Source organism: Coregonus clupeaformis, chromosome 20 (assembly GCF_020615455.1).
Source record: "Coregonus clupeaformis isolate EN_2021a chromosome 20, ASM2061545v1, whole genome shotgun sequence".
Taxonomy (NCBI): domain Eukaryota; kingdom Metazoa; phylum Chordata; class Actinopteri; order Salmoniformes; family Salmonidae; genus Coregonus; species Coregonus clupeaformis.
Genome location: NC_059211.1, coordinates 19,273,128 through 19,417,306, shown reverse-complemented (window position 1 = coordinate 19,417,306; position 144,179 = coordinate 19,273,128). Strand labels below are relative to the sequence as shown.

Below are 144,179 nucleotides of genomic sequence, written 5' to 3'. Positions count from 1 at the left end.
AATTTGCATTTTAGTACCCAGTATACGTGTGTGTGTGTGTGTGTGTGTGTGTGTGTGTGTGTGTGTGTGTGTGTGTGTGTGTTTGCTTGAACAGATCAGATGTGTGTATTGTAATGGCTTGGGGTCAAGGCTCACCAGTGAATTTAAACAAAGGAAACAGGAAGGAAGTGACGGCAAGTTGCACTCTACAACTGCCACTTTCCCTTTATCATCACCATTTATGGAAACTTATACACTCTCTTTCTCTCTCTCTTCCTCCCGTTTTTTTGTTTTGTTCAATGCATATAAATAGGACCGCCTCAAGCTGAGTACCTTAAGGACCAGTGTGGGAGAAAGGGAGAGCAGAGAGGAACCCAAATATCACAGGATGATAACTGCTGGGGCAGGAAATCACAGAGAAGATGCCACCACCACTGGCTAACACAAAAACAAAAGCGGAATTCCACACAGAGGTCAAAAGTCATAACAACAGTTCTGTTGACCCGTATGTTTGGGGTCAGCTCTCTCATGACTTGCATTCATCTATCCATGCATGCATTCCACGAAAGAGAGGGGAAAACTAACTATTCTTATCATAATTGGTAGATCTGTGACTCTCATGTTTTCTCTCTGTTTTTGTTTCTATTTGATTCCAGAAAATCACATTGTATGATTTTTAAGTAATTAATTTGCATTTTATTGCATGACATAAGTATTTGATACATCAGAAAAGCAGAACTTAATATTTGGTACAGAAACCTTTGTTTGCAATTGCAGAGATCATACGTTTCCTGTAGGTCTTGACCAAGTTTGCACACACTGCAGCAGGGATTTTAGCCCATTCCTCCATACAGACCCTTCAGGTTTCGGGGCTGTCGCTGGGCAATACGGACTTTCAGCTCCCTCCAAAGATGTTCTATTGGGTTCAGGTCTGGAGACTGGCTAGGCCACTCCAGGACCTTGAGATGCTTCTTACGGAGCCACTCCTTAGTTGCCCTGGCTGTGTGTTTCGGGTCGTTGTCATGCTGGAAGACCCAGCCACGACCCATCTTCAATGCTCTTACTGAGGGAAGGAGGTTGTTGGCCAAGATCTCGCGATACATGGCCCCATCCATCCTCCCCTCAATACGGTGCAGTCGTCCTGTCCCCTTTGCAGAAAAGCATCCCCAAAGAATGATGTTTCCACCTCCATGCTTCACGGTTGGGATGGTGTTCTTGGGGTTGTACTCATCCTTCTTCTTCCTCCAAACACGGCGAGTGGAGTTTAGACCAAAAAGCTATTTTTGTCTCATCAGACCACATGACCTTCTCCCATTCCTCCTCTGGATCATCCAGATGGTCATTGGCAAACTTCAGACGGGCCTGGACCTGCGCTGGCTTGAGCAGGGGGACCTTGCGTGCGCTGCAGGATTTTAATCAATGACGGCGTAGTGTGTTACTAATGGTTTTCTTTGAGACTGTGGTCCCAGCTCTCTTCAGGTCATTGACCAGGTCCTGCCGTGTAGTTCTGGACTGATCCCTCACCTTCCTCATGATCATTGATGCCCCACGAGGTGAGATCTTGCATGAAGCCCCAGACCGAGGGTGATTGACCGTAATCTTGAACTTCTTCCATTTTCTAATAATTGCGCCAACAGTTGTTGCCTTCTCACCAAGCTGCTTGCCTATTGTCCTGTAGCCCATCCCAGCCTTGTGCAGGTCTACAATTTTATCCCTGATGTCCTTACACAGCTCTCTGGTCTTGGCCATTGTGGAGAGGTTGGAGTCTGTTTGATTGAGTGTGTGGAGAGGTGTCTTTTATACAGGTAACGAGTTCAAACAGGTGCAGTTAATACAGGTAATGAGTGGAGAACAGGAGGGCTTCTTAAAGAAAAACTAACAGGTCTGTGAGAGCCGGAATTCTTACTGGTTGGTAGGTGATCAAATACTTATGTCATGCAATAAAATGCAAATTAATTACTTAAAAATCATACAATTTGATTTTCTGGATTTTTGTTTTAGATTCTGTCTCTCAAGTGTACGTACCTATGATAAAAATTACAGACCTCTACATGCTTTGTAAGTAGGAAAACCTGCAAAATCATCAGTGTATCAAATACTTGTTCTCCCCACTGTATATGCCATAGTTCCTGCCATAACTCTCCTTGAGAACAAAGATTGTTTTTGTTGTGTATGTGTATGGCTATGGGTATGTAAGTGCCTTCAGAAAGTATTCACACCCTTGACTTTTTCCAGATTTTGTTGTGTTACCGCCTGAATTAAAAATTTATTAAATTGAGATGTTGTGTCACTGGCCTACACACAATAACCCATAATGTCAAAGTGGAACAATGTTTTGAGATTATTTTCACAAATTAATAAAAAATGAAAAGCTGAAATGTCTTGAGTCAATAAGTATTCAAGCCCTTTTTTATGGCAAGCCTAAATAAGTTCAGGAGTAAAACAATTCTTAATAAGTCACATAAATTGCATGGACTGGAGAGCCCCACCTGTTTAGAGCCCCACCTGTTTAGCAAAAAAAAAAAAAATGTTATTTTGTCATTAATACGTGTCACATATCAGTTTGCAAACAATGTAACAAAAATAATTAAGTCATATACAAACATGGTCTCCTTTTTGCTTTTTGAGTATGGCAGCTCCAAAATGCAGGTGTTTCAGCCTAATTCAAGCCCGTTGGTTGCTGCCATAGACTTACATTAGAAGTGCCCGTCCAAGAAGACTCAAGGTCATTGGCTACAGATAAAATTACATCAAATCACGTATCTACCATAGCATTGATTGGACTGATCATGTCAACATCATACTTTCAAAATCTTAGCTAAAAGCTAGACAAGCAAATCATTTTCAATCATTTTCAATCCTTGTCATATGAAGAGAAATTATAAATAAAACGTATTGGTGCTCATCGGCCATTGGACATAAACATTACACAACAAGTTGGAAATCGCAAATTCAACAATGAGTGCTGTGTTACGACTGCAGCCTCGGGTTCAATCCCAGGCTGTCACAGCCGGCCAGAACCGGGAGACCCATGGGACAGCACACAATTGGCCCAGCGTCGTTCGTTGGGTTAGGGGAGGGTATGCTGCTACATAAATGGTGTAATATGCAAGGGAGATATGTATACTGTAGCCAATAAAGTAATACTAAGTGTATGTTGTGTAGTAAGCTGTTAGTAGCCCATGTGCCTCACACTAATAATTTGGCTTTCATTGTCTGCTTAGACCACACTATCTTCCAAGAGAGTTTTCATCTATATTCTTCGTAGCTGTCTATTTACCACCACAAACCGATGCTGGCACTAAGACCGCACTCAATGAACTGTATACGGTCATAAGCAAACAGGAAAACGTTCATCCAGAGGCGGCGCTCCTAGTGGCCGGGGACTTTAATGCAGGGAAACTTAAATCTGTTTTACCTCATTTCTACCAGCATGTTAAATGTGCAACCAGAGGGAAAAAAACTCTAGACCACCTTTACTCCACACACAGAGACGTGCACAAAGCTCTCCCTCGGCCTCCATTTGGCAAATCTTTTTTTGTCATTTTAGCAGACACTCTTATCCAGAGCGACTTACAGTTAGTGAGTGCATACATTTTTCATACTGGCCCCCCCGTGGGAATCGAACCCACAACCCTGCAAGCACCATGCTCTACCAACTGAGCTACAGGAGGCTAGACCACCTTTACAAAGCTCTCCCTTGCCCTCCATTTGGCAAATCTGACCATAATTCTATCCTCCTGATTCCTGCTTACAAGCAAAAACTAAAGCAGGAAGCACCAGTGACTCTGTCAATAAAAAAGTGGTCAGATGAAGCAGATGCTAAGCTACAGGACTGTTTTGCTAGCACAGACTGGAAATATGTTCCGGGATTCTTCCGATGGCATCAGTCACTGGCTTCATCAATAAGTGCATCGATGACGTCGTCCCCACAGTGACTGTACGTACATACCCCAACCAAAAGCCATGGATTACAGGCAACATCCGTAGTGAGCTAAAGGGTAGAGCTGCAGCTTTCAAGGAGCGGGACTCTAACCCGGAAGCTTATCAGAAATCCCACTATGCTCTCCGACGAACCATCAAACAGGCAAAGCGTCAATACAGGACTAAGATCAAATCGTACTACACCGTCTCCGACGCTTGGCGGATGTGGCAGGGCTTGCAAACTATTACAGACTACAAAGGGAAGCACAGACGCGAGCTGCCCAGTGACACGAGCCTACCAGATGAGCTAAATTACTTCTATGCTCGCTTCGAGGCAAGTAACACTGAAACATGCATAAGAGCATCAGCTGTTCCGGATGACTGTGTGATCACGCTCTCCATAGCCAATGTGAGTAAGACCTTTAAACAGGTCAACATTCACAAGGCCGCAGGGCCAGATGGATTACCAGGACGAGTACTCCGAGCATGCGCTGACCAACTGGCAAGTGTCTTCACTGACATTTTCAACCTCACCCTGTCTGAGTCTGTAATACCAACATGTTTCAAGCAGACCACCATAGTCCCTGTGCCCAAGAACACTAAGGTAACCTGCCTAAATGACTACCGACCCATAGCACTCACGTCTGTAGCCATGAAGTGCTTTGAAAGGCTGGTTATGGCTCACATCAACACCATTATCCCAGAAACCCTAGACCCGCTCCACACTGCCCTTTCACACCTGGACAAAAGGAACACCTATCTGAGAATGCTATTTATTGACTACAGCTCAGCGTTCAACACCATAGTGCCTCATCACTAAGCTAAGGACCCTGGGACTAAACACCTCCCTCTGCAACTGGATCCTGGACATCCTGAAAGGCCTCCCCCAGGTGGTAAGGGTAGGTAACAACACATTCGCCACGCTGATCCTCAACACAGGGGCCCCTCAGGGGTGCGTGCTCAGTCCCGTCCTGTACTCCCTGTTCACTCATGACTGCATGGCCAGGTGCGACTCCAACACCATCATTAAGTTTTCCAATGACACAACAGTGGTAGGCGTGATCACCGATAACGATGAGACAACCTATAGGGAGGAGGTCAGAGACCTGGCCGTGTGGTGCCAGGACAACAACCTCTCCCTCAACGTGATCACGACAAATGAGATGATTGTGGACTACAGGAAAAAGAAGAGGACCGAGCACGCCCCCATTCTCATCAACGGGGCTGTAGTGGAGCAGGTTGAGAGCTTCAAATTCCTTGGTGTCCACATCACCACCAAACTAAAATGGTCCAAGCACACCAAGACAGTCGTGAAGAGGGCACGACAAAACCTATTCCCCCTAAGGAGAATTAAAATATTTAGCATGGGTCCTCAGATCCTCAACAGGTTCTACAGCTGCACCATCGAGAGCATCCTGACTGGTTGCATCACTGCCTGGTATGGCAACTGCTCCGCCTCCGACCGCAAGGCAGTAAAGAGGGTAGTGTGTACGGCCCAGTACATCACTGGGGCCAAGCTTCCTGCCATCCAGGACCTCTATACCAGGCGGTGTCAGAGGAAGGCCCTAAAAATTGTCAAAGACTCCAGCCACACTAGTCATAGACTGTTCTCTCTGCTACCGCATGGCAAGCAGTACTGGAGCGCCAAGTCTAGGTCCAAAAGGCTTCTAAACAGCTTCTACCCCCAAACCATAAGACTCCTGAACATCTAATCAAATGGCTACCCAGACTACTCACTTTAATAACTCTACCTACATGTACATATTACCTCAATTACCTCGACTAACCGGTGCCTCCGCACATTGACTCGGTACCGGTACCCCCTGTATATAGCCTCGCTATTGTTATTTTACTGCTGCTCTTTAATTATTTGTTACTTTTATTTCTTATATTTTTAATAAAATGTTTTTGAGGTCTTTTTTGGTATTCTTTCTTAAAATTGCATTGTTGGTTAAGGGCTTGTAAGTAAGCATTTCACTGTAAGGTTGTATTCACCTGTTGTATTCGGCGCATGTGACAAATAAAAATTGATTTGATTTGATTTATATGCCCCCTTTATTTATCCTACGGTTCTGACTTGGTGTACAGGGAGACTACTGTAAGAAAGTGTGACACTCTGGCTCCATGGACTTTATTATTGAGCCAGGGTTGTTCATTTTCCTTGTTTGGGTGTATTTCTATGTTGGGTATTCTGGTTGTTTCATTTCTATGTGTGGTGATTGTTCGTGATTATTCAGGTGACTCCCAATCGGAGGTAACGAGTGACAGCTGTCGGCTCGTTATCTCTGATTGGGAGCCATATTTATACTGTGTGTTTTCTCGTGGGTATTGTGGGTTTTTGTTCCATGTTTCTGTCAGTGTTACAGAGGACTTCACTATCGTCATTTGTTGTTTTTCGTGGTTGCTTTATTAAATAAAGTCATCATGTTCACTCCACGCGCTGCGTATTGGTCCGCTTCTTCAGACGATCGTGACAGAAAGGCCAATGTTCTGAATTTTGTCGCTGTACATTTCAAAAGTGCTGAACAAATAGTTATATTGACTATGTCCGTCCTAGTTCGCTCATTAATGTCTTAATCAAAATTACAGATTGCCTCTTATCCGCTCGCCGTTCCCTTATGCCATAGTTTGTACATCTCAATTGTCAGTAGAAACCACATTTGTTTAAGCAAGTCAGCCATATTTACATTTGCATTTAAGTCATTTAGCAGACGTTCTTATCCAGAGCGACTTACAAATTGGTGCATTCAACTTAGGATAGCCAGTGGGACAACCACATCTTGATCACAGTAAGTACACTTTTTCAAACAAGCAGCTGTGAGCAAAGTCAGTGCAATCAGGGACAACTACATCTCGATCACAATAAGTACATTTCTTTAAACAAGTCAGTGCTAGCAGGTGAAATAAGTCAGGTGTTAGTTTAGACAAAAGACAGTGGTAGTAAAGGGGGGGGGTAGAAGGATTACTGTTATACTATTCCAGGTATTCCTTAAAGAGGTAGGGTTTCAAGTGTCTCCGGAAGGTGGTCAGTGACTCCGCTGTCCTGGCGTCGTGGGGGAGCTTGTTCCACCATTGGGGTGCCAGAGCAGCGAATAGCTTTGACTGGGCTGAGCGGGAACTGTGCTTCTGTAGAGGTAGGGGGGCTAGCAGGCCAGAGGTGGATGAATGTAGTGCCCTCGTTTGGGTGTAGGGTCTGATCAGAGCCTGAAGGTAAGGAGGTGCCATTCCCCTCACAGCTCCGTAGGCAAGCGCCATGGTTTTGTAGTAGATGCGAGCTTCAACTGGAAGCCAGTAGCATATGCGGAGGAGCGGGGTGACATGAGACAACTTGGGAAGGTTGAACATCAGACGGGCTGCAGTGTTCTGGATAAGTTGTAGGGGTTTAATGGCACAGGCAGGGAGCCCAGCCAACAGCGAGTTGCAGTAATCTAGACGGCAGATGACAAGTGCCTGGATTAGGACCTGTGCCGCTTTCTGTGTAAGGTAGGGTTGTACTCTGCGAATGTTATAGAGCATGAACCTGCAGGATCGGGTCACCGCTTTGATGTTAACGGAGAACGACAGGGTGTTGTCCAGGGTCACGCCAAGGTTCTTTGCACTCTGGGAGGAGGACACAATGGAGTTGTCAACCGTGATGGCGAGATCATGAAGCGGGCACTCCTTCCCAAGGAGGAAGAGCAGGTCCGTCTTGCTGAGGTTCAACTTGAGGTGGTGATCCGACATCCACACTGAAATGTCTGCCAGACATGCAGAGATGCGATCTGCCACCTGGTTATCAGAAGGGGGAAAGGAGAAAATTAATTGTGTGTCGTCTGCATAGCAATGATAGGAGAGACCATGTGAGGATATGACAGAGCCAAGTGACTTGGTGTATAGAGAGAATAGGAGAGGGCCTAGGACTGAGCCCTGGGGGACACCAGTGGTGAGAGCACGTGGTGCGGAGACAGATTCTCGCCACGCCACCTGGTAGGAGTGACCTGTCAGGTAGGACACAATCCAAGAGTGAGCAGCGCCGGAGATGCCCAACTCGGAGAGGGTGGAGAGGAGGATCTGATGGTTCACAGTATCAAAGGCAGCAGATAGGTCTAGAAGGATAAGAGCAGAGGAGAGAGAGTTAGCTTTAGCAGTGCGGAGAGCCTCCGTGACACAGAGAAGAGCAGTCTCAGTTGAATGACCAGTCTTGAAACCTGACTGGTTTGGATCAAGAAGGTCATTCTGAGAGAGATAGCAGGAGAGTTGGCTAGAGACGGCACGCTCAAGAGTTTTGGAGAGAAAAGAAAGAAGGGATACTGGTCTGTAGTTGTTGACATTGGAGGGATCGAGTGTAGGTTTTTGGGGGAGGGGTGCAACTCTCGCTCTCTTGAAGACGGAAGGGACATAGCCAGCGGTCAAGGATGAGTTGATGAGTGAGGTGAGGTAAGGGAGAAGGTCTCCGGAAATGGTCTGGAGAAGAGAGGAGGGGATAGGGTCAAGCGGGCAGGTTGTTGGGCGGCCGGCCGTCACAAGTCGCAAGATTTCATCTGGAGAGAGAGGGGAGAAAGTAGTCAAAGCATAGGGTAGGGCAGTGTGAGCAGGACCAGCGGTGTCATTTGACTTAATAAATGAGGATTGGATGTCATCAACCTTCTTTTCAAAATGGTTGACGAAGTCATCCACAGATAGGGAGGAGGGAGGGGGAGGAGTAGGAGGATTCAGCAGGGAGGAGAAGGTGGCAAAGAGCTTCCTAGTGTTAGAGGCTGAGGCTTGAAATTTAGAGTGGTAGAAAGTGGCTTTAGCAGCAGAAACAGAGGAAGAAAAAGTAGAGAGGAGGGAGTGAAAAGATGACAGGTCCGCTCGGCTGCTCGGAGCCCTGTTCTGTGAGCTCGCAATGAGTCGTCAAGCCACGGAGCAGGAGGGGAGGACCGAGCCGGCCGGGAGGATAGGGGACATAGAGAGTCAAAAGATGCAGAAAGGGAGGAGAGGAGGGTCGAGGACGCAGAATCAGGAGATTGGAGGGAGAAGGATTTAGCAGAGGAAAGTGATGATAGGATGGAAGAGGAGAGAGTAGCGGGAGAGAGAGAGCAAAGGTTGCGACGGCGCATTACCATCTGAGTAGGGGCAGAGTGAGTAGTGTTGGAGGAGAGCGAGAGAGAAAAGGATACAAAGTAGTGGTCGGAGACTTGGAGGGGAGTTGCAGTGAGATTAGTAGAAGAACAGCATCTAGTAAAGATGAGGTCAAGCATATTGCCTGCCTTGTGAGTAGGGGGGGACGGTGAGAGGGTGAGGTCAAAAGAGGAAAGGAGTGGAAAGAAGGAGGCAGAGAGAAATGAGTCGAAGGCAGACGTCGGCAGGTTAAAGTCACCCAGAACTGTGAGGGGTGAGCCATCCACAGGAAAGGAACTTATCAAGGCATCAAGCTCATTGATGAACTCTCCAAGGGAACCTGGAGGGCGATAAATGACAAGAATGTTAAGCTTGAATGGGCTAGTGACTGTGACAGCATGGAATTCAAATGAGGAGATAGACAGATGTGTCAGGGGGAAAAGAGAGAATGTCCACTTGGGAGAGATGAGGATTCCTGTGCCACCGCCGCGCTGACCAGATGCTCTCGGGGTATGCGAGAACACATGATCAGACAAGGAAAGAGCAGTAGGAGTAGCAGTGTTTTCTGTGGTAATCCATGTTTCCATCAGCGCCAAGAAGTCGAGAGACTGGAGGGTAGCATAGGCTGAGATGAACTCTGCCTTGTTGGCCGCAGAACGGCAGTTCCAGAGGCTACCGGAGACCTGGAACTCCACGTGGGTCGTGTGCGCAGGGACCACCAGAATAGAGTGGTAGCAGCCACGCGGTGTGAAGAGTTTGTATGGCCTGTGCAGAGAGGAGAGAACAGGGATAGACAGACACATAGTTGACAGGCTAAAGAAAAGGCTACAATAATGCAAAGGAGATCAGAATGAAATTACTAAACATCTGGGGAAGCGAGAGAGCGAGGCCTCCCTCGACTAACTCCCACAGAACAACTTGGCAGAACTGTCTTTGTTTCAGGGACAGTCTTCGTTTTGGGGACAGCTGCCGCAGACAGCTGCCGCTGAACAAAGAGGTTGTGCTAATAACACTAAGCTAATTGCCTAGCACAAGTGTAGCCACTCCCCCTCCTATTGAGTTGTAATCTGCAGAGAACAAAAGAAGTGGCTGGCCCTGCGTCCAGTGTGAATGGGTAGCAATCGCTTTTTAAGCAGACTGGGTAGCTTACTAACTATGACAGACAGACAGAACCAACACAGTTTACAAGTTAAAACAATTCTACTTACAGAATCAAGCAGGATCCTTCCAAGACTATTAGTTGACACATATCAGCTATGTTTTTTAAAAAGGCAGTAAATGAGGCTGAATTAACTGTTTCGCTGCCAGACCAGGCTCCGCTGATAGCCAGGTGTAGCGGTGGTAAGGATTCACTCCATGGTGCTGAAAAGACTTTAAAACAGTTACAGAGTTTAATGGCTGTGATAGGAGAAAACTGAGGATGGATCAACAACATTGTAGTTACTCCACAACACTAACCTAAATACAAAGCGTTATGTTTGATGCAAATCCAACACAACACATCACTGAGTATCACTCTTTTCAAGCATGGTGGTGGCTGCATCATGTTATGGATATGCTTATCATCAGCAAGCACTAGCAAGTTTTTTTTAGGATAAAAAGAGATGGAATAGAGCTAAGCAAAGGCAAAATCCTAGAGGAAAACCTGGTTCAGTCTGCTTTCTAAGACACTGGGAGACAAATGTACCTTTCAGTAGGACAATTACCCAAAATACAAGGCCAAATATACACAGTCATGGCTACCAGACAGCGCTCACCTTACTGCTGTCCCCCACCCACTCAGCAACGATGGTTGTAATGCCATTTTTAGGTTCTCTGTTGGGTGCCTCTTCTCTATGTTCTTAGTGGTCAGTGCATGGGACTTCATGTCCCACTTCTCATCAATGTGATGGCTCGTTGCAGTGATGTATTACAGCGTGTTCATAATTTCTGTAATCACCGCTATGATTTTCTCACTCTGTCCCTTATCGCACTTATTTCGTGTGAAGAGCCTGTCTAATGTCTGCTGTTGAGGGCCTGCACTGCTTCCAGCAACAGTTTGGATTTCACGGTGTCTCCCTTTCAGATGGTAAAGCATCGCACCTGTACTGCAGCTTAATTCCACCTCGCAAAGTTTGCATTTCACCACCTTCTCATTTAACTTCTCAAAATATTGCCATACAGGACTTAGCTGCTTTTGCTTCCCTGTCTCACTCTCTGCATTTTTCCCAACTGTTAACGACGATTATGTGCGGAGCGCCTTATATTCGTGGCAAATCATTTGAAAGACTTACGTTACAGCATTGTTAAGTTAGGTATTTGTTTAAATAATTTTTTTATTTTTTTATGATGATCGGAACCTATTAGTGGTAGTTTAAACTGTAACTGTAAGTCGCTCTGGATAAGAGCGTTTGCTAAATGACTAAAATGTCAATGTAAAATGTTTTGTGTTAACTGCTCTGTGATAAAAATGTTGTGGGGGAAAAAAAGTTGTTTGGTTAATTTTTTTTCTAAACGTTAATGATCCCAATTTAGTTTAAACGTTCACACCCGTACAGACAGCACGAAACGGCAAGAGATTACAGTAAATAGTAAACCATTAGATAGTATTGGTAGTCTAATATGGTCTTGTTGTGTCCAGAGGATATTGGCCTCAGTCCTGAGTCTCTAAGAGGCTTTGAGTGGGTACCGAGTACCGACCATCTGTCTCCACCAGTCTCACATTCCGGACAGGGTCCTTCTGGGTATCTAGGCTAGTAGTGTAACTAGGGAGATTAGCCCCCGTAGAACCATAGGGCTAATTCATGTTGAATTACTATCTATTGCATTCTACTTTATTCTGTTCTATTCTAATGAACATGCATCACGATTTTCTGATTCAAAATCAAGCAAGCTGCATGATTGCTCTGATGCTCTTATTATTCATCATGGCTGCTGTTTATGTACAGTACCAGTCAAAGGTTTGGACACACCTACTCATTCAAGGGTTTTTCTTTATTTTTACTATTTTCTACATTGTAGAAGACATCTGGTGAAGACATCAAAACTATGAAATAACACATATGGAATCATGTAGTAACCAAAAAAGTGTTAAACAAATCTAAATGTATTTTATATTTGAGATTCATCAAATAGCCACCCTTTGCCTTGATGACAGCTTTGCACACTCTTGGCATTCTCTCAAACAGCTTCATGAGGAATGCTTTTCAACAGTCTTGAAGGAGTTCCTACATATAATGAGCACTTGTTGGCTGCTTTTCCTTCACTCTGCGGTCCAACTCATCCCAAACCATCTCAATTGGGTTGAGGTCGGGTAATTGTGGAGGCCAGGTCATCTGATGCAGCACTCCATCAGTCTCCTTGGTCAAATAGCCCTTATACAGCCTGGAGGTGTGTTTTGGGTCATTGTCCTGTTGAAATACAAATTATAGTCCCACTAAGCCCAAACCAGATGGGATGGCGTATCACTGCAGAATGCTGTGGTAGCCATGCTGGTTAAGTGTGCCTTGAATTCTAAATAAATCACAGACAGTGTCACCAGCAAAGCACCCCCACACCATCACACCTCCGCCTCCATGCTTCATGGTGGAAACCACACATGCGGAGATCATCCGTTCACCTACTCTGCGTCTCACAAAGACATGGCGGTTGGAACCAAAAATCTCAAGTTTGGACTCATGGCCCAAGCAAGTCTCTTCTTCTTATCGGTGTCCTTTAGTAGTGGTTTCTTTGCAGCAATTCGACCATGAAGGCCTGATTCACGCAGTCTCCTCTGAACAGTTGATGTTGAGATGTGTCTGTTACTTGAACTCTGTGAAGCATTTATTTGGCCTGCAATTTCTGAGGTTAGTAACTCTAATGAACTTATCCTCTCCAGCAGAGGTAACTCTGGGTCTTCCTTTCCTGTGGCAGTCCTCATGAGAGCCAGTTTCATCACAGCGCTTGATGGTTTTTGCGACTGCACTTGAAGAAACTTTCAAAGTTCTTGAAATGTTCCGTATTGACTGACCTTCATGTCTTAAAGTAATGATGGACTGTGGTTTCTCTTTGCTTATTTGAGCTGTTCTTGCCATAATATGGACTTGGTCTTTTACCAAATAGGGCTATCTTCTGTATACCACCCATACCTTGTCACAATACAACTGATTGGCTCAAACGCATTAAGAAGGAAAGAAATTCCACAAATTAACTTTTAACAAGGCACACCTGTTAATTGAAATGCATTCCAGGTGACTACCTCATGAAGCTGGTTAAGAGAATGCCAAAAGTGTGGAAAGCTGTCATCAAGGCAAAGAGTGGCTACTTTGAAGAATCTTTGTTTAACACTTTTTTGGTTACTACATGATTCCATATGTGTTATTTCATAGTTTTGATGTCTTCACTATTATTATAGTCAAAATTAAGAAAAACCCTGGAATGAGTAGGTGTGTTCAAACTTTTTACTGGTACTGTTTATCTCATATCACTTATGATTATAGAAAAGTTATTCTGTGGAATTCAATTAAAACTGCATGAAATTACATAGCACTTTTTGCTTTGCAAAAAAAGGATTGAAATACTGTAATGTAATTTGTTTGATGTTTTCTGAGAATTTTCTGATCACAGATTGAATCCACTGTGACAGTGAGATTCTGAAGGACTGATATGGGTAAGCGGGTGGAAAACTACAACCTCTCAGTTCAAGGCTTGTTTCCAATCATTTCCATTGAGGCATTGTGAGAACCACGTCAGAACCGAAGTCAATAGGGTTCCACATGGGCGCCAACTGATGTCACGTACGTACGTTGGGGAAATAGCACAGATCGATGACACCAGCCCCAGTGCCCTACAGTAAATACCCTCTTGGCTTGCCGGCCAGCACGGTAGTACATAACCATGTGTCAATACAACAATGAGGCCTGTCTATTATAAGGTATTTCCAATGGAATATTCAGCTCTGATTATGTATAATCTAATCAATCATGAGAGTTCCTACAATCCCATAGCTACATAAAATAATTCCATAGCTAAAAACACTTGGGGACGGTTTCCCGGACCCTGATTAAGCTTAGTCCTGGACTAAAATACACTTTCAATGGAAATTCTCTTAATCTGGGTCTAGGAAACCTGACCGTAGTGGCAGATATACCCAGACTGTACAGTCCATAAAGATATGGTGGCATGTTTTCATCATCCCACAGTAATTGATGGGGCAAATTGTTGATGTTGGCACCAAACCAGATTCACATATCCATTCACAACAAATAATGAGTTTACGACTTCCACTAATGTTAAATAAGAGGGCACTGTACTGTTATGGGAAATGTTTTGTTACATCATGCAGCCAGCCAACAGAGAGACCTCCAAATATAATCAAATACATCTGTTTGGCTCAGTAGCAGACCTATTCTTTACACATTAACACTATTCTCCTGTGTCAGCTCGATACACCAGTCGCCACTAGTCCTCATCAGCACTCAGTCCCTCTGGGAGAGCAGAGTGGAGGCACTGTAGGGATGTAGCCACTGCTTCAGTCTCCTGCCCATAAACATGTAGCTACTGAAGGAATTCATCTAGAGAGTAAGTGGGGACATTTTCTAAGAATCTAAGAGATATCATCTAGAGATTTGGGGTAAGTACTGCAATACGATAAGAAGATGCTGTACGTATTGTACAATTTTCACTGACTCCACTGTTTCCACATGAATGAACAGGTAGCATTTTGGGATATTAACATGGCCGCCTTCTCCTCCTACACACTCACTAAATGACACGATAAGTATCCTGTTCTGAAAATGAAAGAGGTCGTGGACGGATTCTGTTTCGATGGGATCTCCCATAACAGTCCCGTGATTTTCCCTGCTCTCCTCCTGTTATTATTCAATTTCCTCCCTGCTAACGGAAGGACAGAAATAACTATGAAATCTATGACTCTCCTGAGGGAAAACGTTTGTGTCAGAAGCAATGGAAAACAAGAGCAACTGGCAGCCGAGTGGGGCTTTGGGGGCTCTAGTGTTTCACAGTCGCCCAGGGAAAAGGGCCACCGCCACAGACACGACTCATTACCGGGTGGCCATTATGGGGATAGGGCGAGATGTGCCTTTCCATAAGAAGCTCCCTGTGTCTCATACTGAAAAGTGCAAGTGGATGGTTCACATGGCCCAAATTACATCTGAGAGCAAAGTGATGACATATTTTGTCAGTGATATAACTATAATGTAGAAGTTGTGTAAGCCTAATTGGTCCATTCTCATGAGGCAATTTACTTATAGAGTATATTCTAGCTGATGCTGAAATCAGCTTGGCCTATCTTACTATGTGTTTCATAAGATAAGCTTTATTAAATGAATGCGAATACTTGTTCATTAAACATGTCTGCCACAACATTGATGTGTCTGTTTTCTCTCTCCACCGGAATAGCATAACAAGTTCTTGTTCCTTTGATGCCGAATTTCCATAGACAAATGTGTCGACATGAAAGTGACTCAGTGCCATAGACAATCTCACACACACACACACACACACACACACACACACACACCTGAAGGTAAGCCGTCAAAGCCAAACTAATAAGAGCTGTGGTTGGCACTGCGGTGGAGCCTCACACTAATTTCCAGGCTGATGTCTCTCAGAGCTTATCTTCCCTCACACAGCCTGGGAATGTCAGATTAGATTGTCTTTGTCTTGTCTTTGACCCCTGCCATGTCACTAAACCAGAGCGCCCAGATGTATTGTGCCACTGCCAGGGAGGGCAGCCAATTGGCATCCGGATTACATTGAGTCAATACAGCCAAAGTTCGCCTTGATTTCAATCTAGCCTATACATACTATACCTCAAAATGTGCCATAATAGCAGCCTTTTTTAAAATTTTATTTCACCTTTATTTAACCAGGTAAGCCAGTTGAGAACAGGTTCTCATTTACAACTGCGACCTGGCCAAGATAAAGCAAAGTAGTGCAATAAAAACAACACAGAGTTACATATGGGGTAAAAAAAAACATAAAGTCAGAAATACAACAGAAAATATATATACAGTGTGTGCAAATGTAGCAAGTTATGGAGGTAAGGCAATAAATAGGCTATAGTGCAGAATAATTACAATAGTATTAACACTGGAATGCTAGATGTGCAAGAGATTATGTGCAAATAGAGATACTGGGGTGCAAAAGAGCAAAATAAATAACAATATAGGGATGAGGTAGTTGGGTGGGCTAATTTCAGATGGGCTGTGTACAGGTGCAGTGATCGGTAAGGTGCTCTGACAACTGATGCTTAAAGTTATTGAGGGAGATAAGAGTCTCCAGCTTCAGAGATTTTTGCAATTCGTTCCAGTCATTGGCAGCAGAGAACTGGAAGGAATGGCGGCCAAAGGAGGTGTTGGCTTTGGGAATGACCAGAGAGATATACCTGCTGGAGCGCAGACTACGGGTGGGTGCTGCTATGGTGACCAATGAGCTAAGATAAGGCGGGGATTTGCCTAGCAGTGATTTATAGATGGCCTGGAGCCAGTGGGTTTGACGACGAACATGTAGTGAGGACCAGCCAACAAGAGCGTACAGGTCACAGTGGTGGGTAGTGTATGGGGCTTTGGAGACAAAACGGATGGCACTGTGATAGACTACATCCAATTTGCTGAGTAGAGTGTTGGAGGCTATTTTGTAAATGACATCGCCGAAGTCAAGGATCGGTAGGATAGTCAGTTTTACGAGGGCATGTTTGGCAGCATGAGTGAAGGAGGCTTTGTTGCGAAATAGGAAGCCGATTCTAGATTTAACTTTGGATTGGAGATTCTTTATGTGAGTCTGGAAGTTGAGTTTACAGTCTAACCAGACACCTAGATATTTGTAGTTGTCCACATACTCTAGGTCAGACCCGTCGAGAGTGGTGATTCTAGTCGGGTGGGCGGGTGCTAGCAGCGTTCGATTGAAAAGCATGCATTTAGTTTTACTAGTGTTTAAGAGCAGTTGAAGGCTACTGAAGGATTGTTGTATGGCATTGAAGCTCGTTTGGAGGTTTGTTAACACAGTGTCCAATGAAGGGCCAGATGTATACAAAATGGTGTCGTCTGCGTAGAGGTGGATCTGAGAGTCACCAGCAGCAAGAGCGACATCATTGATATACACGGAGAAAAGTGTCGGCCCAAGAATTGAACCCTGTGGCACCCCCATAGAGACTGCCATAGGTCCAGACAACAGGCCCTCCGATTTGACACACTGAACTCTATCTGAGAAGTAGTTGGTGAACCAGGCGAGGCAGTCATTTGAGAAACCAAGGCTATTTAGTCTGCCAATAAGAATGCGGTGGTTGACAGAGTCGAAAGCCTTGGCCAGGTCGATGAAGACGGCTGCACAGTACTGTCTATTATCAATCGCGGTTATAATATCGTTTAGGACCTTGAGCGTGGCTGAAGTGCACCCGTGACCAGCTCGGAAACCGGATTGCATAGCGGAGAAGGTACGGTGGTATTCGAAATGGTCGATGATCTGTTTGTTAACTTGGCTTTCGAATACTTTCGAAAGGCAGGGCAGGATGGATATAGGTCTGTAGCAGTTTGGATCTAGAGTGTCACCCCCTTTGAAGAGGGGGGATGACCGCGGCAGCTTTCCAATCTCTGGGGATCTCAGACGTTATGAAAGAGAGGTTGAACAGACTAGTAATAGGGGTTGCGACAATTTCGGCGGCTAGTTTTAGAAAGAAAGGGTCCAGATTGTCTAGCCCAGCTGATTTGTAGGGGTCCAGATTTTGCAGCGCTTTCAAAACATCAGCTGTCTGAATTTGTGTGAAGGAGAAGCGGGGGGGCATGGGCAAGTTGCAGCAGAGGGTGCAGAGTTGGTGGCCGGGTTAGTGGTAGCCAGATGGAAAGCATGGCCAGCTGTAGCAAAATGCTTGTTGAAATTCTCGATTATTGTAGATTTATCGGTGGTGATAGTGTTTCCTAGCCTCAGTGCAGTGGGCAGCTGGGAGGAAGTGCTCTTATTCTCCATGGACTTTACAGTGTCCCAAAACTTTTTGGAGTTAGTGCTACAGGATGCAAATTTCTGTTTGAAAAAGTTAGCCTTTGCTTTCCTGACTGCTTGTGTATATTGGTTCCTAACTTCCCTGAAAAGTTGCATATCGCGGGGGCTATTTGATGCTAATGCTGTACGCCACAGGATGTTTTTGTGCTGGTCAAGGGCAGTCAAGTCTGAGGAGAACCAGGGGCTATATCGGTTCTTAGTTCTGTATTTTTTGAATGGGGCATGTTTATTTAAGATTGAGAGGAAATTACTTTTAAGGAACAACCAGGCATCCTCTACTGACGGAATGAGATCTATATCCATCCAGGATACCTGGGCCAGGTCAATTAGGAAGGCCTCCTCGCTAAAGTGTTTTAGGGAGCATTTGACAGTGATGAGGGGTGGTCGTTTGACCGCGGACCCGTTACGGACGCAGGCAATAAGGCAGTGATCGCTGAGATCCTGGTTGAAGACAGCTGAGGTGTATTTAGAGGGTATGTTAGTCAGGATGATATCTATGAGGGTACCCATGTTTACGGATTTAGGGTTGTACCTGGTAGGTTCGTTGATCATTTGCGTGAGGTTGAGGGCATCTAGCTTGGATTGTAGGATGGCTGGGGTATTAAGCATATCCCAATTTAGGTCACCAAGCAGTACAAACTCTGAGGATAAATGGGGGGCAATCAATTCACATATGGTGTCCAGGGCACAGCTGGGGGCTGAGGGGGGTCTGTAGCAAGCGGCAACAGTGAGAGACTTATTTCTGGAAAGGTGGATTTTTAGAAGTAGAAGCTCAAACTGTTTGGGCACAGACCTGGATAGTATGATGGAGCTCTGCAGGCTATCTCTACAGTAGATTGCAACTCCACCCCCTTTGGCAGTTCTATCTAGACGGAAAATGTTATAGTTGGGGATGGACATTTCAGAATTTTTGGTGGCCTTCCTGAGCCAGGATTCAGACACTGCTAGAACATCAGGGTTGCCAGAGTGTGCTAACGCAGTGAATAACTCAAACTTAGGAAGTAGACTTCTGATATTTATGTGCAAGAAACCAAGACTTTTGCGATTACAGAAGTCATCAAATGATAGCGCCTGGGGAGTAGGAGTGATACTGAGGGCTGCAGGGCCTGGGTTAGCCTCTACATCACCAGAGGAACAGAGGAGGACTAGAATAAGGATACGGCTAAAGGCTTTAAGAACTGGTCTTCTAGTGCGTTGGGTACATAGAATAAAGGGGGCAGATTTCCGGGTGTTATAGAAAAGATTCAGGGCATTATGTACAGACAAGGATATGGAAGGATATGAGTAAAGTGGAGGTAAACCTAAGCGTTGGGTAACAATGAAAGAGATAGTATCTCTAGAGGCATCAATTGAGTCGGTCTCTGAGTGTATGGGGGGAGGGACAAAGGAGCTATCTAAGGCAGGTTTAGCTAGGCTGGGGGGTCTACAGTGATATAGTACAATTAGAAATAACCGAAACAACAATAAACTAACCATGTTTGGGCTGAGGCTAAACATAAACAGGATGTAGTACCGTAAAAAGGAACAGTCCAGCAGATATCAGCTGTATAGCTGAGTTATCATAAGGTCCGGTGGTGAAGCACTTGTGAGTAAGAGGCCACGGATAGCGTGTGCTAGCGGGCCAGGGCTAGCAGATGGATGGAATCTTCGTGGTTAACGTCGTAACCACATCAGACGATTTCGTCGGCAGACCAGTCGTGTAGGATCGGCGGGGCTTCGTGTCAACACTAGGTGGTCCCGTCCGGTTGACAGAGAGGTAGATAGCCGGGAGATGGGCCTAGCTCAGGATGATTAGCCAGACCACAGCGTCCGTTTTGTTGTAGCCAGCTGGTAGTGATGAATCCGGAGTTAAAGGTCCAGTGATTCAGTGATTCCGGCGGAAAAACTGATATGATCTGGGTCGATAACGCGCTGTGCAGACTGGCCGAATATCCGGTGATCAATGTCCAATGATTAAAATTAATCCCGCGGAAAAAAAATCCAATGTTTTGGGTGAAACACCGCTAGCTGTGGCTAATAGCAAGTAGCTAGTTAGCTGGCTGGCTAGTTTCAACTGGAGATTCTAGATTCTAGATAAAGGTAAGTCAAAAATAGAATCCGTTCCACATTGAGTGAGGCGGGTTGCAGGAAAGTATATTTTGTAGAAGGATGAAAAGTCTGATAGGGAAATATGTACGAAAAATACAAAAAAAACAGGGTATTTACAGGCTATTTACAGACACACGACAGAAACAGGACTGCACTACTTCGCCATCTTGGAATCTTCCTTGGATGAATTGTGGGAGGATCTATAAAACAGAGTCAAAAGTTGATTACTGTAATTGAAGCTCCGTTTGATTATACATCTCCAGATTCTAAATCAGACTCCAAAACAACTTTATCATAACTATAAAGTTGTCTCTGCCCCCAGGCAAGCTCGTGCCCGCTGTCTAGGCTTCTATTGTCGATCTGTTTGTGTCTGTGTAAAGGTGCATGCCAAAACACCTTTGTTTTTGCCATCCAGGCGATGTATTTGTGTGTATTGCCATTATTCAAAGGGTCAATGGTCTCTTCATTAAGTCCCAGCTCTAGTTGTTCTGGTTCAAATCTGTACTGTTATGGCCTCGGACAGTGTTCCACAAGCAGATGATTAGCAATCCTCTTATGATTCAAGTAAGTAGTATTTATTGAGATCTTCCATGAATTGCTGACAGCAGTGGCAAAACCACTTGAGGAAATGTCATGTGAGTCTGTTCAAACATGAGAGGCGTTGAGATATATAGTGAGCTCCAAAAATATTTGTTGTTGTTTTGGCTCTGTACTCTAGCACTTTGGATTTGAAATGATACAACAACTATGAGGTTAAAGTGTTGTCAGCTTTAATTTGAGGGTATTTTCATCTATATCGGTTGAACCGTTTAGAAATTAGAGCACTTTTTGTACAGTCCCCCCATTTTAGGGGACCAAAAGTATTGGGACAAATTCACTTATATACACTACATGACCAAAGGTATGTGGACACCTGCTCGTCGAACATCTCATTCCAAAATCATGGGCATTAATATGGAGTTGGTCCCCCCTTTTCTGCTATAACAGCCTCCACTCTTCTGGGAAGGCTTTCCACTAGATGTTGGAACATTGTTGCGGGGACTTGCTTCCATTTAGCCACAAGAGCTTTAGTGAGGTCGGGCACTGATGTTGGGCGATTAGGCCGGGATCGCAGTCGGCGTTCCAAAGGTGTATTGCTGTAGCGTTAAGATTTCCCTTCACTGGAACTAAGGGGCCTAGCCCGAACCATGAAAAACAGCCCCAGACCATTATTCCTCCTCCACCAAACTTTACAGTTGGCACTATGCATTCGGGCAAGTAGCGTTCTGCTGGCATCCACCAAACCCAGCGGGATTCATCACTCCAGATAACACGTTGACCGGGGCAACTCTAGCAGGGCAAAACTTTGATGAACTGACATGTTGGAAAGGTGGCATCCTATGACGGTGCCACGTTGAAAGTTACTGAGCTCTTCAATAGGGCCAATCTACTGCCAAAGTTTATGTATGGAGATTGCATGGCTGTGTGCTCAATTTTTTTCACCTGTCAGCAACAGGTGTGGCTGAAATAGCCGAATCCACTAATTTGAATGGGTGTCCACATACTTTTGTAAATATAGTGTACGTATTAAAGTAGTCAAAAGATTAGTTTTTTGTCCCATATTCCTAGCACGCAATGATTACATCAAGCTTGTGACTCTACAAACTTCTTGGATTCATTTGCTATTTGTTTTGGTTGTGTTTTAGATTATTTTGTGCCCAATTGAAACGAATGGTAAATAATGTATTGTGTGATTTGAGTCACTTTTATTGTAAACAAGAATAGAATATGTCTCTAAACACTTCTACATTAATGTGGATGCTACCATGATTACGGATAGTCCTGAATTAATAGTGAATAATGATGAGTGAGAAAGTTACAGACGCACAAATATCATACCCTCAAGACATGCTAACTTCTCACCATTACAATAACAGGGCAGGTTAGCATTTTTTGGGGGGTATGATATTTGTGCTACACTACAGGAGGAAATGCATCAGCCACTCTGAAGCTGCTTTGTATGCACTTTAAGTCAGTCTGTCTAAAGGCATTGACTAAATGATTATAATGTACACGTAAATTATTTTGGGAAATGGGTCTGTGTTATAAAATAGATGTTCAATCTGCATTATTTGAACTTTTACTGTTGAAAAGCGATACAGTGGGGAAAAAAATTATTTAGTCAGCCACCAATTGTGCATGTTCTCCCACTTAAAAAGATGAGAGAGGCCTGTAATTTTCATCATAGGTACACGTCAACTATGACAGACAAATTGAGAAAAAAAAATCCAGAAAATCACATTGTAGGTTTTTTAATGAATTTATTTGCAAATTATGGTGGAAAATAAGTATTTGGTCACCTACAAACAAGCAAGATTTCTGGCTCTCACAGACCTGTAACTTCTTCTTTAAGAGGCTCCTCTGTTACCTGTATTAATGGCACCTGTTTGAACTTGTTATCAGTATAAAAGACACCTGTCCACAACCTCAAACAGTCACACTCCAAACGGCACTATGGCCAAGACCAAAGAGCTGTCAAAGGACACCAGAAACAAAATTGTAGACCTGCACCAGGCTGGGAAGACTGAATCTGCAATAGGTAAGCAGCTTGGTTTGAAGAAATCAACTGTGGAAGCAATTATTAGGAAATGGAAGACATACAAGACCACTGATAATCTCCCTCGATCTGGGGCTCCACGCAAGATCTCACCCCGTGGGGTCAAAATGATCACAAGAACGGTGAGCAAAATCCCAGAACCACACGGGGGGAACCTAGTGAATGACCTGCAGAGAGCTGGGACCAAAGTAACAAAGCCTACCATCAGTAACACACTACGCCGCCAGGGACTCAAATCCTGCAGTGCCAGACGTGTCCCCCTGCTTAAGCCAGTACATGTCCAGGCCCGTCTGAAGTTTGCTAGAGTGCATTTGGATGATCCAGAAGAGGATTGGGAGAATGTCATATGGTCAGATGAAACCAAAATAGAACTTTTTGGTAAAAACTCAACTCATCGTGTTTGGAGGACAAAGAATGCTGAGTTGCATCCAAAGAACACCATACCTACTGTGAAGCATTGGGGTGTAAACATCATGCTTTGGGGCTGTTTTTCTGCAAAGGGACCAGGACGACTGATCCGTGTAAAGGAAAGAATGAATGGGGCCATGTATCGTGAGATTTTGAGTGAAAACCTCCTTCCATCAGCAAGGGCATTGAAGATGAAACGTGGCTGGGTCTTTCTGCATGACAATGATCCCAAACACACCGCCTGGGCAACGAAGGAGTGGCTTCGTAAGAAGCATTTCAAGGGCCTGTAGTGGCCTAGCCAGTCTCCAGATCTCAACCCCATAGAAAATCTTTGGAGGGAGTTGAAAGTCTGTGTTGCCCAGCGACAGCCCCAAAACATCACTGCTCTAGAGGAGATCTGCATGGAGGAATGGGCCAAAATACCAGCAACAGTGTGTGAAAACCTTGTGAAGACTTACAGAAAACGTTTGACCTGTGTCAAAGGGTTTATAACAAAGTATTGAGAAACATTTGTTATTGACCAAATACTTATTTTCCACCATAATTTGCAAATAAATTCATTAAAAATCCTACAATGTGATTTTCTGGATTTTTTTTTCTCATTTTGTCTGTCATAGTTGACGTGTACCTATGATGAAAATTACAGGCCTCTCTCATCTTTTTAAGTGGGAGAACTTGCACAATTGGTGGCTGACTAAATACTTTTTTTCCCCACTGTATAGTGTAAATACAGTAAAGTACACACACTAAAGGGTAAAAACATTTTTTTAGCAAAAATGTTTTTTAGGCAACTGCAAACTTCAAGAAGTAGGACATTCAAGGAGTTGGTTTGATGGGGATTCGTGATGTCATCGGCCTCCCCCCTTGCTTGAAGAACAATAGAGGAGCAATTAGGAACAACAGAGGAAAGGCCCACCCCTCACTTGTGCTATGTCGTGAGGATACCTTGACCACCTATTGAGATCTGCCTTTTGTTAAGTAAATCAGGTGATAAATTAGCTTAAAAGGAGACTGGAGTAGGACTATACCAAATAACATTTATGACAGGCTAGCATGTTATCTTGTTCAAACATGAGTGGTGTACTATTTATCTCCTGTTGAGTCATACCTTACAGTAGGTTAAACAAAAACTGTTTGTTTAAAGGCGCAGTGCAGTCAAAAACGTGATTTTCCTGTGTTTTATATACAGTGCATTCGGAAAGTATTCAGACCCCTTCCCCCTTTTGTTACGTTACAAAAATACCCTCATCAATCTACACACAATACCCCATAATGACAAAGCGAAAACAGGTTTTTGGAAATGTTTGCAAATGTATAAAAAATGGAAAACATATACCATATTTACATAAGTATTCAGACCCTTTGCTATGAGACTCGAAATTGAGCTCAGGTGCACCCTGTTTCCATTGATCATCCTTGAGATGTTTCTACAACATGATTGTAGTTCACCTGTGGTCAATTAAATTGATTGGACATTTGGAAAGGCACACACCGGTCTATATAAAGTCCCACAGTTGACAGTGCATGTCAGAGCAAAAACCAAGCCATGAGGTCAAAGGAATTCTCAGTAGAGCTCCGAGACAGGATTGTGTCGAGGCACAGATCTGGGGAAGGTTACCAAAAATTGTCTGCAGCATTGAAGGTCGCCAAGGACACAGTGGCCTCCATCATTCTTAAATGGAAGAAGTTTGGAACCACCAAGACTCTTTCTAGAGATGACCGCCCGGCCAAACTGAGCAATCGGGGTAGAACGGCCTTGGTCAGGGAGGTGACCAAAACCCGATGGTCACTCTGACAGAGCTCCAGAGTTCCTCTGTGGAGATGGGAGAACCTTCCAGAAGGACAACCATCTCTGCAGCACTCCACCAATCAGGCCTTTATGGTAGAGAGGCCAGATGGAAGCCACTCCTCAGTAAAAGGCACATGACAGCCCGTTTGGAGTTTGCCAAAAGGCACCTAAAGGACTCTCAGATCATGTGAAACAAGATTCTCTGGTCTGATGAAACCAAGATTGAACTCTTTGGCCTGAATGCCAAGCGTCACATGTGGAGGAAACCTGCCACCATCCCTACGGTGAAGCATTGTTGTGGCAAAATCATGCTGTGGGGATCTTTTTCAGCGGCAGGGATTGGGAGACAAGTCAGGATCGAGGGAAAGATGAACAGAGCAAAGTACAGAAAGATCCTTGATGAAAACCTGCTCCAGAGCTCTCAGGACCTCAGATTGGGGCAAAGATTCACCTTCCAACAGGACAACGACCCTAAGCACACAGCCAAGACAACACAGGAGTGGCTTTGGGAAAAGTCTCTGAAAGGTCCAAACCTCTCTGACAATACACAAGTTTTTGAGCCGTTTCCGCTCTACTTCCTGAACTCCTCCCGTCGATGCAATCCACTTCCGTTCTGCCGGGCTGGGTTTGTTTTGCTAGCTAGCTCCGTTGTGCCGACAAAGCACTGATATCGCAGTGACAAAGAGGATATAAAAATTACAATTACAACATGAAGAAAAGTGGTTCGGGAACGACGTGTGCGGTAGTTGGTTGCAAAAACTTGAGAAAGCACCTGAACGAGTGGTTAGATAGAGAGTGCTACGACCACAAACCAGCTACGAAGAGGCAATGTCCATGCGCTCCATTGTTTAAATGTTTTCGCAAGCCTGATACCGACTCGGAATCAAGGACCTGGCTGAAGGCATTGAATCTAAAGAAACCACCCCTCAACGTTTTTGTTTGTTCCTATCACTTTGTTGACCAAAAACCTACCAAGGATAATCCTTTCCCAGAGTTGTGGTTGGGATACAATCGCCCTCCCCAGCCAAAGAGGCATCAACTCACCCAGCGGACCACTGCCTCCCCCCAGATAAAGAAACGCAGACTTGAATCTGAGGGTAAGTTCAGCAACTTTAGCTATGAAGCTGACAATACTGTTAATTATGAAGAAGTTGTCATACATTAACATTGCTACCGGTATTTTGCTAAGGCAGTTGATTGTTTTGGAGATGGGACAAACAATGTGTGTGTGTGTGTGTGTGTGTGTGTGTGTGTGCCTTCCTGCGTGTGCCTTAGTCTACATCATAAATACAATGCAAGGTGGCAGGCTGTTGTGATGATGATTGTGTGTGTGCGTGTGAGTGCAATGTTGTAGTACACATTTTTCCATTGTGATGTTTGTAGTGAGAGGACTCTATGCCTGCATTAATTTTGCTCCATCCATGTTTTCTCTTCCCCTTTTTAGATGCTCCAGAAACCTGTCAGCCTGTCTGTGAGGCCGAGCCTGCTACACCAAAATTTCGAGATGCCCAGACCCAATGGGAGGATCCGTCACATATTGATCACATTTACTGTTCAACAACACAGTCTGTTAAAGTAGACAAGGCCACACAGTGCAAAGCAGAAATGGGTCCTACTGTGACCAGCACCACGGTCATTGATGATGCTAGGTCCCGGCTGTATACAGGAGTGCTGATGGTTCAATTCTTCACCCTGGTGACGGTGTTGTTGCCTTTCAGTAAGCCATCAATTACCCTTCCTGTTGTTGACCAAATACTTATGACGTTGATGAAACTAAAACCAAACCTAATATTAGGAGATATTGCTCACCGCTTCAATGTGTCTACATCCATGGCAAGCATTGTGATTAGTCACTGGATTGACGTGATGGGTGAACAGTTCAAAGTCCTGATCCCCTGGCTTCCAAGAGAGACCATTCGTGCCACCATGCCCTTGTCGTTTCAGAGGAACTACCCTCGAACCACCTGCATCATTGACTGTGCCGAAAGTGCCATGCAGAGAGCCACAAACCACGACTCAAGGAGTGACACTTTCAGCCAGTATAAATCACGCAACACTGTGAAATATCTCGTCGCTGTGGCCCCTAATGGGCTAATCATGTTTATATCTGATGCCTATGCTGGCAGAAGCAGCGATAAGTTTATCACCATGGACAGTGGGTTCCTAGACTATCTGAGGGCTGGTGATGAGGTCATGGCGGACCGTGGGTTCACCATTCGAGACTTGCTTGATGAGAGAAGGGTCAGTTTGAACATCCCTGCTTTCACCTACAGGCGCAATCAGTTGACCAATGAGGAGACGACACGCACCAAGCGAGTAGCCAATGTCCGCATACATGTGGAAAGAGCAATCCAGAGACTGAAGGTGTTTAAGATTTTATCCCAGAATGTTCCCATCAGCATGGCACCGAAACTGGACAACATCTTAACCATCTGTGCTGGCCTAGTTAACCTGAAGAGTCCACTGATCAGTGAGGTTTAGAATATTGCCCTGTGTCCCTGTCTACCAACACCCAGCCATGTTGTTCATTAAATACAGATAAACACAACAAATACTGCGTGCATTGTATTTTTTAATATTATATATGAATATTTTCATAGTGATGTAATTGTGTGGGCTGCTTTTGTATTTTACTTTTTAATACCTGTTAAGATTAAACACGCAATCTTTCTTGTTGAAGCCATTTGTTTAGTTTCCTCAAAACAATTAATTAATCCAGTGTTATGTATGTACAGTATGAGCTTACTATGAATTATGAACTGTGTTAAAATAAATTGTAGCACTCTAAGGATTGAAATTACATCAAACTTTATTTTCACTCAAACAGTAGGCACACTGATATATTGCACAGCATAAAGAGATCATGTAATAATAATAATATGCCATTTAGCAGACGCTTTTATCCAAAGCGACTTACAGTCATGCGTGCATACATTTTTGTGTATGGGTGGTCCCGGGGATCGAACCCACTACCTTGGCGTTACAAGCGCCGTGCTCTACCAGTTGAGCTACAGAGGACCACTGAGCTACAGAGGACCACATCTGTTGGCTCCTGTGGGCATGACCTAAATAAGGCAGTTTATTTTGGTTTTAAAATGCTGAGATATTTACTGCAGAACTGTAACCTTCCCTCAACAAAATCATCAACAATTTTCGGGAGCATGTGGGCAACGTAGAATGTGCGCAGCCTTATGATATGCCCCTGGACAAAGCCTTGGTCGTAGGGTACTTTGATTTCTAGGTGCTCAGTTTTGTTCCAGATCACCAACTTGGAGTGCTGAAGCCCTGTGCAGTGCATCCCAATTTGTACCTGCATGTAGTAGCCTTTTGGACCATTGCAGGCAATATGGTAATCTACCCTATCTCCGTTTGCCACAGTTGTGATTTCGCAGTTCTTTGTTGCCAAAAATTCTGCAAGTGACTTGTTTCCCATCACAGGTGATTTGATCTCCAACAGAATGTCGTTGTTTATCACTCCAGTAGAACCGTGTTCCCAAGCTAGCGTCGACATCCCTGTGTTTACACCAGCAGACGTTGTGCAAACAACTTCCGGCGGAAATGAAATGCATTTGTGTAGAGTTATGGCGCCACCCGGGATACAGCGCGTAAACTTGTGTATAGCAGCTAGTTTTCAGTTTTCCCCTCCCAACTCAAACCACTCCCAGACAGTCCTAGCAAAATTCTTGCTTGAGAAATTGCTCTTTGCTAAGAAGACTGTTATGGCAGACTGAAGACAACGGTGCAGAATGCCTCAAGATAAAAAAAACGTAATATTCAATATCTGTAAGTTTAACTAAATATTAGCACTTCACTCCACATACTCGTGTGCAATAACCTTCAATCTGGATAACAACACAAAACAAATCATAAGCCTAGAGAAATTTATCGACCAATATCACCAATACAATCAACACCCAAACATGTCGGAGAGTAAGCACAGAGAACCAATCCCCAAAATTGATGAATGATCAGTTCTCGAAGGAAATTGCAGAACGGCACAAAGTTCTGTACCCATTCTTCAAGGTGAATAGATTAAAAGGGAAACGTGTAGCTCTCGTATTCGATAAACCATATAAACTGTATATTGATAACCAACTGTTCCATGACACCAAGACTACACCATGGCTATTCGAAATATTTCAAAGTTCCCATAGAGGAGTCGAGTAATGGAACACCCAATACTAACCATGGTAGGGATTGTAATAAAAAAATTAAAAAAAAATAAAATACTACAATTGATAAAGAAATAAACTACAAATACACTATACCATTCAAGATAGGGAATGTTGTAAGATAATTAGTATTTGACTTTTTATTTATAGTTCTTATAAATAGATAAAAGACAGCCTTAGAAGAAAGGATCATTATTGAAATAATACATCTTCAAATATAACGAACTGGAACACAAAAGTACTAAAAAGCCAGAAATTACAGTGCGTTCGGACCCTTTACTTTTTCCACATTTTGTTACGTTACAGCCTTATTATAAAATGGATTAAGTTGGTTTTTTTCCCTCATCAATGTACACACAATACCCCATAATGACAAAGCAAAAATTGTTTTTTAGAATGTTCTGCAAATGTATATATATATATATATATACAGTGGGGAAAAAAAGTATTTAGTCAGCCACCAATTGTGCAAGTTCTCCCACTTAAAAAGATGAGAGAGGCCTGTCATTTTCATCATAGGTACACGTCAACTATGACAGACAAAATGAGGAAAGAAAATCCAGAAAATCACATTGTAGGATTTTTAATGAATTTATTTGCAAATTATGGTGGAAAATAAGTATTTGGTCAATAACAAATGTTTCTCAATACTTTGTTATAAACCCTTTGACACAGGTCAAACGTTTTCTGTAAGTCTTCACAAGGTTTTCACACACTGTTGCTGGTATTTTGGCCCATTCCTCCATGCAGATCTCCTCTAGAGCAGTGATGTTTTGGGGCTGTCGCTGGGCAACACAGACTTTCAACTCCCTCCAAAGATTTTCTATTGGGTTGAGATCTGGAGACTGGCTAGGCCACTACAGGCCCTTGAAATGCTTCTTACGAAGCCACTCCTTCGTTGCCCAGGCGGTGTGTTTGGGATCATTGTCATGCAGAAAGACCCAGCCACGTTTCATCTTCAATGCCCTTGCTGATGGAAGGAGGTTTTCACTCAAAATCTCACGATACATGGCCCCATTCATTCTTTCCTTTACACGGATCAGTCGTCCTGGTCCCTTTGCAGAAAAACAGCCCCAAAGCATGATGTTTACACCCCAATGCTTCACAGTAGGTATGGTGTTCTTTGGATGCAACTCAGCATTCTTTGTCCTCCAAACACGATGAGTTGAGTTTTTACCAAAAAGTTCTATTTTGGTTTCATCTGACCATATGACATTCTCCCAATCCTCTTCTGGATCATCCAAATGCACTCTAGCAAACTTCAGACGGGCCTGGACATGTACTGGCTTAAGCAGGGGGACACGTCTGGCACTGCAGGATTTGAGTCCCTGGCGGCGTAGTGTGTTACTGATGGTAGGCTTTGTTACTTTGGTCCCAGCTCTCTGCAGGTCATTCACTAGGTCCCCCCGTGTGGTTCTGGGATTTTTGCTCACCGTTCTTGTGATCATTTTGACCCCACGGGGTGAGATCTTGCGTGGAGCCCCAGATCGAGGGAGATTATCAGTGGTCTTGTATGTCTTCCATTTCCTAATAATTGCTTCCACAGTTGATTTCTTCAAACCAAGCTGCTTACCTATTGCAGATTCAGTCTTCCCAGCCTGGTGCAGGTCTACAATTTTGTTTCTGGTGTCCTTTGACAGCTCTTTGGTCTTGGCCATAGTGCCGTTTGGAGTGTGACTGTTTGAGGTTGTGGACAGGTGTCTTTTATACTGATAACAAGTTCAAACAGGTGCCATTAATACAGGTAACAGAGGAGCCTCTTAAAGAAGAAGTTACAGGTCTGTGAGAGCCAGAAATCTTGCTTGTTTGTAGGTGACCAAATACTTATTTTCCACCATAATTTGCAAATAAATTCATTAAAAAACCTACAATGTGATTTTCTGGAATTTTTTTTCTCAATTTGTCTGTCATAGTTGACGTGTACCTATGATGAAAATTACAGGCCTCTCTCATCTTTTTAAGTGGGAGAACTTGCACAATTGGTGGCTGACTAAATACTTTTTTTCCCCACCGTATGTTAATTCAAACCTCGTGGGGAGATATTGTCTCTCCCTCTGCATTGGTAAAAGGAATAAAATAGGCTTTTAATATTCAAATGTCACCTACAACTTCTCCTTAAAGGTCCAATGCAGCAGTTTGTATCTCAATATCAAATCATTCCTGGATAACAATTAAGTACTTTACTGTGATTGTTTTCAATTAAAATGGTAAAAAAGAAACAAATATCATTTATTTTATTTTATTTTTATTAGGGGGTAGATCAGCTTTAATATTTCAGATAGATTGTAGCTTCCATCAATGTAACTGTCTGCATCATTTCCAATCCCCCATATACAGTGGGGAGAACAAGTATTTGATACACTGCCGATTTTGCAGGTTTTCCTACTTACAAAGCATGTAGAGGTCTGTCATTTTTATCATAGGTACACTTCAACTGTGAGAGACGGAATCTAAAACAAAAATCCAGAAAATCACATTGTATGATTTTTAAGTAATTAATTTGCATTTTATTGCATGACATAAGTATTTGATACATCAGAAAAGCATAACTTAATATTTGGTACAGAAACCTTTGTTTGCAATTACAGAGATCATACGTTTCCTGTAGGTCTTGAACAGGTTTGCACACACTGCAGCAGGGATTTTGGCCCATTCCTCCATACAGACCTTCTCCAGATCCTTCAGGTTTCGGGGCTGTCGCTGGGCAATACGGACTTTCAGCTCCCTCCAAAGATTTTCTATTCGGTTCAGGTCTGGAGACTGGCTAGGCCACTCCAGGACCTTGAAATGCTTCTTACGGAGCCACTCCTTAGTCCAGAAAACCACATTGTATGATTTTTAAGTAATTAATTTGCATTTTATTGCATGACATAAGTATTTGATCACCTACCAACCAGTAAGAATTCCGGCGCTCACAGACCTGTTAGTTTTTCTTTAAGAAGCCCTCCTGTTCTCCACTCATTACCTGTATTAACTGCACCTGTTTGAACTCGTTACCTGTATAAAAGACACCTGTCCACACACTCAATCAAACAGACTCCAACCTCTCCACAATGGCCAAGACCAGAAAGCTGTGTAAGGACATCAGGGATAAAATTGTAGACCTGCACAAGGCTGGGATGGGCTACAGGACAATAGGCAAGCAGCTTGGTGAGAAGGCAACAACTGTTGGCGCAATTATTAGAAAATGGATGAAGTTCAAGATGACGGTCAATCACCCTCGGTCTGGGGCTCCATGCAAGATCTCACCTTGTGGGGCATCAATTATCATGAGGAAGGTGAGGGATCAGCCCAGAACTACACGGCAGGACCTGGTCAATGACCTGAAGAGAGCTGGGACCACAGTCTCAAAGAAAACCATTAGTAACACACTACGCCGTCATGGATTAAAATCCTGCAGCGCATGCAAGGTCCCCCTGCTCAAGCCAGCGCATGTCCAGGCCCGTCTGAAGTTTGCCAATGACCATATGGATGATCCAGAGGAGGAATGGGAGAAGGTCATGTGGTCTGATGAGACAAAAATAGAGCTTTTTGGTCTAAACTCCACTCGCCGTGTTTGGAGGAAGAAGAAGGATGAGTACAACCCCAAGAACACCATCCCAACCGTGAAGCATGGAGGTGGAAAAATCATTCTTTGGGGATGCTTTTCTGCAAAGGGGACAGGACGACTGCACCGTATTGAGGGGAGGATGGAAGGGGCCATGTATCGCGAGATCTTGGCCAACAACCTCCTTCCCTCAGTAAGAGCATTGAAGATGGGTCGTGGCTGGGTCTTCCAGCATGACAACGACCCGAAACACACAGCCAGGGCAACTAAGGAGTGGCTCCGTAAGAAGCATCTCAAGGTCCTGGAGTGGCCTAGCCAGTCTCCAGACCTGAACCCAATAGAACATATTTGGAGGGAGCTGAAAGTCCGTATTGCCCAGCGATAGCCCCGAAACCTGAAGGATCTGGAGAAGGTCTGTATGGAGGAGTGGGCCAAAATCCCTGCTGCAGTGTGTGCAAACCTGGTCAAGACCTACAGGAAACGTATGATGTCTGTAATTGCAAACAAAGGTTTCTGTACCAAATATTAAGTTCTGCTTTTCTGATGTATCAAATACTTATGTCATGCAATAAAATGCAAATTAATTACTTAAAAATCATACAATGTGATTTTCTGGATTTTTGTTTTAGATTCCGTCTCTCACAGTTGAAGTGTACCTATGATAAAAATGACAGACCTCTACATGCTTTGTAAGTAGGAAAACCTGCAAAATCGGCAGTGTATCAAATACTTGTTCTCCCCACTGTATATGGGGGATTGGAAATGATGCAGACAGTTACATTGATGGAAGCTACAATCTATCTGAAATATTAAAGCTGATCTACCCCCTAATAAAAATAAAATAAATGATATTTGTTTCTTTTTTACCATTTTAATTGAAAACAATCACAGTAAAGTACTTAATTGTTACCCAGGAATGATTTGATATTGAGATACAAACTGCTGCATTGGACCTTTAAGGAGAAGTTGTAGGTGACATTTGAATATTAAAAGCCTATTTTATTCCTTTTACCAATGCAGAGGGAGAGACAATATCTCCCCACAAGGTTTGAATTAACATATGTTTACATGCACTAAATGTCAACACGTCATATTAAACTATTAAATCACACACACTCAATACACATGGAGAGGATATTCAGGTTAACCTGAAAAACAAAAGAGAAGCCAACATCTGTGCCTCGCATACTCCCTTAAAAAGACATTTGCTTGAGAAAAGCGGCAATATTACTGTTTGTCCCTCTTGAGACGCTGTACAAAACAATCTACAATAATACTTCCTCAAAATAGTCAGAATCAATCTAAGATAAATCAAGAAATCTGTCATTAATTTAGACATTTTTGCAGAGGTCTTAGGGGCACAATTTTACATCTAACTAAGATATTTGGTGCAGTATTTCTCAAGTGGAAAAATGTACATGAAAACGAGTCACCTGTTAATCACTTAATTGAAGAATCCTTACTGTTGAACAATCACAGACGAAGAGGCGTAGACTTCGGCTACCAAACTCTGGCTTGCCTCAAGAAGAAATGTGCGCTCAAACAGCAAAACATTTCTGTCATTTAGCAGACGCTCTTATCCAGAGTGACTTACAGTTAGTGAGTGCATACATTTTTTTTTGTTCATACTGGCCCTCCGTGGGAATCGAACCCACAACCCTGGCGTTGCAAACGCCATGCTCTACCAACTAAGCTACATCCCTGCCGGCCATTCCCTCCCCTACCCTGGGCCAATTGTGCGCCGCCCATGGGTCTTCCGGTCGCGGCCGGCTACGACGGAGCCTGGATTCAAACCAGGATCTCTAATGGCACAGCTAGCACTGCGGTGCAGTGCCTTAGACCACTGCGCCACTCACTTTCGTCATAATATATGCACTAACTGTTTTGACTTGGAAGCATAAGGTAAGCTTAACAAAGCATCCAAATGTAGCTTGCTGGCACTGAGGGAAAATATACAGTAGGTCACGGCTGCACTAGGGCGAAACTGTCTAGTGATTGCAAGGGGTACTTTAAAAATAGAAGACTAATGGACAGTTTCCCTGTCTTTATGGGAGGTTTAGCTCTAGTTTGCAGTTGTCCACTAATAGCACATCCTGCTGGTTTATTTTGTGGTGGGTACGGGCTGATGATGTCATACTGTCTGTGGTGTAATTATTGTATGGGAGGCTTCAGTGAGACTGCAGCTAGTGCAGATGGAAGCAGCACCACGTTGAGAAGGGAAACTGTGTGGGTTGACACACTGTTGCTATTTCGATTCCCCCAGTATAGTTTCCATCCACTCCCTGAAAGAAAGAAAGTGCAGCGAGTGACAGTCTTGGTGTTGTGTAGTTTTGTTTTACCGTGTCCTAGTGAGCACCATTGCATCAACTCAAAATGCGGAGAAGTGTTGCTTTTTATAGGACCCATGGGCAATCATTGGCCCAAAGCACTGACTTGCCATTTCTAGAGCCGTGGTGGGCCTTCCAGGCTATACATGAAGTGTTGGAAAGGTCTGGGGATAGTCTGTTGGTTTAGTACAATAGGCACTGTTCATTTAACAAGATACCTCCACACATCACCTGGATTATAAACAGGGAACAAGCTCACCTTTCTCCCCTCATCTCTAATTCAGTTCATATTACTGAGCCGCAGCATAGGTAGAAGTGGCTGCCTCTGAAGTAGCATCTCTGCATGCTGTAGAGGGCTCTGGAGTAAAGCACTGGCAGACAGACTGAGGCTAATGCTGGGCTGGAGCAGCACTGAACTATCCCTGACTAGAATACCAATGGCCACAACAATACAGTAGTCCTCGCAGACAGACAGCCACAGAGAGTGGTGACTGCCCTCAGCTCCCTTCTCATGAAATATGATCTGCAAAACACCATGCCCAGTAGTGTGACAGCCCCGACAGAGCAGTGCTGTGACCACAGTGGCACCACTGTGTTATTAATACCACTCAATGTGACAGGCAGGAACTGAATACAGTTGGTGGCATTCATGTGGGCCGGTTGCTACGGGTTTGGTAGAGCATGGACAGGAAGTAGCCGTGACAGTCCTTCCACTTATAGAAAAGCAGTAAAAGTAGCAGTGTGGTGGCAGTCTGTGAATGCAGATATCCTCCTATATGACACTGTAGGTCACATGTGTATGTGAGCCTAACATAGAAATAGGATCTGTATGGAACCTAATAAGAGCGTATTCTGTTCAGGCAAGACAACCCAGGCTGTAGGCAAGACTTTAAATATCAAACACGCTTGACATTTGGGCTAACATACAGACATGACTGGTATTGATACACATTGATATTTGTAAAGTACATACATAACTTACATCTGTACCAAATTATGCAGTAACTAAGTTGTAATAATAGATTGATAACAATTAGTTTAGTAACTACTATAAAAAGACTCATTGGTCTTACATTAAGTATTTGTTTGATGTAACACAATGCTCTCTTTCATGACTTGAGCCCCTAGCGGTGTTGTGGTTTACCTGGGCCTGTCCCTATGGTTATATGACTACAACCATAATAACAATCATGAAACATTTCTAGTAATCACCTCATTCCAATGGTGACTGCAATACCGTGAGCCCACCTTTCAAAAACAGAGTTGGAGAGAAAATAGGTGTTTTTTGCGATGTGATTTGCACTGCAGGTGTCGACTCAACAAGTAATGGATCTACTACATGTAACACCCTCTTGAAACATTGTCACCAAAATAAACTGAACAATGCAGAAATGTTTCTGAGAGAACTGACAGTTGACTAATTTACTAGAAATCATTAGAACAAGAGAGTATTTCCCCTTTCCCAGAATAAACTTGTCCATGAGATGTGTCTCTCCCATGCATGCCAAACTCCCCTAAAACTATTTCCCCAAAATGATGTGATTCCCAAGAATGAGGGGTGTCATGTTGGTAAATTCATCAGTTATCAATCAGTTACATGCAAAAAAGTAGGCCTTCACATTTTTTAAGTGTGAACGTTGATATGTTTCCATTAATTCATTGCAATTCTAAACCCAGCGATGCATGATTCGAAATAATCATGATCTGACCTAAATTTGGAGGGGTAAAGTTGAGGCATCAAATCACAGGGTGCACATACTTTATGGAAATGATACTGGATTCTTAGAAATAATGTACCAAATGAGTGCATAAACTATACAAACGCCTGCATATATTTTTTATTGGTATTTTTTTAGGTTCACATAAACAAACCACATTTTTCTCCTTTAAAAAAGAACATATTTGTATACACATAATGCATTTACTATGTACATCTTAATACATTAGGGTAATTTTCTTTTGCACAGCAAAGATATTACATTATGTTTATGAGACCGTGTAGGCCTACGAGAAAACGATATTATACACATAGCCTAATAAACTTAATACTCGACTGAATTTCACAACTGTTTTTAATTGTAGAAAAGTGTTCTGAAAGGAGAGTGAGGGACTTCTAATTTAACCCATAGAACCAAAAAGTAAACGTGCTTTTAAAATGTAAAGTTACATATTTCTGGACAATGTTGTTCAAGACAAATGGCATTTCCACTAGGGAAATAGGTTGGGTAAACAAGCTCTAATACAAACCCTCTTATTGACGAGTGGGAATCACTGTCCTGGTGCGCACTGCGAGTTTGGGGTTCAGTCTCAGCATGCAGTCCTCCCCTTTTAGGCTATCCGTGTTTCCCAGAATATCATTCAATAACAGGTGTTTTTTGTGCAGATTTTGTCCACAATCATTGTACCAACCCTCTTATATCCTTTCACGTCAGCGAAGAGGCACAATACTACAGGCATTGCCTACACTCTCCTTTAAATGGACAGCGTAAAATAAACAGAAAAGGAAATTATTCTTAGTGGAGTCAAATTTGGCTCCAGGAAAATGCAGACGTATTCATGTTATTTCCTGCATCTTCCCCCCTTCGAATCCGTTTGAGACCGAAATTGGCTCCTGGTTGCTTTCTATTGACGATTCGCTGCCTGTGCTCTCACCAGAGAGGAGTCGGGTAACCCTAAAGTCCGCTTTTAGTGTTTGCACGTCGTTTCCTATGCTCATCTCTCCAAGGTCACTGATAATCTGGGACAGTTCCTGTTTACCATTGCCCACACAATCGTCATTCGTGTCTAGAATGTCCTCACACTCAAAGAGCATCGCTTTCTCCTCCTCCTCCTCCCCGATCAAGTCCTCTGTGATAGAGCCCAATTTGGGCGCGCTCCTGCTGCGCTCCACCGGGGGTTTGTAATAACACTGTCCGTTTAGAAGCTTCCTGAGGGGCACAAGGGGTATGGTTTGTTCCCCTATCAGCTGCTGCTGCTGGTGCCTTGCATCGTCCCTCCTTTTAAGTCTTTTAAATTCAGCAAGTGCTGTTGCCGAGGTCTGGTACAAAAGCAGTGCCATGGCCTTTGCCTTCTCCGGCTTGGACACCAGCACGGCATGGCACCGCAGCATCACAGCCTTGTGCTTCATCTCATGTCTATATATCCAAGCGAAAATTTTGGGTAACCTTGGGTCGGCAACGCAATAGGTTATCCGGTGCAATAAATACAAATGTCCCGGTCTTCTAGCCTTGTCATCCACATGCACCATCCGGATGCCCTGCGAGCTGATGGTCAGTTTCATCTTCGTGCCATTTTTGCCCATTTCGCTCTTGCCCCAAATCTTGCTCACAGCCACGTCCGTACAGCCTTCTCCTTTCGACTGGATGGTGGTGGCATTACCCAGGTAGAGGACCGTGTATGTGGGGTCTTCGCTGGTAATTTTCACCTTTTTCCTTTTTGACTTGAACATGCTTCCAACCCTGTTCAAAGCACTCTCCGGACAAGACTTGGCAAAGGAGGTCAGCGCAGAGTAGTTCAAACTCACGGCATAACCCTTCTGCTTCGACTGTTTATCTTCATCTATCAGATCGAACTTATTCTTCTTCCAAGGTAGCATTATATGGTCGTGTCACGTCCACAGCAATAAAATCTACAACTACAGCGAACGTTTTACTTCAATTAAATCTGATATTTTTACTGACCCTTTTCATTTAAAAGCAACTCCAATACAACAAACGGTCAAGTTATCCTGTACTTCATTTGCTCATCCTCTGAAGACTTCTCCATAACCACACAACTGCGCTATCCCATTCTGTTGTTGCTGACTGCTAGACTGTGAAGTTGGTTCTGCTGAGAGTGGGATTGTCTACAGTGCATATATACTGGGTTGAACCATTTCAGTGTCTCTGCAAGGGAACATAGAGGGAGAGACCAAAGTGAAACAACTCTCCCTTGAGGATGCAATTGGCACTCAGCACTTACCGAGGTTTATTTATTAACTGAAATAATAAGAATTTGGGAAATATAGTGTAATTTACAAAACTGATACAACAGTTTATATACATCCGACCTGTAAATTTCAACAATAATTCCGTTGTACCTACGCTCACTAAGAACACAACGGATAAAACTTGTCTGTATCTAGAAACAGAAACCTAAATGCAAGAGATACAAATATAACCTATAAATAGCCTACTTATAGTTTCATTATATCAAGCGAATAATACAAAGTAACGCTGGTTTGCTGTCAATTATTCAATGCATGGCAATGCACCAAAATAATTAAATAATTATTGTGGAACTCATCCTTTGTTTTATGCTGCCATCTGTTGGCAATGCAACAGAGTTTCCCCCGTACTGATAACGTGCGTCCAAGCCTCTTTCATTAGTCTGTAACAAGCTTAAAATAAAATAACGTTTAAGAATAAGACTGTTATAAGTAGGCTATACGTATAATTAGGCTAGAGTAGAATAGTCTCTTCATGAAACACCCCCAAACAAAATAGTGTGGAATTTCTGAAAATTATCCCCCCAAAAAGGAAAAAAAGAACTGTATAAATGTATAAAACAAAGGCCTACAGTTATGAAAAAATATAGTTTACAAATCTATCTGAACTTGTTTCTTGTGTTGCGCATGCATTGCAGACATGTAATTAGAAATATATTGAGTAGAAATGTATACAATTTAGTATCGACATTTAGATGGTAGCACATGTCACATGAATTTGTCCTTGGCGGAACAATTCTTTGGCGGAGGATGTTTCCTTCAATGCATATTTGAGTGTTGGACACATCTTTTGGAATGTACCATAAATCCAAAGTCAATGCGCAAATCATTACATTAATTCATAATAAAAGCTACAAAAATACACACCGAGTCTGATTCAATAACCTCCAGAGATAAGTCTAATTATACATTAGATAAAAAAAAATGATTAATCTCGATAGTTATTCGTCATTCTTAAGTGCAGTTGGGACGTTCCGTTTCACTTCCTCATGGGACAACAATTCTCACATGGGCTAAATTTGACAAAAAGCGATTTGTGGTAACAAGCAAGGCTAAACCCAAACCCAAAATGGGTAAGAAGAAGTCTGCCATGGGGCTCGGGAGATCACTGATAAAAGAGAGACTCAACGCAGGCCGAGGCAACAAGAGGGGCGATACTTGGGTAACGTTACCTGTTATGTTGATGATACAAGTTGCAACAGCTAGCTAGCTAAACCTATAACAGTAGATGCCTACCTCCAAGGGTTCTATCCAGTACTAGCTTACTATTTAGCTGAGTAACGTTAACTGGAGAAAAGCAGAATTTGGTGAATACTGCCCTGTTGAAAATAAAGTAACTACATGTTGTTTTAATGGCCGTCTGTCTTATTAGCTGTAGCTAACTAGACAACTTTCTGATGACTGAACTTGATCTCACATTGCCAGCTCCACACCAGTGAACTGAACGATGGCTACGATTGGGGTCGTCTCAACCTGCAGTCAGTGACTGAACAGAGCTCTATGGATGACTTCCTTGCAACTGCTGAAATGGCTGGGACAGAGTTTGTTGCAGGTAAATACTCTATTGCATTGACGTGACAAGTGATCCTTGAAACTGTCATCTACAAGTACTTTAGACTGGATTGCCAGGATGCAACTGATGGGTAAAATGTTTCCCCAGAAAAGCTCAACATCAAGTTTGTGGCAGCTGAAGCTCGGGCAGGATTACTGACAGCTGAGGAGACAGCAAAGCTGAAGAAGCTGCACGAAGAGAACAAACAACTCCTCAGAATTCCACGAAGGTGCAGTAAGCACAGAGACTCCAAAGACATTACACTGTCAACATTTATTTTGTGTTTTTTCTAGTTGTCTTAGTAGTAAGAATTGTGCTAATATTGCATTGCCTCTGATGTTCCATTACTGTATCTTCTTTGTTTTGTCATATTGCAGGCCTCACTGGGATGAGAGCACCAGTCCAGAGGTCCTCCAGCAGACAGAGAGGGACAGCTTCCTGGAGTGGAGACGAGAACTGGCAGAGTATGAAACCCCTACAATCACACCACTTACACCCCCCTTAATTGAATAGGATGTCATTGTTTTGATGTTATAGATTGTGTGCCTGCATTAAACCTTTAACCCTATTCTTAACCGGCTGGTAGAGCATGTTTTGACAATGGATTTAGAAGTTGATATTTAAAAAATCTTCACTTGAACTTGATTGATCAACTCCCACAGCCCTCCTGCATCAATTAACACAATTTGTAGCATTTTGTTTTGCTGCAGTTCAGTGTTGTGTCACTAACCTTCCCCACTCAGAGGGCTGTAAGAACTCAAAAATTGTAAAAGATATGGGATAAAATGCATGATTTCAGTTGGTGAGGGATTAATATTGCACCACCCTGTTAGTAGATCTTTAAGAGTAGGAATATGAAAGTAAATAGTTCAAATGTAAAAAGCAAGAATTTTGTAAAAATGTGTTCCACCGGGCGGTTGATAGGTCAGTAAAAAGTACGGTGGACTAAGAGTAGGGTGCATTTATTTTTTATTAAAAATACTTATTTTGGTGGAAAATATTATTGAATTGTTGACAGACTATATTAGGCAACATAAATAGGTTAAACCACACTTCATGACCCATAGGGTCAATTAATCAATATTCAGACTTAAGGTCGCCCATAAAATAATGCATATAGAGCAATAATAATGCAGTCTTTTTGTAGGCACTAACTCCGCCATGGCTCGTTGGCCAAAGCCTATGGGGAAATTAATGTTTTTTTTGTAGTGTTTTTGGATAAATGCCAAAAATGAAGTCTGTGGTAAACACAGAGGAGATCTTATATGTTTTGTTCTATGATATAATCTTCATCAGCTAATGTCACCTTTTGTGAATTTTGAAGCATTTATGTAATCAAAACAAGCACATAAAGGTTTCATAATTCATAAAGGTTTATTCTATTATCTCATAGAATAAAATGTATAAGATCTCCTAAGCCTGTATTTATCCCAAAACCCCATTATTTCCCCATTCATTTCCCCCATAGGTATGGCTGAATTAACCAGAGGTAACTCATTTCTGGTTTTCAGGACTACAAGCTTGCAAGCTCTATAATAGTAATAAAAAACGGCACTTAGTCATATCTCAAAATGTAGTCTCAACATGTGGGAAACATGGTGGAAGAACCGGGATCATTTTAAATTTAAGGGACATTGCACTATACACCACCAGAAAACGCATTCATTTCAATGTAATTTAATATTAATGTTTGGACATACAAAATTACAATAATTTTGAGAAATTTGACATCAGTCCTCATTTAACAATGCTTACCTACCTATAAAAGCAGACCTAAAGGTCCTAATCCAGGCACTTGTCATCTCCCATCTGGATTACTGCAACTCGCTGTTGGCTGGGCTCCCTGCCTGTGCCATTAAACCCCTACAACTTATCCAGAACGCTGCAGCCTGTCTGGTGTTCAACCTTCCCAAGTTCTCTCATGTCACCCCGCTCCTCCGCACACTCCACTGGCTTCCAGTTGAGGCTTGCATCTACTACAAGACCATGGTGCTTGCCTACGGAGCTGTGAGGGGAACGGCACCTCCTTACCTTCAGGCTCTGATCAGACCCTACACCCAAACGAGGGCACTACGTTCATCCACCTCTGGCCTGCTAGCACCCTACCTCTACGGAAGCACAGTTCCCGCTCAGCCCAGTCAAAGCTATTCGCTGCTCTGGCACCCCAATGGTGGATCAAGCTCCCCCACGACGCCGGAGTCACTGACCACCTTCCGGAGACACTTGAAACCCTACCTCTTTAAGGAATACCTGGAATAGTATAAAAGTAATCCTTCTACCCCCCCCCCATAAAAAAAAAAATGGGTTGTCCCACTCGCTATCATAAAGTTGAATGCACCAATTTGTAAGTCGCTCTGGATAAGAGCGACTGCTAAATGATGTAAATGTAAAGTAATTTTTGTAATATTGAGATGAGTAAAAATGCTATGCAAATTGACATTCTAATATGGCATTGCTAGTATGACCCTTGACTTCTCAACCGCCTGGTAGCTCTGTTATTTCCAAAATCATAAAGTTGGGGAAAAAAACCAATTGGAAGTTCTTATGAGTTAGTAAAAGGAATTAAAAGTTTTTCAAGAAGAGACCGTTAAAGGGTTAACACAGATTTCTGTCAGCAGTGCCCTGAAGTTATGGAGTATACACATACACACAGACTTTTATCTATGTAAAGTCCTGTGTAGCTCAGTTGGTAGAGCATGGTGTTTGCAACGCCAGGGTTTTGGGTTCGATTCCCACGGGGGGCCAGTATGAAAATGTATGCACTCACTAACTGTAAGTCGCTCTGGATAAGAGCGTCTGCTAAATGACTAAAATGTAAATGTACGTTTATCTATCTTGTTTTATAGGCTTGAAGAGGAGCAGAAAATGATTCTCACCCCTTTTGAGAGGAATTTGGATTTCTGGAGACAGCTCTGGAGAGTGATTGAGAGGAGGTAGGAATCAGAGCTGCTCTGTCTTTTGAGTGATTGTCAGCTGTTTGATGCCTTGTATGATGGTGGAAATGTTGTGACTTTTCCTCTGCAGTGACGTTGTTGTTCAGATTGTTGATGCCAGAAACCCATTGCTATTTCGTTGCCCTGACCTGGTAAGTAAAGTGCCTAAGGCTGTCACATCAAACAATTGAGGCCAATTTTTCTTGAATGGGGGATGACATTGCCAGGTTGGGGAACCCGCCCCACCAAACTGATAGTAAGGGAAACATTGCAGCATTTCACCCATTGGTCTTCCTGGTTCCTGTAGGAGTGCTATGTAAAGGAGGTGTCCCGGTACAAGGTGAACTTGCTGCTGGTGAACAAGGCTGACCTGCTGACCCGGCAGCAGCGGAGGATTTGGGCCAGATACTTCCAGAGAGAGGGCCTCCGCGCTGTGTTCTGGTCCGCACTGGTGGAGAACGAGAGGCTGGAGGCAGAGGAGAAGGTGAGGAGGAGGCAGTCACATTTTTAATTGGAAGGGCTGGTCTTAGCCTGGTTAAACCTGGTTACTTTTTTGACTGATGAAAGACAAGTTGCTAGGGTTCTCCTCTTCTGCCCTTGTTCATTCTACACAGGGAATGGAAGTGGAGGAGCAGGAGGATGAAAAGAGCGAAGCAGAGGATGAAGAGGAGGGAATGCCAGACAACGACAATGTGAGCCGAAGACGGGAGGTAGAGGATAACAAGGAAGAGAGTGAGGAGGAAGAAAATGAGGAGAGTGATATGGAAGAGGAGCAGCAGAGCGGGGAGCAGTTTAAAGACTGCGTAGCAGAGGGAGACTGGCAGACGGCATCAGAGGGTGAGGAGGTATCAGAGGGTGAGGAGATATCAGAGGGTGAGGAGGCATCAGAGGGTGAGGAGGCAGACGACGAAGAGAGTATAGATGGCTCCACCCACGGCTCCGCCTTCCACAACTCCAGTCGCCTGCTGACCAAAGATGAGCTGCTGGCCATATTTAAGGCTGCTCACGATGGGCCAACGTTGAAAGAGGGCGAGCTCACAGTGGGGCTGGTGGGTACACACAGATACACACACTGGAAATCAATAGAACAGGTATTGTGTTTGGAGTGACATTTGTGGGAGCTCAATTTCTCCTATATACTCTCTGAACAGGTGGGGTATCCCAATGTGGGCAAAAGTTCCACCATCAACACCATTCTGAGAAATAAGAAGGTGTCCGTCTCAGTCACGCCTGGGCACACCAAGCACTTTCAGGTAAAGAACGGCTCTCTGATGTAGCCTGCTGGACCTCTAGAAATGTGTGCCTTAGTGACGATACATTTTTCTTACGGCGTCAAATAAAGCCTTCAAGTGTGTTTGTGTGTGTTCCAGACGCTGTACGTGGAGCCGGGTCTGTGTCTGTGTGACTGCCCTGGCCTGGTTATGCCCTCCTTTGTGTCCACTAAAGCTGAGATGATCTGCTGTGGGATCCTGCCCATCGACCAGATAAGAGACCATGTGCCTGCCATCTCACTCATATCCTTCAATTACCAACCCTACATACCGCTCATCTGTTTAGTTATGGGTGTAGAAGAGAGTAATATTTATTGTCTCAATCAATAGATAAAACTGGAGCAATCTCTTTTTAAAATACATTTGATTCACGGCTAGATCTGTTTAAGTTGGACCAAAATAGAGCTGCACATTATGTAATCATTTCACATCATTTCACTCAGGTAAAGGAGTTTTCAGATGTTTGATTGGGTGTTCAGTGTGGTTAAGGCCTTAACAGACTGCTCACGTGTGTCAGACTATTCCTCGGGATGTGCTGGAGGGCACCTATGGCATCAACATCATCCGCCCACGAGAAGACGAGGACCCCGACCGCATACCCAACTATGAGGAGCTACTGATGGCCTATGGATGTGAGACTATAAACCCTGTCCTTATTCAGTACAGCACAGTGTAGAACAACCGACATAGCAAAACGTAAGCCATGTGATAGTGATGGAGTCGGAGCAAGCCACTGACACTGTTCTAATCTGTTCTCTTTCAGACATGAGGGGCTTCATGACAACACACGGACAACCTGACCAGTCGAGATCAGCCCGTTACATCCTCAAGGATTACGTCGTTGTAAGTTAACCCTCGTCCTGCCACCAAATACATGCTCTTGTTGTACAATTCTGGTTTATCAGGCAGGATAGTCTAAATATTGTTTAGTCTGTTTACCTAAATTCAGTAGTGGTAATGGGAGAGCAGCACCACTAACTGGTTCTTTCTGACCATCTCCAGGGAAAACTGCTGTACTGCCACCCTCCTCCCCACATCAGTGCTGCAGACTTCCAGCCCCAGCACAGCAAGTTCCAGTCCGGAGATGCAGACGGTGAAGACTCCAAGATAGGCAACAAACCGAGCAAAGTCAAGAGGCACGAGAATCTGGTCGACAAGAACTTCTTCCATCAGGTACAGTAGAAGGCAACTCCATAGAAATTACATGAAAATGCCGAATTTGGACACAGCTGTCAAGATAGACACCAAACTCAAGCCAGTCTAGGCAGATTACCTTACAGCCATTGGTTGTAGTGAAATGGGATAATTCAGATACTAACCCCATTGTTGTATTTTTTGTTCCAGGAGAATGTTCGGGCGCTCACCAAGGGGGTTCAGTCTTTCATGGGTTACAAGGAAGGCAGCATAGGACAGCGTGAACTGGTAAATCAGGGGAAACCTGGCTTAGAACAGCCTGTGGGCAAACCCTGGAAGAAGCATGGCAACAGGAACAAGAAAGAGAAAGTACGCCGACTCACCAAGCACCTGGATGCCTGAAGAACATCTATAAACTGTTAGAAATCGCTATTAGTTTGGATTGGAATGGAGTGTTAACCCCCAAAGGACTTTCCAATGCAATTACACAGGAATTGGTACTTAGTTGTACGTAGGGACTGGTCAACAACAATAACCTCCATTGCATTTTGCAATATGGAGAAACGGGGATTGGTTGCCTTTTGATATCAAACATTATTCCGAATGTTCTGTGTAACTCATTATGCATTGCAGTGACAGTACATTCCACTATAGCCACAGCAGAGTTGGGGTCAACTCAATTCCAGGAATTTCTGCAAATTAGGAATTGAGCCTTACTCTGAACAAGATGAAATTAATTGCTAAGGAGATCAATCAGTCAAGATTTATTTGGTTATAGATGTTTGTTACATATACAAGAAGGTGCAGCCTATTGTACTTTACAGCAGGGCTATTCAACCAGGGGTCCGCGGGCCCCCTGCAGGGGGTCTGCGAAAATATATTAAAAAGTTGATTTTTTAAAGAAATTAAAATGTTTTTATGAATATCGCTAGCAACAACCATTTTTTTTGTATTTACTATTACATACCTACAGTAGAAAAGAGGAGAATACTTTCTACTGATGTCAACTTTATTTCTCAACTCCTAATATTGAGCAAATTTCACTCATTGGAGCCAATTACACTCACTGGAGTATCTGACGTAGGCTTTGAAAAAGCACCCACGAATAGGCTACCAATGTGGCAAGTGCTGCTGGTAAGCTTTCTTGACTTGGACATGCATGTTTGCCAACACATGACTAACCTTTGTTTTAACCAGCTAAACAGCTGCTCTTAGCAAAAATGTGTTTGGAGTTACCTTTCTAGCTAATAGGCTATATTAGAGTTTACACTTCCTCTTCCAATTATAATGTGGCTGCTGGTAAGCTTTCTTGACTTGGGCATACATTTTTGCTAACCTTTGTTTAACCAGCTAAAGAGCTGCTCTTAGCAAAGATGTTTTCAGTTACCTTTCTAGTAATTATGTGGGGAGGTCAAAATAATTAAACTATCTACCATATCTATTCATTTTTAAATGAAGATTACTTTTCTTTGTCATTATCATTCACCTTACAAGACTAGAAGTGATAAAAAAAAATAAAAAAAACGTATAATGGGGGTCCCTGGGTTGCCGGTTTGCCCTGGGCAAGAAAGGGTTGAAGACCCCTGCTTTACAGAGATAATTAACTAGTTGGATTCCCTAAGATCTACAACCCGACTTACTTTGCTTTACATTTCTTTGAAGCAACAACAATTGTGTAAGATCCCTGATGAAATAATTATATATTTCAGATGGTTTTCAAACGTTAATTTGTGGTGTTTTTGGCTCTCTTATGAGTGTACCCTCAAACTGCCACAACATAAGCCTCAATGAGGTACTTGAAGCTATTTGTATTTGTATTTATTAGGGATCCCCATTAGTTGCTGCCAAGGCAGCAGCTACTCTTCCTGGGGTCCAAACATATTAAAGCACTTACATTACATATAAAACAAAATATAAAACAGTACATCATATGACATTATTACACCACTACCTATCTACAATACAAAATGTTTAATACCACCATACAACAATATCACAATGTGTGCGTATGCATGTGTCTATACCCTTGTGTGTGTGTCTTCACAGTCCCTGTTGTTCCATAAGGTGCATTCTTGGCTCTATGTAGTACTGTGCGCCTCCCATAGTCTGGTCTGGACTTGGGGACTATGAAGAGACCTCTGGTGGCATGTCTTGTGGGGTATGCATGGGTGTCCGAGCTGTGTGCCAGTATTCCAAACAGACAGCTCGGTACATTCAGCTTGTCAACACCTCTTACAAAAACAAGCAGTGATGAAGTCAATCTCTCTTCCACTCTGAGCCAGGAGAGACTGACATGCATGTCATTAATGTTAGCTCTCTGTGTACTTTTAAGGGCCAGCCGTGCTGCCCTGTTCTGAGCCAACTGCAATTTTCCCAAGTCCCTGTTTGTGGCACCTGACCACACTACTGAACAGTAGACTAGGTGCGACAAAACTAGGGCCTGTAGGACCAGCCTTGTTGATAGTGTCGTTATAGCCAGAGAGGAAGAGAGGTTTTACTCCTCCCAAAATCTGTCCACGAAAATAAGCCCACAGTGTGAGGAATTTTTGTATGGAGTTCAATGAGAGTGTGTCGAATATGGGCAAAAAAAACAATTGCTTATTTGCTATGTGAGGCTTATGTGATCAAATAGAAGTTTCATAATGGTTAGGTTGTTACAAATGTACTGATGTAAGTGGACGCACGTGGCATTTCGGCAATTTACCCAACAAACGACTACAGTATATCTGAGATGTGCCTGTTGTCATAGAGATAGATAGAGGACTCATCATAGACATAACCTGTTTTAGCATGGACATTGCCATTGAGGGCTTCCACCGTTTTAAAGTAGTTAACTGGGTGGGGATTCCTATGTACTTCTTTGAAATGGAGATAGCCTCAATGGCACAGCTACAAAGATGAATCCTTTATTTATTTCTATGGCCTGTTCACACGGGTATCTGCCCTCTCATTGGCTAGAATGGTCCCACCTGATCTCACCTCCCGCCTGCCTTCCATCTGAGGACACGCATTTCCATTGTTAGAGCGGTTACTCGAATATCAATATGCTATAGCCAACCTACATTTTCCTTTAGAAAATCCCCTTTATCTTTTAGTGTACAGCAGAAATGTGTCTCTGACTGTTCCTTTGGAAATGTGTTCCTTGGTTTGCAATTTATTTGCTTTGTTGCACATGACTGGTGTACTAACTCAGGGCATTATGTCCAAAGGGAAGTACATTAAATGTGCCTTAGAAATTATTTAAAATGTGACTACCATATTAATACACATTTAGGAACTAAGTAAAGCCATCAACATGCCTGGCAAGATAATGCGTTTAAATCCGAATATTGTATATTGACCCAGTGGTCTCTATTGGGCAGCGCTTTTGTGAAGCAAATTTGCATGTGATCAGGGCACAATTGCGCACCCTATTTACATACCTGTTCTGGGCACCACCTGTCGCAGCTGGTCGTATTTGCCATTCCATAGATTTGTTTTAGGTCAACGGCACAGTTAGAGGAGATATGGGAGTGGCAGCACAGAGTGTCACAAATGGACAAAGCAGAGCAGAAAACCTTTCGTTTGACTTGACGTCTTGGTGGCGCCCCGACATTATATCGACCTGTTTTTCAAACAGACAGAACGTTTGCATCTCGACCGGACTCAGCTGTTTGTCGGTGCTTCTTTTGATAATATCATGTTTTATGTGAGTATGTGGGTAATTACGCATTTAAACATGGAGTAATTGCATGTAAAGGCTACTTATTATAGATGTTTTACTTAACTTTTGTCTGCAACACTTGTTCAAGGCTGGTATGTCTGAGATGCAGAGTACGGGGCAGGGATTCTGGCAAGGAGGCAGCCTGTGCCCTCTACAGTTTCTTTGGCAATTTGTGCAGCACCGTCGGGGCATTTCTCTCCAATCAGCTGGCTCTTCAGGTGACAAGAAGACATTCTATTTCCAGAAGATGTATGGGCCTATACTGTATAAGATTATGATTACCTGCTACTGTACGTCCATCTCTATATTCCATGTTTCTTCCATTGTGATTGTTTTAGGTCATAATGGGTGGTTTTATGGCAGCTGTGGAAGTTATTAATTTCATCTCCATCATCTTCCCTATATGCTTGTGTTGGAACACCAGAGCAGGTAAGAGAGAGGGTGGTTCCCTTTTACACGTCTCACTTTAGCCCTTTTTCCCCGAGCTGCTCACAATAGCCCTTTTGGCACAGCTTGTACTTTGTATCCTGTCCTACAAGCCCTTATCAACACACTACACTTGCACAATTTGTATAGGCAAAACAGTAAAGAAAAGTTTTATCTGTAAAGCCGAGAGATACCGAACAAATGAGGCTGAAGAGAGGGCCTTGTGAAATTGTTTTCTTCTATCTTTCAATGGGCAACATTCAGTCAGCAGAACTGCAATCCTTAACCTTCGCCCCCTTTCCCTCATCCCTCAGAGAAGAGGCTGAGGATGATGAAGAGGAGGAGGAGGCAGAACTTCATGGCCGTGTCTCTGCTGTTGATGGTGGGTGGCTGGAGCTACCTAACCTCCAGGACCAGCCATGGGCTTGTAGACAGACCTCTCACTGGGAGAAGACTTCTTCTCACTGACCTCCTGCATGTAAGTGTGCGATTCTCCTATGAAATCCCTCTTCCATTACCTCCCATAAATTCCAGAGTTACCTTTTCAATGGCTCACTGACTACTACGCTGTCTTCTTGGGCAGGACCGCACTGAGGTCCTGGGTTACATTCTTGGTTTGCTCTCTTTTGTGATTGCCTGGACCTCCAAGTTCCCTGCCCTCTCCAGAGCAGTAAGTGACACCCCATCATAGTTCACGTCTATTCATGTCTGAGTTGCCATACTTTGATGTATTGTCACTACAGTCCCTCAAAACCAAGTGTAATGTAGTGAAGAACTGCAACACTGCATTATACATAACATAATGCTCACTGCAATACGGCATAATGCCCGTAGCACTTTAAACTTGATCTTTTAGCGCAGAGGGGAGCGTTCAAGGGCACACGTGTCCTCGGGGTTGCTGTGCTCTTTGGCCGGTGCCCTCTACACCTCGGCCATATTGCTCTACGACACCCAGTATGAGTTTGTACTGAGAGCCATGCCGTGGCTACTGGCGTCAACGTGCTGTGCAGCCATGGATCTTGCTGTATCCTTCTCCAGCTTATGAATGTGAATATTACTTCTACATTATGTGAATAGAATATCGGGTCATCTCCCTGACTGGACCGAGTTCTAATTTAATTGAAACCCAACCCTTCTGTCAGTTTTGTCTTGACTTTATGGTCAGATCGTGGTCCTGTCCTGGTGCAGGAAGGGTACTACTGAGCAGCAGCCTGGAAGGGGTTCTCCAGACACAGAGAGTCTCCTGGGCGGCTCCTCTCCCCCCACTCAGCACAACCCCAGTGGGAAGCCCCCCAAAAAACACTCAGTAAGCCTAGAGTCCTGCATTCATATGCCTGGGTTGAGGAGATGGACTCTGAATGTCTGATAGATACTTACTTGTATAGAAAGTATTGGAATGAAAGCCCAACTAAAGATCTTTAAGCTAGAGAATGAAAGACTAAATGGCAGTTTGCGAACTCGTTCATTAATGTCCGGGCTTTGCTTCACACAGTATTTGATAATCCTCTTTTAAATAAACACCACTCTATTTCCTCATGTGAGTTGGACTTGAATGGAGCTCCTCTCTGTGTTCTCTCCAATAAGAACAATTTAAAGTTGGCTGATATGGGACATTACATGGATGTCAACATTCAACCCGTGCGAAAGGTGAGGGTCAAGACTTCTTCAGAACGTCTGCCATGGGCAAAGTTTTTTTAACTTGACATACAACTCAGATTTGTACATCCTTTACTTACATCAATGTATGATTTCAGGTGTGTCTGAAGGAGGTGACTCTCTCTAGGGAGGAGGGTGTGTCAGAGAGCCATCCCCTCAGGAGGACAGTAAGGGTGGTGAGAGTGGACGACACGTTCTCAGACTCCTCATCCCTCAGCTCGGATCTGGAGGTCAGAAACAAACACATCCTTTATCAACAACTTTACTATTGTGTAAAATCATCTTCTACAGTGAGAGATTGCCCAATATGGTCCAGGTCTTCTGAGTTAATGAAGTGTAGTACATGGTAGTCGAGATGTGAACTGTAAAACCACTTTCTGCCACAAGGTGGTGATAGTGTGTGGAGGATGGTTGAACACTTGTTGTTTGGGATTTATCTACACATCAAGGAAGCCTATCATTTTCAGTCAGGACACATCGCAGGCTATTACCACCTAATGAAGGTATAATCAATACCTTTACCTGCAAGCTCTTCTGAAGTGCTTTGCTTGCCAACTTACTATTTATTTAACGTTACTTCATTATGCTCAGGCCTGCCCATGTGAACTTGCTATTCTGGTGCAGTGACAGTTCACTCATAACCAACCTGTCAACCTTATAATTAGGAAAAGTTTAGAATGGTTAGGGTGAGCGTGCGATGTCTTTAGTGCCTTTTGGAAAATGAATTTTCTATTGGCACCCCTTTTGTCCCTCACATCTTTAGAATAATAGTGCTCTCTGTGGTTCCGCAGAAAGCCAAGTCACAGAGGATGTCATTTAATCTGAAACAATTGAAAATGGTGTGAGTGAAAACAATTGGAACTTCATACTATTCACCAAACAGGAAAAAGCAAATGATGTGAACCTCCTCTGGCTAAGTGCATTAAAGAGCAGGAGGGTCCAAACAAGGGTTCAGAACATACTGTGGTTAACATGGCTGAATTGAGTCATTGTCATTTTGTCAGCAGTGGCATTCTACAGCTATGGGCTGTAGTTTGTACAGTATTTGAGGGTTTTCATCCATTTACTTAACATCTCAAATGTTATTCTTTGCCTCTGGTTAGCATTAACTAAGGTCTGACAAAGGTCAGACGTACAGTTACTTAGTAATATATGATGGGGGTTCCATCAGTTCAGTTCCGTCGACACGTATTGCATAATCTTCAATCGTTAACACTCAGACAAATCATCCATAAGTGGGGATGGGCTGGCAGCCTGGCACCTGGTACACGTGTTCCTTTAGGTCTGAGAAGTGCTGTTCTGGATTATTTGAATGTAATGCCCATCTACCTTCCTTTCTATTATATAATACTGAACTGGCTAGGGCCAGACAGCTGTAAAGTTGTTTGATCTTATTTGGAGAACAAATGGGCTAAGTATTTGAAACATTTCATTTCACTACTGAATGATATACAAATAATTTGCATAAACCATGAAGTTGACAAAGGCTTTAGGTTGTTTTGCATAACACTAATTCCCATGCGGAAATAATAAAGGCCTTTTGCAATTTGCCGGCTGCATAAACTCACCACAGGGCTCTGTGTAAATGGTCTGTTTTCTTGTTACTCTGAAAACCACCCCAGCCACAAGAAAGCTGCTTGGAATTACCTTTTTGTATTGTTTTTCTCGCTAATTTCTGCTGAGTGCTTGTTCTAGCGGGGTTGAGGTGAGGTGGAGGTGTTGAATTGTTCAAGATTTGCATTGCACAATGGTTGCCTAGTCTATAGGGAATTCGTCACTCAGCTCTGCTATTTTGGGAGCTGTTTATGGTCTCCTGTGTGTTGCCTGCTGGTCAGGGGCTTGGCTCAACATTTTGGACACTGCTGTACAAGGTCTGAGGAGTTGATTGGTTGAACGTGATCACATTGAGTATCACAGGTTGCAGTGAACAAATTAACATTTGTGTTTTTATTGCATTGTAGAATATTTCCTTGGAGACCAAGAACACAATGTAATTAAGAGGTAGACATAAACAATGTGTCAATCATAATGAATATGCATAATGGGTAAACAGTAATTCTGCCCTGTAACAAAACTGTCTTCTCTCCAGTGGGATTTTGAAGACTCAAATGCACAGTGGAACAAACTGCCAAAAGAGCAAGAGAAAGTAGATGAGTTTCCCTTGCAAGAATGGCCAAAGAACCCAAGGCCAAAACCCACCGGAGTCTGCAGCTGTGGCGGCATCATTGGACAGGCTGGGAAGAGGGTATCAAGCAGAGTGGGTGACGGTGAAGTGGCATGATAATTTCAAACACTGGTGAATGCCTGGTAACACTTCCTCATTACATCACATTGTCAGATCTGTGTTTGGATTGTGAATATGAAAGATAATAAAAGGGCAGATCAATTTTTGCAATCAAACTTTCTGGTTTTGTCATGTCTCATGCTCTCATTGGGTGTAATATAAGTTATTGGTTTGTCTTCATAAGTGACCTGTGGAGTTGACATAACAATGTGGACATTGAACCAGCTGGTTTAAGTTGCATTAAAGATTTAATGAATGGGTTCAATGACTAATGGATGCGCTGTATGGCCGTGCATCTGATTCTCTTTGTCAGTTTGTCAACTACAGATGCTCTCATCGCTCCGCAGATGATCAGCCGGCCTCACAGACAGCTTTCCTGTAATGGGTTTGCACCACTCATTAAATGGATGACACCCAGACATCATCAGCTTGGCTTTCGCATGGACCGCACTAAATAACAAGACCCATTCGGGATGTCACTGTAGACCACCCTTAATAAACAATATCGCTCCCCGGCCGCCTCGCAAGGTCAAGGGTTCACTTCCTGTATTTTCCTAGTGAGGCCAGGTTATCAGGGCTGAACTGGAAAAGGCCCAGCAGACCTGATTAGGGCCAGACTAGAGGACAAGGGCTCCTCCGTCCTTCCCAGTAGCTCTCAATCCTCTGCCTGTCTGGTCCGTTTCTCTAACTAGCGGCTGGGTAGTATGGTGCCAGAGTTGTATTAACTGATGGGCATTCAAGTGACTTCCCTGGGGTCTGATAAAAGGACAATACATAGATTAGAGCAAAGTCGTGAAGCACATTCTTCTCCATATCATTTACATTTCCTTTGACATGTCTGCTAAAGACATTGGTCTGTGACAAGAACGACAGGTAGCCAAGCAATTGCTAATATATACTGAACAAAAATATAAACGCAACAATTTCAATGATTTTTCTGAGTTACAGTTCATATAAGGAAATCAGTCAATTTAAATAAATTCATTGGGCCCTATGGATTTCACATGACTGGGCAGGGGCGCAGCCATGGGTGGGCCTGGAAGGGCATAGGCCCAGACAATCAGAATTAGGTTTTACCCCGCAAAAGGGCTTTATTACAGACCGGAATATTCCTCAGTTTCATCAGCTGTCCGGGTGGCTGGTCTCAGACAATCCCGTAGGTAAAGAAGCCGGATGTGGATGTCCTGGGCTGGCGTGGTTACATGTGGTCTACGGTTGTGAGGCCGGTTGGACGTACTGCCAAATGACGGAGGCGGCTTATGGTAGAGAAATGAACATTACATTCTCTGGCAACAGTTCTGGTGGCCATTCCTGCTGTCAGCATGCCAATTGCACGTTCCCTCAACTTGAGGCATCTGTGGTGTCGTGTGACAAAACTGCACATTTTAGAGTGGCCTTTTATTGTCCCCAGCACAAGGTGCACCTGTGTAATCAGCTTCTTGATATGACACACCTGTCGGGTGGATACATTATCTTGGCAAAGGAGAAATGCTCACTAACAGGTATGTAAACAAATTTGTGCACAAAATTTGAGAGCGATAAGCTTTTTGTGAGTATCTTTTATTTCAGCTCCTGAAACATGGGACCAACACTTTTCATGTTGCGTTTTATATTTTTGTTCAGTATAAATGTTAGGCATTTGCCATTAATTTAAAACCTCTCGATTATTTACTTATTTATTTATTTATTTATTAAAAGTATGTGGACACCCCTTCAAATGAGTGGATTTGGCTATTTCAGCCACACCTGTTTGCTGACAGGTGTATAAAATCGATTACACCGCCATGCAGTCTCCATAGACAAACATTGGCAGTAGAAGGGCCTTACTGAAGAGTTCAGTGACTTTCAACGTGGCACTGTAATAGGATGCCACCTTTCCAACAAGTCAGTTAGTGAAATGTCTGCCCTGCTAGAGCTGCCCTGGTCAACTGTAAGTGCTGTTATTGTGAAGTGGAAACGTAGAGGAGCAACAACGGCTCAGCCGCAAAGTGGTAGGCCATACAAGTTGACAGAACGGGACCACTGAGGTGCGTAAAAATCGTCTGTCCTCGGTTGCAACACTCACTACAGAGTTCCAAACTGCATCTGGAAGAAACGTCAGCACAAGAACTGTTCGTCGGGAGCTTCATGAAATGGCTTTCCATGGCCGAACAGCCGCACACAAGCTGAAGATCACCATGCGCAATTCCAAGCATCGGCTGGAGTGGTGTAAAGCTCGCCGCCATTGGACTCTGGAGCAGTGGAAATGCGTTCTCTGGAGTGATGAATCACGCTTCACCATCTGACAGACAGACGAATATCGGTTTGCCGGATGCCAGGAGAACGCTACCTGCCCGAATGCCTAGTGCCAACTGTCAAATTTGGTGGAGGAGGAATAATGGTCTGGGACTGTTTTTTTAATGGTTCGGGACAGGCCCCTTAGTTCCAGTGAAGATAAATATTACAGCATACAATGACATTCTAGATGATTCTGTGCTTCTAACTTTGTGGCAACAGTTTGGGGAAGGCCCTTTCCTGTTTCAGCATGACAATGCCCCTGTGCACAAAGCAAGGTTCATACAGAAATGGTTTGTCGAGATCGTGTGGAAGAACTTCTGTCCTGCACAGAGCCCTGACCTCAACCCCATCAAACACCTTTGGGATGAATTGGAACACCGACTGCGAGCCAGGCCTAATCGCCTAACATCAGTGCCCGACCTCACTAATGCTCTTGCGGCTGAATGGAAGCAAGTCCCCGCAGCAATGTTCCAACATCTAGTGGAAAGCCTTTACCAGAAGAGTGGGGGCTGTTATAGCAGCGAAGAGGGGGACCAACTCCATATAAATGCCCATGATTTTGCTATGAGATGTTTGACGAGCAGGTACCTTTGGTCATGTAGTGTATCAACATGAATTATATGACATTGGCATTTCCTTTTATATTGCACATCTATAAAGCCTTATTTATTACCTTATGTCTCAAACTCCATTGACATGCTGAAAACATAAAGAGATGGTGCCAGGCATGCAGAAACCAGCACAGCACACATGCACATTCTAATTGCAGGTCCTGAAACCAAGTCACTGCCAGTGCCTTGTGTTCTGTCGTCTGAGTGCTGAGCTGGCGTTCCCCAGCCTGTGGGCTGTGAGGGGCCAGGGCCTGAGGTTTATTATTTTCCCTTCTGAGACTTTGGCAAATGAAAACAAACTGTCTTGTCCATATAAATATGTGGAATTCTGTTTGCACAACTGACTGGGAGCGAGGATTAAAACATCTGAAGCAGCAGTCCTGAATGGGCTTTCTTGTTTTTCTTTAGGATTGGTGAGTACGTCATAGAAGCCCCCGCTCTATATTCAAGCCGGTCTACGCTATTAGAGCTTTTGCTCATCATAGACTATGCATATGCTACAGTGCCTTCAGAAAGCATTCATACCCCTTGACTTTTTCCACATTTTGCTGTGTTACAGCCTGAATTTAAAATTGATTAAATTGAGTTTTAATCACAGGCCTACACACAATACCCCATAATGTCAAAGTGGAATTATGTATAAAAAAATAAAATAAAAAATTTAACCAATTAATTAAACATGAAAAGCTGAAATGTCAAGTATTCAACCCCTTTGTTATGGCAAGCCTAAATAAGTTCAGGATTTTTATTGCTTAAGTCACATAAGTTACATGGACTGTGTGCAATAATAGTGTTTAACAATATTTAATGATTACCTCATATTTGTACCCCACACAATTATCTGTAAGGTCCCTCAGTCGAGCAGTGAATTTTAAACACAGAGTCAACCACAAAGACCAGGGAGGTTTTCCAGTGTCCCGCAAAGAAGGGCACCTATTGGCTAAAAATTGGGTTAAAAAACATTGAATATCCCTTTGAGCATGGTGAAGTTATTAATTACACTTTGGATGGTGTATGAATACACCCAGTCACTACAAAGGTAAAGGCATACTTCCGAACTCAGTTGCTGGAGAGGAATGAAATCACTCATGGATTTCACCATGTGGCCAATGGTGACTTTAAAACAGTTTAATGGCTGTGATAGGAGAAAACTGAGGATGGATCAACAACATTGTAGTAATTCCACTATACTAATCTAATTGACAGGGAAAATAAGGAAACCTGTACAGAATAAAAATATTCCAAGACATCCATCCTGTGCAACAAAGCACTAAAGTAATATTGCAAAAAATGTGACAAAGCAATTAACTTTTTGTCCTGAACACAAAGTGTTATGTTTGGGGCAAATCCAATACAACACACTACTGAGTACCACTTTCCATATTTTCAAGCATAGTGGTGGCTGCATCATGTTATGGGTATGCTTGTAATGGTTAAGGACTGGAGTTTTTCAGGATAAAATAGACACGAAATGGAGCTAAGCACAGGCAAAATCCTAGAAGAAACCTGGTTCAGTCTGCTGTCCACCAGACACTGGGAGATAAATTCCCCTTTCAGCTGGACAAATCTACACTGGAGTTGCTCACCAAGAAGACAGTGAATGAAAAAAAAAAAAAATGTATGCACTCACTAACTGTACGTCGCTCTGGATAAGAGCGTCTGCTAAATGACAATTTTGTTTTTACAAAAATATGTTCCTGAGTGGCCGAGTTACAGTTTCGACTTAAATCTACTTGAAAATCTATGGCAAGACTTGAAAATGGTTGTCTAGCAATGATCAACAACCAATTTGTCCAAATAAATGTCACTAGAACCAAAGTTGCTCCCCTGAGCAACCGAACCAATAGAATTAACGACCAGCCTGCTTGGGTAGCAACCCTAGATTTGTGTCGGGACTATATCTTGTGGAAGGATGAAATAGTATTAATACATTCACTAAAATAACGTTTTTTATGAAAATGTCAACCATTATTTGAATATGTTGGTAACCCGTTGTATAAAAGTGATAATGCCTGAGAAGCCGGTGTAAACACCGGCTTCTCAGACATTTTCACTTAAATAGACTTATCCAGAAAGACTCACAGCTGTAATCGCTGCCAAAGGTGCTACTACAAAGTATTGACTCAGGGGTGTGAATACTTATGTAAATGAGATATTTCTGTATTTCATTTTCAATACATTTGCACACATTTCTAAAAAAGTTGTATATTTGTCAATATGGGGTATTGTGTGTAGATGGGTGAGAAAAAATCAATGTAATCCATTTTGAATTCAGGTTCACAACAAAATGTGGAATAAGTCAAAGGGTATGAATACTTTCTGAAGGCACTCAAATTCTTGGATGCATTCAGATTCAGGTTCAGTTTTCAAATTGAGTTCTCTAAATTCAGATTCAAAACCAGATACATCCTGGTACTTTGCCAGCCAGGAAAGGTAGAGAACAGATAGAATAAAACGCTCTCTGTGGTAAACAGAAGCCTTTGGCAGTTTCTGAAGCCAATGTGGCATGTTTAATTTATTTTCTTCTAGCGTTTGAACCGTTTTGGCTATAAGCTATGATGACCCCATTCCTAAAAGCTTAGTCTCTGGAACATTAACGTGCCTTCTGTCCCCTCTATGATGACCACAGGCCACACACGTTTTGAGTTTAGGGTGTGTGTCATATCTATCAATTGAACCACTTTTGCAGTAAAACTTATTTTTTATAACCATCCATTTAATAAATGGGAGACATTAGAGATGTGAAAAAACATGGTTGTGTTTTGTTCTACCTCTGGTAGGGGTATCTCAAAAACTAAAGCCCTTTTTGAGGATTGGCCACTAGCCTATTCATGCTGTGGATATGCATGCAGTGTACAAGCATGTATAAAATGTAACGTTAGATTGTAATGTTTAAAGACAACAAATGTGACCCAGCGAGGTGAATGAATACAAGATAACATAAGGCGAGAATGTGTGCTATTTCACCTTGCGTAGGTTCTCTCGTGATCTCATATCCTGTGACAAACTTCCTATTGGTAAGTGAGCCAGTTTCAGGCAGTTCATCCGACGACTCATTCGCTCGCTGTTCCACTGAGCTGTCAAACACATTAGATATTAAAATATAGATGACCAGCTAGCTAAATAACTAACTATATGACTCTTCAACAACGTTTTCCCTTTTAACAATAGCTGCTCTCATCTTACTATGACTCTCAGGTGATCTTCAAAGAGTCCAGGTGGTTCTGGTAAGTGTCTTTTATTAATTTCATTTGAGCTCTCCACATCACCCATGTACTTGGAGTGTGCTATATAGGCTAGCTAGCTGTCTATAAGAAAGCCAGCTAGCCACAGTGCCAGTCATCTTCAGCCATGAGTGTAGCTAGACCTGTTCTAACTGCGTTCGCATGTGTATAACGAAATGGGGATTTCTCCTGTCCGTTGTTTGCCGTCTCCTGACCTGACCCAAGTAAGCAGTGTTTGACATTGACAGCTAAAAGAGTAGAACTAGCGAGCTACTCTGTCATGATGTTATCTGAAGAAAACTAGCTAAGCTTAGCTAGCTGCTATTGTATGTAGCTTATGACTGAGTTGGCTGGCTAAAATAACCAAGATGACAAAACAACACGAGTAACGTTATTTGCTTTTGCTACGCTAGCTAGTGTATCGTCGCTGTCTGGCTCTCTGTATCTAATTAGTGGCTACTGCACTGCTCTCAGGCAGGCATGTCTGCCGGTTTTGACTAGCAGAAGTGACTTTTCGTACCAGGTTATGAGAATTTCCGCAGCAGGTTAGGAGTATTAACGTTACGTAGCAGGTTAGATGCATTAGGTTAAGGTTTTAAAGATGGAATCCTTAATCGCTACATCCATCTTTGGACGTATAAATTACTGATATACCCTTTGATTCTTGAAGAATATAACTAATAAATGCCTCATGAGCTTAGTTCAACTGTTGTACACCATCAGAAACAAAAATTCAAGCTTGTTTTACTCCAATGTTTGTAAACAAACACTGTATAGCCTCAACATGGTTAAAACTATATACTTTTTATATAATGGATAGTCAGTCCTTGCATTCATAGCTCTGTCTATGGATGGTGGTTACTTTTCTCCAGGCCCATCACTCAGCTTTTTACTGGATAGCCTATCTCAGAGGGCTAGTTAGGGACCGTCAATGTAAATTTGGCAATATTTTCTTGTTGCACACCTTTTAGTTTTCTCATTAAATGCTTTCAACATTTGTATATGAATTTCTAAAATGTTATAGTTGGTTTGAGGTTTTTAAGTCATTGAAATGGGCGGCAGGTAGCTTAGTGGTTAAGAGCGTTGTGCCAGCAACCGAAAGGTCGCTGGTTCTAATCCCCGAGCCGACTAGGTGAAAAATCTGTCGATGTGCCCTTGAGCAAGGCACTTAACCCTAATTGCTCATGTAAGTCGCTCTGGATAAGAGCGTCTGCTAAATGACTAAAATATAAATGTAAAATGAAATTTGGAGCTATTGGTATTTTAACATATTGTCCTATGTACATTGTGTAGTTTACAAATTTACGCTAACTAGCCCCTTAGGGATATCCAAAGGCAACCCAAATTACGATTGAGTTGCGTGTGCAGCTGGACTCCGAATTGATGATCACTTGTGTGCTGTGAGCATGTGGGCAGGATTGAAACAAACCCAACCTTAATTTACATTGTGATGCAGTCACAACCAAGTCTCACAACTCTGTTTTGGACGTGACTGACATCATGACCCAAGTTATCCTATTTACACTTAGTAGTACATTTTGACAGAATAAATGTTTCTGACTCAAATCGATGCCACATAGGCTGTTTCTTAAATGAGAAGTTGAGTTTTAGGGGCAGTTGCTCTTTCAGGAAATGAAGTAAACCTCAGGATACAACTGATCAGCCTGATCATATCACATTTTATTTGTCATATGCTTCGTAAACAACAGGTGTAGACTAACAGTGAAATGCTTACTTATGGGCCCTTCCCAACAATGCAGAGAGAAACATATAAAAAATAATAGGCAAAATAATAACACGAGGAATAAATACACAATGAGTAACGATAACTTGACTATATACACAAGGTACCAGTACTGAGTTGATGTGCAGGGGTACGAGATAATTGAGGTAGATATATATGTACATTAGTGGTGCGCGGGTCAGCTATTTGTTCACCTGCACCCGTCCGCAATTGCTAAAACCCATTCGCAACCGCCCGACTATATGTGAAAATCTAAGTCCCGCACCCGACCATAACTCACTAATATAGAAAATGCGCTGGAGGCTTCAGTCAGACTGCAGAAAGATTTTTTGAAAGGGGGTGCAGGATTTTTTGTTGTTGCAGGATTTAGATATGTTTCTGCTTATAATTTCTGACATTTTGGTAAGCTTTTTGTTAGTCATCTCCATAATTAGATGCATGCAGCTTCTCTTCTGTCATTATATGTTGTCCTAGAAGACTAAATAAACCCTTGCTCACCAGAATGTTATAAATCGTTTCAATCTAGTTAACATCGGGAAAGTTTTCTGTCATCTCTGCTTCTTTTGTGGCGCAAAGACGTTTAGGGACTGGGAGGAAAATGCAATAACACCAAAAAACGGGAAAGATTTTCTGTGCAAAATTTCCAAATGACATTCGCATTCTCTCAAGATGCTGAAATAAATAAAATTTCTTCACACCTGTTCCCAAGTCAACATTTTGCCTACATTTGGTGTTCATTTTACAACTAGAAATGCTTAATTCTGCAGGAGTTAATACTAAAGCTATATGAGAGGTTATAGGTCTACAGTCAGTGTCAAGAGTTCAGTTTCCATTTCATTTTTTACATTTAAAACATTTTTAGTTATTTAGCAGACGCTCTTATCCAGAGTGCATACACATTATTTTTATTTTTTCATACTGGCCCCCCCGTGGAAATCGAACCCACAACCCTGTCGTTGCAACCGCCATGCTCTACCAACTGAGCTACACGGGACCCATCTGAACAGTAGGCTACAGTTTCCTTGATGTGCCATAGACCTATTGGAAGTCCCTGTCTTGTGACTGTCGAATTTGTATAGCACCTCAATCATCACACACAACATACTGGCACTGCTATCATCCTCTTTTACCACTTCACCAAATCTTACTCAAACAATACTTTTCTGGCCCTCCCTTGTCTTTATTTTCAACTCTCCATTTCACAGCTTTTCTATTATTGAAATAAACTTTTGCCTCCGTGGATCGACGTTAACTTTTTCTGCCCGTTCCCAAAAGCATTTGGCGATTGGCTGTGTAGGCTATTTGGAGCACGTACAGGTAGGCCCTAAAGTTTAGGCTTACACACTAATGCCAGATAGCCTAAAATAATGAAAGAAAAACCTCAGTGTAGCCTATAGATATAAATTGCACAAGAATGATGATACATTTATGGATTTGTAATTTTTTAAAATCATTATTCGACGGGATGTAACCCCGGGGACTGTGGGTTATGAGTCAACCCACGCATCACTAATGTACATATAGGTAGGGGTAAAGTGACTAGACAACCGGATATATAATAAATGGTAGCAGCTGCGTATGTGATGAGTCAAGAGTTAGTGCAAAACGGGCCAATGCAGATAGTCCGGGTAGCTATTTGGTTAACTATTTAGCAGTCTTATCGCTTGGGGGTAGAAGCTGTTCAGGGTCCTGTTGGTTCCAGACTTGTTGCATCGGTACCGCTTGCCGTGCGGTAACAGAGAGAACAGTCTATGACTTGGGTGGCTTGATTCTTTGACAATTTTTAGGGACTTCCTCTGACACCGCCTGGTATAGAGGTCTTGGATGGCAGGAAGCTTGGCCCCAGTGATGTACTGGGCCATACACACTACCCACTGTAGTGCCTTGTGGTCGGAGGCCGAGCAGTTGCCATACCAAGCGGTGATGCAGCCAGTCAAGATGCTCTCAATGGTGCAGCTGTAGATATTTTTGAGGATCTGAGTGCCCATGCCAAATCTTTTCAGCCTCCTTAGGGGCAAGCGGCATTGTCGTACCTTCTTCAGGACTGTATTCGTGTGTGTGGACCATGTTAATTCCTTAGTGATGTGGACACCGAGGAACTTATAGGTCTTGACCCACTCCACTACAGCCCCGTCGATGTGGATGGGGGCGTGCTCGTCCCTCCGCTTCCTGTAGTCCACGATCAGCTCCTTTGTCTTGCTGACGTTGAGGAGAGGTTGTTGTCCTGGCACCACACTGCCAGGGCACTGACCTCCCTATAGGCTGTCTCATCGGCGGTTGTCAGCAAACTTAATGATGGTGTTGGCGTCGTGCGCTGCCACGCAGTTGTGGGTGAACAGGGAGTACAGGAGGGGACTAAGAGCACGCACCCCTGAGGGGCCCCCGTGTTGAGGGTCAGAGTGGCGGATGTGTTGTTAGCTACCCTCACCACCTGGTGGTGGCCCGTCAGGAAGTCCAGGATCCAGTTGCATAGGGAGGTGTTCAGTCCCTGGGTCCTGATCTTAGTGATGAGCTTGGAGGGCACTATGTTGTTGAATGCTGAGCTGTAGTCGATGAACAGCATTCTCACATAGGTTTTCCTCTTGTTCAGGTGGAAGAGGGCAGTGTGGAGTGCAATAGAGATTGCGTCATCTGTGGATCTGTTGGGGCGGTATGCGAATTGGAGTAGGTCCAGGGTGTCCGGGATGATGGTGTTGATATGAGCCATGACCAGCCTTTCAAAGTGTTTCATGGCTACAGATGTGAGTGCTACGGGGCGATAGTCATTTAGACAGGTTACCTTGGCGTTCTTGGGCACAGGGACTATGTAGGGCCCTATAAAATCTGTTTATTTTTTCAGGTTTCCGCTCTCAAAATCACACTTAAAAAACATTTCATTGAGGTTTTTGGGAAAGCCTTTCTATCTACCAGAATACTTTTCATTAACAGAGTGGTACATGCTCGCACCACACATACACAGAAAGTTGCAGAAAATACGAATCACTGATGCATTCTGTTCATGCCTTATGATACATTTAGCCTAATTAAAAAATGTTCAATATATTTAGTTGATTCCCTATGAAATTCAATGCATTTTTGAATATTGTTTAATTCCGTTTTAATGTCTGGATTCCTTCTGCGTTCTCTGCATTGCAGATTTTATAGGGCCCTAACTATGGTCGTCTGCTTGAAACATGTTGGTATTACAGACTCAGTCAGGGACATGTTGAAAATGTCAGTGAAGACACTTGCCAGTTGGTCAGCACATGCTCGGAGTACGCGTCCTGGTAATCCGCCTGGCCCCGTGGCCTTGTGAATGTTAACCTGTTTAAAGGTCATACTCGTGTCGGCTACAGAGAGAGCGAGATCAAACAGTTGACCGGAACAGCTGGTCCTCTCATGCATAGTTCAGTGTTGCTTGCCTCGAAGCGTGCATAGAAAGCATTTAACTTATCTGGTAGGCTCAAGTCACTGGTCAGCTCATGGCTGGGTTTCCCTTTGTAATCCGTGATCGTTTGCAAGCCCTGCCACATTCAACGAGTGTCAGAGGCCGTGTCTAGACTTGACAGTTCGTGCAGCTTTAGTTTTCTGATCATAGAGCTCTGATCATGGAATTCCGACCACGTCATGCATCTACACCTACAGTACCAGTCAAAAGTTTGGACACACCTATTCATTCCAGGTTTTTTCTTAATTTTTTACTGTTTTCTACATTGTAGAATACTAGTGAAGACATCAAAACTATAAAATAACACATGTAGTAACCAAAAAAGTGTTAAACAACTCAAAATATATTTGAGATTCTTCAAATACCCACCCTTTGCCTTGATGACAGCTTTGCACACTCTTGGCATTCTCTCAACCAGCTTCACCAGGAATGCTTTTCCAACAGTCTTGAAGGAGTTCCCACATATGCTGAGTACTTGTTGGCTGCTTTTCCCTCACTCTGCGGTCCGACTCATCCCAAACCATCTCAATTTAGGTTTAGGTCGGGGGATTGTGAAGGCCAGGTCATCTGATGCAGCACTCATCACTCTCCTTCTTGGTAAAAAAGTCCATACACAGCCTGGAAGTGTGTTGTAAGTAAATGGTGCGGGAGAAGATGACTGCTGTTTTACAGCCCTCTAACCAATTGTAGTATTATGTGTGTTTTCTCGCGTTTTTTGTAATTTATTCTGTACATAATGTTTCTGCCATCGTCTCTTCTAACCAAAAAGAGCTTCTGGATATCAGTACAGCGATTACTCACCTCGTATTGGACAAAGATTTTTTTTCTTCAACGAGTCGGACGCGAAGGATATCCTACAGACACCCGACAAGGCCCAAATCCCCGTCATTCGCAGGAGAAAGAGACAGAGATATCGTGGACCTAGATCGGGGTGCCTTGTAAGGATCCGACGGCGAGCGAGTAAACTGCCTCTTCCATCAATCCTATTAGCCAATGTTCAATCATTTGAAAATAAATTAGATTACCTAATATTACGGTTATCCTACCAACGGGACATTAAAAACTGTAATATCTTATGTTTCACCAAGTCGTGGCTGAACGATGACATGGACAACATACAGCTGACGGGATATACGCTACATCGGCAGGATAGAACTGGCTGACTCCGGTAAGACAAAGGGTGGCGGTCTGTGTATATTTGTAAACAACAGCTGGTGCACAAAATCAAATACTAAGGAAGTCTCTAGGTTTTGCTCACCTGAGGTAGAGTATCTCATGATAAGCTGTAGACCACACTATCTACCAAGAGAGTTTTCATCTATATTCTTCGTAGCGGTCTATTTACCACCACAAACTGATGCTGGCACTAAGACCGCACTCAATGAGTTGTATACGGCCACAAGCAAACAGGAAAACACTCATCCAGAGGCGGCGCTCCTAGTGGCCGACGACTTTAATGCAGGGAAACTTAAATCCGTTCTACCTAATTTCAACCAGCATGTTAAATGTGCAACCAGAGGGAAAAAAAACTCTAGCCCACCTTTACTCCACACACAGAGACGCATACAAAGCTCTCCCTCGCCCTCCATTTGGCAAATCTGACCATAACTCTATCCTCCTGATTCCTGCTTATAAGCAAAAACTAAAGCAAGAAGCACCAGTGACTCGGTTAATAAAAAAAGTGGTCAGATGACGCAGATGCTAAGCTACAGAACTGTTTTGCTAGCACAGACTGGAACATGTTCCGGGATTCTTCAGATAGCATTGAGGAGTACACCACATCAGTCACTGGCTTCATCAATAAGTGCATCGATGACGTCGTCCCCACAGTGACTGTACGTACATACCCCAACCAGAAGCCATGGATTACAGACAACATCCGCACTGAGCTAAAGGGTAGAGCTGCTGCTTTCAAGGAGCGGGACTCTAAACTGGAAGCTTATAAGAAATCCCGCTATGCCCTCCGACGAACCATCAAACAGGCAAAGAGTCAATACAGGACTAAGATTTAATCGTACTACACCGGCTCTGACGCGGTGGCAGGGCTTGAAAACTATTACAGACTACAAAGGGAAGCACAGCTCCGAGCTGCCCAGTGACACAAGCCTACCAGACGAGCTAAACCACTTCTATGCTCGCTCCGAGGCAAGCAACACTGAAGCAAGCATGAGAGCACCAGCTGTTCCGGATGACTATGTGATCATGCTCTCCGTAGCCGATGTGAGTAAGACTTTTTTAAGCAGGTCAACGTTCACAAGGCCGCAGGGCCAGACTGATTACCAGGACGTGTACTCCGAGCATGTGCTGACCAACTGGCAAGTGTCTTCACTGACATTTTCAACATGTCCCTGACTGAGTCTGTAATACCAACATGTTTCAAGCAGACCACCATAGTCCCTGTGCCCAAGGACACTAAGGTAACCTGCCTAAATGACTACCGACCCGTAGCACTGACGTCTGTAGCCATGAAGTGCTTTGAAAGGCTGGTCATGGCTCACATCAACACCATAATGCCAGAAACCCTAGACCCACTCCAATTTGCATACCGCCCCAACAGATCCACAGATTATGCAATCTCTATTGCACTCCACACTGCCCTTTCCCACCTGGACAAGAGGAACACCTACGTGAGAATGCTATTCATTGACTACAGCTCAGCGTTCAACACCATAGTGCCCTCAAAGCTCATCACTAAGATAAGGATCCTGGGACTAAACACCTCACTCTGCAACTGGATCCTGGACTTCCTGACGGGCCGCCCCAGGTGGTAAGGGTAGGTAACAACACATCTGCCACGCTGATCCTCAACATGGGGGCCCCTCAGGGATGCTTGCTCAGTCCCCTCCTGTACTCCCTGTTCACCCATGACTGCATGGCCAGGCACGACTCCAACACCATCATTACATTTGCCGACGACACAACAGTGGTAGGCCTGATCACCGACAATGATGAGACAGCCTATAGGGAGGAGGTCAGAGACCTGGCCATGTGGTGCCAGGATAACAACCTCTCCCTCAACGTGACCAAGACAAACGAGATGATTGTGGACTACAGGAAAAAAAAGAGGACTGAGCACGACCCCATTCTCATCGACGGGGCTGTAGTGGAACAGGTTGAGAGCTTAAAGTTCCTTGGTGTCCATATCACCAACAAACTATCATTGTCCAAACACACCAAGACAGTCGTGAGGAGGGCACGACAAAGCCTATTCCCCCTCAGGAGACTGAAAAGATTTGGCATGGGTCCTCAGATCCTCAAAAAGCTCTACAGCTGCACCATCGAGAGCATCCTGACTGGTTGCATCACCGCCTGGTATGGCAACTGCTCGGCCTCCGACTGCAAGGCACTACAGAGGGTAGTGCGTACGGCCCAGTACATCACTGGGGCCAAGCTTCCTGCCATCCAGGACCTCTATACCAGACGGTGTCAGAGGAAGGCCCTCAAAATTGTCAAAGACTCCAGCCATCCTAGTCATAGACTGTTCTCTCTGCTACCGCACGGAAAGCGGTACCGGAGCGCCAAGTCTAGGTCCAAGAGGCTTCTCAACAGCTTCTACCCCCAAGCCATAAGACTCCTGAACAGCTAATCATGGCTACCCGGACTACTTGCACTGCCCCCCAACCCCACCCCATCTTTTTACGCTGCTGCTACTCTGTTAATTATTTATGCATAGTCACTTTAACTCTACCCACATGTACATATTACCTTAACTACCTCAATTAGCCGGTGCCCCCAGCACATTGACTCTGCACCGGTACCCCCCTGTATATAGCCTCCCTACTATACCTAATAAAAATGTATGCACTCACTAACTGTAAGTCGCTCTGGATATGAGCGTCTGCTAAATTACTAAAAATTTAATTATACTTCAGTATACCATAGTAACATCTGACAAAAATATATCATAACACTGAAGCAGCGAACTTTGTGAAGACCAATACTTGTGTCATTCTCAACTTTTGACACGACTGTACTGAAGGTTCCACAATTTAATCCATTTTAGATTAAGGCTGTAACGTAACAAAATGTGGAAAAAGTCAAGGCCTCTGAATACTTACTGAATGTACTGTACGTACATATCCCAACCAGAAGCCATGGAAATATTGATGCAAGGCTCTTCAGCATCATGTTTTGCCTTGATTTGCATCCCATTGATAATGTATATTCCATTTTTGGGATTTATTGATTAGGATAATTAAGCTCCTTTAAACATTTTTCAGATGTGAAGACCAGTACCTTGTTACCTTTTTCTACTTCTGGCTGCAGTGTTCAGGATCACAGTACAGTTAGAGCCCCTCTGACTGACCTTGCCCTGTTGACCACCGAACTCTCTGCTTTCTGGAAAGCTCAAGTTAATACAGGGTGTCCTGGCCAAACTGGAGATTTGGAGGTGGTTATGGAGGGCTTGAGAAGCGCGGCGCCAATCTCCCCCAGGCCTTTGTGCCGAAGCCTGGGTACTTTTCACAGGTGAGCTCAGAGACCGCAGCCTGTAACAGGTCTGCCCATGTTGATCCGTAGTTGGGGCGAGAAATATCCTGACATGGTGCAAGTCCCTTCAGTAGCCGGCACTGTTTGCACTCTGAGCCCCCGGGCCGCGGCGCATAGAGGGAGGCCTTTCTAGTCCCTGCCCTGCGGTTTACCTCCAAGGCCAAGACAAACCAGCAACCCCCATCACTGGAAGCGTAATTAAGTGCTTTAGATTAAAATAGAAACAACCGTGAAATTTTGCGCAACGGCGTGAACCAGAGAATTAAGTTTTTCTGCCAAAACGTGGAGTCCAAACCGGTGCCCTCAGACTAAACATTGGTGAGGTGATTATAGCATGCTGAAATTATATTTAAAAAAAACTCAAATGTATATCTCAAACTAAAAGCATACGTTTTGGGAAAAATCACTCGCTCAACGCTAAACATAATTTACATCTATTATTGAATAATGTGGCTATTGAGCAAGTTGAGGAGACTAAACTGCTGGGTGTAACCCTAGATAGAAGCGTTCATGGTCAAAACATATAGACTCAATGGTTGCAAAAATGAGAAGAGGTCTGTCCATGATAGGGCGTTGCTCTGCCTTTTTGACATCTGTCGACCAGACAGGTTCTAAAGGCCCTAGTTTTGTCGCACCTGGACTTCTGCCCAGCTATGTGGTCATGTGCAACAACGAAAGACATTGGAAAATTGCAGTTTGTCCAGAACAAAGCAGCACGTATCGCACTTAGATGTACGCAGAGGGAAAGTGTCAGTAAAATGCATGTCAGTCTCTCCTGGCTCAAAGTTGAAGAGAGATTGACTGCATCACTATTGGTCTTGTTGTATTGAAGGTACCGAACTCTGTGCTCAAGCAGTTGGCATACAGTTCGGACACCCATCGGTACAACACAAGACATGCATCCAGAGTTCTCTTCACAGTCCCCAGGTCCAGAACAGAGGCTGGGAAACGCACAGTATTAAATAGAGCCATGACTACATGGAACTCTGCCAACCCAGGTAACTCAAGCTAGCAATAAAACTGATAAAAGAACATGCCTAAAGGGGACTGTGACGAGACACAGCCATCTTATATATCTTGTATTGTAAACCATTCAGCTAGCAGGCTACACGCTACATCGGCAGGACAGAACGGCTGGCTCCGGTAAGACAAAGGGTGGCGGTCTCTGTATATTTGTAAACAACAGCTGGTGTACAAAATCAAATACTAAGGAAGTCTCGAGGTTTTGCTCGCCTGAGGTAGAGTATCTTATGATAAGCTGTAGACCACACTATTTACCAAGAGAGTTTTCAGCTATATTTTTCATAGCTGTCTATTTACCACCACAAACCAATGCTGGCATTAAGATTGCACTGAATGAGTTGTACAAGGCCATTAATCAACAGGAAAACGCTCATCCAGATGCAGCGCTCCTAGTGGCCGGGGACTTTAATGCAGGGAAACTTAAATCCGTTCTACCTAATTTCTACCAGCATGTCAAATGTGCAACCAGAGGGAAAAAAACTCTAGACCACCTTTACTCCACACACAGAGACGCATACAAAGCTCTCCCTCGCCCTCCATTTGGCAAATCTGACCATAACTCTATCCTCCTGATTCCTGCTTATAAGCAAAAACTGAAGCAGGAAGCACCAGTGATTCGGTTAATAAAAAAGTGGTCAGATGACGCAGATGCCAAGCTACAGGACTGTTTTGCTAGCACAGACTGGAACATGTTCCGGGGATTCTTCAGACAGCATTGAGGAGTACACCACATCAGTCACTGGCTTCATCAATAAGTGCATCGATGATGTCGTCCCCCACAGTGACCGTACGTACATACCCCAACCAGAAGCCATGGATTACAGGCAACATCCGCACTGAGCTAAAGGGTAGAGCTGCCGCTTTCAAGGAACGGGACTCTAACCCGGAAGCTTATAAGAAATCCCGCTATGACCTCCGACGAACCATCAAACAGGCAAAGAGTCAATACAGGTCTAAGATTGAATCATACTACACTGGCTCTGACGCTCGTCGGATGTGGCAGGGCTTGAAAACTATTACAGACTACAAAGGGAAGCACAGCCGCGAGCTGCCCAGTGACACAAGCCTACCAGACGAAGCTAAACCACTTCTATGCTCGCTCGAGGCAAGCAACACTGAAGCATGCATGAGAGCACCAGCTGTTCCGGACGACTATGTGATCACGCTCTCCGTAGCCGATGTGAGTAAGACTTTTAAGCAAGTCAACATTCACAAGGCCGCTGGGCCAGACGGATTACCAGGGCGTGTACTCCGAGCATGTGCTGACCAACTGGCAAGTGTCTTCACTGACATTTTCAACATGTCCCTGACCGAGTCTGTAATACCAACATGTTTCAAGCAGACCACCATAGTCCCCGTGCCCAAGAACTCTAAGATAACCTGCCTAAATGACTACCGACCCGTGGCACTGACGTCTGTAGCCATGAAGTGCTTTGAAAGACTGGTCATGGCTCACATCAACAGCATAATCCCAGAAACCCTAGACCCACTCCAATTTGCATACCGCCCCAACAGATCCACAGATGATGCAATCTCTATCGCACTCCACACTGCCCTTTCCCACCTGGACAAGAGGAACACCTACGTGAGAATGCTATTCATTGACTACAGCTCAGCATTCAACACCATAGTGCCCTCTAAGCTCATCACTAAGCTAAGGATCCTGGGACTAAACACCTCCCTCTGCAACTGGATCCTGGACTTCCTGACGGGCCGCCCCCAGGTGGTAAGGGTAGGTAACAACACATCTGCCACACTGATCCTCAACACGGGGGGCCCCTCAGGGGTGCGTGCTCAGTCCCCTCCTGTACTCTCTGTTCACCCATGACTGCATGGCCAGGCACGACTCCAACACCATCATTAAGTTTGCCGACGACACAACAATGGTAGGCCTGATCACCGACAACGATGAGACAGCCTATAGGGAGGAGGTCAGAGATCTGGCCGTGTGGTGCCAGGACAACAACCTCTCCCTCAACGTGACCAAGACAAAGGAGATGATTGTGGACTACAGGAAAAAAAAGAGGACTGAGCACGCCCCCATTCTCATCGACGGGGCTGTAGTGGAACAGGTTGAGAGCTTCAAGTTCCTTGGTGTCCACATCACCAACGAACTATCATGGTCCAAGCACACCAAGACAGTCGTGAAGAGGGCACGACAAAGCCTATTCCCCCTCAGGAGACTAAAAAGATTTGGCATGGGTCCTCAGATCCTCAAAAAAATTCTACAGCTGCACCATCGAGAGCATCCTGACTGGTTGCATCACCGCCTGGTATGGCAACTGCTTGGCCTCTGACCGCAAGGCACTACAGAGGGTAGTGCGTACGGCCCAGTACATCACTGGGGCAAAGCTCCCTGCCATCCAAGACCTCTATACCAGGCGGTGTCAGAGGAAGGCCCTCAAAATTGTCAAAGACTCCAGCCACCCTAGTCATAGACTGTTCTCTCTGCTACCGCACGGCAAGCGGTACCGGAGTGCCAAGTCTAGGTCCAAAAGACTTCTCAACAGCTTCTACCCACAAGCCATAAGACTCCTGAACAGCTAATCATGGCTACCCGGACTATTTGCACTGCCCCCCACCCCATCCTTTTTACGCTGCTGCTACTCTGTTAAGTATTTATGCATAGTCACTTTAACTCTACCCACATGTACATATTACCTCAACTACCTCAACTAGCCGGTGCCCCCGCACATTGACTCTGCACCGTTACCCCCCTGTATATATAGCCTCCCTACTGTCACTTTATTTTACTTCTGCTCTTTGTTTTTCTCAACACTTTTTTTTTTTTTTTTTTTTTGTTGTTTTATTCTTACTTTTTTTGTTTAAAATAAACGCACTGTTGGTTAAGGGCTGTAAGTAAGCATTTCACTGTAATGTCTGCACTTGTTGTATTCGGCGCATGTGACCAATAAAATTTGATTTGATTTGATTTGATTTGACCTAGATATTGCGTGTATGTATTGATATGTAGGCTATGTGTGACATTTTTAAATGTATGTGTTTCAGTCCTTGACTAATAATGTTCTGTATTATGTCATGTTTCATGTGGACCCCAGGAAGAGTAGCTGACGCTTTTGCAGCGGCTAATGGGTATCCTAATAAATACCAATATCCCCAGGGTTGAGTCCTCACAGGGATACTAGGGCTGGGAATTGCCAGGGACCTCGCGATACGATATTGTCACTTAGGTGCCAATACGATATGTATTGCGATTCTCACAATTCTATATGTATTGCGATTCGATACTGTGATTTTATTGCAATTCAAAGTTCCAAACATATATTGCTCACCATATTTCTGCTGCAGAGAGACAAGAGAGCCATGAGAACAAGTTTTGATCAGTCGGAAATAAAAGTGCAGAAAACAAATTTGGCTCCCCATTTTAAAAAGAAGATGGAGAACAAGCTATAAAGGAAAAATACTGGAGTTTTGGTGCAGGTACAGCCAACTATCGTCAAAAATAATATACCGATTATGTAACTGTATTGGTTTCTTCCCCCGTCACTAATGTATACTCACTAAGGCAAGTGGGTTTTATAACTGTTGCATGTGGACATTGACTTGAGATATGTGTGGACCTTAGTTCAGGATCAGAGGGAAGTCATGACTTCCTCCCTCTTCTATTTTGTATTACGACATTCATTCATAAAGAGGGCCTCGGTTTGTTTCGATTTAATGCAAACGATCAGAATGGTAATCTGCAGTAGCCTATACTTGCTGTGCCGAGGTCTATTCAGTGCCAAAAAGTGTCTCTTATGTAAAAATATTGCTTAATCTCTCGAAGGGTGTTATCAGCCGTTTTTCCCAGGCTGTAGGGCCATGCCACAGCTAATCCAGGAACATGTGGCCTGACTTAGGGCTCCACGGCCGTTTGATCTCTACATTTTGTTTTTCTCTCTTCTCCATCAGTCTCTCTCTCTCTCTCTCTCTCTCTCTCGGCCTCTGGAGCTAGCCTACACACGCCTCTATCTAGTGCCCTCCTTAACCTCCCTATCTGATCTCATCTCTTGTTTTTTTCCCCTTCTCCCTTCTGGTCGGTGGATGAATGCCATCTCTAACGTCAGCTCCGTGGTCTTGTCTGTTTTGAGATATAACGTTTGTGCGGTCTCCACTCGGGATGACTTGAGTCCCTCATCTTGACACTGCGATTTTGGTATTAGCGGTCTCTGATGAGATTGAGTGAAACCTGACTGACTACTGCTTTGGACTATCGTTTCATGTTAGGGACTCCTACTTCAGCTTAAGGTGAGTCATGTTGATTTGACAGGTTCGGATTGAACCGAACGCTGCTCATAAAATAAATGGAAATAGGCCGGTGCTCTTTCTTTATTTGCATTTCATAAAAAGCTTGACGTTTTATTTGCATATTCCTGCCATTTGTATTGGTTGTACAAACCTCTTTCTACTTCACCTCTAGCCAACTTTGATCTGTTTTCACTTGTGTACGATCAATTCAGTTTAATTCAACTTTATTTGCATCTGTTTAACAAATGAATGCTCATTGAATTAATCTAATACCACAAAATGTACAGTCGAGAGAGGGACACATGAATCGCAACCATGGTTTTCAGTGCCATGTCTGGTACTTGGCTCAGCAGAAGCTCTATCAGGAGGGGGGTTCACACACACACTAGAACAAAAGGAGCTGACCAGCGAGCAAAGGAGGGGCAGGTGACCACGGACTAAGCCCAAGGCCACTGGCGGGGGTGATATACGACTGGATGGCAGTACGGCCGGGAACAAAGCCTAGCAACAACGCACTGTGATTAGGAGGGGAAGTGATAAAGAAAGCATATTGAGCTGAGAGCACGACTGCAACGATCACTTTTCCTCCTAATTCTTCCATGAATTATGACAGCCATAATGGCTTATTGTTAGCTTTTCTCTCCCAGTGTCCAAGAACAGGTGAGGGGGAAAAAAAAGAGAAGGACCGAAGTCTCTCTTCTGAGGCATCCAAATTGCTGAGGTATAGGTTTTTGAAGGCTTGTTTTTCCTGAAGTCAAGTCTTCCATTCATTCAGGTTGTTGTGAATTGTATGCAGTCAGTCACCTATGTGGGTGGCTGAGTTGCTGCTGCTGCCTAACATGCTGACCACGCCGCCTGCATCACGTACGCGAGCGTTGCAAAATAAATGTACACGTTATTCAATCATTGCACCCACACTGCTCGCGAGCGTCGACGAGCGTCTGCGTAGCCAGGCGCTAAAATAGAACTTGGTTCTATTTGTGACGCTTGAGGCCCTGCAAGTCCCACCTCTCCCATTTCCTCATTGTTTTTTAGGAGCATATACCCATGTGGGTGATTGAAAGTTGAACTGAGGTCCACACTCCAGTCCAGTTGGTGGTGGTAATGCACCTTAAAGTTGCCAACCGCCATATGAAGTCCAAAGAAGAAGCCTGAAGGAGAAGAGATTACTAGAAACAAACTCGGTCATCCATTTTATCTGTGGATTCATTGTCGGAGTAGAAGACCTTGTGCATTTCAGGTAAAATAACAACCCAATGTTTATATAACAGGACAAATTAGCTAGCAACAGCAAGCTAGCTAGCTAAATTGCCAATGTTTAATGCTTTTTGACCTGCCCCTAAATTAATATAGTTGGTTCAGAGTTCATTTTTATATTTCAACCTGCATGTCCTGATCGCGTCTGGTGTGGGTGGACAAAATCAACATGCGGACAAGGGGTGTGGTCAGCATGTAAGGCCTCATTGACTCCAAAGAGATTACACACCGAGGTTGAGCAAAAACCTGCCTGGCCACCATCACAACTGTTTTCATCCTGAGCGCAAACTTGCTCTGTGACATTTAGGAGAAAAGTTTTAGACTAAACAAACCTGCTGCTCACTAATGCTTTCGTTTTTTTTTCCAGTGGACCCTGGAACATGTTTTTTGATAGCTGGTTTCAACCCCATTTCTATTACTGTCAATTTAGGGCTCATGGACAACATTCCTATGACAGAAATCGAAATGTACTTCTGTTCAAGTTTGAAGTTTTATTATATAAAACATAATTGCATAACAATATGAAACGAGATGCTCTTTACATGAGGATCACTCTGAAATAAACATATACATGCACATAACACAACAGTAATCTAAAAAGGGATACATTTTTTTAAAAGTTCAGATTTTACCACTGGGCACATTACAGTTAAGAAATTACAACAGGTACACTACAGGGTCAGTCTGTACGCTCTAGGTAGAAAGGTCAGTTGATGTCTTTTTGTGTGACTGATTGGCTGTGTATTGTCTCTCATTTCGCAGGATATAGTGGCTTGGTTTTGTGGTCAGAGCCTGGAGAAGTGGGTGGGTCCCCTCCTTCAGTAGGCAAGTGAACTCTCCTCTTGTGGTCTCGTCTCTTCTTGCCTCCAGGCTGGGAAATGTGTCATAGGGTATTCCAATGATACAGCAGCATCTTCTCTGAAGGCCTTCCATGTGTTTGATCAGGTGCTTTGTGAGACCTGCCCAAACAGGTGAAGCGTATTCCAGAACAGGGCTAATGAATGTCTCACATTTGGGTTAGAACATTGCCCTAGACAGCTTTGTGAACTGATTTCACTCAGAACATTGTTGTTAGAAAACCAAGCTTTGTTTCAGCCCCTTGTAGAAAGGGATTCTTGAAGTACGACTACAAACTGCCTGTGGGACTGTTCTACAACATGGACGGTGGTGCAGGTTTGTCGTGATGTGCGGAAGTCGCTTAACCCTAACCCTGCCTTCCTACCAGTCTCACATTTAACAGGAAGAAGTTTGGCACTGGCAAACTCTTATTCTTCTCTCCAAAGTGCATGTGGCCAACTGTAGTCAAATGATGGCCTTGTTCACTTTCTCTACCTAGCATAACCACGAACCAGAGACAATGCTAGGTAATCAAATGAAGACCAACAATGCAGGGTTTACCCGGCTGTGGAGAAGTCTATTAATATCACTGAGGTCATATCTGTCTGAGGCCTACCAGGGGGTTCTGAACAGTAGCCTACCTGCTGCGATGCGCTGAGCATTCAGATACCGACTACACATTTTCAAGAGTGCAATGACAAGTGTTGTTTTCTAATTTTGACAATTGACAAGAATCTGAATCCAGGGATGTCTCAAACCTAAACTTACAAAATGACTGTCAAAATGCTCAACATGATTCCTTCTGTTTTCAGTCTAAAGTCTCTTGTTTGACACCACACTTCTTTTCAATGTTCCCAACTACTCATGCTAATAGCCAGTTGCCCTATAGTCACCCCTGGGTGTGTTTTATACATGGTAAGAGTATAGAGAAAGGGTTCCGGCCCTTTGATGGAAGTGTCTAATGATGGCTCTCTCCTGTCTGTCTCCCAGGGGTCCAGGTTCGTGTCGTGAGAGGGTGAGCTACAGAGGGGAGGAGGAACGTCTGGGGGTGTCGCTGCCCAGGCTCTCAAGGTAACAACACCTGGATCTCTTCTGACATCTGTCATGGCTGTCTAGAGTGTGCCAGTCTGTCTGACCATTTAAGGCTCTGTGTAAATCTGTCTGACCATTGAGACTTTAGTTATGTCACTGAGTCAGTCTGTTTGTACAGAGTGAACCACCGATTCCCCCCCTCCCCCACACTCACACCCACCCACTCTGAAGTTATAGTGCCTTCAGAAAGTATTCATATCCCTTGACTTTTTTCACATTTTATTCTGTTACAGCCTGAATTTTAAATGGATTCAATTGAGATTGTTTTGTCACTGGCCAACACTGGCCCCATAATGTCAAAGTGGAATTATGTTTTTAGAAATGTGTACAAATTAAAAAATTTAAAGCTGAAATGTCTTGAGTCAATAAGTATTCTACCCCTTTGTTATGGCAAGCCTAAATAAGTTCAGGAGCAAACATTTGCTTAACGAGTCACAAGTTGCATGGACTCACTCTGTGTGCAATAATGGTGTTTAACTTTTTTTTTTTTGTACCCCACACATACAATTATCTGTAAGGTCCCTCAGTCGGGTGGTGAATTTCAAACACCAATTAAACCACAAAGACCAGGAAGGTTTTCCAACCCCTCGCAAAGACAGGCACCAATTGGTAGATAGATGGGTAAAAAATAGATACATTATATTTTTTTATTTAACCTTTATTTAAATAATATAATAATATAATATGCCATTTAGCAGACGCTTTTATCCAAAGCGACTTACAGTCATGTGTGCATACATTTTTACGTATGGGTGGTCCCGGGGATCGAACCCACTACCCTGGCGTTACAAGCGCCATGCTCTACCAATTGCGCTACAGAGGACCACAAAATGAGCTGATTGGTTAGAGAACAACCTGCAGAAGACAGTGACGTTAAAAATATCTCCAGTTTCCATTTACATTACATTTTAGTCATTTAGCAGAGGCTCTTATCCAGAGCGACTTGCAGTTAGTGAGTACATACATTTTCATACTGGCCCCCCGTGGGAATCGAACCCACAACCCTGGCGTTGCAAACGCCATGCTCTACCAACTGAGCTACAGGGGACCGTGCAATTCGGCAAGTCAGTTAAGAACAAATTCTTATTTACAATGACAGCCTACACCGGCCAAACCCGGACGACGCTGGGCCAATTGTGCCGCCCTATGGGACTCCCAATCACGGCCGGTTGTGATACAGCCTGGAATCGAACCAGGGGGTCTGTAGTGACGCCTCAAGCACTGAGATGCAGTGCCTTAGACCGCTGCGCCACTCAGGAGCCCAATAATAATAATAGTGAAGACATCAAAACTATAAAATAACACTTATGGAATCATGTAGTAACCAAAAAAGTGTTAAACAAATCAAAATATAGTTTATATTTGAGATTCTTCAAATAGCCACCATTTGCCTTCATGACAACTTTGCACACTCTTGGCATTCTCTCAACCAGCTTCACCTGGAATGTTTTCCAACAGTCTCATATGCTGAGCACTTGTTGGCTGCTTTTCCTTCACTCTGCAGTCCGACTCATCCCAAACCATCTCAATTTGGTTGGCGTCAGGGGATTGTGGATGCCAGGTCATCTGATGCAGCACTCCATCACTCTCCTTCTTGGTAAAATAGCCCTTACACAGCCTGGTGGTGTGTTGGGTTATTGTCCTGTTGAAAAACAAATGATAGTCCCACTAATTCCAAACCAGATGGGATGACGTATCGCTGCAGAATGCTGTGGTAGCCATGCTGGTTAATTGTGCCTTGAATTCAAAATAAATCATAGACAGTTTCACCAGCAAAGCACCCCCACACCATAACGCCTCATCCTCCATGCTTTACGGTGGGAAATACACATGCGGAGATCATCCGTTCACCCACACCGCGTCTCACAAAGACACAGCGGTTGGAACCAAAAATCTCCAATTTGGAACCAATAAAACTCCAGACCAAAGGACACATTTCCACCGGTCTAATGTCCATTGCTCGTGTTTCATGGACCAAGCAGGTCTCTTCTTCTTATTGGTGTCCTTTAGTAGTGGTTTCTTTGCAGCAATTCGACCATGAAGGCCTGATTCACACAGTCTCCTCTGAATTGATGTTGAGATGTGTCTGTTACTTGAACTCTGACACATTTATTTGGGCTGCAATTTCTGAGGCTGGTAACTCTAATGAACTTATCCTCTGCAGCAGAAGTAACTCTGGTTCTTCCTTTTCTGTGGCGGTCTTCATGAGAGCCAGTTTCATCATAGCGCTTGATGGCGTTCTTAATTTTCCGTACTGACTGACCTTCATGTCTTAAAGTAATGAAGGACTGTCGTTTCTCTTTGCTTATTTGAGCTGTTCTTGCCATAATATGGACTTGGTCTTTTACCAAATAGGGCTATCTTCTGTATACCCACCCTACCTTGTAACAACACAACTGATTGGCTGAAACGCATTAAGAGGGAAATAAATTCCACAAATTAAACATTTAACAAGGCACACCTCTTAATTGAAATGCATTCCAGGAGACTACCTCATGAAGCTGGTTGAGAGAATGCCAAGAGGGTGGCTACTTTGAAGAATCTCAAATATAAACTATATTTTGATTTGTTTAACACTTTTTTGGTTACTACATGATTCCATATGTGTTATTTCATAGTTTTGATGTCTTCACTATTATTCTACAACGTAGAAAATAGTAAAAATAAAGAAAAACCCTTGAATGAGTAGGTGTGTCCAAACTTGACTGGTACTGTATATTAGCGCCCATCTCCGTGAACCAATCCATTGCGGAGACGTAGACTAAAAGCCAATTTATGCTTGATCCGAAAATGTTGTCGGAGGCTCCATATGGATGGTAATGCAATTACAGAGCCTCCAGAGGCACGCAGAAGCCAAATCGAGCTCCATACCACATCACCATGTTGTAACAGTGCGGTGGGCTCTGTATAGCTCCGCATTGACATTGGTTGACGGTAGGTGGGGGCGGTACATCCTGTAGAAAACACAAACTCACTTCCTTGACAACAACTCTGCGAAGTGCAAGAAGTATGAATGCCCTGACTTCTGCTGAGGCCATATCACCTTAAATGCTGCATGGCCGATGCAGATGTCGGATTGACCATGTGCCCAGATGCACAATGCACTTCTCTCTCCAGAATGTGCTCTCTCCCGCCAATTTGTGCACATTCATTGTTTCATACCTTCACGTGTGAATTGTTTGCGTTTGATTGTTAGTGTATATCAATTCCCCATTACATATATCACCAGTAGTACATTTACCATTAATTCCTATAATTTCTCATCTACAATGTTTGTTACTTTGGTTACGGTCATTTATTTGAATGCTTTTAATATTATTATTCCAGTCTTCCTGTTGTCATTGTCGGAGTGGACACATTGTTTGCAGAGTGCACAACCTATGCTACACTTGTGAGAAACAAGTTTTGGTTTATTTAATTCCATTTATGAGTTCTGTCAATATAGTCATTGTCTTTTGTTTGGTGTGCGCTCATGTCAATGTTGAGTAAGGACGCGCACACACAGAAGTAGGCCTATAGGCTAGTCTACCTGGCCTGCACGCAAATGTGTAGGCATATAAATGTTCCCATTTGAGGATCGGATAGTATTTCTGATTGGCTTAACGCATCACCACTTCTGTGGAGCTTCTCAAAGTAATGTTTTCTTCACCTCAAACAGCAAGCAAACAGTCTGTTTTTACATGCATTGAGAATTACAATAGTTCCTCAATGTATTTGAAAAACAATTCCAGCTCTCTCCCTTTCGATAACCACTCAGCAAGAAAGGGAAACATGTCATGCTCTGATCCAGTGGAAACATCATAAAATAGGCCTACCTGATAACTTCTTATCAGTGCTTGACTTGGACTGAAAAAGGTTCCGGTACTCATTTTGGGTGCTGGTACTGTTACTGTTTTTAATATTTAGGTGCAGGAGCTCCACAATACTTTTGAGCTAATGTTCTATAAGAAGAACAGGAGCTCAAGCAGTAGAACATTTGAGGTGCCGGTACTCGGCTCCGGTGAGCTCCTGCCCAAGTCAAGCACGGCTTCTTATCCCTTACGCAAATAGCCTACAGCTGTGCCTGTCCCAAGCTCACTGACGCGGGAATATGAAGTTCGCTAGCACAACCTTCAGGCCGGACCCAAGTTAATAGTTGATACAATGTTTCAAGTTTGTTGCAGACAGGCCATGTGTAGCCAAAGTGATTGATAGGATATTTATTTTGATCAGGTTATTTTCTACCTTCAGGCTGCAATGTTTTTATTTGTTGGCCTTTATGTTGGCTATTTTTACATAGTTGGCAATGGCAATAAAGTTACTTTGTAGGTTTATCATTTTCATTTAGATTCTGATAGAATTTTGATTAACCACATGACAATGATTTTGAGATATGAAGACGTTGTTATAAATTAAATTAAACTGTTTCACGAAAATGTGCATGTGAAAACCGTAACTGGTACACAGATCGGTAGAAATTGTAAGATAAATTGGTATTCCACATGAGAAAGGTTGCCGACTCAGGAGAGTAATGGCAGAATCTGCGATAGCCATCAGGAGGAGAATAGTTGAGTCAGGTTAAGGTTTTTTTCTTCTGGTTATCTCGATCTCTGGCACCATCTTGAGGCATTTGTCTTATTAAAATACATAGGGTGTGTCTATATATACAGTGGGGGAAAAAAGTATTTAGTCAGCCACCAATTGTGCAAGTTCTCCCACTTAAAAAGATGAGAGAGGCCTGTAATTTTCATCATAGGTACACGTCAACTACGACAGACAAATTGAGAATTTTTTTCTCCAGAAAATCACATTGTAGGATTTTTTAATGAATTTATTTGCAAATTATGGTGGAAAATAAGTATTTGGTCACCTACAAACAAGCAAGATTTCTGGCTCTCACAGACCTGTAACTTCTTCTTTAAGAGGCTCCTCTGTCCTCCACTCGTTACCTGTATTAATGGCACCTGTTTGAACTTGTTATCAGTATAAAAGACACCTGTCCACAACCTCAAACAGTCACACTCCAAACTCCACTATGGCCAAGACCAAATAGCTGTCAAAGGACACCAGAAACAAAATTGTAGACCTGCACCAGGCTGGGAAGACTGCATCTGCAATAGGTAAGCAGCTTGGTTTGAAGAAATCAACTGTGGGAGCAATTATTAGGAAATGGAAGACATACAAGACCACTGATAATCTCCCTCGATCTGGGGCTCCACGCAAGATCTCACCCCGTGGGGTCAAAATGATCACAAGAACGGTGAGCAAAAATCCCAGAACCACACGGGGGGACCTAGTGAATGACCTGCAGAGAGCTGGGACCAAAGTAACAAAGCCTACCATCAGTAACGCACTACGCCGCCAGGGACTCAAATCCTGTAGTGCCAGACGTGTCCCCCTGCTTAAGCCAGTACATGTCCAGGCCCGTCTGAAGTTTGCTAGAGTGCATTTGGATGATCCAGAAGAGGATTGGGAGAATGTCATATGGTCAGATGAAACCAAAATAGAACTTGTTGGTAAAAACTCAACTCGTCGTGTTTGGAGGACAAAGAATGCTGAGTTGCATCCAAAGAACACCATACCTACTGTGAAGCATGGGGGTAGAAACATCATGCTTTGGGGCTGTTTTTCTGCAAAGGGACCAGGACGACTGATCCGTGTAAAGGAAAGAATGAATGGGGCCATGTATCGTGAGATTTTGAGTGAAAACCTCCTTCCATCAGCAAGGGCATTGAAGATGAAACGTGGCTGGGTCTTTCAGCATGACAATGATCCCAAACACACCGCCCGGGCAACGAAGGAGTGGCTTCGTAAGAAGCATTTCAAGGTCCTGGAGTGGCCTAGCCAGTCTCCAGATCTCAACCCCATAGAATATCTTTGGAGGGAGTTGAAAGTCCGTGTTGCCCAGCGACAGCCCCAAAACATCACTGCTCTAGAGGAGATCTGCATGGAGGAATGGGCCAAAATACCAGCAACAGTGTGTGAAAACCTTGTGAAGACTTACAGAAAACGTTTGACCTTTGTCATTGCCAACAAAGGGTATATAACAAAGTATTGAGAAACTTTAGTTATTGACCAAATACTTATTTTCCACCATAATTTGCAAATAAATCTAGTAAAAATCCTACAATGTGATTTTCTGGATTATTTTTTCTCATTTTGTCTGTCATAGTTGACGTGTACCTATGATGAAAATTACAGGCCTCTCTCATATTTTTAAGTGGGAGAACTTGCACAATTGGTGGCTGACTAAATACTTTTTTCCCCCACTGTAGAAGAATTCGAAAGAACAGATGACTTTCAGTCGACCAAGATTTTTTTTTTGTCGGGGACAGCCCTAATAACACAAGACACTGCGATAACCTTTACCTTCCCCAGTGTCGCACCTCACATAGTCAATTCTCTATCAGATATAGAGGTACCATACTCTGGAATTCTTATCTTCACATTGCCAAAATGTCATCATCCCTCAATAACTTCAAGCTAAGACTGGGGATCAGCCTGATGAACCAAACTACTCAGTAATCTCCTCCATATAGCCTAACTCACACACACTCACATGCACACCCACATTTAAACAAAACAAATTTAAATGTTAACGTGATTACTGATCAATTCATTTATACATTTATAATTAGTAGGTTTTATCTGTTTTTACAAACCTTTTTAAAAATGTTGTACTTATTTACATTTACGTCATTTAGCAGATGCTCTTATCCAGAGCGACTTACAGTTAGTGCATACATTATTCTTTTTTATTTTCATACCCCATGGGAATCGAACCCACAACCCTGGCGTTGCAAACGCCATGCTCTACCAACTGAGCTACCTCCCTGCCGGCCATTCCCTCCCCTACCCTGGACGACGCTGGGCCAATTGTGCGCCGCCCCATTGGTCTCCCGGTTGCGGCCAGCTACAGCAGAGCCTGGATTCGAACCAGGATCTCTAGTGGCACAGCTAGCACTGCGATGCAGTGCCTTAGACCACTGCGCCACTCGGGAGACTTATGTATTGTATATTGTTTTTTTGTGGTGTGGTTTTCATATAACCCCTTGGCCTTCCAACCACACCAGTTCACTGTTTTTACTTTTTTATCTGTATTGTTGTCTATCACTTGTTTTCTTTGGTGCAAAAATATCAAACATGCGTTTCTATGGGATATAGTAGTAAAGACCAAATTCAATATTTTATCAAATATTTATTTTACATGTTTTTATGTTAACTACAGGGGTCCTTAAATTCTAAATCAAATAGCTAAATGATCCATGGTATGACCATCTTAAAACAATTCCATATGTTAGCTTAGCAGAACAGTGGAATGAGTTTGACGCGTGAATGTGATTAACTCACGTCGAAGAGTTAGATAAGATGCAAGCATTATCCTTTACTCAGGTATAACATGTTACAGGTCAGGACATCCTAATCAGACACTCAAAATGCACCTGTTTATCTATCCTAGATAGGTGACCCACTAGCACCATTTCTGGGTTGGCATTATGCCCATTACCTCAACACTGTATAAATTAAGAAAATATTCCGTATCAAATTATACTATACCAGGTTGGAGAGGATTGGTGCTGGGTCCATTTGACACGTTAGCCCATTATAGGCCTCAGAGCCAGAACAACCTTGTCGACTGCTGTTGAATAATAAATGAATAGTCAGACACATCCAACCTTTTTTTAAAAGACCGATTTTTATTTATTTACTAGCAAGCAATGAAAACGTGCATTGTATAAAAGAAAGTCCACACAGCAAAGATGATTTTACTGAAGTGCCATAGCCTACACCCCCGCGCATCTAGCAGATTAGCTGCTCGAGCATCAGAGGGCAGTTGGAAATAGGAGATGTAGAAAGTTTAATAGACTAAGTTGCGAAACAATTGCTTATAATCATTAGTAAACATTTCCGCTATTAGTTGAAATTTATCAAATCAAATAATATTTGCAACCGGTGTAGACCTTACAGTGAAATGCTTACTTACAAACCCTTAACCAACAATAAAGTTTTTTAAGAAAAGGTGAAAAAAAGTAAAAAGAAAATAGTAAATAATTAGAAATAGAAAATAATTAAAGAGCAGTAGTAAAATAAAATAACAGTAGGGAGGCTATATACAGGGGGTACCGGTACAGAGTCAATGTGCGGGGGCACCGGTTAGTCAAGTTAATTGAGGTAATATGTACATGTGGGTAGAGTTAAAGTGACTATGCATAGATAATAAACAGAGTAGCAGCAGCGTAAAAGAGGGGGTTGGGGTGGGGGGGCAATGCAAATAGTCAGGGTAGCCATGATTAGCTGTTAAGGAGTCTTATGGCTTGGGGGTAGAAGCTGTTAAGAAGCCTTTTGGACCTAGACTTGGCACTCCGGTACCGCTTGCCGTGCGGTAGCAGAGAGAATAGTCTATGACTAGGGTGGCTGGAGTCTTTGACAATTTTTAGCGCCTTCCTCTGACACCGCCTGGTATAGAGGTCCTGGATGGCAGGAAGCTTGGCCCCAGTGATGTACTGGGCCGTACGCACTACCCTCTGTAGTGCCTTGCGGTCGTAGGCCGAGCAGTTGCCATACCAGGCGGTGATGCAACCAGTCAGGTTGCTCTCGATGTTGCAGCTGTAGAACTTTTTGAGGATCTGAGGACCCATGCCAAATCTCTTCATGACTGTCTTGGTGTGTTTGGACCATGATAGTTTGTTGGTGATGTGGACACCAAGGAACTTGAAGCTCTCAACCTGTTCCACTACAGCCCCGTCGATGAGAATGGGGGCGTGCTCAGTCCTTTTTTTTCTTCCTGTAGTCCACAATAATCTCCTTTGTCTTGATCACGTTGAGGGAGAGGTTGTTATCCTGGCACCACACGGACAGGTCTCTGACCTCCTCCCTATAGGCTGTCTCATCGTTGTCGGTGATCAGGCCTACCACTGTTGTGTCGTCGGCAACCTTAATGATGGTGTTGGAGTTGTGCCTGGCCATGCAGTCATGGGTGAACAGGGAGTACAGGAGAGGACGGAGCATGCACCCCTGAGGGGCCCCTGTGTCGGCTTGGCAGATGTGTTGTTACCTACCCTTACCACCTGGGGTGGCCCGTCAGGAAGTCCAGGATCCAGTTGCAGAGGGAGGTGTTTAGTCCCAGGGTCCTTATCTAAATGAAAATAAAGTTAAAATGTAAATTTATGTAGTCCTATTTAAACAGTTTTGACGGTTATTTTATTTTTGTGATGTCTTCATCCAGAAGTCAGTTACATGGTTATTGTATTACCGTCACAGCCCTAATTCAGGCTGTAACACAACAAAATGTGGAATACGTCAAGGTGTATGAATACATTCTGAAGGCACTATGTTTACTAGACATGCCAAAGAAACATTAACTACTCTATTCCTGTTTAGCCAGACTTAAAAGGTGAGGTATTGATGTTTTAGTCACAAGCAGAGAAACGTGTTAGGTTGGTTAGACCGTAGCCAGGCCTTTGTTTTATTAGTGCTGAAATATAGATTAAATGGTTGTATCTGTTCAGTATCCAGATGAATAATCCCCAGGTTATATGGCTGTAATATATAATTTTTTATGGTGACAAAATCAATGGATGACGCTACCTTTGCTCTGCTTTGTGCATTGACTCCAGTGCCAACCATCCAGCAATGTTTAACAATTAATGGCCTCAAAAGTCCCATACTGGTATACACTGTCTGGGACAAAACGACACACCATAGGGTGGCCTGCCCAGCAGCTTGCCGCCCGCCCTGGACTCCTGACATGCTGTAAAATAGTAGGAAGGGCTTGGTCCCAAGCAAAATATCCTGCTGTGTGCCAGGGAAAGAAAGGGCCAGAGTGCTGCGGGCAGATAAGATCCGGGCCGGGGGCCAGTGGCACAGTGCAGGGGGGGATGGCCCAACCCAGCGCCGGCCCTGACAGCCAGCCAGGGTCAGCCCTGCTGCTGAGTCCCCTTTTTTTCTCCCTCTCTCCCCTTTCACACTGTTCTCTCTCTGAGTCGCTCTCTCAATCTCTTTTCTCTTGTCGCTCCATTGTTGATACAACAGAATGTCCTGCCAAAAGCCCCTCTAAATCGCTGTTGGCCAGCCTGCCTCCCTCATGCATCTTTTTTTCCCCACCTTTGGGCCTTGAGAAAAGCCAGTCCCCTGAGAGCACAGGCAAAGTGTCTGCTCAGAGGCCTTGTTGGGGTAGGAATGGTCTTTGTAGTCTGTACCATGGAGATATACCCACACTCCATATGTGGAAGCAGCCGGCGCTGGGTGCACTTCAATGGGGCTCGACCTACATGAGGGGGGAAATATGTTGCTGCACTACTAATTAAACTGTTTGTGTGTAAAGAGGACACACCTAATAAAAGGTAAGAGAGGCTTTGATGATTATAATAACCACTGGCAGCATTGATGTCCAAAAAGCTTCTCTGTTTTCAATGACAAGTCTAATCCTGTAAAAGCGACTGAGCATTAGAGCTCTTTGTCCTTGAGAGCACTGTCTGTGTGTGCGCACAGCCCCCCCCCCCCGCTACAGATATACTGTACATTAATTAATCGCGATTCTCTCCAGTATGATATCTGACACCAGTCCAGCAATGGCGAAAGCCAGCCTGTTGTTTTTGTAGGGGGTGTGTGTTTTAAACGTGTGTGTTATCCCCCGTGCTGCAGCTAATCGCAGACATGCACGGGCTAGCCCGTTTCCTACCATAGCCCCCGCTCTCAGCAGTGAGCCCAGCGAAATCTCCCCCTCATCTGGCCATCCAGCACCGTACAACCGGCACATGTACGAAGAGAGGATGGACCTCCCTCTGGGTCAACCAGGCCTGCTATTATTTTTTCATGTTTTAATAAAGGTATTTTTAATATTTTCATTGCTGCCTAGTGCTCCTGGCACAATGCCCTTTCAATGCGGGGTCATTCAAACTGCTGCCATCATGCTGTGGTGGGCATCATGGAATCTCGCCAGGTCATCAATCGGGAAGCCTGGTTGGAATTCCAAGCCTTCTGTAGTGTGACTTCGGGGACCATCCCTATCATGTCAGGATATGAGAAAATATTCCATGGGTTATTTGGTTGGATTTCAGTCTGGGGCTGATATGGTGCTGATGTTGGAAGTTTTGATTGCGTTCCCTTTGTCTTCTTTGTGACTTTACATCCATAACATTGAGATACAAGTATAGTGAATAGATAAGTGTTTGTTTAGCCAGCTGCATGTTGAAGTTCTGTTGCATCTCTTGGTGCATCTTTGATTGTCTTTAATCTTTGGCTGTACTGGTTGATTCCAACTGCCCGTTGACCTTTTGACCCTGACATTCCCCTTCAAACCCTTAACTCTTCTGTACAGAGAGGTCAGGTTCCACTCATACAGATCATTGCAGAACACACAGACACACACTCGCAGTCCTGAGTCATCAGATGGGTGTTACTCAATACCCCCCATGCTTCTTCTCTCTCTCTCTCTCTCAGCTGTCCTCCAGGGCTGGCCAGGCTGTTGGGAAAGGAGCTTGTCACTGTCTGTGGGAGTGTTCCATACTGGGTGTCACAGCTGCACCACTCATGCTCTGTTTTAGGTGCTCTCCGGTCAACTGGCTGTCTGAGCCTGTAGAGATCTGCACAGGCAAACCCAGATTCATATGGCAAACTCAATGTCATACAGTAGGGCTACATACTCAATGGGTGTAACTTTTGTTGACAATTTCGATACCTTTTGGAAACAAAACACGTTTTATAAGGAGGATGGGATCCACCCAAATCATTTGGGTTCCTGGATATTTTTTACAGCATTATAAAGCTGCGTTGAGACTGACTTATCAATGACCCAATCCCAGCTCAGTTAATCCCTACCATTGTGACGCTGAGTTGTCATAATGCTTCAGCAAATGTACATTATACCAGGGTGTTGGTAGACACAATGTAAGTAACTGAATTTATGTCCCTCTAACTGCCCTGAATGCCACTGCTAAACCTACAGCTATTGTATGCAGTAATCATGTGCCTATGAACCAGATTTATACTGTTAACGCTGAGGCGGTGTGCCCTAGTAGGAAGTCCACTGTGTGCAGCTCACCCTGCACTAACATAAATAACATGAGCATATCTACTTCTGCTAAGCTTCCCAGTAAAGCAATGAAAACAAGTAAGCATCACATCTTTACTAATGCTGCATAAATTAGCTTGAACGCAGTATCCAGATCCATCGGATGTAGTGATCACAATATAGTAGCCATATCTTCCAAAGGCTGGGCCTAATATAGTGTATAAGAGGTCATACAATACGTTTTGTAGTGATTCCTATGTTGTTGAATATTTGTTGGTCCGTGGTGTGTAATGAGGAGCAAACAGACGCTGCACTTGACACATTTATGAAGTTGCTTATTCCAGTTACTAATAATCATGCACCCATTTAAGAAAATGACTGTAAAAACTGTTAAATCCCCGTGGATTGATGAGGAATTGAAAAATGTTATGGTTGAGAGGGATGAGGCAAAAGGAATGGCAAATAAGTCTGGCTGCACAACCGATTGGCAAACGTATTGCAAATAGACAAATCATGTGACTAAACTGAATAAAAAGAAGAAACTACACTATGAAACAAAGATAAATGACATAAAGAATGATAGTAAAAAGCTTTGGAGCACCTTAAATGAAATTTTGGGAAAAAAGGCAAACTCAGCTCCATCATTCATTGAATCAGATGGCTCATTCATCACAAAACCGACTGATATTGCCAACTACTTAATTTTTTTCATTGGCAAGATTAGCAAACTTAGGCATGACATGCCAGCAACAAACGCTGACCCTACACATCCAAGTATATCTGACCAAATTATGAAAGACAAGTGTTGTAATTTTGAATTCCGTAAAGTGAGTATGGAAGAGGTTCATTTTTTTGTTGTCCATCAACAATGACAAGCCACCGGGGTGTGACAACTTGGATGGAAAATTACTGAGGATAATAGCAGATGGAATTGCCACTCATATTTGACATTTTCAATTTAAGCCTACTAGAAACTGTGTGACCCAGGCCTGGAGGGAAGCAAAAGTAAATCCGCTACCTAAGAATAGTAGTAAAGCCCCCTTTACTGGCTCAAATAGCCGACCAATCAGCCTGTTACCAACCCTTAGTAAACTTTGGGAAAAAATGGTGTTTGACCAGATACAATGCTATTTTACAGCAACAAATTAACATACTTTCAGCACGCTTATAGGGAAGGACATTCAACAAGCGCAGCACTTACACAAATTACTGATGATTGGCTGAGAGAAATTGATGATAAAAAGATTGTGGGGGCTGTTTTGTTAGACCAGTGCGGCTTTTGACATTATCGATCATAGTCTGCTGCTGGAAAAACGTATGTGTTATTGCTTTACACCCCCTGCTATATTGTGGATAAAAGAGTTACCTGTCTAACAGAACACAGAGGGTGTTCTTTAATGGAAGCCTCTCCAACATAATCCAGGTAGAATCAGGAATTCCCCAGGGCAGCTGTCTAGGCCCCTTACTTTTTTCAAGGTTTACTAACGACATGCCATTGGCTTTGAGTAAATGTATGCGGATGACTCAACACTATAAACGTCAGCTACTACAGCGACTGAAATGACTGCAACACTTAACAAAGAGCTGCAGTTAGTTTCAGAGTGGGTGGCAAGGAATAAGTTAGTCCTAAATATTTCTACAACTAAAAGCATTGTATTTGGGACAAATCATTCACTAAACCTCAACTAAATCTTGTAATAAATAATGTGGAAATTGAGCAGTTGAGGTGACTGTCATGGTCAAAACATATTGATACAACAGTAGCTAAGATGGGGAGAAGTCTGTCCGTAATAAAGTGCTGCTCTACATTCTTAACAGCACTATCAACAAGGCAGGTCCTACAGGCCCTAGTTTTGTTGCACCTGGACTACTGTTCAGTCGTGTGGTCAGGTGCCACAAAAAGGGACTTAGGAAAATTGCAATTGGCTCAGAACAGGGCAGCACGGCTGGCCCTTGGATGTACACAGAGAGCTAACATTAATAATATGCATGTCAATCTCTCCTGGCTCAAAGTGAAGGAGAGATTGACTTCATCACTACTTGTATTTGTGAGGGGTATTGACATGTTGAATGCACTGCGCTGTCTGTTTGAACTACTGGCGCACAGCTATGACACCCATGCATACCGCACAAGACATGCCACAAGAGGTCTCTTCACAGTCCCCAAGTCCAGAACAGACTATGGGAGGCGCACAGTACTACATAGAGCCATGACTACATGGAACTATATTCCACATCAAGTACCTGATGCAAGCAGTAAAATTAGATTTAAAAAACATATACAAATACACCTTATGGAACAGCAGGGACTGTGAAGCAACACAAACATAGGCACAGACACATGCATACACACACAATAACATACGCACTATACACACACACGTACACATGGATTTTGTATTGTAGGTATGTGGTGGAGTAGGGGCCTGAGGGCACACAGTGTGTTGTGAATGTATTGTAATGTTTTTAAAATTGTATAAGCTGCCTTAATTTTGCTGGACCCCCCCTTGTTTTTACGCTGCTGCTACTCACTGTTTATTATCTATACATAATCACTTTACCTCTACCTGCATGCACAAATTACCTTGACTAACCTGCATATTGACTCGGTACCGGTACCCCCTGTATATAGCCTCGTTATTGTTATTTTATTGTGTTACTTTTTATTTAACATTGTTACTTTAGTTTATATAGTAATTATTTTCTTAACTCTATTTCTTCTACTGCATTGTTTAAGGGCTTGTAAGTAAGCATTTCACGGTAAGGTCTACACCTGTTGTATTCAGCGCATGTGAAAAAAATAAAATTTGATTTGATTTTGATTTGGCCAACTCAAGAGTAGGACAGCATGTTTTTTTTAGAGTATTCCAGCCCTGTCCAGTCTATTCTAGTTTATCATTCATTCAGTTGTCCAACTGTGCGTATATGGCTCTGGTTTCAGTCACTGCACAGGTGGTGTGGTTCATCTCATTGGTCTCACTTGAAGGTTGAGTCATGTTCTGGTATGCACTGGGTTGGACACATACTCTGAGATGTACTCATGCCTTCGTACTGGGGTAGAATCACATTCTCATGTAGTGGTGTCATTGTGCTCTTGTTTCAATGAAGCTGTGCTCAGTGGGCTTGGTGACTCGTCTGCAGAATGGCGAAAGAAGACCTGACGATTGTGAACAAGGATGAGGAGGATGAGATGGTGTGTTCCCTCATTTTATTACCTCTTTCTACCTTACCCCCCCCTTTCCTTCACTCAATCACACTCGCACGGCCCTGCTACTCTACAGCCATCGGGAGTCCGGCATTGCCATCAGCCATTGAGGGAATGCTGTCATTGAAAGCTGCTATACTGCCAGTGTTGCGCTCGCACTGCGTCACGTCCAATGGCAGCGTCCAACTCAAGAATCGCTGAATTAAAGTAATGAGAAATAGTTAATTTTGGTTGCATATGGCCTCCAAGAAGCTACTAGCTAGCAGAAACTCTAGCTAGCTAGCTACATTGACTATTTTCACAATGTAAACAAAAGCAACTTGTGTAATTAGAGGATCATTTAGTACAACCATTAGCAATAATTGAATGAGTACTTGCGATAAACTGGACCAAAGCTATTGTACTTACGCATTATCGATGAATATGGTACAAAACAACGCGCTCTGTGTAGCAGGTAGAGCGTCACATTGACGCAACACTGATGGCAAACTCATATAGTGGAGTTGAAGTGTCTCTCGCTCTCTCCGTGTCTCTTGCTCTCTCGCGCTTTCCCTCTATCTGTCGCTTGCTCTCTCCATATCTCTTGCGCTCGCTCTCTCTCCGTCTCTCACTCGCTTTCGCTGTCTCTCGCTCGCTCTCTCTCCGTCTCTCGCGCGCTCTCTCTCCGTCTCACCCGCTCCGTCTCTCGCTCTAGTGCGCTCTATCGCTCTCTCTCTGTCCATCTGTCGCTCTCTCTCTCTCTCCATTTGTCACTCTCTCTCCACCTGTCTCTCTCTCCCTCTCCATCTGTCTCTCTCCATCTGTCGCTCTCTCTCTCTATCTGTCGCTCTCTCTCTCCATCTGTTGCTCTCGCTCTCTCTCCGTCGCTCTCTCTCTCCGTCTCTCGCTCTAGCGCTCTCTCGCGCAAGCGCAGCCTGGCTAGCTTCTGCCCCCTTGAGAAGATTCAGACAAATTACTAAACAGACTTGATTCTCTCAATCCGTAGTATGATGTGAGACACATTTGAAAGAAGTACTGAAAAAGTACAGTTTCGGTATACCATGCAACACTAATATGAACTACAGCTTTAACCATCCCCTCTCCCCACCTTGGCCCACTCTAGGAGCTCCAGGGGTACCGTGTGTGTCGGTGGCGTGTGGCGGTGGTTGGTCTTTTGGTGCTCTGTACGGGGGGCTTCCTCCTGCTGCTGCTCTACTGGATGCCAGAATGGTGTGTGAAGGCCACCTGTAGCCGGACCACCATCAGAGAGGCCGAAGTTGTGCTGCTCCAATCAACCGTAAGTCATTGTCCTCATTACTATGGCAGCAACCATTCTCGATATTTCAGTAACACTTTATTTTAAAGTAGATATATCAGCCACCAATTTGTAGTTAATAAAAAGCATAAACTCCCATAGGCCTATTTCCCGTGGGATCATGGCACATGCTTTCTCTTTAAAATGCAATGTTGGCCTACAATGAACCCATGTTATCCATATACAGTGCCTTCAGAAAGTATTCAGACCCCTTGACTTTTTACACATTTTATGTTACAGCCTTATTCTAAAAATGAATTTAAAAATGTTTCCCTCATCAATCTACACAAAATACCCCAGAATGACAAAGCCACATTTGTTTATTTTTTTAAATTTAATTTTAGCAAATGTATTACAAATAAAAAACGGAAATATCAGATTTACATAAGTATCTTTACCCAGTACTTTGTTGAAGCACCTTTTGGCAGTGATTACAGCATCGAGTCTTCTTAGGTATGACGCTACAAGCTTGGGACACCTATATTGGGGAGTTTCTCCCATTCTTCCCTGCAGATCCTCTCAAGCTCTGTCAGGTTGGATGGGGAGTGTTGCTGAACAGCTATTTTCAGTTCTCTCCAGAGATGTTCGATCGGGTTCAATTTCGGGCTCTGGCTGGGTCACTCAAGGACATTCAGACACTTGTCTCGAAGCCACTCCTGCGTTGTCTTGGCTGTGTGCTTAGGGTTGTTGTCCTGTTGGAAGGTGAAACTTTGCCCTAGTCTGAGGTCCTGAGCGCTCTGGAGCAGGCTTTCATCAAGGATCTCTCTGTACTTTGCTCTGTTCATCTTTGCCTCGATCCTGACTAGCTCCTGTTACGCACGCCTCTCGGAAGAGGGAACGCAACACCCTGCTACAACTCAACTCTCCGTGGTGTGAAATGGGTATGGGACTGTAGGTGTGAGTAAGGATGACAAAAGGCAGAGAATACCGTTAACAGGGAATTTATTCCTTCGCACGGTAAGTTTGGGGAAAAGGGGCTGGACGGAACCAAAGCAAAGAAAGTAAATATCAAAGCCCCCTCTCCTACCTTACCTGCCTACCCACTACTTACTTAACTAGCACCACCTGGTGCACTAACCAAAATACAAGGGATGGTCCGCCCAGGTCTTTCCTAGTGTGCATAGACAGTCAACTTCTACGGGTAATGTATGCCCGCGGGCCTCTTGCCTAAGCACTCCCTAGGTGCCTTCCCTTTCCCCCCTTGGGAACAAATGAAACAAAAATAGCACAAACTGGTTCACAACAAAAACCTGAGAAAAAAACTAACTCAGGACATTAAAGAAACTCTGAGCCACAAACTAACACAAAACATTACAATCAGCTCTCACAGCAACAACTACACAGTACATACCAAATGTCTTAGCAACAACCAACATGCTACAACTCTCAGCAATTCTGGTTCCCCTTCCCTCTTCTGAGCAACAGAACTGGGGCTTATATAGCTTCAGAAGGAGTTGGTAATTGGAGACAGCTGCATCCTGACGAGGGCGCAGGGTCAGCTCTCCAATCATCAATGTTCATTGACCAATCAGCTGCTTGTTGGGGAATTTCAGGAACCCATTTCCTGAAATACATACATGAAAATACACAACCTACAACACAGAAACTGGGGAACGTAACAGCTCCCAGTCCCTGCCGCTGAAAAACATCCCCACAGCATGATGCTGCTGCCACCACCATGCTTCACCGTAGGGATGGTGCCAGTTCTTGGTCACCTCCCTGACCAAGGCCCTTCTCCCCGGATTTCTCAGTTTGGCTGGGCGGCCAGCTCTAGGTAGAGTCTTGGTGGTTCCAAACTTCTTCCATTTAAGTTGATGGAGGCCACTGTGTTCTTGGAATTTCAAAGCTGCAGAATTTTTTTGGTACCCTTCCCCAGATCTTTGCCTCGACACAATCCTGTCTCGGAGCTCTACGTACAATTCCTTCAACCTCATGGCTTGGTTTTTGCTCTGACATGCACAGTCAACTGTGGGACCTTATATAGACAGGTGTGTGCCTTTCCAAATCATGTCCAATCAATTGGATTTACCGCAGGTGGACTCCAATCAAGTTGTAGAAACATCTGAAGGATGATCAATGGAAACAGAATGCACCTGAGCTCAATTTTGGGTCTCATAGCAAGGGGTCTGAATACTTATGTAAATACAGTGGGCTCCAAAATTACTGGCACCCCTGACTGGCAATGCACAAACAATACTTAAAAAAATATAAACAATATAATTATAGAGAAACTCAAAATACCAACATGTGAGAAATACTGTACTATATTAATGTTTCAATGGAACCAACCAAAATCATTTATTGGTTTCACAATTAATGGCACCCTTAAAGATTATTGTAAATAACATCTACCAAAATTAAACCAGGAATTAAATTCCACAAGTCTTAAGGAACTATATTGAGCCAATACCTCACTTCCTGTTTCACTAGGGTATAAAAATGAGGTAACACGCATGCAATATCCCTTTGTCATCCAACACCATGAAGAAAACAAAAGAACTGGCAGTTCAAAAGAGACAGACAGATGGTTGTAGACCTTCATAAATCTGGTAATGACTACAAGAAGATCCACAAACGATTGAATATACCACTGAGCACTGTCAGGGCAATTATTAAAAATCAAAAAAATATATGGAACAGTTGAAAACCTCACGGGTAGAGGACGCAAATACATTTTGCCCCCCAGGATAGGGAGGAGGATGGTGAGAGAAGCAACAAAATCCCCAAGAATCACTATGAAAGAATTGCAGGCCTTGGTGGCGTCTTTGGGTCACCAGGTTTCAAAAAGCACCATCAGACGCCACCTCCACAACCACAGGCTCTTTGGAAGGGTTGCCAGAAGAAAGCCCTTTCTGACCCCAAGACACAGACGCAAGCGCTTGGAGTTTGCCAAACATCATTTAAATTATGACTGGAAGAAGGTGCTCTGGTCAGATGAGACCAAAATTGAACGTTTTGGTCAGATACAGCATCGGCATGTTTGGCGTCGAAACAGAGATGCATACAAGGAGAGGCACCTCATACCCACAGTGAAATATGGTGGTGGGTCAGTGATGTTTTGGGGCTGTTTTTAATTCCAGAGGTCCAGGGGCACTGGTTAAGATTGATGGCATAATGAATTTCACCAAGTATCAGGCAATTTTGGCTGACAATCTGGTTGCCTCTGCCAGAAGGCTGGGACTTGGCCGTAGGTGGACTTTCCAACAAGACAATGACCCAAAACATACCTCAAGATCCACACAGAAATGGTTCTGTGACATCAAAGTCAATGTTCTGCCATGGCCATCTCAGTCGCCGGACCTCAATCCAATCGAAAATCTGTGGGCTGAGTTGAAGAGGGCAGTTGATAAGCGCAAACCCAATAATGTGAAGGATCTTGAAAGGATCTGCATAGAGGAATGGTCCAAAATCCCTCCAAATGTGTTCCTTAACCTTGTCAAACATTACAGGAAAAGACTCCGTGCTGTTATCCTTGCCAGAGATGGTTGCACTAAGTACTAAATGAGGAGTGCCAATAATTATGAAACCTTGATTTTGGTGACATTTATTTTGTATTAAATAATTGTATGATTTTGGTTGGTTCCACTGAAACATTAAGTACAGTATTTCTCACATGTTGGTATTTTGAGTTTCTCTATAATTATATTGTTTATATTTTCTAAAGTATTGTTTGTGCATTTCCAGTCAGGGGTGCCAGTAATTTTGGAGCCCACTGTAAGGTATTTCTGTTTTATTATTTTTAATAAATTGGCTAAAATTTCTAAAAAACTGTTTTCGCTTTGTCATTATGGGGTTATTGTGTGTAGATTGCTAAGGAAAATGGTTTATTTAATCCATTTTAGAATAAGGCTGTAATGTAACAATGTGGAAAAAGTCAAGGGGTCTGAATACTTTCCGAAGGCACTGTACAGGTAACTGCCAAAATAATGGAGACACTTGAGTAAATGAGGGCTACAAAGTATGTTGAAAGCAGGTGCTTCTACACAGCTGTGGTTCCTGAGTTCATTAAGCAATTATATCCCATCATGCTTAGGGACATGTATAAAATTCTGGGCAGGCCATTATTTTGGCTACCTTGGCTATGCCCCCATAGGATGACAAATGTCCCCATCCACAGGGCTTGAGTGGTCACTGGATGGTTTGATGAGCATGAAAATGATGTAAACCATATGCCATGATCATCTCAGTCACCAGATCTCAACCCAATTGAACACTTATGGGAGATTCTGGAGTGGCGCCTGAGACAGCTAGAATTTGTAGCTCGCACTGATGCGACCACATCAAAGCGTGGAGGTGTAATTTACACCTCTCTAGTGTGTAAATTACACCTCCACGCTGTAATTTAGTGCTTATTTGACTCATTTATATACCTTGCTTTATTTGAAAGGATTTTAGGGTTAGTTTAAGAGTGGGGGATTACAGGGCAGTGGGTCATCATGAGATTTTACGCACAGGCCCGCCATAGACTATAAGCGCAGCAGTTCAGTTGATACTCTACCGTGGATTAATATTACTATTGTGATGAATAATTGTCATGGTAATTTAGAATGTCCCGTCAATGAGCATTGTGGGTAGAAAAATACAAAACCAGGATAATGCATCAAAATTTACAAGAGCAAACTCTCCCTCAATGAATCATAAGCTGTTCACATACAAAGGCTTTTTTTATTTTTCTTCACTAAGTACGGGAATACAAGAGAACCTGTCACAGCTGATGGTGTACGTGTGTGTTTCTCAGGATGAGTTTAAGCGCTGGTTCCTAGCCAAGGTGCGTGTGATGCTGGCCCCCGGGAGGAACCCCTTTGACAGCCTGGAGACCCAGACCACTCCCCCCATGGCCAACGGACACTCCCCCCACCCCTCGGACAGCCCCGCCCAGGAGTTCAACAGGAAGTACGCCGAGTACCAGCCCACTCAGGTAATAACACGTGATGGCACACACAATAACACGCATGGATACATGGATGGTCTTTTTAAATTATTTTACCTGTCTCTGTCTCACACGCTCACAAAAGTATACACTTTCATGGTCAATTGGGGGGGGGGGGCACACAAAGTTTCTGTTAAAAACTTCTGTTAATAACGTTGTCTTTTTTTTCAGATTCGCTATTTTACACTCCATAGCACAAAGTACTACTGGAACGACGAGGTCCAGAATTTTGAAGTATTAACGTAAGCAATTTAACGGACCATAATTATATTCAGTGACCTGGAAACATTTCTGAAGTTGCAGTGCATTCGGAAAGTATTCAGACCCCTTCACTTTTTCCACATTTTGTTATGTTACAGCCTTATCAATCTACACACAATACCACATAATGACAAAGCGAAAAAACACGTTTTTAGAAATGTTTGCAAATAAAAAAGAACGAACCACCAAGACTCTTCCTAGAGCTGGCCGTATGGCCAAACTGAGCATTCAGTGGAGAAGTGCCTTGGTCAGGGAGGTGACCAAGAAACCCCATGGTCACTCTGACAGAGCTCCAGAGTTCCTCTGTGGGGACGGGAGAACCTTCCAGAAGGCCAACCATCTCTGCAGCATGCCACCAATCAGGCCTTTATGGTAGAGTGGCCAGACGGAAGCCACTCCTCAGTAAAAGGCACATGACAGCCCGCTTGGAGTTTGCCAAAAGGCACCTAAATGACTCTCAGACCATGAGAAACAAGATTCTGGTCTGATGAAACCAAGATTGAACTCTTTGGCCTGAATGCCCAGCGTCACGTCTGGAGGATACCTGGCACCATCCCTACGGTGAAGCATGATTGTGGCAGCATCATGCTGCGGGGATGTTTTTCAGTGGCAGGGACTGAGACTAGTCAGGATCGAGGGGAAAGATGAACGGAGCAAAGTACAGAGAGATCCTTGATGAAAACCTGCTACAGAGCGCTCAGGACCTCAGATTGGGGTCAAGGTTCCCCTTCCAACAGGACAACGACCCTAAGCACACAGCCAAGACAACGCAGGAGTGTCTTCGGACAAGTCTCTGAATGTCCTTGAGTGGCCCAGCCAGAGCCCGAAATTGAACCCGACCAAACATCTCTGGAGAGACCTGAAAATAGCTGTGCAGCGACAACCTGACAGAGCTTGAGAGGATCTGCAGAGAAGAATGGGAGAAACTCCCCAAATACAGGTGTGCCAAGCTAGTAGCGTCATACCCAAGAAGACTCGAGGCTGTAATTGCTACCAAAGGTGCTTCAACAAAGTACTAAGTAAAGGGTCTGAATACTTATGTAAATGTGATATTTCTGTTTTTTAATGTGTGTATCCAAGCAAATGTGTTCCAATGGAGGACTCTTGTTTCCCCTCCTTCATACATGCGTGCCCACACACACACACCACAGGGGCTTGGAGGACCTGGAGGTGACCTGTTCCAACATCCACTCAGAACACAGCACGGGGCTCACCAGCAACCAGCAGGAGTACAGGTATACTATTACACTTTACCCTCAACTGGATTCCGGACTACAGCAACTACTACAGCTTATTGAATAACCCTGGGGTTTGCCCTTCCTATGATAGATTCACCACCCCCATCCCCCAGTGCCAGACTTCATAACTGCCGGCCACAGCAGTACCTCTGTCACCTTAGACGACCGGACATCCATAGCCCAGTCACCTAACAAAGCCCTGACAACACCTTATAATAGCCCTGCTGTCAGTCTGCCCAGAACTGGCCTACTGCTCCCCATGTGTCACTTACCCAGCGTCTAGTGTGTGTGTGTTGAGAGTGGGACTCTGACCTACTTAATGTAGCACTGTCAGTGTCACACCTTATCAAGGGTTTTATTACAACCCTTTACAACTGTTTGTTATAGTGTAATGAGTTGTTAGTGTTTGAACTAAATGTTGAACCTTTCTCTCATTCTTTCCCACAGGAGACTGTTTTTCGGAGTGAATGAAATTGCAGTGAAAGTGCCTTCAGTTTTCAAGCTGCTAATCAAAGAGGTAGGAGAGGTTTTGGGGTTTCAATGGGAATAAGGTATTCATATCCACTACTTACATCCTCAAAAAGTTCTACAGCTGCAACATCGAGAGCATCCTGACTGGTTGCATCACCGCCTGGTATGGCAACTGCTCGGCCTCCGACCGCAAGGCACTACAGACGGTAGTGCGTACGGCCCAGTACATCACTGGGGCTAAGCTTCCTGCCATCCAGAACCTCTATACCAGTCGGTGTCAGAGGAAGGCCCTAAAAATTGTCAGAGACTCCAGCCATCCTAGTCATAGACTGTTCTCTCTGCTACCGCATGGCAAGCGGTACCGGAGCGCCAAGTCTAGGTCCAAAAGGCTTCTTAACAGCTTCTACCCCCAAGCCATAAGACTCCTGAACAGCTAATCATGGCTACCCGGACTATTTGCACTGCCCCCCCACCCCCACCCCGTCCCCCTTTTTTACTCTGCTGCTACTCTGTTTATTATTTATGCATAGTCACTTTAACTCTACCCACATGTACATATTACCTCGACTAACCGGTGCCTCCGCACATTGACTCTGTACTGGTACCCCCTGTATATAGCCTCCCTAATGTTATTTTATTTTACTGCTGCTCTTTAATTATTTGCAATTTTTTATTTTTTACTGATCAATTTTTTTTCTTAACACTTTTTTTTCTTTTCGTAACTGCATTGTTGGTTAAGGGCTTGTAAGTAAGCATTTCACTGTTGTATTCGGCGCATGTGGCAAATAAAATTTGATTTGATCTGATTTTAAAGGATGCTTGATGTTCTTGCCATAGATCCTTTTTCATTTTCTCTGAGAACTAATTGATATCATAAGCCTACACTGAGCATACAAAACATTAGGAACACCTCTTTCCATGACATACTGACCAGGTGAATCCAGGTGAAAGCTATTCTCCCTTATTATTATCACCTGTTAAATTCACTTCAATGAATGTAGATGAAGGGGAGGAGACAGGATAAAGAGGGATATTTAAGTCTTGAGACATTGAGACATGGATTGTGTATGTGTGCCATTCAGAGGGTGAATGGGCAAGATAAAATATTTAAGTGACTGAGTGTTTCAAGACCTGCAACGCTGCTGGGTTTTTCACGCTGAACAGTTTTCGGTGTGTATCAAGAATGGTCCACCACCCAAAGGACATACAGCCAACTTGACACAACTGTGGGAAGCATTGGAGTCAACATGGGCCAGCATCCTTGTGGAACGCTTTCGACACCTTGTAGAGTCCATGCCCCGATAAATTGAGACTGTTCTGAGGGCAAAAGGGAGTCCAACTCAATATTAGGAAAGGGTTCCTAATGTGTTCCTAATGTTTTGTACACGTTTGTAATAATTTACATCCAAAGGTACATATGGAAATCAATAGATCATTTATCTGAGATCATAATACAGATGTAGGATCTTAATTTGAGCCTGTTTGCTACAGCAGGAAAATAATCCTGCAGCAACAGGAAATGTGAATTATTATGTGAATTTAATGAATGGACATTTTTGTGGGGTTGATACATTTTTCGGGAGGGAAAATCAAGTCTGAAATTTCAAAGTGGAAATTACAAACTTCAGAAACCCTTTTAAACCTCAAATACACTACAAGTTTAAAATGTCCTGCATTGCAGGAAAGCTATCCTGCAACAGGGTGATCAAATTAAGATCCTACATCTGTAATGATAAAAATAATGAGAATCATATCCAAGAGCGCCTGTGCGTGGCATTCTAATGAGAACATTCTGTTGAATGGAAGCCAACTAGGCTTAAAAAATTATATATTGTCTGGCCATATTTAGATTCTGAGTTGTTGCAGGGAGGTTGTCTTTAGTCTAATGAGTGAACAGGGCCAACAATGGCAGTACAAACAGCATTTTCCACCTCCGCAGTTCCTCTCATCTCCTTATTGTCTGTCTATCGCTCTGACGTCTCTCGCTCTTTCTGACCTCACACTCTCTGCGACAGTCTCCATCGCTCTCTTGCTCTCTCTGTTGTGCGCTCTGTATAAAGAAACACATTGAACCATATGTGTCAATCAAGGGATATTTGGCGTTCATTTATACCCTCTTCACACTATTAAGCCAAACCATGACTGGTTAAGCCTGTCTTAATCAAGCATTATGTCAAAATGGATATCATTTGTTGCAGCTTGTTGTTTTGAAGAAGTTGTTTGAACCACCTGTCACCCTCTCTCTCCTCCTGCAGGTCCTCAACCCTTTCTACATCTTCCAGCTCTTCAGTGTGATCCTGTGGAGCGCTGACGAGTACTACTACTATGCCGTAGCCATCGTCTTCATGTCGGTCATATCCATAGCTACCTCTCTGTACACCATTAAAAAGGTATGTCTGCCCCCCTCACCTTCCATTATTTTTGTCTTTCTCCCCTTTCTCAACCAAGGAAATAATCCAAATTAAGAGGTGAATCTGGGGCCTTGCTGAACCAGCCTGAGCCCAACTGAGCTGGACTAACCCAGAGTTAACCGTGATAGCCCCCTCCCCACTCTAATCCCAGAATCATTCAGGTCTGCATGAAAGGGCCCATCTGTATGGTCTGCTGCCCCCGAGGCCCTGGGTTCACCCTCTTACAATCACACCGCGTAGGTAGAGAGGGAGGGGTGGAGGCTTCTCTGTAACCCTGAGGGAAATTGGAAGCTGTTAGCTAGAGGCCTGTTTTTCTAGCACCTGATGTGTGGTTCTGCTCATTTTCTGTTTTCTGAAACTATTCTCTCCTTTTCAGCAATATGTCATGCTTCATGACATGGTGGCAGCACACAGTATTGTCCGAGTTTCAGTCTGCAGAGCCAACAACGGTTTGTCTAATATACCTCATTTAGATTTTATGCACTTTGGCTAGTGTTCAATTAGCCGCTAGAACAGCACACCTTTTTTTGTGTGTCTGCGGCAATGGGCTCAGGCTGTGCATATGATGCCTCAGCGTTTTTCCCCTGCTGCCCAGAGTGGCAAGAGTAATGAGAGATGTGCTGAACAAGACTGACGCACAGAATACCTCTCCTTTGCTCCCTCTCCCTACCTCCCTCCTCTACTTTCCCTTCCTCTCTCTCCCTCCCCATCCTCTCCCCCCTGTCTCCACACCTACTCCCTCTCTCCTCCCATTTGTGTTGGATCATTGCAGACATCGAGGAGGCCCTGTCCACTGACCTGGTGCCTGGCGATGTCATGGTCATCCCTAGCAACGGGACCATCATGCCGTGCGATGCGGTGCTGGTCAGTGGCACCTGCATTGTCAACGAGAGCATGCTGACGGGTGAGACCCGGAGATCCTGCCTGCTCTCTGTCCCTCTCTGTGTGTCACTGCTGGTCACTTTCCAAATACATAATTTATATTTTACATTTGTGCAAAGCCGCACACAACACTACACTCTGTACATGCTGTATACTTCGGCAAGGCACCAAAGCTCCCAGACTTAAACTCAGTCTCCCCTCCTCGCTCCCCCCTCCTGTCCCTGTCTCTCCTCCCTCCTCCCCCAAGGCGAGAGTGTGCCCGTCACCAAGACCAACCTCCCCAACCCGGGCGAGGGGGACAAGGAGGGCGACGAGGCCTACAGCATGGAGGAGCACAAGAGACACACCCTCTTCTGTGGCACGCACATCATCCAGACCCGCTTCTACTCAGGGGAGCTGGTCAAGGCAGTGGTGGTCCGCACAGGTTAGTGTGTGTGTCCTCAGTCACAACACACACGCACACAATACCTATTTTATTTTTGTTTGATCATGATCTGCCCTCAGTTGTCATATTCTGAATTCTGCTATCATCTAAACATGCTCCTCCTCCTCGTCGTCCTCCAGGTTTCAGCACAGCTAAGGGCCAGCTGGTTCGCTCCATCCTCTACCCCAAGCCCACAGATTTCAAGCTGTACCACGACGCCTACCTCTTCCTGTTGTGCCTGGTGGCTATAGCCGGTATCGGCTTTGTCTACTCCATCGTCCTCAGCATCATGAACAAGGTACTGGACTGAACAGAACAGGACGCTCTCACTGGGCTACTGCTAGGCTGGGGAGAAAGAGAAAGTGCGGCAGGGAAGAGGGAGAGTGACTAGTCCTTTAGATGGTGTAGAAGGTGTCTAGGTCAGTGGATTGTGGTCAAAGCATTTAATTGTAAAATGGAGTTGAACTGAAAAAGACTATGGCTATTTAGCTTCACGTCCAATTCAATACCTACATGAACTCCTATTGTATTGGAATTGTTTTCTTGCCCTCTCCTCTACTGTGGCCCAGGTGCCAGCCAAGACCATCATCATCGAGTCCCTGGACATCATCACCATTACCGTGCCCCCTGCACTGCCCGCTGCCATGACGGCGGGCATCGTGTACGCCCAGCGCCGCCTCAAACGCATCGGCATATTCTGCATCAGCCCCCAGAGGATCAACATCTGTGGCCAGCTCAACCTCGTCTGCTTCGACAAGGTGGACACACACACACACACACACACAAACACACACACACTAGCAGTGGAGAGGCTATGCTTGGGAAACTAGTTGTGTTGTGGTCTGGTGATCTGATATGGTAATCACCCTGCTTAACAGTTACTTCTCTATATTTACTTCTCCCCTATTCACCATCTCTGTTCCTCTCTCGTCAGACGGGTACACTCACAGAGGATGGACTAGACTTATGGGGAGTCCAGAGAGTGGAGAATGGCACTTTCCACCTGTCAGAGGATAATGCCTACAAGGAGAGTCTGGTCAAGTCCCAGTTTGTAGCCTGCATGGCCACCTGCCACTCTCTTACCAAGATCGATGGCCAGCTGTCCGGAGACCCTCTGGACCTGAAGATGTTTGAGGCCACAGGTTGGGTGAGTGACTGAAACTGGACCTTTAACCTCTAACCTCTGTGTCCTTCACTCTTTCTTTACCCAACCAATGTGTTTCATGCAGAGATATGTCGAAAGTATAGTGGAGAAGTTGCTTTGAGAGATTTTCCGGCTTACTATTTCTTACATCTTAATGTTATTTTCGGAACACATATTTGTTTCCAACGGACTTTCAATGTTGTGCCGATCACACTTATGGGTCCATTTTGAGATGTTGGTCAGTTGAAATATCCACTTTCGATGCAGCTTAGAGTTTCTTTCATGTTTACTCCTCCCTACTCTCCTTGTCAGATCCTGGAGGAGGCCACTGAGGAGGAGACCTCCCTCCACAACCGCATCACGCCCACCGTGGTGCGGCCCCCCAAACAGCTGATGCCCCCCGAGCCTGTCATGTCACCTGAACAGGACATGGTACGAACAAGGCTCAGTGCTGCCTCCAATGGACATCCACCCTCAGCATTGATCATGTCTCACTCATCACATGTTGATTTGGTCTGTTGCTGTTAGCTCTTGCTAATGTGTAAAATATTAAGTTCCTTACCTTCATGTTAATCATAGCTCTGAATGGTATCTAGGTTTTCACCTTTCACACTTTCTATGTTCCTCTCACCTGTCACATTCTTTGAAATGCACTGTTTTGATTGTACATTCACTCTGTTTACTTCACTTTCACACTGTAGGAGCTGTATGACTTGTCGGTAAGTAGCGCTATATCTTGTTTTAATATTTCTTGTAGTTTGACTTTGAGGTGGAAGGTAATTCTGTGTATTGTGTCCCCATACAGTTGGCCTATGAGATTGGTATTGTGCGTCAGTTCCCCTTCTCCTCGGCGCTGCAGAGGATGTGTGTGGTAGCCCGTCTGCTGGGGGAGAAGCGCATGGATGCCTACCTCAAGGGCGCGCCAGAGGTGGTGGCCAGCCTCTGCAAGAAAGACACTGGTTGGTGTCTTAACTATTTACTCTGAATTTGACAATACATTTTGCAGACGCTCCTATTGAGAAGAAGTTACGACCAGTATAGTAACAAACGAATGCTCTGCTTTTCAGTTGTAGCCTTGGACTAACCAAGCGTGAAAATCATGGGCACTTCATATGAATGGTGTATTGACATGATGCCAATGCCATGATAAAGACGAGCAGTTTAAGTAAAAGATTTTGCTCCCTGGAATTTTTCATTTTGAAGATGTTTTCTAAACCATCTCTCTGTCTGTGTAGTTCCAGAGGACTTTGCGGAGGTTCTGGAGGACTACACCAAGCAGGGCTTCCGGGTCATAGCCCTGGCCCACCGCCGCCTCGAGTCCAAACTCACCTGGCACAAAGTCCAGAATGTCAACAGGGACCACATCGAGGTCAACATGGAGTTCCTGGGTCTGATCGTCATGCAGAACAAGCTTAAGGCAGAGACCCCCGGGGTACTGGACGACCTCCGCAGGGCACACATCCGCACTGTCATGGTCACTGGTGAGAAAGCTGGCACACCAACATGTTTATCATATAAACATACACAGACATTCAGTAAAACATCAAATGCATCCTCCCTCCCTTGGAAGTCATCACTGATCTGACTTGATTGGATCTGTGAAAGCCTTTCAGTAGACTTGGATGCCAATGGTCTTGGATCAGTGATGAGTTACCTCAAGGAAAGGAGGGAGGAAGGAGGCATTTAAAAAGTATTAGTACAGCGCCCTTGCCTCAGGTATTATGTCTTTTTATATTTTTAATTTATATGCCATTTAGCAGATGCTTTTTTCCAAAGCGACTATAATCATGCATGCATACATTTTACATATGGGTGGCCCTGGGAATCGAATCCACAATACTGGCGTTGCAAGCGCCATGCTCTACCAACCGAGCCATACAGGACCACTAACAGACACATGAGAGGTTGTCACTCTCTAATGACAACCACTAGTGCCCACTCATACTGTAGCCGTGCCTCACACACAGAGAATGTGCGAGTGGCTATGAGGAGCTTTGGGTTTTTGTTGTGGTTGTCAAAGCTTTATGGAGGTATTCCTGGAATCCAGACTAATAAAGTTCAGGGCCTTGCAGCTTAACGGGCAGAAAGCGCCAAAGTCCAGCCCGGTGTCTCTCTCTCTCCCTCTGTCGCTTTCAGCACTGGAAATGTAATCACACAATTATATGGTTTCACTTCCAGCCAACCCCTCTCACTAACCCGTGGCCTGTCATGCGGACCGCTGGTCCAGAGCCAGTATGCCCAGGCCGCCCCATTCCAACCCTTACCCAGGTTTAGAATATCACAAAGAGCATAGCGCCAGGACAATACCCCCCTGTGTCTCACACTTCAGGGAATAGGATGCGGTAGCCTCTTGTGCAATGATCTGAGATCTGTTTTGTGTCCCCCCCCCCCAATAATGGTTAATGCCTAAGGGTAACATTTAACATATCTCCTTTCCTCCAGGTGACAATATGTTGACGGCCATCTCGGTGGCCAGGGACTGTGGCATGATCCCCCCTCAGGACCGGGTCATCATCGCCGACGCGCTGCCCTCCAAAGATGGTCAGTTGGCCAAGATCAGCTGGCGCTACGCAGACAACCCCAGCAAACATGCGGGCAAAGCCCCACGCCTGGAGGTGAGAGATGGACCCCTGGTGGTGGGTGTGGCTAATTACAGCTCTGACTGACAGACAGACAGACAGACAGACACACACTGTCTAGATGCTGCGTGAGTGAGACATGGAAAACAGACACACACCCCCCACACATATGTGAGTGTCCTCTGTGGGTCTGTATGAGTCATGATTAAGCTAGTTGCTCTGATCCCCCTCAGTTCCAATGAGAGCCATGCAGGGTCACATCAGAACTCAGAAATAGCCCAGTGAGCACACGCAGCAGGAATGGATGAATGAATGGGTGTGTTCTGTGTTCCAGACAATGGCACACATGGAGGTCACACAGCCAGCCAGTCATTGTTTCAGATTGTGTCTAGATGCTATCAGGAATATGTATATTTACTTGCATACCTTAAAGGGATAGTTTGGGATTTTGGCAATGAAGCCTTTTATCTACTTCCTCAGAGTCAGATGAACTTGTGGATACTATTTATATGTGTTGTTCAGTTTGAAGGAAGTTGCTAACCAGCGTTAGTGCAATTGCTTACTAGCATTAGCGCAATGACTGGAAGTCTTGTAGACTTCGCCGTTGCGCTAACGCTAGTTAGCATTGGCTCACGAAACTTCCTCTAACTTCCTTCATACTGGATGTTGAGACATAAAAATGGTATCCTTAGTTCATCTGACTCTGAGGAAGTAGATAATATAATAATATAATATGCCATTTAGCAGACGCTTTTATCCAAAGCGACTTAGTCATGTGTGCATACATTTTTACGTATGGGTGGTCCCGGGGATCGAACCCACTACCCTGGCGTTACAAGCGCCATGCTCTACCAATTGAGCTACAGAGGACCACATAAAGGTATAGGGCTTCATTGCCAAATCCCTATAAGGTCTCCACATTAGTTTATATGGAAACCAGTGGTAATTTCGTCAACAAATATAGTGACAAAAATATTTGTCAAACACCTATTTTTCAGTGGCAATTGACGAGACTATAACTGACTAAATAGACCCAGAAAAAAACGAAACGAAAAATATTTTTCATTTCAGTTTACTAAAACGAGACAAGAATAAATTCTCTCTGTGACTAAAATCGGACTACTAAGTGGACTGGACAGAAGTTTTTGGAGAGATTGAGAGCTTTTCAGTGATGAGCACAATTAATATTAGCAGCACAGATGCGCAGCGCAGTTCTGTTCAGCAGTGGGAAGGACGCACCACACCCGACACATACAGCCTACATCAGGTGAGCTGCGGGGGAGCAAGCGATGACGCAGACAGGCCCCTCCTCTGATTCTACACATTGCGCAGGCGACTCTTTTGCTTCCCGTATCTAACCAGTCACCACCAGCTTTCTAGTTGGCTACCCTTTGCCTGGTTAAGAAACACAAGCTGCTTTACGAAATTAAAAACAATAGCGGCATTGAGTTTAAAAGTAAAACAACAGTCTAGCTATGCTTTTCTCTCCCTTGTGTATAGAAAAATAGGCTGTCTTTGAATTTGTATTAATTTCCCACTTTCCCCACTGCATTTCATAGGCAGGTTCTGTAGCCAAGTCTCCCTCTTTTCCTCAGAGAAACAGCTTGATTTTAGCCCTTACGGTTCAAAGGATATGACCCATAATACCGGCACAACGTTTTTTTGAGCACTTGGACCAGGACTCGAGCACTGGGACTCAGACTTCAGCCAAAGAGATTCGTGACTCAACCATTACTTGGACTTGGACTCAGACTCGCACAGGGGACTTGGGACTCGATTCGGACTCTAGGTTTAGTGACTCGACTACATCACTGGGCGAAACAGTCATTAGCTCCCATTCTACTTTTGGACACCAATGTGGCTGCGTTGTCTGAAACGTTGATAACAATGCCAGTGACGTGACAGAGGTGCAACCCATGCTACTTTGCCAATACTTTGCGGTACCATCTGGTGATTATGCTTCTCTCTCTCTCTCTCTCGCTCTCGCTCTCCACTTGTGTGTGTCTGTTTGTTCTGTATGTAATGTACAATATCTATGTAGGCTGAATTAGGAATTTACATGGCCACATCATTCTTATATATGTTTGTCATATTTCTGCTGTTGGGAAGAGAATAGGATGTTATGCAGAAAAATATATTAGTAGGACAATGCTATGCATGTTTGCACATGGAAGTCAGTGATTTATGTTTACTATAGGTTAATGAGGCAATACACATGTGATGTGACTAAAATGAAAGTGTATTTAGTTGACTAAAATGGCCCACTGTTTTTTTCATTTTGACAATAACTAGATAATCATTATTCGAATGTAAAACATTTGACTAAGACGTAATGATATTTTAGTCAGAAAAGAGTGCCAAAGTTAACACTGATGGAAACTGAAGTTATTAGTCGCTAACTTGAACAATTGTTACTCTACATAAGCCATGTTGTATCAATCATTTGCCAGATGTCATTCTTCCCTATCTCACCTTTACCTGCTTACCCCCGCCCCTTCCTGTCCCAACAGGAAGTAGAGATCAGTCTAGAGGATGTGTGTCACACTGACGAGCCCAAGTCTCAGGACCAGTACCACTTCGCCATGAGTGGCAAGTCCTTCGCTGTCATCACTGAGCACTTTCAGGATCTGCTACAGAAGGTAACGGGGGACCGAAGTCACTGTAACACTACCCCCCCATTCCCCAATAAACACATAGCTATTGCTGTTGTGATTTGGTTGTGTCTAATGCATTGTTGTCGGCCTATCTGATTTAGTTGGTGCTGCGTGGCACAGTGTTTGCCCGAATGGCCCCCGACCAGAAGACCCAGCTCATTGAGGCACTGCAGGGTGTGGAGTGAGTAGAGACACTACTGACACACATAGCACAGTACACACTCTCACCCTCTTCATAAATCTGTTCAAATATTGAACAAAAATTGCATTCGTTTACACATTTTGTACATTACATTTGCAAACAGTAAATGATCGTATCTTTTCTCATCTGCAGCTATTTTGTGGGCATGTGTGGAGACGGTGCAAATGATTGTGGTGTAAGTACAGACCTCTTTTGAAAGCATTTTTGTTGTCAAATGATCATGCAGGTAGAAGTAAAAATACTATGTTATTGCTCAAATTTGCTTAATGTTTCTTTTGACTTTTTACACCGCCTCCCTCGCTCTCTAGGCTTTGAAGAAGGCTCATGGAGGGATCTCTCTCTCTGAGCTGGAGGCATCTGTAGCCTCTCCCTTCACCTCCAGGACCCCCAACATCTCCTGTGTGCCCAGCCTCATCAGGTAGGCCTGCTCTGGGCCTCGAGCACCAGAATATTACCCATCAGCTAAACATGGCTAACAAACTAACACCAGCCTACTGCCAAGCTTGGAGACTAATCAGTCAGCCTTATAAAAGCACTTGCATGCTGACTCACTTGATTGCTCCTAAAAAAAAACGATTTATCTCTTCACAGAGAAGGGCGAGCGGCTCTCATCACCTCCTTCTGTGTGTTCAAGTTCATGGCCCTCTACAGCATCATCCAGTACATCAGTGTCACCCTGCTCTACTCTGTGAGTACAGTAGCCCTCCCTTAGTTTCTGCACTCCTGTGAGGATATTACTAGTCTCTGGTATATACAGTAGCTGACCTCTGACCTTATCTCTCTGTAACCATGTCAGATCCTCAGTAACCTGGGAGACTTCCAGTTCCTCTTTATAGACATCGCTATCATCCTCCTCATCGTCTTCACCAGTAAGTAGAGCAACACTAATTAGTTTGACACTTGTCCACAAGTGTCCAGATACTTTTATTGCGATTTCACTTGGTTTTGAGAAACTTACCCCACCAGCAATATACTTCCTCATTGCTCGTTCTGCAGTATGGGGGCCACGGATAAACATTAACAAAGTTTCCAAAAACACCCAAATACTTTATTTTAGAAACGACAAAGCTCTCAGTATAGTGATGCAGGTCTTTAAATGTTGTTGCTAAGTTTCTCAAAACCAAGTGAAATTGCAGAAAATAGAGATTTGGTTGTTTTTTTTTTAAGTGAACTTGTCCTTTAGATTAATGTTTGATCTACTACTAGCTTTGCTGGGTTTGTACTTCACTCTCTCTACCATCCTATATTCCGGTTCCTTACTTACTTCCCTGTCTCTTTGCCATTGCCTCTCCCACCTTCTCTGTCCAGTGTCTCTGAACCCAGCGTGGAATGAGCTGGTGTCAAGGCGTCCCCCCTCAGGTCTGATCTCAGGCCCTCTGCTGTTCTCCGTGCTTACTCAGATCCTCATCTGTCTAGGCTTCCAGACCATCGCCTTCCTCTGGGTCCGACACCAGGCCTGGTACCACATCTGGACGCCACAGTCAGAGTGAGTCCAAGTTCAACCCCCAAGCTAACTACTGGACCTATTCAAAACACACCATTGGGGGATAGCAGTAACAATTTAAAATCACTAATGAATCACCATTAAGACAACCGTTCCAGTGCAAACACACCAATAAGACACCTGTAACAATGGACCCATGAGAAGACACTACCAGACTCAAAACAAACCAATAAGCCAACTGAAACACAATAACATCATTCCCATATCCCGTGAATGTCTTACTGTATATCATTACTGCAAACAGTAGGGGTGTCGCCAGCCAGCTTTTGACTTGTAAAGCTGCTTCCCGATATACATATGACTGTGTGTGTATCCCTGTTCTCTCCTCTCCCAGTGCCTGCAACCCGTCCCCCCATGCCAACTTCTCCCCGAAACACAACTCCTCTGAGGACGACCACAACATCAAGAACTACGAGAACACCTCCCTGTTCTACGTCTCCTCCTTCCAGTACCTCATCGTGGCCATCGTGTTCTCCAAGGGGAAGCCCTTCAGACAGCCCAGCTACAAAAACTGTGAGGACCCCTACTAACACCAATGTTCCCACGTATCCACCTGAAAATCGGATAAAAGTGTTATTTAAAAGTGTTGGTTCTAAAATCAAGTTAGGGTTTGAGATTGGTTGGAACTGCACAACCTTTTTCTGTGTGACTGACCTATGTTTGATTAGTTTTTCTGTCCGTCTCTCTTTCTCTACAGGGCCCTTCGTGGTGTCTTGTATTGGCCTATACATATTTCTGTTCTTCATCATGTTCTACCCTGTGTCTGCTATCGATGAATTCCTAGAGGTGAGTGGACATCAACCATGAGAGACGAGCTTCATACCGATATTAGCCTCAAGCTTCGGTTGAATTGGGACCTACAATAATGACATTGTGAAATAACATGGCATTGCTTCACTTTTTGTTTAAATGTGCTCTTGTGAATCTGTTTCTCTGTTTTCCCCCGTCTAGATTGTGTGTGTTCCGTTTGAATGGAGAATCATTCTGTTCTTCATCATCGTAGTCAATGCAGCCGTGTCTGTCTTGGTGGAGGTAAAACACACACACACACACACACGCACATTCAAGTGAGATGTGCGCTGTCCACACACACACAATTCCTCCCTTTCTTTAAATACAACCTGCAATCACCACAGTGACGGCCACGCCGTAACCCACTCAGCGCATTACATCTAATTGGGTGGTTGGTTACACACCCAGGCTCTGCTCTCTCAATCGCCAAGCGTAGACAAGTGGCAGTAAATGATGACCTAGAGCTGTGTGGCCCAATGATAGAGATGGCTCACCGGTGATTTACTATTAGAAAATGCCCCTGGCTTGCCCTGCGCAGTAGAGCAGTTCTCTATCCCCCCACTTGAGCCTCCCAAGCCCCCACACAGCTTAGCAGTGACACTAGATGGCGTTCTCTCCAAGGCTGCCAACCTCCCACACACCAACCAATGACGCTCAATGGATAGTCACCAGCAACAGATCCCTGTCACACAACAAAATCCACTTTAAAAAGCACCATTCTCCTGTTGTAGATGATGACACCCTCTTTCTCATTTTATTTGTCTTCATTTATGTTGAGAATAACCCCCTTTTCCTCTCCTCACGACTAACGCACAGCCCTGAAATCACCCTAAATGTCCATTCAATAGTTTGACTATTCAAAAAACTAATGAGGATGGACAAAATCTTCTTGAGGAAAGCTGTGTGATCAAGTAGCCACTCTACTCTTTGTAATTATTTCCTGCCCACTGCGCCTATTATTCCATAGACCCTCGTCCTTGACGTCGTCTTATGGAAGCTTGTGTTCAGCCGAGACAAGCAGGGCAGCTATGGCGCCACCCCCGCCACCCCGACAACACAGGTTGGGAAATCTGACACTCCTCCTCTTCCACCGTCGCTTTTAATCCCCCCCCCCCTTTCTTCTCTCTCCCCTCCCCCCTTTCTTCTCTCTCCCCTTTTCTTCTCGCTCTCTCCTTTCTCTCACCCAGCACTCTTATTATATAACCTACCCATATCTTGCATGTACAGACCTGACGGTTCTCTGACCCCTCTTTCGCCCCCTGGTGGGTTGTCTGTGTTATTACTCTCCTCTGGTAGCACGATTCCCCCATGTATTTAACACCCTGAGCAGTAGTACAGTATTGGCTCCAGTAAGCTCCTCCCGCTGCATGCGCCTCAAAGCGTCCCCTGTTAGCCCCTAACAGTGTGAGTGGAAACCGCATGGTCTAGATCAGGTACAGTATGTATCCACCGCAGGCTAGCTGAGAAGGGTATGTGCCCCACACATGGTGTCACTCTTGATCCCACACATGGTGTCACAAATTATCCTAATTACCTTCTCTGTTGCACTGCATTTTAGCATGTCTGCTTGTTTTGAAGTAATCCTCGGGCAGAAAAACAACAATCCCCCAAACGTATTGCCATGCTAGAATTTGAATTACCTAAGAACTGTTTCTGTTGAAATTATAGCATTTTCTCAACAGTTAAAAACCATTATAAAACAATGTGTGTGCATGCTGCAATAGTGAACCAATCTGAATACCATCACTACCTTCTTTAGGTTATATAGTGCATGTAGTGACATAAGCATGTGAGATCATTCTACCTTCTAAAGGCTTAAAAAATACGAAAGAGAATTGGAAAGAGAATGAATGAGGAAACATATCCACAGAGGAAAAAAATATTCATTAAGTTTTCTTTGCCCTTTTCCCCTTTCCCTCCTCTCTTGTTGTTGTTATCGTGCGGTTTCCAGGGTGGCATAGACCTCTGGGGACCCAAGTGTCTGTCGTGGCTGTGCTGCCGGCAGAGGAAGGTACCCAAAGCGCGCTACATGCACCTGGCCCAGGAGCTGAGCGTGGACCCCGACTGGCCCCCCAAACCAACCACCACCACCGAGGCCAATCCCCCGCCGCCCGGCAACACCCCAGAAAACAACTCCCCCTACCAGATCATGACCGACTCCTAGCACCCCCCCGCCCCCAATCTCGCTAAAGCAGATACACACACTCGCGCACACACATACACGACCAAAAGGACAAAAATAAACTGTTGTCTATGAAAAGAACGAGACTGAAAGATGGGGTGATGGTAAAAATGGTTTGTGGGGTGGACAAATGGGAGTGTGGATCCTCCAGAGCCTCTCTGGTATCTGGTCTCTCCATGCTCTTTGCTGCTCAGATCCATCACAGTGTTCAGACCCTGGCTGGTCTACATAACCCCCAACAACCAAACCCCTCAACCTGCCACCACCCCCTGGTCTACTACACAAATACATCCCAAGGATAGTTTACTCCAGCGATTCTCAACTGGTGGGTCGCAACCCAAATCTAGGTCAAGGGTGGTTTTGAATGGGTCGCAGGTGACTGAGTTAAAAAAACATAAGACTTTTTGTTTTTTTATTTAAAAAATATCCAGTCTGAACTTAAACAACTAATACAATAATTTAATCTATGACCTATTTTTCTTCAATCACTGTATTTTCAATATAGAGCTATTAGCAGCGCTATTTAGCAGATTTGGTTGATTTTGTAGTCTTAAACCAGTGAGTTTATTAATATTCTTCCTGAAGAATATGGTCAAAATTGAATGATTTCCTTTGTCATATAATTGCTACAATTACTATCAATATAGCATAAAAATAATTTTCCAGATTGCATTTTTGCTAATTTTCTTTGCGATGCAAATGCTCTACATGACCAAATGTATGCGGACACCTGCTCGTCGAACATCTCATTCCAAAATCATGGGCATTAATATGGAGTTGGTCCCCCCTTTGCTGCTTTAACAGCCTCCACTCTTCTTGGAAGGCTTTCCATTAGATGTTGGAACATTGCTGCGGGGACTTGCTTCCATTCAGCCACGAGCATTAGGGAGGTCAGGCACTGATGTTGGGTTATTAGGCCTGGATCGCAGTGGGTGGGGTTGAGGTGTTCGATGGGGTTGAGGTCAGGGCTCTGTGCAGGCCAGTCAAGTTCTTCCAGTCCGATCTCGACAAACCATTTCTGTATGGACCTTGCTTTGTGCATGGGGGATTGTCATGCTATAGCAGTAAAGGGCCTTCCCCAAACTGTTGCCACAAAGTTGGAAGCACAGAATCGTCTAGAATGTCATTGTATGCTGTAATGTTAATATTTCTAGCCCGAACCATGAAAAACATCCCCAGACCATTATTCCTCTTCCACCTAACTTTACAGTTGGCACTATGCATTCGGGCAGGTAGCGTTATCCTGGCATCTGCCAAATCCAGATTCGTCCATCGGACTGCCAGATGATGAAACGTGATTAATCACTTCAGAGAACGCGTTTCCACTGTTCCAGAGTCCAATGGCAGCAAGCTTTACACCATTCCAGCCAACGCTTGGCATTGCGCATGGTGATCTTAGGCTTGAGTGCAGCTGCTCGGCCATGGAAACCCATTTCATGAAGCTCCAGACGAACAGTTATTGTGCTGACATTGCTTCCAGAGGCAGTTTGGAACTCTGTAGTGAGTGTTGCAACCAAGGACAGACTATTTTTACGTGCTTCCGCACTCAGTGGTCCCGTTCTGTGAGCTTCTGTGGCCTACCATTTCGTGGCTGAGCCTAGACTTTCCACTTCAAAATAACAGCACGTACAGTTGACCGGGGCAGCTCTAGCAGGGCAGAACTTTGACGAACTGACTTGTTGGAAAGGTGGCATCCTATGATGGTGCCATGTTGAAAGTCACTGAGCTCTTCAGTAAGGTTATTCTGCTGCCAATGTTTGTCTATGGAGATTGCTTGGCTGTGTGCTCGATTTTATACACCTGTCAGCAACGGGTGTGGCTGAAATAGCCAAATCCACTAATTTGAAGGGGTCCACGTACTTTTGTGTGTGTATATAGTGTATCAAGTCGTGACTGAGACAACCTGGTTTAATTTGGGTCCGGGGCAAAACCAGTTGAGAACCACTGGTCTACTCCATATCCACCAGACCCCCGTGACTCACTGCTTTTTAACCCTTGCTGAAATATGTAGCAAACTCCAATCTTCGTTCTAATTTCTACATTTGAAGTTGCTGTTGCCGTGATTCCCCCAGGAGCTCAAGATCTTCTCCCATTGCTTTTGTTTGTAAGCAGCCATCAGACATCTCCACTAACATGGTTATTATCATACAGGGGACTCGAAGCATGGATGTGCATGAACCCAGCTCCGTATAGCCATTGTTATATGGTGGTTGGAACACTACTGCTTACCCAACAGTACTGTAAGCTTATTATTGCTGAACATTGACCAGAACCTTTTTGTATTATGAAACAGTATGTGCGCACAAGAGGCAGCATATAAACGGCTTGGAATCATGTGTAGCAGCAACCCCCCACCGCGCATGTAGAAACCATCCAAAGGCGAATAGACTTGCAAAATCATGTCAAACTGGCCTCACATGGGCTAGCATTGCTCTGCTTAAACTGTCTTTAAAAAAAAGTATGTCATCCTGTATTGCATTTCTTCCCATGGAAGAAGAATCAAGGTATGATGATGGCATTGTGAAATTCATTAGCTCTCTCCATACAGCCGTGCAACTGGCAACACATACTGTACTACCAATGCACACTGCGCTATAGCCATAATAACATGCATGTATAACCATTGCACGCTGCACAGTCAAAAGTGAAATCAAAGGGCTAATACTCATTGTCCATCAGAGGTAGCTGCTGGGTGGAGCTCTAGGATGACAGGTTCATTGTAATGGCTCAAATCAAATACAATCTAATTTAATTTGTCACATGCTTCGTAAACAACAGGTGTAGACTTTGTGAAATTATGACTTACGGGTCCTTTTCCAACAATGCAGAGTTAAAGATAAAAAATGATAATAGAAATAGTGACAAGGAATAAATATGGATGAGGAGTAAAAAAAACATGGCTATATACAGGGAGTGCCAGTACCGAGTCGGTGTGCAGGGGTACGAAGTAATTGAGGTAGCTATGTATATATAGGTAGGAGTAAAGTGATTAGGCAACAGGATAGACAATAGACAGTAGCAGCAGCGTATGTGGTGAGTATGAAAGTGTGTGTGGCGTCAGTATGCATGTGTGCCCGTGTTGGGTTGAATGCTGCCCATTACTGCTTATCACTTATTAACCTTTTATTCACATTACTTTAATATACAAATATTTCAGTATATTACATTTGTTTTATTTGATTACTTTATTTCATTCCAAGTCATCATCTCATCTCTGTAGAGCTGCTGCCTAACAAAATCACTATTTTGTGCTCTTCTAAGTAAATAAGGCATACTTTTATGACTGCTGAATACCAACTATCAATCACTTTGATCATATATTTCCAAGTACAGATACCTCGCGAAACAACAGCTGCTCTCTATAGCCCCTCACGAGCATGCATTCTTGTCTCTTCCTGTAGCAGGTGTAAAATAAACAAGTAGATGACTGGACAAGGACAAGTAGATGCGCAATGGATTATGGTCATTGTAGTTAATTACCACGTTTATGCGCTAAACTATGTAGAATATTGGCCTGTTGGAAACTACAACTCCCTACTACATTGCACAGCCCAGGCTGGATCTGATTTATCTCTAGAGAAACTGTACAATGTGCACATTGAGCTTACAGATACAAACTGAACGAAATGGAATTCAAATAATTGAACCAACTTCAGTCAATTAGTTGCTTAAAAAACTAAAAATAACCGAAATTTCAGTTAATCACACAGCACTATTTAGCAGTCTTATGGCTTTGGGGTAGAAGCTGTTCATGGTTCTGTTGGTTCCAGACTTGGTGCACACTGGTACTGCTTGCCGTGAGGTAGCCGAGAGAATCATCTAAACACGTGAGAGAAGTCTAAACGTGTTTGATACCATTTAATTCTAACCATAACAATGAGCCCGTCCTCCTATACAGTGGGGAAAAAAAGTATTTAGTCAGCCACCAATTGTGCAAGTTCTCCCACTTAAAAAGATGAGAGAGGCCTGTAATTTTCATCATAGGTACACGTCAACTATGACAGACAAAATGAGAAAAAAAAATCAAGAAAAACACATTGTAGGATTTTTAATGAATTTATTTGCAAATTATGGTGGAAAATAAGTATTTGGTCAATAACAAAAGTTTCTCAATACTTTGTTATATACCCTTTGTTGGCAATGACACAGGTCAAATGTTTTCTGTAAGTCTTCACAAGGTTTTCACACACTGTTGCTGGTATTTTGGCCCATTCCTCCATGCAGATCTCCTCTAGAGCAGTGATGTTTTGGGGCTGTCGCTGGGCAACACGGACTTTCAACTCCCTCCAAAGATTTTCTATGGGGTTGAGATCTGGAGACTGGCTAGGCCACTCCAGGACCTTGAAATGCTTCTTACGAAGCCACTCCTTCGTTGCCAGGGCGGTGTGTTTGGGATCATTGTCATGCTGAAAGACCCAGCCACGTTTCATCTTCAATGCCCTTGCTGATGGAAGGAGATTTTCACTCAAAATCTCACAATACATGGCCCCATTCATTCTTTCCTTTACACGGATCAGTCGTCCTGGTCCCTTTGCAGAAAAACAGCCCCAAAGCATGATGTTTCCACCCCCATGCTTCACAGTAGGTATGGTGTTCTTTGGATGCAACTCAGCATTCTTTGTCCTCCAAACACGACGAGTTGAGTTTTTACCAAAAAGTTATATTTTGGTTTCATCTGACTATATGACATTCTCCCAATCCTCTTCTGGATCATCCAAATGCACTCTAGCAAACTTCAGACGGGCCTGGACATGTACTGGCTTAAGCAGGGGGACACGTCTGGCACTGCATGATTTGAGTCCCTGGCGGCGTAGTGTGTTACTGATGGTAGGCTTTGTTACTTTGGTCCCAGCTCTCTGCAGGTCATTCACTAGGTCCCCCCGTGTCGTTCTGGGATTTTTGCTCACCGTTCTTGTGATCATTTTGACCCCACGGGGTGAGATCTTGCGTGGAGCCTCAGATCGAGGGAGATTGTCAGTGGTCTTGTATGTCTTCCATTTCCTAATAATTGCTCCCACAGTTGATTTCTTCAAACCAAGCTGCTTACCTATTGCAGATTCAGTCTTCCCAGCCTGGTGCAGGTCTACAGTTTTGTTTCTGGTGTGCTTTGACAGCTCTTTGGTCTTGGCCATAGTGGAGATTGGAGTGTGACTGTTTGAGGTTGTGGACAGGTGTCTTTTATACTGATAACAAGTTCAAACAGGTGCCATTAATACAGGTAATGAGTGGAGGACAGAAGAGCCTCTTAAAGAAGAAGTTACAGGTCTGTGAGAGCCAGAAATCTTGCTTGTTTGTAGGTGACCAAATACTTATTTTCCACCATAATTTGCAAATAAATTCATTAAAATTCCTACAATGTAATTTTCTGGATTTTTTTTTCTCAATTTGTCTGCCATAGTTGACGTGTACCTATGATGAAAATTACAGGCCTCTCTCATCTTTTTAAGTGGGAGAACTTGCACAATTGGTGGCTGACTAAATACTTTTTTTCCCCACTGTACCTCCGCCCACCAGCCACCATATATTTTCAACAGCTAAATTGGTTCACATTATTTCATAACATAAAATGTAGTGTGTGCATTGCTGTCCACCCTCATGTGTTGACCATATTGTAGACGTCATATTTTCTGCCGTTCAGTTGTGTACTACTACATAAGCCAGTCTTTCTCCTCATAGTAGCAGATCCTCACATATCGTCAGAGATCCTAGTTTGTGTTCATCCAAAATGTGTTTGTCGGAAACACAGTACTGAGAGATATCGCTAGAATGCTAGTTCAAATAAAAAATACATTTTTAGACAGAACTACATGTTAAGGCAGGAATAACAAACAGTTGTTACTTACAGATGTCCTAGTTATACATGATTATATGATCAAACCTTACAGATCGCTATTATATTGTTAATGATTTCTGGTGTGTTGGTAAAATGATAAAGGCGTATACAATGCACAGTAAAGAGAATTTTCCAGAAATATCCAGCAATATTGGTCATTGATAGACAATATGACCAGGGGCAAGAGGACATCCTTATGTGCCAATTAACGTGTCTAAACCAACTCTATGATTGAATCCATGACAGTTCTGCTTTTAGTAAGGGTATTTTTACTCAATGTTTGTGAATAATTATTCACATTGGTGTTGTTATTTTCTTCTGTTATGGGGATCTTTCCTAAATATCTGTAGAATACGCATATTGTTATTTTGAGATTTTTTTAAAAAATGTGGCATTTAGTTATTTAAATTCAATATCAAATGTTAGTTTGTTGAATGATTATATAAAACAAACCATATTTTGTCTTTCCCAAAGAGTAAAGAACATTTTAATCAATGTTCAAATGGTTGTAAACAAGTAATATCTGTTTCCAGATCGGTCCAAAAAGCCGAACTCCAAATCAGACTGGAATATTATGCTTTTAATGTTATTATTTTTATGGACTCTACCTGTATATTTGTTTGAGATGTACATTTACAGTATTTGTGTGTTGAAATGTAGCTTTAAAAATATTGTTTAGAGATGTGCTTGAAGTCTGAAGTCTGTATTTTTCATTTATATCTAAGGGTTGCTTTCTACTCTCCTTTTGTGGTACTGTTTTGTCACGATTAGTTGTCTGTACACTTTTTTTTGTAATGTCAGGATTTTTTTCTCCTATGTTACGGAACAGCAATGCTGTGTGCATCTTCATGAATTAGACATGAGTCTATTGGGCATTTCTATAATTATTATTTAAGCCAATGATGAGGCGCGATTGTCTCAGATACTATAGGGCCAGAAGTTATTCCTGACCTTGTGACCTAACCAGGAAAAACTGGGCCCTAGTTATATTTCTAAAGCCTGGAATGTTGCTTGGTGAGGTGACAGTCAGGAAAAACGTATTGCCCTACGACCAATATCTAGTCATGTGAGGAATATATCTTCTCAGTACTCTGAAAACAGTTACTATGAATCTAATGATTGAAATAAGGGATCCCATGTAATATACAGTGCATTCAGAAAGTCCCACCCCTTGACTTTTTCCACATTTAGTTGTTAAAGCCTGAATTTAAAATGGATTACATTGAGATTGTCACTGATCTACACACAATACCCCATAATGTCAAATTTTGTTTTTAGAATTTATTTCACAAATTAATTAAAAATGAAAAGTTGAAATGTCTTGAGTCAATAACTATTCAACCCCTTTTGATATGGCAAGTCTAAATAAGTACAGGAGTAAAAATGTGCTTAAGTCACATAAGTTGCATGCAATAATAGTGGTTAACATGATTTTTGAATGACTACCCCACACATACAATTATCTGTAAGGTCCCGCAGTCCAAAAGTACATTTCAAGCACAGATTCAACCACAAAGACCAGGGAGGTTCTCCAATGCCTCGCAAAGAAGGGCACCTATTGGTAGAAGAAAAGAAAAAAGCAGACTGAATATCCCTTTGAGCATGGTGAAGTTATCAATTACGCTTTGGATGGTGTATCAATACACCCAGTTACTACAAAGATACAGGCGTTCTTCCTAACTCCGTAGCCGGAGAGGAAGGAAACCGCTCAGGGATTTTGCCATGAGACCAATGGTGATTTTAAAACCGTTAGAGTTTAATGGCTGTGATAGGAGAACTGAGGATGGATCAACAACATTTGTAGTTACTCCACAATACTAACTTAATTGACAGAGTGAAAAGAAGGAAGCCTGTACAGAATACAAATATTCCAAAACATGCATCCTTTTTGCAATAAGGCACTAAAGTAATGCTGGAAAAAAATTGGTAAATGAACTTTTTGACCTGAATACAAAGCGTTATGTTTAGGGCAAATCCAACACAACACATCACTGAGTACCACTCTTCATATTTTCAAGCATGGTGGTGGCTGCATCATGTTAGGGTGTGCTTGTCATCGGCAAGGACTAGGGAGTTATTTAGGATCAAAAGAAATGGAATAGAGCTAAGCACAGGCAAAATCCTAGAGGAAAACCTGGTTCATTCTGCTTTCCTGGGAGACAAATTCACCTTTCAGTAGGACAATAACCACAAAAAAAAACTAAGCCAAATATACACTGCAGTTGCTTACCAAGACAACATTGAATGTTCCTGAGTGGACTAGTTACAGTTTTGACTTAAATCTGCTTGAAAATTAATGACAAGACTTGAAAATGGCTGTCTAGCAATCATCAACCAACTTGACAGAGCTTGAAGAATTTTAAAAGGAATGATAGGCAAATATTGTACAACCCAGGTGTGCAAAGGTCTTAGAGACCAAAAAACACTCACAGCTGTAATCGCTGCCAAAGGTGATTCTAACATGTATTGACTCAGGGGTTGAATACTTATCTAATCAAGATATTGGTGTTCTATTTTTCATAAATGATTTAAAAAATGATTCCACTTTGACAGAGTATTGTGTGTGTGGATCGTTAACAAAAAAGGACAATTAAATCCATTTTAATCCTACTTTGTAACATAATTTGTAAAAAGTCAAGGGGTGTGAATACTTTCTGAAGGCATTGTATTGGCACCTCAGTTCGACAAACATTGTTTCTGGGCAGAAATATTTGGACAATCTTTAGTTTTCACTAGCACCTGGCACCTAAAGTGTAAATGATGCTTTGAGTTTTATACACTGTCTGTCTTATGTAAAATCACAATTTACAGGCTGAAGAATATGCATTGCTGTGGATATCACAACCCCTCTCTCCTCTAGAGGGGATTATTTTGCTGCTAGGGGAATGATTCTCTCAACTGTCCTAATGATGCACCTTAATGCTTCAACTTTGAATCAATAATGATAACCCTAAAACCTGCAAATTGTTATTCTGCAAAATGATACTTCCTGTTTTTCCCCCTCCACAAAGTCATATTTTACCCAGATACAGCTATCAAAGCAATGAAGTGTATGCTGAAACTCTATGCTCCTAAAGGTACATTATATCGGTTGTTGACATCTGTAATCACCTGTTTTTTTTAAAACAAACCGTTAAGAGGCATTTAGAACAAATCAGCCACTGAGTCTGTAGAACTTCCAGTGGAATTGTTTCCTCAGGGAAATGTGTGTATTTGTAACGTATAGAGAATTATAATAAAGTTAATACATAACTGAATGGAAAGCAAAGCCTATTGGTAAACATTTTATTACAATTTTCTTCTTCTATGTCTGTTTGTGTGTAGATTGTTTGTCGCCACAAAATCTAAACTCCCAACCCTCAGTAAGAAGCTTCTCTTGAAAAAGTTGTTGTTGCAGAGATGTAAATTACTTGTAATTTATTTTTATTTATTTACTGAGGATTGTTTCTAATTACTTTTCAATAAATGTGGTCATCAAATAAACATCAAAATAAATGTTTGACTACTTTGTAGAAAAAAATAAAAATAAAAATCTGGAAAATTTAGGCCGGGATTTAATCTGATCGCGCTTTTTCGACAATGTGCCATTTACAGGTAGTTTGCAATTGAGCGTGCGAAAGTATTCATCCCCTTTGGCATTTTTCCTATTTTGTTGCCTTACAACCTGGAATTAAAATGGATTTTGGGGGGATTTGTATCATTTGATTTACACAACATGCCTACCACTTTGAAGATGCAAAATATTTTTTATTGTGAAATAAGACAAAAAAACAGAACTTGAGCGTGCATAACTATTCACACCCCCAAAGTCAATACTTTGTAGAGCCACCTTTTGCAGCAATTACAGCTGCAAGTCTCTTGGGGTATGTGTCTATAAGCTTGGCACATCTAGCCACTGGGATTTTTGCCCATTCTTCAAGGCAAAACTGCTCCAGCTCCTTCAGGTTGGATGGGTTCCGCTGGTGTACAGCAATCTTTAAGTCATACCACAGATTCTCAATTGGATTGAGGTCTGGGCTTTGACTAGGCCTTTCCAAGACATTTAAATGTTTCCCCTTAAACCACTCAATTGTTGCTTTAGCAGTATGCTTAGGGTCATTGTCCTGCTGGAAGGTGAACCTCCGTGCCAGTCTCAAATCTCTGGAAGACTGAAACAGGTTTCCCTCAAGAATTTCTGTGTATTTAGCGCCATCCATCATTCCTTCAATTCTGACCAGTTTCCCAGTCCCTGCCGACGAAAAACATCCCCACTGTGGGGGATGGTATTCCCGGGGTGATGAGAGGTGTTGGGTTTGCACCAGACATAGCATTTTCCTTGATGGCCAAAAAGCTCAATTTTAGTCTCATCTGAGCAGAGTACCTTCTTCCATATGTTTGGGGAGTCTCCCACATGCCTTTTAGCGAACACCAAACATGGTTGCTTATTTTTTTCTTTAAGCAATGGCTTTTTTTCTGGCCACTCTTCCGTAAAGCCCAGCTCTGTGGAGTGTATGGCTTAAAGTGGTCCTATGGACAGATACTCCAATCTCCGCTGTGGAGATTTGCAGCTCCTTCAGGGTTATCTTTGGTCTCTTTGTTACCTCTCTTATTAATGCCCTCCTTACCTGGTCCTTGAGTTTTGGTGGGCGGCCCTCTTGGCAGGTTTGTTGTGGTGACATATTCTTTCAATTTTTTTATAATGGATTTAATGGTGCTCTGTGGGGTGTTCAAAGTTTCTGATATTTTTTTATAACCCAATCCTGATTTGTACATTGTACTGTTTGGAGAGCTCCTTGGTCTTCATGGTGCCGCTTGCATGGTGGTGCCCCTTGCTTAGTGGTGTTGCCGACTCTGGGGCCTTTCAGAACAGGTGTGTATATATACTGAGATCATGTGACACTTAGATTGCAGACAGGTGGACTAATTAACTAACTAATTATGTGACTGAATGTAATTGGTTGCACCAGATCTTATTTAGGGGCTTCATAGCAAAGGGGGTGAATACATATGCATTCACCACTTTATCGTTATTAATTGTTTGAATTTTTTGAAATAAGTAATTTTTTTTCATTTCATTTCACTTCACCAATTTGGACTATTTTTTGTATGTCCATTACATCGAATCCAAATAAAAATCCATTTAAATTACAGGTTGTAGTGCAATAAAATAAGAAAAACGCCAAGGGGGATGAATACTTTTGCAAGGCACTGTATGCAGCGTTTACTATTAATGTGGACCGTTCTTATAATACATCTGTGATGCGGATTCTGTGAATGCAGGAACACATGCGCCTTTAAAAGGTGCATGTTGCTGACAAAGTGCAATCAGATTGAATCCCGGCCATATAAGAGCCCCACAGTGGCGGTGTCATAATACCCATAATACCTAGCGGTCAAACAGGGAAATGGTTCCTATCGTTTTTCCACCACTTTTGTAAATAAGGTATGTTTTTGTTTTTTTATACATATGCCAAAAATTCTAAAAACATGTTTTTGTTTTGTCGTTATGGGGTATTGTGGGTAAATTGATGAGGGAAAAAAAATTATTGTATCCATTTTAGAATAAGGCTGTAACGTAACAAAATGTGGAAAAAGTCAAGGGGTCTGAATACTTTCCGAATGCACTGTATGTCATGGGAAGAGCAGGTTTTCTTAATGTTTGGTACACTTAGTGTACAAAATTAATCATATCACTAGTAAAATATTTAAGGATTAATGACTTTAGATTTGAGCTTATGTGGCCTCTATTTAAGGAAAATCCTTAATTACCTCCAATCTGTCATTGGTGTTACTGGTGGCACAATTATATTATAATGGTAAAAATTATTTAAAGTCATTAAGCTACCGTATTAGTTGATTTAGAATGTGACGATGTACCAACATACATTAAAATAAATACAAATCTAGAAAAATTAAGTCAATTTCTCCCAAAATGCCATGCCGAAATGCCACCGCAATTCAAGAATGACCCAGCTATACAGACTGGCAATCCAGGATTTGGAAAACAACAAACCGGCCGCCCCACTACTTCTTTAAGCAAACAACTGAGGGATTGGGCTGGAGAGATGTAACCACGCTCAAATTCATAGTTAGAGGCTAGAATGTCCCTGTCCCTGGGCTAGTATGAAATACACTTAAATAAATACATAATTTAAGGTCACAATAGCGCTGATGTGGCTAGGCTGTCAGCTGTATGATATGGTCTGTGGTGCAGTGGAGGGGGCCCGTTGGCACCTAGCGGGAACGCAGTGAAGCTCGGAGCCTGACGAGACTGTCCGTACGCGGTGGGCCAAGCCATCCAGGAAGTCCTTGTGCTGCTGTGTGACCGCCTGCGAGAGAAGGCTGGGTAGGGCCTGCAAATTGACTAGGATGGAGTCCAATTTGTCGTCCAAACTACCGATCCTCCTATCCAGCTCCTCGCTGCGCAGCTGCAGGTCAGACACCAGGTCATACATCATGTTTTGAGTCTGTGGAGCAAAAACGGTGTCAAGTGTTTAGAAAGAAATATAAAGATGATAATGAAGGTGCTTAATGAAAATTATAATGAAGGTGCACCTTAGCTAGATCCACAAGTGTGTTAGCCTGGTCGGTGAGTTTCATCTGTTCCAGTTTGACTCTGCGCAGTCTAGGGGAAAGTGAAGTGGGAGCGAGTTATGGAGGGCAAAGGTAAGGGGTAAGTTAGGCTGCATAACATACTTACAGATACACAAACTATTCTTTATTTAACAAAGGTTTGAAAATGCACACTACTTACTGGTGAATGGCTTGCAGAAATTTCCGCTGATGTTTGCGTACCCTGGCGTGATCGATCTTCTTGACTAACTTGGTGTGTTTGTAGATAAGCCATGTCTCTCTGAGTACATTGGCAGCTGTGTTTTTCACCTGGGGGAACATTCCAGAAAAAGAATACAGGTAAATACAGGTGAATATATTGATAAGTTACCTTGTCCTAGAGAGATTTACACGTTATCAAAACGTCACGCCAGGGTAAGCCTACACGAAACAGCCCTTATTTTAAGTGTTTCTAAAAATCCTCTATGGGGAAAAATGAATGGTGGAAAAATTATTGGAACCATTTTCCTGTTTAACCGCTAGGTTTTATGGGTATTGTGACTTATACTGTGGTACTCTATAGGCTACAAAAGCTATAGGACATTTCTTTTGATAGTATTTTGAAATACTAAGCCTATTCGGGGAAAGAAGCATTACATTTACATTTTTGTCATTTAGCAGACGCTCTTATCCAGAGCGACTTACAGTTAGTGAGTGCATACATTTTTTCATACTGGTCCCCCGTGGGAAACGAACCCACAACCCTGGCGTTGCAAACGCCATGCTCTACCAACTGAGTTACAGCAGACTTGCTTTTACTAATTGCTGAATGTAAAACAGCATAGAAAAATGCATTTTGGGGAAAGTAGAGGAGAGAGTGCATTTTTGGCCGGTTATGATAACATTGTTGCACTGATGCATTGCAAATAGTTGCACAGGACATAGTCTAGATGAGCACAGTGAAAAGAAGACCCAAAGGAATTGACAACCATTAGAAAGATGGAAATCACTTGCAAACCACTTGAGCAACGAGGCAATGACATACTGTAAAAGATGCGCAGGCTCTGTGTTTGTTGTTGAATTATTTTTCATTAGGCCTACATGTACATTGAAGTATTATTTGCAGTTGTCACTATGACAATGAACACACCCTGAAAGCACTGAATGGTCTGAACCAGTATCTGTGTGTTGGAGACCTAATGAATGGTCTTGTTACCACCTTATTAATAGGCAGTCTGCAGTAGGATGCGTTGATCAGTTGATTGACAGGTGCAGGACTGTAGAACAATAAACGATAAACTTCCCTCTAGTGTGGATGCTCACCAACGTTTTTTAAATATATATATTTTTTTTACATTTTAGTCATTTAGTAAACACTTTTATCCAGAGCGACTTAGTGCATTCATTTTAAGATAGGTTGGACAACCACATCACATGCACAGAAAGTAGATTTTTCCTCAATAACGTAGCTATCAGTAGAGTCAGCGCTAGAAGGGGGGCGGGGGTCAAGTGCAAGTGCTGGTTAGGTTTATTGGGTCGAGGTGAGAAGGAGGATTATTTAAGATACTGTTTGAAGAGGTAGGGTTTCAGATGTTTTCAGAAGATGGGCAGGGACTCTGCTGTCCTAGCTTCAGGGGGAAGCTGGTTCCACCATTGGGGTGCCAGGACAGCGAAGCGCTTGGACTGGGCTGAGCAGAAGCTGCCCTCCTGTAGGGGTGGGAGGGCCAAAAGACCTGAGGTGGCAGAACAGAGTGCTCGGGTTTAGGGTGTAGGGTTTGAGCATAGCCTGAAGGTAGGGAGGGGCAGTTCCTCTTGCTGTTCCGTAGGTAAGCACCATGGTCTTGTAGTGGATGCAAGCTTTGACTGGAAGCCAGTGGAGTGTGCAGAGGAGCCGGGTGCCATGAGAGAACATGGGAAGGTTGAAAACCAGGCGGGCTGCAGCGTTCTGGATAACTTCAGGGGTTTGATGGCACAAGCGGGGAGCCCAGCCAACAGCGAGTTGCAGTAGTCCAGACGGGAGAGGACAAGTAGCTGGATTAGGACCTGTGCCGCTTCCTGTGTGAGGTAGGGTCGTACTCTACGGATGTTGTAGAGCATGAACCTGCAGGAGCGGGTCACTGCTTTGATGTTTACAGAGAACGACAGGGTGTTGTCCAGGGTCACGCCAAGGTTATTGGCACTCTGGGAGGGCGACACTGTGGAGTTGTCAACCGTGATGAAGAGGTCTTTGAGCGGGCAGGCCTTCCTTGGGAGGAAGAGCAGTTCTGTCTTGTCAAGCTTGAGGTGGTTGGACGACATCCAAGTTGATATCTGCCAGGCACGCAGAGATGCGTGTCGCCACCTGGGTGTCAGAAGGGGAGGAGAAAAGTATTTGAGGGTCATCCGCATAGCAATGATAGGAGAGACCATGTGAGGATATGACGGAACCGAGTGACTTGGTGTATAGAGAGAAGAGGGCCTAGAATCGAGCCCTGGGGGACACCAGTAGTGAGAGTACATGGTGCAGACACAGATCCTCTCCACGTCACCTGGTAGGAGTGGCCTGCCAGGTAGGATGCAATCCAAGAGTGTGCAGCGCCTGAGATGCCCAGCCCTGAAAGGGTCGAGAGGAGGATCTGATGGTTCACTGTGTCGAAGGCAGCGGATAGATCTAGGAGGATGAGAACAGAGGAGAGAGTCAGCTTTGGCAGTGCGGAGATCCTCCGTGACACAAAGAAGGGCAGTCTTGGTTGAGTGACCTGTCTTGAAGTCTGACTGGTTAGGGTCAAGAAGATCGTTCTGAGAGAGATAACGAGAAAGTTGATCAGAGACAGCACGCTTAAGTGTTTTAGAAAGAAAAGAAAGAAGGGATAAAGGTCTATAGTTTTTGATGAGTCGTGTTGGTTTCTTGAGGAAGGGAGCAACTCGGGCTATTTTGAAGTCAGAGGGTACGCAGCCAGTGGTCAGGGGTGAGTTGATGAGGGAAGTGAGGAATGGAAGAAAGTCTCCAGAGATGGTCTGGAGGAGGGGATGGGGTTGAGCGGACAGGTTGTCGGGCAGCCAGACCTCACTAGTCACAGGATGTCATCTGGAGAGAGAGGGGTGAAAGAGGTCAAGGCGTAGGGTAGTTCTGTGTGAATGAGACTCAATAGGCTGAGTGAATGAGTAGCGGATGTCGTCAACCTTTTTTTCAAAGTGGTTGAAAAAGTCATCCGCAGAGGGAGGGGGTGGAGGATTAAGGAGGGATGAGGTGGAAAATAGTTTCCTAGGGTTAGAGGCAGAAGCTTGAAATTTAGAGTGGTAGAAAGTGGCTTTAGTAGTGGATACAGAGGAAGGGAAGGAAGAGAGGAGTGAGTGAAAGGATGATAGGTCCTCCGAAAGTTTAGTTTTCCTCCGTTTTCGCTCAGCTGCCCGCAGCCCAGTTCTGTAAGCTCGCAATAAGTCACTCAGCCACGGAGCAGGAGGGGAGGGCCAACCCGGCCGGGAGGAAAGGGGACAGTGCGAGTCATAAGATGCGGAAAGGGAGGAGAGTAGGGTCGAAGAGGCAGAATCAGGAGACAGGCGGGAGAAGGATTTAGCAGAAGGGAGTGATGATAGGATAGAAGAGGAGAGTAGTGGGAGAGAGTGAAGATTGCGACGGCACATGATCATCTGGGTAAGGGCTCAGTGGTTAGGGTTGGAAGAGAGGGAGACAGAAAAGGAAACAAAGTAGTGATTAGAGACGTGGAGGGGGATTGCAGTGAGAGTAGTAGGTGAGCAGCCTCTAGTAAAGATGAGGTCAAGTGTATTGCCTGCCTTGTGAGATGGAGGGGATTGGGAAAGAGTGAGGTCAAAAGAGGCAAGGAGGGGAAAGAAATTAATCGAAGGCAGATGTCGGGAGGTTGAAGTCGCCAAGTACGAAGAGTGGTGAGCCATCGTCAGGAAATGAGCTTGTCAAGCTCATTGAGGAACTCTCCAAGGGTACCTGGTGGCCGATAGATTACAATAATGTTAACCTTGAGTGGACATGTGACAGCATGGAATTCAAATGAGGAGATGGACAGGTGATAGAGAGAGAAAAGAGAATCTCCAATTAGGAGAAATTAGTAGACCTGTGCCACCACCGCGAGGACCAGATGCTCTCGGATTATGAAAGAAAACATAGTCAGATTAAGAAAGAGCAGCTGCAGTAGCAGTGTTCTCTGGGGTGATCCATGTCTCTGTCAGGGCCAAAAAGTAAAAAGGCAGCATAGGCTGAGATGAACTCAGTGTTCTTTACCGAAGATCGAAAGTTTCAAACGCTGCCAGAGACCTGGAATTCCACATGGGTTGTGCGCTTAGGGTACACTAAATTATAAGGGTTGCAGCCAAGGGGTGGGAAGTGTCTGTAAAGCCTACAGGGAGAGGTGCGAACAGGTATAGAAAACACACAAATAGTTGACAAAGCTATAATAGAGCAGTGGAATAATCTGTAAATAACTAGGTAAGATACTCAAGTGAGAGAGTGGTGTGGAGCCTTCCTCGAAGAACTCTGCAGAACAACTCGGCAGAACCGTCTTTGTTTCGGCTACAAAATCGCTACTGACATGACCGTCGCTTACAGCTGCCGCTGAGAAACCACGGGAGACACAAGAACTAACACTAATTGCTACTTTCCTAGCAGAGGTGGAGGGCACACCTCCCTGTACTAATTGCTGATTGCCTAGGAGAGGTGAAACCACTGCCCGCCAATACAGCCACTGATTACCAAAACAAGTCACATACAGTGGGGGAAAAAAGTATTTAGTCAGCCACCAATTGTGCAAGTTCTCCCACCTAAAAAGATGAGAGGCCTGTAATTTTCATCATAGGTACACGTCAACTATGACAGACAAATGGAGGGAAAAAAAATCCAGAAAATCACATTGTAGGATTTTTAATGAATTTATTTGCAAATTATGGTGGAAAATAAGTATTTGGTCACCTACAAACAAGCAAGATTTCTGGCTCTCACAGACCTGTAACTTCTTCTTTAAGAGGCTCCTCTGTCCTCCACTCGTTACCTGTATTAATGGCACCTGTTTGAACTTGTTATCAGTATAAAAGACACCTGTCCACAACCTCAGTCACACTCCAAACTCCACTATGGCCAAGACCAAAGAGCTGTCAAAGGACATCAGAAACAAAATTGTAGACCTGCACCAGGCTGGGAAGACTGAATCTGCAATAGGTAAGCAGATTGGTTTGAAGAAATCAACTGTGGGAGCAATTATTAGGAAATGGAAGACATACAAGACCACTGATAATCTCCCTCGATCTGGGGCTCCACGCAAGATCTCACCCCGTGGGGTCAAAATGATCACAAGAACGGTGAGCAAAAATCCCAGAACCACACGGGGGGACCTAGTGAATGACCTGCAGAGAGCTGGGACCAAAGTAACAAAGCCTACCATCAGTAACACACTACGCCGCCAGGGACTCAAATCCTGCAGTGCCAGACGTGTCCCCCTGCTTAAGCCAGTACATGTCCAAGCCCGTCTGAAGTTTGCTAGATTGACTTTGGATGATCCAGAAGAGGATTGGGAGAATGTCATATGGTCAGATGAAACCAAAATATAACTTTTTGGTAAAAGCTCAACTCGTCGTGTTTGGAGGACAAAGAATGCTGAGTTGCATCCAAAGAACACCATACCTACTGTGAAGCATGGGGGTGGAAACATCATGCTTTGGGGCTGTTTTTCTGCAAAGGGACCAGGACGACTGATCCGTGTAAAGGAAAGAATGAATGGGGCCATGTATCGTGAGATTTTGAGTGAAAACCTCCTTCCATCAGCAAGGGCATTGAAGATGAAACGTGGCTGGGTCTTTCAGCAGGAGTGGCTTCGTAAGAAGCATTTCAAGGTCCTGGAGTGGCCTAGCCAGTCTCCAGATCTCAACCCCATAGAAAATCTTTGGAGGGAGTTGAAAGTCTGTGTTGCCCAGCGACAGCCCCAAAACATCACTGCTCTAGAGGAGATCTGCATGGAGGAATGGGCCAAAATACCAGCAACAGTGTGTGAAAACCTTGTGAAGACTTACAGAAAACGTTTGACCTGTGTCATTGCCAACAAAGGGTATATAACAAAGTATTGAAAAACTTTTGTTATTGACCAAATACTTATTTTCCACCATAATTTGCAAATAAATTAATTAAAAATCCTACAATCTGATTTTCTGGATTTTTTTTTCTCATTTTGTCTGTCATAGTTGACGTGTACCTATGATGAAAATTACAGGCCTCTCTCATCTTTTTAAGTGGGAGAACTTGCACAATTGGTGGCTGACTAAATACTTTTTTCCCCCACTGTATTGCCCTGCCCTTTGATCCTGGTTGATGTGTCTACAACTATCTGCAATTTATGAGCAGTCAGCAGTTCACACACCAAGTAGGCCACTGGGAAGACAGGCAGCACTTAAAGTAGATGGTCCTAGCTAGCAAAAAGACAGTACTAGACCACAACAGATAAAGACAAAAAATATATACTTATCACTCCTGGAGTGACAGGTTGAGAGCTTCAAGTTCCTTGGTGTCCACATCACCATCAAACTATCATGGTCCAAACACACCAAGACAGTCGTGAAGAGGACACAACAAAGCCTATTCCCCCTCAGGAGACTGAAAAGATTTGGCATTGGTCCTCAGATCCTCAAAAAGTTATACAGCTGCACCATCGAGCGCATCCTGACTGGTTGCATCACTGCCTGGTATGGCAACTGCTCGGCCTCCGACCGCAAGGCACTACAGAGGGTAGTGCGTACAGCCCAGTACATCACTGGGGCTAAGCTTCCTGCCATCCAGAACCTCTATACCAGGCGGTGTCAGAGCAAGGCCCTAAAAATTGTCAAAGACTCCAGCCACCCTAGTCATAGACTGTTCTCTCTGCTACCGCACAGCAAGCGGTACCGGAGCGCCAAGTCTAGGTCCAAAAGGCTTCTTAACAGCTTCTACCCCCAAGCCATAAGACTCCTGAACAGCTAATCATGGCTACCCGGACTATTTGCATTGCCCCCCCACCCCACCCCCTCTTTTAAGCTGCTGCTACTCTGTTTATTATCTATGCATAGTCACTTTAACTCTACCCACATGTACATATTACCTCAATTACCTCGACTAACTGGTGCCCCCGTACATTGACTCTGTACCGGTACCCCCTGTATATAGCCTCCCTACTGTTATTTCATTTCACTGCTGCTCTTTAATATTTGTTATTTTTTTACTTATCTATTTTTTACTCAACACTTATTTTTCTTAAAACTGCGTTGTTGGTTAAGGGCTGGTAAGTAAGCATTTCACTATAAGGTCTACTACACCTGTTGTATTCGGCGCATGTGGCAAATAAAATTTGATTTGATTTGATATCAGGACTCCTCTAGCTATAGAATGTAGCCTATAGTTTATCACAGTTATTGTTATAGGTATGGTGGATGGCCCTTAACTCTTACACAACACAATTTAAGGTAATTATCACAACAGAACTACTAGTAGTAGGTCTCGCTAATGTTAGCAAACTTGAATGAAATACATATAAAATTACACTTACACTTGTTTACTTGACTAATAATGTACTCTAGCAAGTTTGCCACCGGCGCACTGCAGTAGGTAAGTAAAGCAGAAGTCGAATCAATCACTTCCGTTGTTTGGCTGTGCCCATAGCAACATTTGAAAATGAGGTGGATACTCTGCGTTATTATAGGGAAATAATGCACGCTCACCAATGCCCTTCAAGCCAATCAGAAATCTGTATTCAACAATGCCATGGTGTAAATCATAATGATTATGATCCAGGCCTACAGTTATAACATGACAGCCAATCCCAGTGAGCACCGATTGACGTAGGACGTCTATGGACGTTTATTATTGGTTCATTAGAATTATACCCAGTGTACTTTGCAAGGGTTCAGTTGCTGTAACTGTTACTGAGAATGTTGTAGTAGTTAGTGTTATGTTGGTTGTCAGTAAATTTCAAATATGATCACTGCCAGTTCTGAAGCTTTTGAAAAGTCTGACATAAGTGAAAGTGACAGAAACAATAATGAGTAATCCATACTTCAATCTCCATTTTGCCCCATTAAGAAAATGTATAACTTGACAATGTTTTCTTCATTGAAATTTGGCCATAGAAACAACAACCAAAATTGACGTATTTTCAACTAAAACTGGATGTCAATAGGAGGTCCGGCAGTAATGGCTTTCCAACTACCGGCAGAGTCGTCTTTTCAACATCTATAAAAAGACGCCTTGATAACGTCGTAAAAGACGCCTTTTAAACTTTAACTTTGAACTGAAAACTAACGTGGCATCAATGTCAGACAAAGATGCATCTTCAACATCTTTTCAACAACATTTTGCTTACTGGGTTGCTGATTGGGGGCATTATCTTTATTTATAATGTCTCTTCATAAAACATTTAGATTATCCGATATGTATCAGGTTAGGGTCGAAAATCCACGGGTCCAGTTTGGGTCAGGCCCAACATTTTGGAGCCATGAAGACCTCTAATGTCCACTTACTCGTTTATAAAGCTGAGTGTCCATCATAAAGTTGTGAACATGCTTCTCAGCTCTGGTCAACTCGGACTTCCTGGCAACTACAGCAACCACCAGGGCAGTGCAGCCAGCCCCCTTGGGAGAAAAGACAAAGACAGTAATACTTTTTCATGAGTAAAAGTGTTGTCTTTATATCTCATTAGATATTATTTATTCAATATAATAACACATGTATATGTTTGTTTTGTTGCTGTTGCCAGTATGTGTATCAGTGTATTGTCACCATAGTCCATCCCTCTACAAACCCCTTCTCGGATTACACGCTAGAGCTGCCTCATCCTGAATGCCATAGATCTCTTTTAACACTTGGGGATGCATAGGAAACATACCATGATTCCGGTCAGCAGACACACACCCTTTCCACAGTAAGTGTGAGGGACCATGTCTCCATAACCAATGGAGAGAAAGGTGATAGAGATCAGCCACATTGCCCCAAGGAAGTTACTGGTCACTTCCTGTGTGTCTTGATACCTGGAGGAACAAGAAATATACATGTCTTATAATAAACACATGTACAGTTGAAGTCGGAAGTTTACATACACCTTAGCCAAATACATTTAAACTCAGTTTTTCACAATTCCTGACATTTAATCCTAGCAAATATTCCCTGTTTTAGGTCAGTTAGGATCAACACTTTCTTTTAAGAATGTGAAATGTCAGAATAATAGTAGAGAGAATGATTTATTTCAGCTTTCATCACATTCCCAGTGGGTCAGAAGTTTACATACACTCAATTAGTATTTGGTAGCATTGCCTTTAAATTGTTTAACTTGGGTCAAACATTTCAGGTAGCCTTCCACAAGCTTCCCACAATAAGTTGGGTGAATTTTGGCCCATTCCTCCTGACAGAGCTGGTGTAACTGAGTCAGGTTTGTAGGCCTCCTTGCTCACACACGCTTTTTCAGTTCTGCCCACACATTTTCTATAGGATTGAGGTCAGGGCTTTGTGATGGCCACTCCAATACCTTGACTATGCTGTCCTTAAGCCATTTTGCCACAACTTTGGAAGTATGCTTGGGGTCATTGTCAATTTTGGAAGACCCATTTGCAACCAAGCTTTAACTTCCTGACTAATGTCTTGAGATGTTGCTTCAATATATCAGTAACCGAAAGGTCGCTGGTTCTAATCCCCGAGCCGACTAGGTGAAAAATCTGTCGATGTGCCCTTAAGCAAGGCACTTAACCCTAATTGCTCATGTAAGTCGCTCTGGATAAGAGCGTCTGCTAAATGACTAAAATGTAAATGTATATCCACATAATTTTCCTTCCTCATGATGCCATCTATTTTGTGAAATGCACCAGTCCCTCCTGCAGCAAAGCACCCCTACAGCATGATGCTGCCACCCCCGTGCTTTACGGTTGAGATGGTGATCTTCGGCTTGCAAGCCTAACCCCTTTTTCCTCCAAACATAACAAACAGTTCTATTTTTGTTTCATCAGACCAGAGGACATTTCTCCAAAAAGTGTGATCTTTGTCCCCATGTGCAGTTGCAAACCGTAGTCTGGCTTTTCTATGGTGGTTTTGCTCCCAAGGATGAACCAGACCTGTGGAGGTCTACAATTTTTTTTCTGTGGTCTTTTGATTTTCCCATGATGTCAAGCAAAGAGGCACTGAGGTTGAAGGTAGGCCTTGAAATACATCCACAGGTACACCTCCAATTGACTCAAATTATGTCAATTAGCCTATCAGAAGCTTCTAAAGCCATGTCATCATTTTCTGGAATTTTCCAAGCTGTTTAAAGGCACAGTCAACTTAGTGTATGTAAACTTCTGACCCACTGGAATTGTGATACAGTGAATTATAAGTGAAATAATCTGTCTGTAAACAATTGTTGGAAGAATTACTTGTGTCATGCACAAAGTAGATGTCCTAACCGACTAGCCAAAACTATAGTTTGTTAACAAGAAAAACAAGTTTTAATGACTCCAACCTAAGTGTATGTAAACTTCCGACTTCAACTGTATCTATTTCTTCCAGTATAACATCGTATACTGTATTCCATACATTTCTGTATGTTTCATTATATATCAAGCAGAGAGGCATAGTAGAGGTCCACATCAACATCTTGAGCTAACCATAATCAAGACTTGAGAGGCATTAATCTTACATGTGGTCCTCTGTAGCTCAATTGGTAGAGCATGGCGCTTGTAACGCCAGGGTAGTGGGTTCGATCCCCGGGACCACCCATACGTAAAAATGTATGCACACATGACTGTAAGTCGCTTTGGATAAAAGTGTCTGCTAAATGGCATATTATTATTATTATTATTATTATTATTATTCTTTACTGAGAAATGTACTGGGTAAGAGTGATGCAGTGTTGATGGAAATGCCTACTGTGTCTGGGGCCTGTACCTCTCACAGACACGCACCGTCCACGCCGCGATGATCCAACAAGAGACGCTGAAGACCAGCAGCACTGTGCCGGGGCAGATGGTCATGAGGGTCTTCATGACAAAGCGTGTGTTGAAGTTGATCTTGTTGAGGGCGCCGATGCTGCGCGACGAGGCGTCCGTGAAGAGCTTGCTGTGCAGCAGCATGACGCGACCGATTAGGTAGAGCCTGAGGAACATGGGGATGGAGAGGACGATGTCCACGTCGGCATCGGTCAATGAGGGTGTGTAGGTGAATGCCAGCCGGGCTGTCCAGGTGAAGACGTACTGGCCCGGGATGGGGTGGATGGCACAGACCAGCAGCTCCAGCACAACCAGGAAGATCCGCTCATACGTCATAGCAATCCTCCAGTCATCAGCTGCATTGTCCACCATGAAGAGCTGTGTGTGTAGGTGCAAGGAGAGGAGGGTGAACAAGGAGATTTAGATGCAGGGGAAAAGAGAGCATGGGGAAAAACTGTAATATTAATGTAGAGATGATGATGGTGGCATATCACCTGTATTTCCCGTGCATGGTACATCACAATGAGTCCGAGCAATATAGCAGTTGAAAGGCTGACAAGGCATTTCAGAGCAAATGAGTATGAGGATTCCTGCAGAGAAGACATACAATTAAGATCCCCTCTTTTAAAACGGTCTTGTCTTACCAGTACTCTAGGCCTGATATTCATGGTAGACCTCTAATGCTGTATGACATAATGACGGGTCAATCCACTGAAATAAGAGACATTTCTTACCTTTGTGTAAACCCCCCAGGACAGTTCCGTCTCTGTCACCATGACAACAATCCCAAACATCCCAAAGATCAAGGCATAGTCGCTCAACTGTTTGCGCTTTCCAAATAGCGCCCTACGCTGGCCCAATCTGTAGCCAATGTCCTTAGTCCTCTTCTGTGGCGCGTCTCCTCCTCCCTCGCTGTTGGCCTTACTATTGTCCTCACTGAGGCCTTTGGAGAACACCTCCTCCAGGACGGACCTGTGGAGAGTCTGGAGGGGCTCTTGTCTCGCTGAGTCCAGCTCTGAAAGGTTGGGTGGCGAAGCTCCAAGGCTGCTCAGGGGTCTCCCAACATCCCCATTGTATTTAGCGCTGGTCACAACTGTGTCGGGAAGGAGAAGGCTACTGCTCTTGGATAGGGAAGGCGTTGAACCAACATGGCCAACCTTTTTGGTATGAGGATGTACCGGTTGCTCCCCTTGTAGTCGTCCTTCTCCCTCTAGCTGATGGTTCTCCGGCCACCGATGGCTACTGGAAGAGGAGTGAACACTGCTTTTGTCGCTAGTAGACAGGAACGAATTCTTTACTTGTGGGCTGCTGCTGCATGGATAGAGAGAACACTGATCGCATTTTAGGGTGCTGAGATGGTCACAACAATGCTGCCATTGAGGGTCTTGCTGTAGATGCTGGTTTAAGTAAGGCTGTTGGCTCCCACAACGTACTCCACAGTCATTGGCACAGCAGCTAGGTAAACCATTCCCTAACATCCATTGGTGTTGCGTATCTAAGGGAAGTTGCTGCTGGTCCTGAGATTGAGACAAAACCAAGAGCTGCCTAACTTTACTTGACTCATTGCTATTCAGAGGTATATTGAGCGAAGGTTCTGTTTTTTCAGTAGTCGAGACTGGTGGTAGGTTATGCTCTTTAATCTTGAAATGATTATGGGTCTGCTGCTGCCATTGATTATACTCCTTCAGCCTGTCTTCTCCTCTGCATCGGGATGTGAAATGATCCTGCTGATGATTGACAGTCTCTGTTGAGGGATCCTCTTGATTTGGTTTCTGCCTGAAAAACCGGGATGACGATGACACCAGGGAGTTCTGAGGATAGGAGTGGGTATACTGTAGAGAAGGAGGAGTTCCCTTCTTGGAGAATGTGGAGAGGCAGTCCTTCAAGAAGCCCTGCTTTGATCGTGGCTGGAAACCTGCCACCTCTGAACCATGTTTTGTACTAGGAGAATAGCAAACAGAGCCACGGTCCTCATCAGGATGTCCCACCGTGGTCCCATGCCACTCGGCCAACAGTGGGCTTTCGTGCTGCAGTTCAAGAGTACCACCCACCTGGCTACAAAAGAGGAGGAGATCTTGATTGCTCAGTTTTGACAGTGTAGTGCAACGTGTTTTTAATGGTGGAGATTTCCTTGGTGGAGCGACTCCATTTGGAGTAGCCTGTGGCGGAGAAGTGGAAGTGGAAATGCTGTTAGTGCTCTGCTCTGGTATTGACGTTTGGGGCTGGAGGGCAGTTCCAGAGTAGCGATACTGCATGACCTCAGGGCCTTTGTCTGGTAGGGACTGCCCTCGAGAGTTGCAGTGATCCGGGTCTTGGTCGTTACAAGTGTCTCCTGTTGAATCGAGATGACGCGTTGCATTGGTGGGTTTGACCAGAACCAGCCTCATAACGTATGATGATGATAATTATTTATTTCATTTCATGTGTACTATGGCAGCTAAAAGCTGAGTTGCAGTAACACATACAAGGAACCAAATTTCGATTAACAAAACGAGATTACAAGAAAATCGAAAAGTCAGGGAGTTGAGGCAAGAATGGAGGTAGAACAGTCTGAGTAGTGGAGGGATGTGGGGAGCATTTTGGTCACAGCAAGGTGGTCGGTGGTCATATCAGAGTCAGTCAGAGACCGGTCCGGAGCCTTTACCACACCTCGCTGTCCCCGACTTCCTCAGCCTCTCCTTATGGACTCTGTAGGTAGCTGGCTCACTAATCCTCTACTCTACCGATGGCAGCTTAACTTAACTTAATGGCTCCTGTACATGTTGTATATTTTATTCATATTTCTTCATAATTTTTTATCAACTTTTAATTTTTGTTAGTTAACTAAGAATTGTTTAATAATTCGATAATTTTGTAACACTGTGATGCTGGCAAGTTAGTTGGAATTGAACTTCATGGGAAAATCTTGTCACCTGTAACACTGTTTACATTGATGAACTGCAAAGACTTTGCTAGGAAGGAATCCAGATTCAAATTAAAATATTTCGCATTTTCAAACAAACTGCTTATATTGGTATAACCATGTGCAATAGCCAATGCATTGTTGAAAGAAATGCGGATTCAGTCCATAACATTATTAATAACCTATTTCATCAGGTTATTCTGGTTGCCGTATCCATATTCATGGTGTATTAGTCATCCAACTAAAAGAGCGTTGGGTTCACACGAAAATAATCTGTAAGAAAGCAGAGAAAACATGAAGGAATGCTATACAAAGACATTGACACGACTCCCTCTTAAAAGCTGTAAAGTGTCATATCTGATCAATAAGACAGCATTTTAAGGCTTTTAAGTGAACTACATGCACTACATTTTAGGGCAAAAGCTAACAAAGATCCAAAGCAAACATAGGACTTCTAACAGATAAACATTTTTAGGAGACCTGTGTGTAACTGTCTCCCAATGTGAGACTGGAGAGTCTCTGTCAAAACCAGATGAGCCGTTCTGATATGAATCCTCCTCAAACAGGGATATCACCATTGCTCTGAAGGATTTAGGGACTAAGGACATATATAAACCTATAATTGTCAACCATAACTGGCATATCAATATTGAATACACTATATAAAAATAAAAATGTGTCTGTGTACGCTTATCTTTGTCATTATGTAGCCTTGTGTATTTGCCAACTGTGCTTGTAGAATATGGTGATAGTAAAACATCCACGGTACTATTTATTTTAGAAAATTCTTAGAATCACATATTATTCAATTGATTTTACATTTCCGTCTAACAACAGTGTCCTACTGCACCACAGATACTTGCCCTCGGGACAAGAAACCTAGGCTAATTTATCAACCAACTACATAATATTCAAGAAACTCCACAAGGAACTGGTTAAATGCAATACACATTATTATGCATTTAAACTGAACCATTACCAGACACTCTCTTTCCTGGCTCAATTGTATGACCCTTTAGGAAGAAAAAAAACTCTTGCATGTATTACTTTTCTATGCTCAATCGACCCAAAGCATGAGAAATAACTGATCAGACCAGTAGTCATACCCCATAGCCCAGAGACTCTTACCTTATTCCTTCAGATACATTTCTCTCACCCTCCTTGTAGAAAGCCAGACACAACTTGGAGGTGATCTTGGCCAGTGCCGGGGCAGGGCACAGCTCGAAAGGCTTTTGAAGTGGGAGCCAGACAGCAGACTTCCTAGTGCGCAACACTTGAGATAGGGCCGCTTTCCTTTGAAAGTGATCATTAGGATTCAAACTGAAGAAAGGGCAGCTGCTGGGCTTATTAAAAGGTCTGGCATGCAAATGCAATGAGGGACAAAGCAATAGGTCTGTGCGGGATACAGAAAAGGATGTGACATCAGATCTAAGCAATAAGGACCAATTCACACTTCACACATACATAAATGGACTCAAAGCAGGCCCATAGATAGCTAAAGGAACAGTTGCTTGTATGGGGAGTCGGTCAGTGCTTTCAAAGCAGAATGGTCAATTAGGGGTCAGAGAAACTAGTCATTGATGTTTCGTAGTTCAAAAGCCTACACAGAGCCTCTTATCTCCTCCGCCACAAGGACCATACAAAGCCTTTTTCCTCATTCATCTTTCCTTGCATCCTCTCTCCTTTTAAAAATGCATTGGAGAAAAGGGTCTCAGGGATAGGACCTTGGATCTTCTCCAATACGCTTGAGAAGGAGTTGAGGAATTAT

The 144,179-nt window shown here is 43.6% G+C and overlaps 6 protein-coding genes and 1 long non-coding RNA gene across 10 annotated transcripts in view; 5 read left to right on the top strand and 2 right to left on the bottom strand.

The window, feature by feature from the left end:
- The window catches only part of LOC121532736, a 10,047-nt gene extending 9,458 nt beyond the window's left edge, over window positions 1-589 (top strand). Inside the window, exon 3 of the long non-coding RNA XR_005994377.1 lies at window positions 293-589. This is a non-coding gene — a long non-coding RNA (uncharacterized LOC121532736). The remainder of the gene's footprint in view (window positions 1-292) is intronic.
- Window positions 590-26,340: 25,751 nt separating this feature from the next.
- Window positions 26,341-27,343, top strand: LOC123481485. The gene has a single exon (XM_045205786.1). It carries the CDS (start codon window positions 26,448-26,450, stop codon window positions 27,321-27,323), a length of 876 nt encoding a protein of 291 aa, XP_045061721.1. The 5' UTR covers window positions 26,341-26,447; the 3' UTR covers window positions 27,324-27,343.
- A 9,356-nt stretch (window positions 27,344-36,699) lies between these two features.
- LOC121532737 (protein FAM43A) lies at window positions 36,700-38,701 on the bottom strand. Its single transcript, XM_041838527.2, has one exon. It carries the CDS (start codon window positions 38,481-38,483, stop codon window positions 37,443-37,445), a length of 1,041 nt encoding a protein of 346 aa, XP_041694461.1. The 5' UTR covers window positions 38,484-38,701; the 3' UTR covers window positions 36,700-37,442.
- Window positions 38,702-39,843: 1,142 nt separating this feature from the next.
- On the top strand, window positions 39,844-47,220 carry lsg1 (large 60S subunit nuclear export GTPase 1). Its single transcript, XM_041839757.2, has 14 exons — window positions 39,844-40,035; window positions 40,299-40,425; window positions 40,534-40,654; window positions 40,803-40,889; window positions 43,272-43,358; window positions 43,450-43,510; window positions 43,666-43,842; window positions 43,973-44,407; window positions 44,510-44,611; window positions 44,729-44,872; window positions 45,138-45,261; window positions 45,393-45,472; window positions 45,632-45,802; window positions 45,974-47,220. The coding sequence occupies exons 1-14, from the start codon at window positions 39,943-39,945 to the stop codon at window positions 46,163-46,165; spliced, it is 2,001 nt and encodes a 666-aa protein (XP_041695691.1). The 5' UTR covers window positions 39,844-39,942; the 3' UTR covers window positions 46,166-47,220.
- A 1,585-nt stretch (window positions 47,221-48,805) lies between these two features.
- tmem44 (transmembrane protein 44) lies at window positions 48,806-53,948 on the top strand. Of its 2 annotated transcripts, none has more exons than XM_041838528.2 (10): window positions 48,806-49,451; window positions 49,555-49,684; window positions 49,805-49,895; window positions 50,207-50,370; window positions 50,476-50,562; window positions 50,749-50,916; window positions 51,058-51,198; window positions 51,435-51,539; window positions 51,647-51,778; window positions 53,638-53,948. In XM_041838528.2, exons 1-10 carry the CDS (start codon window positions 49,270-49,272, stop codon window positions 53,827-53,829), a joined length of 1,392 nt encoding a protein of 463 aa, XP_041694462.2. In that variant the 5' UTR covers window positions 48,806-49,269; the 3' UTR covers window positions 53,830-53,948. The 2 variants fall into 2 exon arrangements, with proteins under 2 accessions (XP_041694462.2, XP_041694463.2); XM_041838529.2 differs by having other exon boundaries at window positions 48,809-49,451; window positions 51,477-51,539.
- Window positions 53,949-59,759: 5,811 nt separating this feature from the next.
- Window positions 59,760-116,963, top strand: LOC121533636 (polyamine-transporting ATPase 13A3). Of its 3 annotated transcripts, XM_045205363.1 has the most exons (32): window positions 59,760-59,947; window positions 77,959-78,039; window positions 93,161-93,245; window positions 94,360-94,533; window positions 99,290-99,469; window positions 99,653-99,723; window positions 100,894-100,977; window positions 101,428-101,497; window positions 103,707-103,841; window positions 104,239-104,311; window positions 104,635-104,766; window positions 104,992-105,168; window positions 105,309-105,466; window positions 105,738-105,926; window positions 106,103-106,315; window positions 106,625-106,744; window positions 107,014-107,031; window positions 107,118-107,271; window positions 107,548-107,793; window positions 108,755-108,927; window positions 111,402-111,530; window positions 111,647-111,726; window positions 111,880-111,922; window positions 112,056-112,165; window positions 112,339-112,435; window positions 112,544-112,616; window positions 113,056-113,233; window positions 113,586-113,764; window positions 113,949-114,037; window positions 114,203-114,283; window positions 115,011-115,103; window positions 115,995-116,963. In XM_045205363.1, exons 3-32 carry the CDS (start codon window positions 93,195-93,197, stop codon window positions 116,205-116,207), a joined length of 3,783 nt encoding a protein of 1,260 aa, XP_045061298.1. In that variant the 5' UTR covers window positions 59,760-59,947; window positions 77,959-78,039; window positions 93,161-93,194; the 3' UTR covers window positions 116,208-116,963. The 3 variants fall into 3 exon arrangements, with proteins under 3 accessions (XP_045061298.1, XP_041695692.1, XP_045061299.1); XM_041839758.2 differs by lacking the exon at window positions 77,959-78,039; XM_045205364.1 differs by lacking the exon at window positions 93,161-93,245.
- Window positions 116,964-128,222: 11,259 nt separating this feature from the next.
- On the bottom strand, window positions 128,223-140,977 carry LOC121532919 (small conductance calcium-activated potassium channel protein 1-like). Its single transcript, XM_041838710.1, has 9 exons — window positions 140,943-140,977; window positions 140,244-140,820; window positions 140,004-140,099; window positions 139,469-139,887; window positions 137,442-137,583; window positions 137,077-137,187; window positions 128,792-128,919; window positions 128,593-128,662; window positions 128,223-128,504 (listed from the first exon to the last, which is right to left on the bottom strand). Exons 1-9 carry the CDS (start codon window positions 140,975-140,977, stop codon window positions 128,223-128,225), a joined length of 1,860 nt encoding a protein of 619 aa, XP_041694644.1.
- Between the last annotated feature and the right edge of the window lie 3,202 nt (window positions 140,978-144,179).

Coding starts and splice junctions, on each gene's coding strand:
- LOC123481485 (XM_045205786.1), top strand. CDS start 26,448: ATGGGTCCTACTGTGACCAGCACCACGGTCATTGATGATGCTAGGTCC.
- LOC121532737 (XM_041838527.2), bottom strand. CDS start 38,483: ATGCTACCTTGGAAGAAGAATAAGTTCGATCTGATAGATGAAGATAAA.
- lsg1 (XM_041839757.2), top strand. CDS start 39,943: ATGGGTAAGAAGAAGTCTGCCATGGGGCTCGGGAGATCACTGATAAAA. Junction 40,036..40,298: donor ACAAGAGGGGCGATACTTGG/GTAACGTTACCT, acceptor TCACATTGCCAG/CTCCACACCAGTGAACTGAA. Junction 44,612..44,728: donor GGCACACCAAGCACTTTCAG/GTAAAGAACGGC, acceptor TGTGTGTTCCAG/ACGCTGTACGTGGAGCCGGG.
- tmem44 (XM_041838528.2), top strand. CDS start 49,270: ATGGGAGTGGCAGCACAGAGTGTCACAAATGGACAAAGCAGAGCAGAA. Junction 49,685..49,804: donor CCAATCAGCTGGCTCTTCAG/GTGACAAGAAGA, acceptor TGATTGTTTTAG/GTCATAATGGGTGGTTTTAT. Junction 49,896..50,206: donor GTGTTGGAACACCAGAGCAG/GTAAGAGAGAGG, acceptor CTCATCCCTCAG/AGAAGAGGCTGAGGATGATG.
- LOC121533636 (XM_041839758.2), top strand. CDS start 93,195: ATGGCGAAAGAAGACCTGACGATTGTGAACAAGGATGAGGAGGATGAG. Junction 108,928..111,401: donor GCAAAGCCCCACGCCTGGAG/GTGAGAGATGGA, acceptor CTGTCCCAACAG/GAAGTAGAGATCAGTCTAGA. Junction 113,765..113,948: donor ACAGCCCAGCTACAAAAACT/GTGAGGACCCCT, acceptor CTTTCTCTACAG/GGCCCTTCGTGGTGTCTTGT.
- LOC121532919 (XM_041838710.1), bottom strand. CDS start 140,977: ATGGTTTACCTAGCTGCTGTGCCAATGACTGTGGA. Junction 140,100..140,243: donor CCTGGGGGGTTTACACAAAG/GTAAGAAATGTC, acceptor TCTTCTCTGCAG/GAATCCTCATACTCATTTGC. Junction 128,505..128,592: donor CACTTGTGGATCTAGCTAAG/GTGCACCTTCAT, acceptor TTTGCTCCACAG/ACTCAAAACATGATGTATGA.